Consider the following 144,179-nt stretch of genomic DNA (forward strand, 5'->3'; position numbering starts at 1 on the left):
CGGAACTGGAAGAAGGCGACCACATCACTGAAGTCCCATGATAACTCTGCAGGACACAAGTTTGCCATTCAAACTTTGGCAGAGTTTAAATTGCAGAAAACAAAGGGTGCAAGGATCCAACATGCTCTAGATGCAAGCCATGCTAAAACTGTGGAGGAAAATCGACATTACATAAGAGCCGTGATAGATGCACTGCTTAACACTGCCTGTCAGAATGAAGCTCAGAGAGGTCACGGTGAAGGTAGTCAGTCAGATAACAGGGGCAATTTCCTGAAACTTGTTGACATGATTTCCAGGTATGATGAAATCGTGAAGAAGAAGCTGAGTGGTCCTGGCAATGCCAAGTACATGCACTATGATATCCAAAACGAACTGCTTGACATCACAGCTGGAGTGATCAGGAAGGATATCAGCAAAGAGGTCATGGAAGCTGAACATTTTGCTCTAATGATGGATGAAACAAGGGATGAGAGCGAGCAAACAAAAACAGTTGTTCATTGTGGTAAGGTACCTACACCAACAGAGCATTCACGAGGAGTTCCTGGACTTCACAGCTGCTGAGGGTCTGGATGCAGATTCATTGCTCAAGAAAATCATGGAGACTCTGGCTAAATGTGGTATTGACCATAATGCCTGCATTGGCCAGTGCTTTGACGGAGCTGCAGTCATGTCAGGACACATCAGTGACGTACAGAAAAGGCTCAGAAGAGGGGTGTCACAACGTCCAAACTGCAGCAGAGTTTTTTGTGACAATTCAGAAGCTGTACAAATTCTTCGCTACATCGGTTTTGCATGAAGAATTTCTAAAGGTACAGAAGGAGCTTGAATCCGTGAACCAGCACATAAAGTTGAAGCGACTGTCAGACACGAGATGGGCCTGTCAACATGTTTCTTGTCTGGCTGTGAAAAGAACCCTCCTGTTATTGTGACAACCCTGAAGCGTCTTGTGGAGGGGGACAATGTCCACAGAGCCAGTGAATCAAAGGGCCTGTTCATCCTCCTAGATCAGCAGTTTGTAACCAGTCTCGTGGCCATAGACAAACTACTGCTGATGACAAAACAACTATCAGGCCACCCCCAGTCACCTGATCTGCAGCTGGCCTTTGCAAAGGACCTAGTACATACAATCTGTCATCTCTAGTCTCTCAGATATGAGAACTGAAGCAGCATGGAAAGATTTGGAAGAGTCTGCTGAGGATATACAGTCATGTGAAAAAGTTAGGACACCCTATGAAAGCCTGTGTATTTGTGTAACATTTTTGGATATATAGATATTTAATCTCAATGTTAACAATATGGGAGATTATAGGAATATAACTAAACAATTAAAACTGAACAAAAGACTTTTCAAGATCTTCTGTAAATGTAATTCTACAAAAATACATGTTCTAACTGAGGAAAAAGTTAGGACACCCCCATATTTATTCCCACTTAAAATGGCTCAACTCACACACAAGTGTATCACGCCAGGTGCACATGATTAGAAGATAGTTACTCAGCATTTTGAATAAGACTTGCCCTATTTAAACCTCAGACATTTAGTTTGGTATGCTCCTGACTGCTAAAGTGAGAGTGAGCACCATGGTGAGAGCAAAAGAGCTGTCTGAGACCTTTAGAAAGAAAATTGTAGCAGTTGATGAGTCTGATAAGGGATTTAAAATGGTCCCAAAAGATTTTGAAATCAGCCATTTCACTGTCCGGAAAATAGTCAACAAGTGGAGGACTTTCAAAACAACTGCCAACATGCTCAGGTCTGGTCGTCCAAGCAAGTTCACCCCGAGAGCAGACCGCAAGATGCTAAAAGAGGTCTCCAAACACCCTAACATGTCATCACGGGACCTGCAGCAGGCTCTGGCTACTGTTGATGTGAAAGTGCATGCTTCTACAATCAGAAAGAGACTGCACAAGTTTAACTTGCATGGGAGGTGTGCAAGGAGGAAACCTTTGCTCTCTAAAAGAAACATCAAGGCCAGACTAAAGTTTGCCAGAGAGAATGTATACAAAGACAAGGACTTCTGGAATAATTTTCTTTGGACAGATGAGTCCAAAATTGAATTATTTGGACACCAGAACAGAGGATATATTTGGCGTAAACCAAATACAGCATTCCAGGAAAAGAACCTCATACCAACTGTGAAGCATGGAGGCGGAAGTGTCATGGTTTGGAGCTGCTTTGCTGCAGCAGGACCTGGACAGCTCACAATCATAGAATCCACCATGAATTCTACTGTGTATCAGAGAGTGCTTCAGGATCATGTGAGACCATCTATACGAAAATTAAAGCTGAAGCGGAACTGGACCCTGTAACACGACAATGACCCAAAACATACCAGTAAATCCACCAAGAACTGGCTAAAAACTAAGAAATGGAGAGTCCTGGGATGGCCGAGTTAAAGCCCATATCTTAATCCCATTGAAATGCTGTGGGGTGACTTGAAACGGGCTGTACATGCAAGAAACCCCTCAAACATCTCACAGCTTAAAAAATTCTGCATTGATAAGTGGGGCAAACTTTCTTCAGACCGATGTCAGAGACTGGTAGATGGCTACAAGAATCGTCTCACTGTAGTTATTTAAGCCAAAGGAGGTAACACTAGCTATTTGGGGTAGGGTGTCCTAACGTTTTCCTCAGTTAGAATATGCATTTTTGTAGAATTATATTTACAGAAGATCTTGAAAAGTCTTTTGTTCAGTTTTAATTGTTTAGTTATATTCCTATAATCTCTAGTGTTGTTAAAATTTAGATTAGATATCTATATACCCAAAAATGTTACACAAATACACAGGCTTTCATAGGGTGTCCTAACTTGACTGTATGTAAGAAAGTGGGAAAGTGGAAATACACGGTGCGTCAAGGTGGACAGCGATCTGCCTTCAGACACCTGGACACATTCATAATCACATCTAGTACTGGCCAAAGAGATGAACCAACACCAGATGCCAGGAGACACACATTCTATGCCATCATAAACAGGATGCCCAACGAGCTGAACAGAAGATTCTCCTCTGATGTCTGCAGTGTTCTGATGGGTGCAACTGCAATGAACCCCAAACACTCCACATTTCTGGACAAGCAAGCACTCTTAGGAATGGCATCAGATTGTGGTGTGGCAGAGGATGAAACGCAGTGGAGGTCCACCAGTTGAACCGGCTAATTGTCAGGAAGAAGGACAAGGGGCAGGAAGTATCCACACCATTGGAGCTTGCAACCATGCTGGAGCCATACAAGGATGCTTACATGGATCTCCACAAACTTGTATGCATCGCTCTGACCCTGCCTGTCATTTCAGCTGCCTGTGAGAGAAATTTCTCATGTCTGAAGCTTCTCAAGACATAATTGCGCAACAGCAGTGGTAACAACCACACCAGCAACCTTGCTGTCATATCAGTAAACTCCAGGAGGGCAAAACAACTCGATATTGATACTGTTATAGACACATTTGCTGCCAATCACCAGAACAGGCGCATTGTTTTGAAGTAATATTGACTATAAACACAACATGATGAAAGATAATTAGCCTGATAGTGACCTTACTTTTCCTCAGAGTGTATTAACTTCATATGGGATAATTCGTTTCTGCTATGTAAACTATGTCTTTATGTTATATTTCTTTTGATTTGTAGCTTTACTCTTAATGGTATATTAAATGTTCAATCTAAGCTAATCTTGATTTTCTTTATTATTATGTATTACTTTGGGTGAAATTTAGGTGAACTTCCTCTTTTACATATACGCATATTTTCATAAACAGATTATTTCTAATTTGTAATAATGAATTATTAATCAGAGTATGAGTTTCCAATAAAAACTGCATTGAAAACGCAGTTCAAAATAGCACACCTTTCTGAAATGTATCTTGGTATTTACATTATTATAATTTACCATTTATACTTCACATTGATGGCATTTTGGAAAGCCCCTCCACAGTTTACCTCAGCCCCCCCCCCCAACGAAAATATCCTGGCGCCGCCATTGGAGCGTGAATTGGCGGTTATGAAACTCAACTGATGATTTTATTGACTTGGGTTCGAATCCCTATTGGACCAAACAGTGAATTAGAAATAGAAAAACCTAAACATATTACTATTACATATAAGTGTTATAAGTTTTACCATTAGTCTTATAGTAAAGACCCACTTATGTAGAAAACGTGTAAATCGATGGAAAGAGAAGGAAAATTCAAATAACACGGTAAAATAATATGTAATAGATGAGAAATCTAAAAATGTAGCAAAAATCTTAATTAATGTAGAGATCGCGTAAATCAATATACAGAAAAAGTAAATCCAAAAACACGTGTAAAACAGGAAACTGTAGGATTATCACGAAATAACGTAGTAACAATTTAAATGAACACTAACAGAAAGAAAATACATGTAACAGAATACCGAGGTGGTAAAAATTATTAAGGTTGGTAAGGCTTCTTTACATATCTATTTCATCTTTATCTTTATTTCCTTTTGATGCGTTTTCTTTTTTTTTTCAATCTTGAATCTGATGTAATATGATTTATAAAAACCACACTGTTTCTTCTTGTGCAATTGCGGTCGATAGGAAATTTCACACTTAATTTTCCTTTCATATTAATTTATTTTATCTTCCTTGTATAATGTAAATATTTTGTACCTTTATTACCTCATAGATGTCTTGAACCAGTGCAATGCCATTGGCCATTTCACTTCTGACGCCACATGCTGAAAGTTGTTTAGATAAACGTAAGAGCATACATTTTGAAGAAATGTACACTTAGAAGCTAAAGTTTATAACGACATGAGCTCATCTAGTGGAATAATGTGTTTTGTTTTACTGTGCGTAAACTTCGGTAAGTTATGAAGACGATTGTTTGTTATCTTAATAGGGTACATGATTGTTTTGCTAGTTGCAGTTTAACTGTCGTTGTTCATACACTTTGTTTTATTAACTTTAACAGTTGATGATTAACATAAGCCAACAGATTGATGAAAATAATGGTGTGTGGCTTTTCGTATAGAAAAGTCACATCGGACTCTCTCCTACACAGAGTGAAGTTAAACCGTTGATTTTAATGTTGTAATTCCGAAGATTTATTATCTAGAAAGAAAAATAATGGTGTCTAGGGATAAGAGTACTTTCTAACTTTTTATTTAGGACTCTTTGCATTTTTGCGAATTACAATTTGAGTGTGTTTTAATTTCATATAAAAACGAATTTTACTGTTGAAGAGTTTCTTTTCCTCCGTTAATTAAATCCGTAGGTAAAATGCCATACATAATGTTAAAAATCTGTTAATTATAAACATAAACTCTGATTACCTTTTCTGAAATCAAGAATGTTACTATAATTCAATGTTAATAAAATAATATACTGATCAACCAACTAGATAAAGTAACATGTGTGATTTATAACGTTTATATATTTAAGGTTTATAAAAGTAATAAGAAACTTTTATATAAGATTATTTTAGGGCAACCTTCAGTGGATCAGCAACAAATGTGAAGTGAAGAATTACGACACTAACAAAAACAAATAAAATGTTTTTAATATTGAGGTTAGAAAAGCACAAGTTGCACTTTTTTCTTAATGAAAGCAAATTTTCAGTCCTCGAATAGAACCTGTTTTGTAGTTTGTCAATACAATATAAAGATACTTTACTAAATACTCGTTTGAGAAGTGAAATATATGTTACCAATAACACTCTGTTCTCGCATTAAAGGTTTCTTTAATACATGAATCCTTATTTTAGTATAAAAGAATTACATTTAATACTGAGTTGTTGTTTTCATGTTACAGAAAATAGTCATGATTATTTAACAAAAACTCATTTATTTATGATGTTAGTGAAAATCAAAAACAAGAAGTAATTAAGTTTAAGTGTTATAAAATTATTACATAGGGATCTTTTTTTTTCTGTAGTATTAATGTTTATTGTAAATTGATATTAGTTATGAATATGTGCCAGTACTTTCTCAAGATCAGTGTTGAGAAAGCTCAAATCGATCTAGTTTCAAGTTACCTGAGTTTCTGTCATCTTCCATAAAAGGGATACCTGTAACACTCACGGAAGTATTGACTATCTGGTTCTTCTACTCAAGAGCAATGTTCTTTAATTGTTGAACAAATAAAGAGATCAATGTCTCAGTAATGTGAAAGTAGCGTGATCAGTCATTTGTAGTACAAATTAAACAAAATAAATACGAGGTCTGTTAAAAAAAATACGCGGACTGTTTGAATTGCGCGGCTCCAGTTGGTTCCAGTGGAATCCGCTTGGTGTTGCTAGGTTCGTACAGATCAGCTGATTACGACGCCATTTCCCGATTGCAGATATCTTCATTTGTGTATTAGCTACGCGGTTTTAAGTGAAGTGCGATTTTTTCGTTTGGCCGATTTCAGAATGAATGACCTGAAATTTTGTGTTAAACTTGGAAAATCTGCGACTGAAACTTTTGCTATGCTTAACACGGCTTAAGCTATGTTAGCTATGAAGCGTACGGCATGTTTCAAGTGGCATGAACGTTTTAAGGATTGTCGACAGTCCATTGAAGATGATGAGCGTCCTGGACGTCCTTCCACGTCAACTGACGACCCACACGTCCACAAAATCAACACCCTGGTGCGGGCAAATCGACGTCTGACTGTCAGGGAGCTTGATGAAGGCTGTGGGATATCAGTTGGATCTTGTTACGAGATTTTGACCGAAAAATTGAAGATGCACCGCGTTGCTGCGAAATTTGTGCCTCAGAACTCGTGCGTTTTTGGCCAAACACTCGATCACTGTTCTTCCCCACCCCCCTTACTCACCTGACCTTGCTCCTTGCGATGTTTTCTTGTTCCCCAAACTCAAAAGACCCTTGAAAGGAAGAAGATTTGAGACGATTCCCGAGATTAAGGCAAATGCGACGAAGGAGCTGGAGGACATTACAAAAGAAGCGTACCAGGACTGTTTCAACAAGTGGAAACACCGTTGGGATAAGTGTGTGCGTTGAGGAGGATAGTACCTTGAAGGGGTCCCAGACCTGTAACTTCTAAATAAAGTACATTTTGTTTTATGACGTCAGTCCGCGTGTTTTTTGAACAGCCCTCGTACATGTTTTCTACAAACCTAAATCAATAAGAACAGAACAATCAAGGCGTACAAATTAATCTGAATCTAGGTAAGATAAGTGTACGACACGTTGTATCTTGGAATCCGGCGAAATCCATAACCTGTTGAAGAGATACAGTGTTTTAATACAGATTGTTCATTTTATTTTTCATGTGTTGTTCTGTCTATTCGTTTCACTTAGCGTAATCTCAGTTAATAATTTATTATTGCTTTATAATTTGATATCCTGATTAAATTCCTCATTTAGCAGTCTTATATGGAGAAGCTTTAAAGTAGTGAAATGCATAATCGAAAACGTATTTAGTGTCATAACTAGGATATGAACCTTGGTTATTATGAGATTTACTATTTTGAAGTGCATTCTGCAAATAATTTGAACTACTTTGTTAATAATATTGAAAAACTTCCTTAATTTATAATGGCATTTTAAATAGAAATAAGAAAACTTGACCCAGAGATAGTTAATTGCTGAGGATAGCTGATCATTTGAGAGAGTAGTCATGTTCAGGAGGAATCTTTTACTGGATATTTTACTTTTGTCATTTCTCACGGAAAACTGGCAGCACGTACTGCACCAAGGTCATTAGTCAGTAGAATTTTCGTATTAAGAATTGACTTTGGTGTGAGATGATTCAGTCTGAGGGTTTCCATAAAACTGTGGCGTGGAGTTATTCTGAGATTACATGAGAGGCTGTGTGGAACTCTTAATTCTATGCCAGCCTGAGTAGAAATTCAGTTCTGGTCATAAAGCCATGGTAAACAACGACGAGAGGCACCTTGGATGGATATCATTGGCCATCTGCAGCCTTCTCACCAGTAGCTGAAATGGCAGGTTCCATATGGAACATGGGCAGTGGCGAGCCTCTGAGATAGAAAGTATACTGCCACTATAAATGTGATACAAGGAGGAATACAAGTCTGATAGAGTCCACAAGCTGAACTGCCATGAGTACCATGCTACTCTGTTCCCCAAGTTTAGAAGTTCTCTCCCCTTAGAGATGTAAGAACACTTGTACAAATGCCATCAGTAATCTCCCAATCAGATGATGAACAAGAGGTCAACAGAGAGACTATTCGGTCGCACTCACATGTCCATATATAACGTGCAATTCTTTCAGACTGCCACATCCCAGTGGTTCAGTGGTGAGTCTTCGGGTTTAATGCTAAAAACATGGATAGCAGTTTTGTGTTTAACAATAAACAAACAAAATCTTTATGGCCTACTTTCTTTTTACCTTTTGAAAAATAGTGGTACTAGTTTAAGAAAACTTCATGCCATTTGTTATGTTTGTCAAAATCAATAATAATAAATAATCAGGTTCAAGTGTAAGGGAGAGCCAAATTAATCACCTGATATTCAAAGGGTGGATAGAGGAAGGTCTGAACTGGCTCTTAAAACGTTTTAGCCAAGTATTTCAGCAAGGAGCAAGTTGAGGACTGGAAAGCCATCATTGCCAAGTTGCACTAAAAATTATCACTAAAAAACACAGTGATCCATTGGCCTGACTTCAATACTCTAAATAAAGGTTCCACAGGAATCCTAAATAGATTTTCTACATGATTTTAATGGTAAAACTTATATTTCTTGGCTTCAGAGGGGATACCAAATGGAATATGACACCTCCTCGCTAATAAAAATAATGTCTTTCACGAAAAGACATTAGTACCTTCAAATCTCTCACGTGAACGTAAGCAGCTAGAATGACTTCAACCCGACTTACCATTCTTCTCAGGTTTTAGTGTTGTATCAAGGATTAAACGGACTGTGAATTGATCAACAACTCATTCATACCAAAGTTGCAGTGCAGCCACAGTAGTTTCAACAAGTCGGATCTGTCCATTGACTCAGGACAGCCTGAATTAAAAATGTGTATCAAGAAGTACAATCACTCAGCTATTTGAGGTCTAAATTGGGCTTCGTGTATGCTTTCTGGAATACAAAGACAAAGTAGAGTTTGATAAGCGGTCAAAATATTGGTATATTTTGTGGTTTATCAGGCACTCTAAGCAAAATCACTGTTTGGGTCAATCTACATAAACAGTGTTCTGGTAAATGGAGAAGAACTAGATGATAATTGAAAGTTCAAGTTCCTGGTACGTCGAGAGGATTTCATTTTCAAAACAAAGTTCTGTCATCAGTTATTGTAATGTATATACTGCAGAGTTTATAAGTCAGTTTCACTTGTGCAACAAGTGAAATGCTATTTTTGTGTAATAACATCCAGTGCTGTCTCGAAAAATTTGAGAAACAAGGAACTCCACGTGCACAAGTGGTGTTTCACACTATACTGTAAACAATGTCTAGTGTGTTAGTGTCTAGTGTCTAGTGCCATGAAAATTCATTTATTGAGGAAACCCAGTAATGGCCATGTCTCGCGTGCAAGAATCACTTAACAACGTCTCGACCTGGAGTAACAAGTGGAGAGTAGTTTTAAATCCAACCAAAACACAAGCATTCACCTTCTACAGGAAACTAAAAAGACAAAGAAAAACTCTAGAAAAAGTAAAATTATCACTCGGAAATATGCCCATTAACATGAGCAAACGCATCACATTCCTTGGTATCACTTTCGACACAAAACTAACATGGAAAAAGCATGTTAACAGCATACACTCATCAATTAGAAAACGCATTTCACACTTAATGACTCTAACCAGCAAACACTCAAAATGCTCACCAAAAACCATTATCCACATATACAAGGCTTACATCCGTCCACTAATAGAGTATGGATGTCAAGTCACATATAATATGTCAAATAACACACTCAAGAAAATCGAAGTTCAACAAAACAAAATACTAAGATCTGCATTCAGTCTACCATCATACACTCCAGTAAATTATATACACCAAATCAGCAACTTACCAACGCTAAGAAACAGACAAAAAAAATATCACACAAATACTATTTAAAAGCATAACACAGAAACAAACTAACGGCATTACTCTATAAAGCAACTAGTGCACCAACCAAATTTATTTCACCATACGAGGGCTGTTCAAAAAATACGCGAACTGACGTCATAAAACAAAATGTACTTTATTTAGTAGCTACAGGCCTGGGACCCCTTCAAAGTACTCTCCTCCCCAACGCACACACTTATCCCAACGGTGTTTCCACTTGTTGAAACAGTCCTGGTACGCTTCTTTTGTAATGTCCTCCAGCTCCTTCGTCGCATTTGCCTTAATCTCGGGAATCGTCTCAAATCTTCTTCCTTTCAAGGGTTTTTTGAGTTTGGGAAACAAGAAAACATCGCAAGGAGCAAGGTCAGGTGAGTAAGGGGGGTGGGGAAGAACAGTGATCGAGTGTTTGGCCAAAACCGCACGAGTTCTGAGGCACAAATTTCGCAGCAACGCGGTGCATCTTCAATTTTTCGGTCAAAATCTCGTAACAAGATCCAACTGATATCCCACAGTCTTCAGCAAGCTCCATGACAGTCAGACGTCGATTTGCCCGCACCAGGGTGTTGATTTTGTGGACGTGTGGGTCGTCAGTTGACGTGGAAGGACGTCCAGGACGCTCATCATCTTCAATGGACTGTCGACCATCCTTAAAACGTTCATGCCACTTGAAACATGCCGTACGCTTCATAGCAACATCGCCGTAAGCCGTGTTAAGCATAGCAAAAGTTTCACTTGCAGATTTTCCAAGTTTAACACACAATTTCGCAGCAAGTCGTTGCTCCTTCAGGTCATTCATTCTGAAATCCGCCAAACAAAAAAATCGCACTTCACTTAAAACCGCGTAGCTAATACACAAATGAAGATATCTGCAATCGGGAAATGGCGTCGTAATCAGCTGATCCGTGCAAATCTAGCGACACCAAGCGGATTCCCCTGGAACCAACTGGAGTCGCGCAATTCAAATAGTCCGCGTATTTATTGAACAGACCTCGTACAACATATTTCAGGAATCGCAAAAAAACACAACAAAGTACTTAAAGGGCAAAACTTGCGTAAATATTATGTATTTTCTTTTTAAGGTCTCGAGCACAGGACAGGTAAATCTTTCGGCGCCTGTCCTGTGAAAGTGGGTTTTTCTCGGGGCGCTCCCGTTTCCCCCCACAGCAAAAACTTGGGCATTGGATCTTTAGATCCCAGCCTAGGCAACTTTATCGCCATGCCCTGAATCGGGTCGTTTATGTTTATGTTCACATTTACTATGCTATCTGCCTTTCGGGACGAGTTCTGGCTGTTTTCTCCGGTGCTACCTTTGCCTCGTTCATGAATAATATTAATTATGACCATCTTCACTCCTTCACCCAAAAGAGTAAAAAAAAAACCAGCTAAATTCAATAACCTTCCACGAAAGGGGACGAAGAGGAACCACAACGTTCCTGAACACCCCAGTTGGAGAGATAATTCTTCTGATTTTTCTCTCTCTAAACTAAACCCCTGCCATGTTAGTTTGCGTTTGCATTTACTGAGCTTAGCATGAAATAAGTTGTTTCCTATCCAGAAAGCAAGAAGTATAAGCTAGAGCAGTTGACTGTCTCGAAGGGTATGAAGTCTCACTGCTGCAATAGAATGTAGACAGTTATATGTCCAACTATGTCAAGGTAGATGAATCACAGATAACTGATGATGGTATTAATGCTAAGAAGAATGCTTATAATTTTCACAATGACCAGAACCAAATTCTAATATTCCAACACATTTGATGTCACTAAATGATGATTGTACAGACAATTTAAACTCAACACAGCAGAAACAACTTAGTGACTTGTTGGCAAAGAATATAAAGGTGCTTACAGGACCAGATAACTGATTGGGTCGAACAAAATTCACTTAATATCATATAGATGCAGGTGACATATGTCTGACTAAATAACTACGTTGATGCCTTTTCTGGAAAACTAAGGATGTAGTCAGTTCCAAAATACAGTCGATGTTGGGCCCGGCATGGCCAAGCGTGTTAAGGCGTGCAACTCGTAATCTGAGGGTTGCGGGTTCACATCTCCGTCGCGCCAAACATGCTCGCCCTTTCAGCCGTGGGGGCGTTATATGTGACGGTCAATCCCACTATTCGTTGGCAAAAGAGTAGCCCAAGAGTTGGCGGTGGGTGGTGATGACTAGCTGCCTTCCCTCTAGTCTTACACTGCTAAATTAGGGACGGCTAACACAGATAGCACTCGAGTAGCTTTGTGCGAAATTCAAAAACAAACAAACAAGCAGTCGATGTTAAAGGATGGGATTATATAGTAACTAGAAAATGATTAATTATCTCTGATAGTTTTGTGAAAAAGAGAAAAGATATGTCCAAATTATTATTTGATTTTAGGCAAGTAATCACTGTACTCATATTGATGCTGTTTCACTGACATGAACGGACAAATGTTTTAATGTATTGGAATGCTTTAAACTGTAAAGTTGAATTAGATTTAAGAAGCAGACCCAAGGTTGCTTTTCGCATTGTAAATGTTTTGGCCTGAAAAGTAACCTGCTATATTCGAGGAATTAATGTAGCTTACTTATGAATGTCTGAATGGGAGACATGCTGGATCTATATGGACAATATTTTAGTGTTTGGTTCCATGCACGAGTCTGTAATTGAGAGTCTAAAATTGTACTTCATTTCCACGTTTAAGTCTCAAGTATGCCTTGAGATTTAGACGTGGAAATTGCATACTAATATATATAAAAGTGAAATATCGTGTTCATATCTTAAGGAGAGATTGGCCACAATCTGTAACCAAATGAGAAGTCCAACATTTCAAGACACATTTATTTAAGGTTGCCTCATCTTTTTTATTCCTTATAAAATAATGAAATAGATTTCCAATGAAGTGAAAAATATAAATGAATATTCATGTCCCTCTAATATGTTTTAGTCAAAGTCCTGGTGTTGTCATATCAACAACAATAGATTGTGAAATTCTGCTGGAAATCATTGCTACCAATTATGGAGTCAGAGAAATGTTGTTGCAGTATGTTAATAACTCCAAATTGTATATATTGTATGGGAAAGAAAAAACTGCTACCAGTTGTTGTCGACCATTATCAATGGTATAGTTCATGAACTTTGGAACTTCCGAAATGATTATGGCTTCTGAAGAATAGTTCTTTGAATGTATGAGTTACTTAATTTTGGCCCAAAATAAATTTTCTCCAAGCCCGTTCCCTTGGCTGTGGTTTCGCTAGATAGTAAATAGGAACAGTGGGAATCTCGTTAATCCATTCATGCGCGTCACTAATTAGATGACGAGGCATTTGGCTATCGATATTGTACGATTACCCAATTTTACGTCAGGGTCGACGATATCGACAGATGCCGATAGTGAAGACGCATAAAGATCAATTCATTTGCACATTATACCTACATTGGTCTAACGACAAGAGGCTGTTTAAATTTCGTCATGTGTTGTGGGCGGTAATTGCCTTACAGGGAGAGGTGTTTTTCATTGTTCGCCTTCCACAATACATCTAGGGTGTAAAGCATCGCACGTCGCACAAGAACTCTTCAAAATATTTAGATCTTATATCCAGGTCCGCCAGTACTTCCGTGTTTCTCGGATACCAGGCACTGCGGGCACCAATTGGTAAACCGTGGAAAACAATAGAAGTTGCACCAGTTAGATCTTTAATTTGTGGTGCGAGCTCTTCATAGCGGGCGACCTTGGACTTATATGCTTCCTCTAGGGAGCTATACATGAGTTCGTATCGGACCGTCACATCAACAACCACCGCTTTTTCCTCACGATGGAAGATCAGATCCGGTCTCCGACGTTCACCATTGCCTGTCTCAATGGTGGGTTCTACGAGTACTTTCCATCCTTTACTTACACATTCTTTTACTAGATGGTCACAGATCTTGTTGTTACGCCGTGTCCTCATAGATTTTAATTTAGGACATTGACCACTTAGATGATATATGGTCTCTCTCGGGGCGGAGCAGCCCCGACATTTCGCAACTTCCTTGTTAGTACTCAAATTCCCTCGACTGAGGGCTTCCCGTGTGGGATATACATTTGCCCTCAAAGCAAGACACTTCACCCAGTGGTGGTCCTTCATACCCACTTGTTAAGAGAGTCATAGTTACTCCCGCCGTTTACCCGCGCTTGGTTGAATTTCTTCACTTTGACATTCAGAGCACTGGACAGAAACCAGATATAAAGATATAGATATAAAGACTTGTTTGTCAGTACACACCAATAAATCATGTTACTTATTATAATTTATCTCGGATGAGTTTCTTTATTACGATTTCAAATTTTTAATTTAGAAGTTAGCTGAATGTCGCTATGTGTCAAATTTATGATATTTGTTGTTTGTTTGGAATTAAGCACAAAGCTAAACATGGTGTTAATATTCAGTTTCTTGTGGTGTCAGTCCGCAGACATACCGCTGTGCCACTTGGGAGCAAATTTATGATGTTTGCCAACAAATTTGACAGACACAATTTTCTATCTTAACACAAATATATTTTAATGTACAAACAACAATACAACTTATAATAACAGTAATTACAAATAATTACACCCTTGTGCAAATTAATTGAAACAAGACGGAAAATTACGATATTTTCAATTTTTTACGTTTTATTTCTGAGAATCCAAAAATTACTCGCAAATTAATACATGATATGACCGTCTTTATTTTTCAGCAGATCATTAAACCGCTTTGGCACGAGTTGACTGCAATCTTTACTAATTTTTGGATCGCGGTACCACACCTCAATTATGGCCTCAATTAGCTTATCTTTTGTCGTACAGTCTTTTCCTTGAAGTCTTTCTTTACAAATCGCCCAAAGATTTTCAATAGGATTTAAGTCCAGAGAGTTTCCAGGCCAGTCCAGCACCCTTATTCGCGTTGTAGTGATAAAATTCTTCACATGTTTCAGTGTTTCAACGGAGCCAGATCTTGCTGGAAAATGCCAGATCCATCTGGAAATCTCTTTTTTAATTCTGGAACGACTCTTCTCTGCAAAACTTCGATGTACTGTGGTCCCTGCATCATATCTTCTACGATATGTAAGCCTCCGACGCCATAGTAGCTGAAAAAGCCCCAAAACATCTTCTTCAAGAGATGTTTTTCGAACTGATTGATGTGAGATTCTCGAAGTTTCTCACCTAAAGATCTGTAAACATGCAGACTTCTTTGACCCTGTACGAAGAAATGAGTCTCGTCACTGAATAACACCTTTCTCCATTGTTCTTGCGTCCAGTTCCAGTATTTCAGACCCCATTAATACCGTTTTTACTTCACTGAGTTGATAAGAAGTTGTTTTCTGATTCCTTGCCCTTCTAACGCAATTTCGAATGACGTAATATTCCTCAAAATTTCGTCATATATCCCAAAAATAGATCGACCGTACTGCAAAACACAGCTAATGACGCCGTCTGTGTGAAAAAATAACTATTAAAGGAAATCAGCGAAACTAGCGAGCCTAACCGGCCGCCATGATGAAAATATTGTAAAATGACCATTTGTTTCAATTAATTTTCACAAGGGTGTATTTATATGCAAAAGTTTTACAAACACTACTGAGTCTTCTATCTAGTCTATAACTGAAATTTTATCGACGATTCACAACGAACGAATTAATTTTATGTTGATAAACAGGTACACTTACATAATGGGAATGCTAGTTATCTCTTCACTCGTGAGGTTTTCTTATGAAGTTGCATAGTGTCTTTGTAGAAATACTAACGTTCGAAGTTAATTCATTAAAACTAAACGGTTAGTAACATTTGAAATCTATAAAAGTTTCTGGTCCAGTTCTGTAGTTTTCCTATTAATAAGCGTTTATCACGGTTATACCTTCCAAGGTTTATAGTACACTGACTGTAAAAACCAACAATATAGAACTGTTTCTGCATCGGTTTATAAGCTTTAAATCAAGGCTCTCGGAAGTTCATTTGGCAATACTACTGGCAATTTCTAGTATGTTTACATACACACATAGTACATTGTTGATTCTTACAGTCGAGAATCTTTAAATTTATAGAACAGGAGTAGCTTTCGCAATACACATTTAACAATACAAGTTATCTGCTCTCTCTCTCTCTATATATATATATATATATATATACTGAACTAAGACAATCATATATATTAAAATAAATATATAATAATAAACTCCATGGAACCACAACAATTAATAGTATCAAGTGACACTTGATAGTAATGCACACTAGATTTAGGATCCCAACCATATTATTCGGAATAGACCTTTGCTTTATAGAACTAGCCGCATCGTCCAAAACATGTAGTTATAGTTTTTCCATTATAAAACAGTGTTAACAGCTTCTTTTATGGTAGTGTCATGGAATTTATATTAACTTTTTCTTGTCTTCACCTCCATGCAATTGCTTATATTAATATCACGTGACGCTAGATGCTTCTTCCCTTCAGGGATCTCCACGCATGGCAAACACTTTTGTAGACGTTCATATCTCACGAGGAGGTAAATTGTATAGTCAAGAACCTTCTCTGTCCCCAAGCAACCACGCCGAGAAGTATTGCTTTAAAGTGTGGTATGTGAAATAAGAGTCCAGTAGAGCACATACACGAAAATATATAATAGTTTGAGATACATAAGGTAGAAAATGACTAAACCATCACTCCTGTTAATAACATAGAGTTTGTCCTTAAGTAGGTTATTTGGGCCGCACGACATACTACCGTGTCTCGATACAGCTATTAAATTTAAGAGACTTTTGTTTTAGATTACATACTCACAATTGACTTACAGACTCTGGAAGTGTGAGCCCGTAGATATACCGCAGTACCGCTCGCTAAGGACGGGGGGGACTCCAGGGCTTAAAACGTACCTTTATAAATGAGAACGTGGGCCGCCCCTTTCCACTATTATGAGCCGTAGCACAAGATACATTTCTTCCATGTCAAGGTACCCATGCTAAAAGACATTCGTTCTGTTGTCAGTTGAGTTTCTTTTTCAGTATTGAAAAGGTATAACTGAATTTGTCCAATGTTTCTCCATGTAAACTCAATATTTCGGATCATAGGGGGATACATATCAGTTTCACTAAGAAGTATTATTAAATGTTATTCAGAAGCATGTGACTAGACGGTCAAACGGGCACATCTCTGCTTTATATATACAAATTGTGAGCGTATCTGTGTATTAAGGACATACAGTTTCATTCAAAATCTTTTTTTTTTATAATGCACTTTAATATTATTGAACAATAAACAAAAATGAAAGAAAATAATACTGATTAGCTAACACAATTCAACTGACTTTGTCTGGTCAATGATAGTATGATATTAAGGGTAATAATATGAATATAGTGGATCTTGTTTCATTTTTGTACATCACTTGCAAATGACCTTCTTCCAGGCCGTACAAACTAGGCTTCCCTAGCTTTCGAAGAATCTTACTGTTGAAGCCCAAGTAGCCAGGTATCACAAATTTGAATGCATAGTTGTTTTAGCACAGATCTAACTAAACGCAAACCGTACCCTTAAATATGCGTGTCTCTGGCACCTTTAATGAATTTTTTTAAAAATTGTGTATAATAATATGTAAATTATATTTTGGAGAAATACTACACAGTTTTGTTACCTTTTCTTAAGAAAACGTATATGATATTTGTAACAAAATCGCGATCATAAAAATGTTGGTCTTTCAGTAAAATTTATATTTATATAGAATATTCCAACATTTAATGAGTGTAAATTTTTTTTTTTAGCTCAAAACATGTTATTTTGCTTCAGTGAACGCTTTCGTCAGATTGAAAAAGTAGTAGAGACAGTCAGCAACTAATCCATATTCTAGTCTTCTAGGGAAGACTTAAAACTGTTAACGCCAGACTTACTCTCAAGAATTTTGACTTAAAACTGAACATTTATACAGCTTCATTACACAGTTATGCGCGAATATAACATTTTATTTAAAACCTCTGACAATTATTACGCATCGTCACAATTCTATAATCTTATTTTGCCATAAAATAATGAAATTATAATCTAAATAGATATTTATTAAATCTATTAACGATTAAATTAAAACATATTTGCATTCATAAATTGATTTCTTTGGCACCTGCTCTTTGAAACAATATTTTACCTTCTCGATATGAACTTTATTTTCAAAAGTAAGCATTCTTAAACATTTTTCTGTCTTTTTATAAACATTCGTAGGCGTATTTTTTACATGGGACAGGAATAGAAACGCCCACTATCATTTTTATTCCATTAGTTAGTGGGCGATTGTTTCCTTCAAGTTGCAAATGTATTACATCATTCGATGTGGTTCTTGTTGAGCACGTAACAACTATCCTCCATTCCCTCGCTTTTGAAAATAAAGTTCAAACCGAAAATGTAATAAAATACTCTTTTAGGAAGATAACCTAGAGCTTACATATATGAAAAATGCTTTAAAGTAATATTTAGCAATTTTACTCAACAATAACAAATACAACTACAAATTCCAATTGTTTTCTGTGTATTTAAAATCATAAGTCACACAAATAATAAGAATGTTTCATATCGTAACCAGTATACACTTTTTATAGATACTCAACAAGTTACTAACAGCGTAATATTTAGAATTTACCAGAGAACTGCAGTCTCCTTTTATTTCGGCTGGAAATTTCAACCAGAATACATAGAAATATTCTACATAAAAATTGATATCAGCAAAATATTAAGAAGGGAATGATATTCTAGCTCCCAATTTAATTATTGGAACGTATTCACCCCAACGCAGTTAGGAAGTCTGCGCCAGGCGTAACAATTACTTTGTGATCAATTATAGGTTCAAAGCTAGCTGTCAGTCTTTGAGCGATTAGTGACAACTTGGTTCAGTTATTTTTTGACCCGTGGGAGACATGTGGAAGGAAAAAATGGTAAGATTTTGCAGCTTAGAGACTTTGAGCTGTCCTGTCTACCAACACAAGAAACGTCAATCTGCATAATCTGAGAAACAGAACTTCTAATAATATTAACTACACGTAACTTCGGGAATAACAATCGTTTTATAGGCTATTTTTGTTTGGCGGTATTACGCACTAACAGCCCAAAAGAACAGTGCACGTTTTTGCTGTAGTAAAACAGGTACCATGAAATATAGAATCACAGTCCCGGGCACACTAATAATCGAAACACACTCAGTTAATATAAATAAGTTGAAGAACCTCTGATTACAAAACCTTATGTAGCCTGAGCAATATCTAGATGTAAGACATAACTAAATTTGAAATCTATTTTAACGTGAATTAGACACAAAATGAAAAGTTAGCTAACACTGGGTAAAAATATAACGAAAACTTTATAGATTTTGAAAGTCAGATATTGCTTTCATACTTCTTGTGCTTGAGTAAATTTTGCAAAGGTATTTTTAAAGTCATTAAAGTATAGTTTTAATTATGTATGATTAAATTAAACAAAGAACAGTAGCCTTTAATTCATTAAATTACTCGTATAATTAGCCCAAGATTAGCACTCTTCCAAAAAATCAAATATTGCAATGTCATATGAAGTTGGTTATATTTTGAGTAACCTCTTTTTGCTACAATTCTTTCTAAACAGTGAAAAAATTTGATTTATAAGCTGAAAACTAAAATAATAAAGATACTTTTTAAGTTAAAATACATCATTATGATATCTTTTTAATTGATTTCGTCTTATAATAACAATAGTTTTAACCATGTTTTCCTTTCGTAAATATTACATAATAGTTATAATAAGTTTCCTTTGCGAAAAGCGTACAAATTTCTTTTTATTTTGTGGTTTGTATGACACACATATAAAGTTTCTTATGTTTACTTGTAATGATATTGGTATGAAGTATCATTGATTGATTGTTGAAGAAGACAAGAAGACGAAATGCTAGCATTTACACCAATGTTTCTCAAAGTGAACTGTTTAGCAATTAGATGTATACTAATTCTTAAATTTGGATATTTAGAGAAACAATGGTTATAATATTTTCAGCTTTTATAAGCGTTTAAGGTTTTGTTTTAATATACAGTAATTCATGAAGATAGTAATAACAACTTACTTTTAGACAAAACATAAGACACCAATGTTTAAATGTTTTGTAAGTTAGTACATATAATTCAATATCGTAAACCTAATTTTTACACAGTCTCTAGATATGTACAGGCAAACCCCTCTTAACGCGATTAAATCGATCAATTTTTACTCGTGTAAGACGAATTCGCGTTAAGTGATTAATAGAATCAATGGCAACAATTACAATGAATCCCCGTACTTTCAGATCGTCCATCAAGATTCATAAAATGTGTTTTAAAAACAGCTTTTAGCAGTATATAATGTCCAAAACTGTTAAATTTAATAAAACTAATTATGATATTTTTCATTTATTTCATAATTACATCATAACTAAACTATTTCTTAGAAAATTAGTTGTCCAAAGTTGACGCACAGATTTTGATTTTTTTCCTCATTATAGAATTTTTATCGAGTTAGCGATCGCTTTTTTCAAATTTCTGTGGACTTTCATGCTTTTTTTCATGTTAAGGTCGACATTTAGTTAAAAATTCCTTGGCGGTTTCAACGAATTTAAATCCTTCTTCAATTTTTTTTTAATGATTTATTTAGCTGTATTTTCATCTGTTTCATCCTCTTTGTCTTCAGCTTCTTTAAATGCACATTGCTCATCGAGTTGAAAATCAATTTTGTTTAATTCTTCTACATGCGAATTAAGCAATTCTCGCACATTTTCTGTATCCACGTCAATTATTTTGTTCGTGGGACTGAAGCCAAAAAAGTAATTTGCACAATGGGGGAAAAAGACATTTTCAAACTGGTCGCATATTACTGGAAGTAACTTCTTGCCACAAAAGTTTAATGTTTTCAATGGCCTGATTTATATTGTATTTCTTCCAAAATTCTGTACACGAAATTCCATTTTCTCCTCGTGTTGCTAAAAGTGCTTGTGCAAAAGTCCTTCGTATGTAATATGCTTTGAATGACGCAAGATTTCCTTGGTCCATTGGTTGCAATAATGATGCTGTATTTGGTGGTAGAAACACAACATTTAAATTTTCATTTAAATCTCTCAGTGAAGTAGGATGTTTTGGAGCATTATCTAACAACAAGAGCACTTTAAAATTAAGGTTATTATTCTTGCATTATTTTTCAACTGTTGGGCAAAAATACGAAACGAACCACTCTTGAAAAGTTCTTTGGTTATCTATGCTTTTTATTAGCACGCCAAACAAAGCACGGGGATCCAGAGTACGGTACATTGGCATAGACTTAATTTTTAAATCCCCTTCTACATTGCCTCCTAATAAAAGGGCAAGTCGGTCTTTCGAAGCCTTGTATCCTGGTTAAGATGTTTCATCTGCAGCTAAAAAAGATTTTTGTTGGCATTTTTTTCAGAATAGGCCCGTTTCATCAACATTAAATATTCGCCTCTCATGGTAATTGCCTTCTTCAACAATTTTTTAGAAAGTTGATAGAAATTTTGCAGCAGCATTTTTATCAGCGCTAGCAACTCCCCCTGTAATTCTTAAGTTGTGTAATCCTTTTCGATGTTTAAAGTGGTCAAACCAACCTAAACTTGCAGCAAACGTTTCCGTATCCCCTTGAAATCTACTTTCTTTAAGCATCGAAAAGATGTTGCAAGCTTTGGTTTGAATGTTTTTTATATAAAGTGGTATTCACTTTTGGTTACAATCTTCAATCCAAAGATGAAGTAGTTGTTCCATTTCAATCTTTAATGGACTTCTGTTTCGAATAATTTGCATGCTTAGAGAAACTGATGCAACTTTACCTTGTTCTTTATATTCGTGCTTCTTACGTTGGTTCATTCTAGCCCAGATCGTGTCCGATTTCCACATTGTTGGCTTTTCTTGTTTGCTTGTTTTTGAATTTCGCGCAAAGCTACACAAGAGCTATCTGCGCTAGCCGTTCCTGATATCGCAGTGTAAGACTAGAGGGAAGGCAGCTAGTCATCACCACCCACCGCCAACTCTTGGGCTACTCTTTTACTAACGAATAGTGGGATTGACCCTCACATTATAACGTCCCCACGGCTGAAAGGGCGAGTATGTTTGGCGCGACCGGGATACGAACCTGCGACCCTCAGATTACGATTCGCACGCCTTAACACGCTTGGCCATGCCGGGCCCTGAATTTCGTGTTGATTAAAACAACGTATAGCAGTGCTTGTCCGTCCATACAAATGTATGATATTGCGCCTGTTTTTTATATTTTCTTTATTGATATCTACAAGAACAAATAAATATCTTTTACAGAACAATTGGTTTTCTTTTTAAAACAGTATGAATAAGAATAAAATGTTTTTAGTTTTTTTAAGATATAATAACTGGTGAAGTCTAAAAGGCTCTCAAACATGAAGTCTTAAGATTCCTCTTGTTCTTGAACTGTAATGTATGACGTTTATATATAGTCTGTATTGTATAAAACGTAACGTTTGGAAAGTGACATTTATATTTTGTGTTTTCGATTCGTCAAATTTATTAAATAAATTTAAGGACGTAGTTCCGAAAGGAAGGAAACTAGCATTTTGCTTTCGAAAACAATATCATTTATTGTCTTATTTATTTTTCAGCTATTCCCCAATCAAAGCACTTTCAATAAAACAACCTCTTCAGCACGTCTGGGTGTATTACCATCACATTTCACCACATGACCTTTAACTGGCTTAAAGGCAAGGTCAACTTTATACAACGCGTATGTTTCTGATACTATTTCAAAATAAATTATTAATCTTACTTTTCTCCAAATTACTAATGCCAGGCTTTGAGCGATTAGCGACAACATGGTTCAGTTATTTTCCTAACCCGAAGGAGACATGTGGAAGGAAGGAAAGAAAGTGGTAAGATTTTGCAGCTTAGAGACTTTTAATTGTCCTGTCTTGCAACAGAAGAAACGTCAATCTGCATAATCTGAGAAACAAAACTTTTGATAATATTAATTACACGTGACTCTGGAAATAACAACCGTTTTTTTGACAATTCATGTTTGAGTATTACGGTTATCATTGTAAATGGCACTTTCGTAAGATTGTCATCGTTAAAGCACACAACTCTTACCTACCTACTTTCCATAATCCAAGGATTCTTGGGGAGAGAGGGGAGTGAAGAATGAAATCTATCTAACTGGAATGCTAAAGACTAAGTTTTTACAATATACTCCGTTGTGTCTTCCTGCAATGTTATTTTGGATATTTGATATCCTATGGCTTGTCATTAGATGGCGATCGTCACTGATAGCTGTTACGTGATCCTTTGTTGTTTGTAGCTGGCATACTATGAATTTTAATAACTTTAATTAAAATTTGTTCTGTTGTTGATAGAAAGCGCTCCAAGAGATATTTGACCTATCCCTCAGTAAGTAGTTGCATACGTGTACTCTATATCTAAGGGAGATCAGATTGATCTCTTCAGTGCCATGCCACTAGAGAGATGTACAATATTTAGACTTCATACCAAGTGTTGTAGGTATTCTCTGCATCTACATGCTGACGTAAAAAAACAAATAATTCACTTGAAATGTATTTTGTTAGGTTTCTTTGAGAGAGGTGGGAGGAGTGAAGAATTAAATCTATCTAGCTGCAATGTTAAAGACTAAGTTTTCAAGGTTAAACATCTGAATGTTACACGCTTCATTTGAGAGAAATATTTATCTGATCGCCAGTGCAGCATTGAATTACAAATGAAAAATTTATCCTACAGATGAAAATATTATTATTCAATTATAACACATGTAAGTTGATATAAATTTGAATCCAGTGATTAACATTGTACTAATAACAACAGTATATATAAAAATATCCAATGGGCCCTGATTACAACAAAAAATAACAAAATGCTCTTGACCTTACAAAATCAAGCAGATCCTATTAATTTTTTCTTCAGCGATAAAACATGCTTCAACTGTTTATTAGATCATTACATGAAAAAGTAAAAGTAATATCAACATGCAAGTAGTACAGAGGTTAAGTACTTTATAGTAAAACGATTTTAGAAACTCGTCACGTCTGGTCATTCTCTATCTGACGAGCAGGCGTTTTGATAATGGCACAGTTTCATTGTAAAAGGTTCTTTCATAAGATTGTCATCGTTAAAGCACACAGCTCTTACCTACCGAGTTTCCATAATCCATCTAACAGGTAAATTTCGTCATAGTATGCATTATCGTGAAATACTGAATATTATTTCATTCTCTAACTGATTGAAACATTTTTGATTATGTAAGGTCGTGATGCCTGGGGCACGAGAACTGCTTTTCCATATAGCTTTGTTTTCATAGATTTTTACACGTTACAAGACGCCGGAGTTTGTTTACTACCGATGAGGTACGTCTTGTTACAGCAAGTTCCAAGATCATTCATGTTCCTTTATTTTTCCAGTGTCAAGAAGTACAAGTATATCGCGATCTTGAAAATTCTATATTCTCGGGCCTGGCATGGCCAAGCGCGTAAGGCGTGCGACTCGTAATCTGAGGGTCGCGGGTTCGAGCCCGCGTTGCGCTAAAACATGCTCGCCCTCCCAGCCGTGGGGGTGTATAATGTGACGGTCAATCCCACTATTCGTTGGCAAAAGAGTAGCCCAAGAGTTGGCGGTGGGTGGTGATGACTAGCTGCCTTCCCTCTAGTCTTACACTGCTAAATTAGGGACGGCTAGCACAGATAGCCCTCGAGTAGCTTTGTGCGAAATTCCAAAAAACAAAACAAACAAACAAACTATATTCTCGATCTGAAACGTTACCTTATGGATAACGTGTATGCAAATTTTGAGTCGAAAAGAACTTTTACTTATCCTCCCAGACTTTATTACTTTTCGTGGGGCATTACATTACCTATATTACCCCAAAGTATGTTAAAATATAGTTCTGAAACGATTTTATATCGGCTATTGTTATCATGTAGCTTGCTTATTCACATGCTCAAAATCGTTTTCATAATAACATATTCTACCTCGTGTATACTTCTCTTTTGAATGTTTTAGATATGCTTCATTGGTCAACTAATTCAATCATGTAACGTATGAAGAAATAATACCACTTATTAGATCATCAAAATATCAAAAAGTTATTTAAAATTAAAACTACAGTATTTTCATATTAAAATTGTTCAAATGTGTAAATAACTATTTTAATCTTTTGAGGCAAAACGTTACAAAACTCAAAAATCTTAAAAAGTAGTACTGTTTACATTGTTTTAATATGTCAGTTTTTAATGCATTATATTAATTTTTCAGTGTCATCAACACAAGAGTGTAATATGAACCAGGCAATCAATAGGACCACAGAATGCACACGTACTTTTTCTAAACGGATTGGTTCAAGTACTCAGTCTTTAACTAAAAATCCAGAAAAACTATGTTGGTATGTATAAGATGGCTGCTACAGTGTGGTACTTTAAACAGTGTAATAAATGGAATAGATGAAAAGAAGAAAATGTCTTGATATCAGAATCTATAAAACTCATAGAGAGATGCACTTTTAATTTCAGCTGCAAGCTGTTTCTAATCAAATATTTCTCTAATGTTATTTTCTTTTCTTCTTCTTTATACATTAATTTTAGTTTGGTTTGTTTTGTTTTGAGTTTCGCGCTAAGCTATTTAGCAGTGTAAGACTAGAGGGAAGGCAGCTAGTCATCACCACCCACTGCCAACTCTTGGGCTACTTTTTTACCAACGAATAGTGGGATTGACCTACACATTGTAACGCCCTGACGGCTGAAAGGGCGAGCATGTTTAGAGCAACGGGGATTCGAACCCGCGACCCTCAGATTATGAGTCGAACGCCTTAACCCACCTGGGCATGCTGGACAAATTTTAGTACTTTTTTAGTCTTTTAGTACTTAAGACCCTTTTTATTCTCTTTGATGTGCTTTCTTTATTTTATGTTTATTGATTATTTTTTCTCAATTAATAAACTGACATACTGTTTAGGTATTTCCTATAACATAAAATATACAAAACTGGAGCTGAGATCCTGCTCCATTGTATCTTCCTGCGATGTTATTTTGAAAATTTGTATCTGTAGTCAGTCCAAAGAGCTCGAATGTTTGTTTTAAACACAAAGCTACACAATAAGCTATCCGCACTGTGCCCATCACTGATATAAAAACCCGATGTTTGGTATTAAAAGTCTTCAGAGTCACCCATTCAGCGCAATCCAATGTAAACTAGAATGACAGTCACCAGAGCGCATGCCTATGCCACGCAGCGTAGATCATATTCGTCTCTTCGTAGGTGGCAGAGATAAAAAGAAAAGAATTTGCTTACTGATTTTCCCCTCATAATATACTGGTTTCGTTCACTTATATTACTGTTAAGATTTCTAGAGAGTGCCATTGTAGAACAATATATTTATATCAAGAGAATACACAACTTAAGAATGACTGCCCTTCTTGAAATCCTACTGATCTCTGCACCTGCTAAAGTTTAAAGATACGCTAAAATAAGTTTACTAATTTCAATTGTAGGTACACATCCACAACATATTTATGTGTGGGGGAGGTGTTTTCTTATAGCAAAGTCACAGTGGACTATTTGCTGTGTTCACCGAGAGGAACTGAGCCCTGATTTTAGTATTGTTGATCTGAAAACTTACTAATATCCCACAGGGGGACAATATAATTGCAGCATGCTACTTTAAAACTAAAAATAAGTAAACAGGAAGTCTGCTAAAATGTACTCCTAAGATCGCTAAAGCATAAAATTAACATAACTAACGTCTGATATGCAAAAAAAAAAAAAAAAGTAAATTACACAATTATCTTACAACGTGCAGAGCTGCAGATAATAACGGCTGGTGCATATAAATAACAATCATACTGATAACAATGGGAAAAAAGTTGAGGCACAGAAAAGAAAAATGAAACTAGGTGAGAAACTTTGAAACGTTAGTGTAACACACAGTTTTGTAATTTATTTATCATTGTTATGAAGTAAAAATGTAAATGCATGAAGGATAACTTAATTAGAATATGGATGGAAATGTTTGGTTTATAAACTCATTTAATGAAATTTCGTAACAGGTGTCAAAAATTACAATGAATCATTTATGTTACGATAAGAAATGGTAGATCTGAGTAAGTGTTTGTTTGTTTTGGAATTTCGCACAAAGCTACTCGAGGGCTATCTGTGCTAGCCGTCCCTAATTTAACAGTGTAAGACTAGAGGGAAGGCAGCTAGTCATCACCACCCACCGCCAACTCTTGGGCTACTATTTTACCAACGAATAGTGGGATTGACCGTCACATTATAACGCCCCCACGGCTGGGAGGGCGAGCATGTTTGGCGCGACGCGGGCGCGAACCCGCGACTCTCGGATTAGGAGTCGCACGCCTTACGCGCTAGGCCATGCCAGGCCCTCTGAGTAAGTGAGGCTCTGCACTTTTATAATATATGTTAAATAGATTATAATATAATTACTCATGGTGTAGAATATTGAAGCTAATGGTAGTTTGACGTGCCAGCTATTACTGCGCAGTTTGTTTAGAAATTTGTCCTATATGTATAAATTACCTTACTTCCAATTTTTTAATGCGTCCTAGTGCTTAATTTACAGTTGGTAATATCTCACAAAATCTTACACAATTTTAACAGTAGTGAGCTATGCTTAGTAGAGTAATTGATGAGGAATGCACATCTTGAAACAATTATTGAAAGTATATTTGAAACAGAATATTTCAAATTATAAATAAAAATCAACAATATGGAGATACAAATATATGTAGCGTAAAACACTGACTACAGACAAAGTTTATGAATTTTTATTATGTTTACTTGGCCAGAAGTTTGCGTACTGTTATATATTGATATTAATATCTATATCTCTGCTTATCAGTAAAAGTGTTAATACTAATACCAGCCGTTCTGAGATACAAATATTAAGTTAATACCATAATAGTAATGGAAAAGGTAGCGTACGATCCAGACAAACATCTACCAGTTGTGATTCTAGTTCGTATAAGGTATTTTGAGCAAAATATAAATACACAATTATTTTGTATAAAAGGGTGTGCATTTGGTACGATCATTTTTCGAAACAGAATAAGGCTTTGTTCAGACGATTTTTCTGTACTTGATGTATAGTCATGCCTCATTACGTACCATAAGTTATAGGGAACAAAATGGTTAGTTTTGTCCAGAAATGGTATGAAGCAAACAGATATTACCAAAAGCGTAGGGTACTCCTACGTTCTCAAACGTCATCAGAGTATATGAAACGTTGTTCCAGGAAAGTATATCGGTAGATGTCAAAACCTACTGCACGAGATGACCGTATTTTCATTAAGTTAACACATCACGGTCGAGAGAATACTTTACAACATCAATGGCATGAATACAGTAATTCCAAGGTAATCAGGATAACAATAAAACCTGACCAAAAATGGTTACTTTGCACAAAAGGAATATCTACGAAATGATATTAACCAGAATTCATCTTCGCCACGATGCTATATGGGCAAGATAACATGCCAGCTTACAGTTAGTATACAGGCAACATACCATTTTTTTTATATAAGTCCTGTTTCCGGCTTGTTAAAGCCGAACTTTTGAGAACCTCACCTTAAGCGTTCATTAATCGACGCCCCAAGAGACAGTTGAATACTGTTGGTTTGATATAGTTAATAAATTATAAACCTCGGAAGCTATAACTGTAATAAAACTAAATATTCGGGAAAATATATATTTAATTAGGAAGATTTATAGATTTCAAGCATCACGAACCGTTTAACTTCAATGAATTAACTTTGGACGTTAATATTTTTATGAAGACATTACGTGCGCCCCGCTAGTACAGCGGTATGTCTTCGGATTTACAACGCTAAAATCAGGGGTTCGATTCTTCTCAGTGGGCTCAGCAGATATCCCCGTGTGGCTTTGATATAAGAAAACACACTGAAGACATTACGTATCTTCGCCTGTGGAAAACTCACGTGTGAGAAACGAAAGATAGCTTACCCGTTAAGTGAACTGCACTGATATTAACAGTTATTTCGTTCAGAGTGAAACGTCTATAAAATATTCAGATAAACAACTTAGTATTGTTTGTTAGTTTATAAAACTTTTGTATATAAATCATTATTTGTAATAACCACTATTATAAATTGTATCGTTGTTTGCATATTAACATATTTATGTTAAGAAAGAAGATTGTGTAGCAATCTTGTTGACAAATATCATAAATTTGATACATAACGACATTCATTTAACTCCTAAATTCAAGTTTTCCGCTACTTGAAAATTTACTACGTACGTAGCATAATAAATCTGATACTCGTTCGAGCTAAATTATAATATGTTACATTATAAATTGAATACTCGTCCGAGATAAATTATAATACATAACAATAATAAACTGGGGGCTCAACCATGATCTGAATCACAGACAAAATTTGATCAAAATTCAAATCATAATTCAGTTTTTTTTTATCACTGTCAACAATATTTGATCATACCTGATTATCAAGTTTGTCTTGAATCACCCTCCCTTGAACAACTAAAAGTTATATAATTATAAAACTTTCGCAGTTTCGAACAATTCATTTTCGTTATATTAAGAAATCAATAAAAAAAAATTGAACTAAAGTAGCGTATTATTGAAATACTAGTCGATGAGGATTTGTTGTCTGAGGAAGTCAATGAGAATTGAGGGTAAAGATGAGTTAATAATCCAGTTAAAATTGAAACAAATAGAGCCTAAAGAAGCTCATATTGAAGCAAGGAACGAAATTTTGCTGTAAGAAATGTAAATTAGATTCAGTTTTGATCGACCAAGGTAAAAGTGACAACTTTGAACTCAACTGACATATTAAAGTACCATCATTTAATGAAAATAATTTTTTTAAATACTTTCAACATTTTGAGGAGGTTGCCAAGTCCATGAGATGGTCCACTGAGAAATGGTCATTACTTTTTACAGAGTGTTTAAGCTGATAAAGCACAAGAAGCTTATGCTGCTCTCTCTTAGAAGGTTATACAGATTATGGTGAAATTAAAGCAGCTATTGTCGAAGCATACGAGTTTGTACCGGAGGCTTGTCAATAAAAGTTACGAGATTATCGCAAGCAAGACAGTCAAACTTATACAGAATTCTATCACACAAAAAAATGTTTATTTTGATAAATAGTGTAACGCGATGGTTACTAGCAATAATACTACAGGAAGCAACTGATCTTTCCGGTGATTACATTCTACCACATAAAACTACTTTTCATAAAAAGAAATTCCTACCATATTGACAAAAATCTGTATCTCTTCAGTCCAATAATGCCCAGGATTTTTCTACAGATCTATTTCCTCTAGTTCACAATATTCATACAGTATCGATAAAATTTATCAAAATCATCAAGGTCTGTCTGCCATTTCTGTAAAAAACCTGGTCACGTTATGTCCGGTTGTTGGAGTTCATGTCTACATATGGACATAGTTTCACCAATTGTTCGCCTGATACTATTGACCTGGCCACTGATGAAAAGGTTGATTCAATTAGGGAGGAATTTAGATCTTTTATGCCTGTTGGCTCTATGTCTTTGACGACAGATATTACTAATTTCATACTCATACGCATTTTACGTGATACTGGGGTGACCAGCTCATTGTTGTTAGAAGGCGTACTGCCTTCAGTTTCAAGCTCTGACACTGATGAGTCTGTTATTCCTCAAGGTATTGAGAGTGGCTTTGTTATTGTTCCTCTTCATAATATTTATTTAACATCAAACTTGGTTTCGGTACCAGTTGTGGTTGGAGTAAGACCTACTCTGTCAATTAATGGTGTATGATTATTGTTATGAAACGATTTTGCTGGGGAAACGTTGTTCCGAACCTAGGATTGTTAGGGAGCCGATCACTGTTTCATCTAAAGATGATATAGTTTTTGAGGAGAATTCAGACGTGTTTCTCTCGTGTGCTGTGACTCGAGTTCAGGCGAGGGAACTAAATGAAACCAAAAACAAATAATAGGCGCTTGGTCGGAGGAAGATATTACAGATTTGTCTCAAATGTGTTTTGGATGCAATGGGGATCTTGTGAGTAATAGTCCTACTGGTAATTTCTTTGTGAGTGAAAATGATAGATACAATGAGCTTACGAAGTTCCGTTTGCTAGAAGTAATCTGATCGCCGAGCAAGAAAAATATTCTTGAGAAAATGGAGACCATCAAATGTACCAGCTTTAGAGCATTGGGCTGTAGTTTACCAATCGTTGTTTCAGAAACATATCATTCTGCTATATTGAAAGTGACCCACGAACTACTCAACAGAGATCATTTAGGTGTCAACAACGCATACGACAAAATTATGAGACATTCTATTTGCCAAAAATTGGCAATATGTTTCTCTGTTTTGTAAAACTTGTCATATGTGTCAGTTGGTTGTTTTAGTTTGTTTTGAATTTAACGCAAACCTACATGAGGCCTGTCTGCTTTAGTCGTCCCCAATTTAGCAGTGCAAGAATAGAGGGAAGGTAGCTAGTCATCACTACCCACCGCAAACTCTTGGGCTTTTCTTTCACCAACGAATAGTGGGATTTACCGTAACATTATAAATCCCCCATGCTGAAAGGATGAGTTTGACGAGGATTCGAACCCGCGACCCTTAAATTACGAGTTAGTGGGCCTTCTAGTTGGTGGGAAAACCTAACCAGAAAATTCTTGTTGCTCTTTTGAAAATTTTCCCATCTTTCTAAAAAGCCCTCAGTGGTGTGATTGTTGATTGTATTGGGCCATTACCAAAAACATAACGTTTATGCAAATGCACTTTCAAGTGCTATGTAATTTTGTGACCAAAAGGCTATTTGTATTGATTGCTTTATATACAGTCATGATTACTTCGTTAAAAATTGGCATTAGACAATTTTTAATTCCCTAAAGAGGGAGGTGTAACAGATTTAATATTGTACACGTATTTTAGTATATAAATTTGTTTCAGTTTAACATATATTTAGTAATGCATGTAATCTATATTGTTAAATACATACTCCAAAAGTCCCGCATATATTTTAAATTTGTAGAAGATTCTCGCATATAATAATCAACAATATATAGTTTGCGAAAGCATTAGCGTAACTTGGGATATTCTGCTAATTGAACTGTCGATAACCTCATTCTAAAAGCTTATAAATCGACGCGCAAAGTATAGTTACTATACTATAAACCTCGAAAGCTATAAGTGTGACATGCGCTTACTAATTTGGAAAATATAGGTATTTAATCAAGAACATTACAGTGAATTAATTTCGGACATAAGTATTTATACGAGGAAATTAGTTATCTTCATCTGTGAAAAGTCAGTTTTTGAACGGCGTGAGGTCAGCTAGGAATAGAAAGCTAGTTAGTTAGCTATTAAGCAAAGTGTAACAGTATTAACTCAGAATTAATTCGCTCATCATAAACCGTTGATAAAATATTGAGTTTCAGACCAGATGGAAAACTCAGTGCTATTTGTAAGTTTGTAAAACTTTTGTTTATAAATCATTACTCGTAATAACTATTTGTAATAATTGTTATTATAAATTGTAGTGTTATTTGTATATTAAAATATATTTATTTTAAGAAAGAGAATTATGCATATCAGTTTTGTTGCAAATATCATAAAGTTGACATCTATCGACATTTAATTAACTTCTAAATTTAAATTAAAAATTCCGGCTATTTGAAATAGTAATACTGTAACATAGTAAATCAGATACTCGTCCGAAATAAAATTATAATACATAACAACCTTTCAAAAATGTAACAGGCATATTCACATTTGGAGAGAATATGCAATTAAATCCATCTCAATTTTCATACATTATTTTGACACATAAAGTAAAAGCGGAAGTATGGTACAGGAGAAATGAAATAATTAAGGCAAAGTTATAAAGATCACATCCTCATTAAGCTTTGTATTACCAAATATTCCCCGTATTAATGACTACTTAAGTCTGTCTCAACTGTCTTAAACTGGTCTACACATGATGGAATTAACAAATGTAGTGACACGTCCTTTTATCGAATTTTAAAGAGTCTCATTCCATCCCGTTAATGAACTCCAAGTGATTCCGATACTATAGATGTTCTGGAAACAGTTCTTTCAAACATATGATCGAGAATAGTTTAGGTCCGTATGAATAACCTTATTTTCATCATGTTACTTCGGTTTTGGACTGCTATTTCTGTTTATGATGATTACCATTTTTTAACGTGAAACTTCATTAGCTATAATAAGGTAAAGCCCAAATGTTAGTTCATGAGTATAGGCTAAATTACGTCTTACACTTATGGCAGGTCACAGCTTTCAGTTTGCTTGAAAATCAACATACGAAACAAATAACATTATTTGATATCAGTGGTTTGGCCTTATCGCAGCTAAAATGCTGTGAATTAAAATTATTCTTTATTTTTTTGTACTCAGTGTATTTTTTCTTTCAGTAGTAAGCTCTTCTTTTTTAAGTTAATAGGAGAATGTTTATCACTAAAAAAAGGAACATGTATATCTTTCCAAATAAATATTTTCTATAAATATTCTTAGAAAACTTTTTAATGCGTCTAGAAACAGGTTCTAGAAGTATGATATTTCTAATTTAATATAAGTTACAATATACACTTTAGAAAAACTTTCCCCCACTTCCCCCAAAAACAAGTTAAACTAGAATGTATAATATTTCTAATTTAATATAAGTTACAATATACACTTTAGAAAAACTTCCCCCACTTCCCCCAAAAACAAGTTAAACTAGAATGTATAAAATTTCGTATTGTAACGCTTGTATTAAATTTCGGTATCTCAGAGGTATGTTTGCAGATTTATAACGCTATAATCCGGATTTCGATACCCGTGGTGAGCACAGCACAGATAGCCCATTGTTTAGCTTTGAGCTTAACTTCAACCAAACAAAAAACTTTTAACTCATTCAACAAAGAATGTCATTTCACTAAAACAATAGTAGAGAAAAGTAATGTATGCTAATGAAATAACTATTCTTGTGTTTTTGATCATTCACTTAACATAAAGTTCATTTACGTAACTTCAAAAAACTTCTAAATTCAATAACATTGATCTACTTGTAAAGTGTAATCTTATAAGTATAACAATTTTGCTGAAAGATACGAAATATTTTTTGAAGTCAAAAGCACTGAATCCAAGGTCCCTACTTTTTCCCTTGCAACTGTAACTGGGCGGTAAGTTTGAGGGCTTATAACGCAAAATATTGTGTTTTGATACCAGAATATTTGTAAAGCTTTGTGCTTAAAACTATAACCATTTAACTCTCTGAAATGGCATAATAAACTGTTTTTTCATGCTGTGGGAATGATAGAGCAAAAAGAATATTATATTTGGTCAATCGAAATTTGTCTTAAATTGTAAGCATTTAATTTAACGTTATAAATATATTGATCTTTTAATATAAACCTAAGAATTCACAGTAGAAATATTAACGAAAGTTAATATTTTAATTAAACCTATACGTATCTTAAACATTTGGAATGATTTTCGATAATTTCTATTTTATAGTTCTTCAATGGCCACAAAACAGTTTTCCATAACAAGTAAGATAGTGTACTTAATAATTAATTACTAGCATATAAGCTTCAGACAACATCGCACTTCTTTACTAATGTCGTAATACGTTGTAGAATTAAATTTTTTGGATCATTTTTACCATTTCTCTTCAAAAAAAAAAAATCTTACAACTAAAGTAGAGTTAATTTAGACATCAAAGGAATTGGGCTAATCTGCAGAACGGCAACATACTTAGAGTAAAAAAGTGTTAATTTGAAAACCGTGGCCAAGCATGGCCAGGTGATTAGAATACAAGCTTGACTCCCAATCTGGGGGTCACGGGTTCAAATTCCAGTCGCACCAAAAATGTTCGCCCTTTCAGCCTTTAACTACAACGCTTAATGGAAAAGCGGACATTAAACAGTGAACTAGATGACTTTGTATTTGTTTTTTTAAATCCATAGGCATTTAAATGTCGTGTTCAGATTATCTGTATTGCTAGGCTACTGTATCAGGTGGTCATGAAGTAATAATTCCACGCGGCTATCTTAGGAAGGGGTGATATAATAGTTGAATACTAATATGCCTATTACTGTTTCAACATAACGATACTTAATGTAGTTAATATGATTAACTAATTTATTACATTAGTTTTATAAGTTTGCTGACCATTGATATGTAAAACGTCCATGGGGCCTTTGTAACGGTAAACCACACTATTCGTTGGTGAAAGAACAGCCCAAGAGTGAACAATAGGTGAAAATAACTAGCTGCTTTCCCTATAATCTTAAACTGTTAAGTTAGGGACAGCTATTGCAGATAGCCCTTGTGTAGCTTTTGGAAAATTAAAACTAAACAAACCAGAAAGCCATGAAAAGGATAAAAAGTTACTTCTTATCCTTAGTAGTTTAAAACATTGACAATTATTTTGGTTTAAGTTAAAAGGTCTGAGGCTTTATTTCCTAATTTCACTTTTAATCTACAGTAACTAAAACCTTTACTGTAGTCTGTTGACAAGTTGAAACCTCAAAATAAAACAATATTCACTAAACAACATTGGCCATACTTAGTACATGTATAAGTAATTGCCACGGGTATAATGTTTAAATGAATATATTTCTAAAATGTCATATAAAAAGAATATTTATGATTTATAATCATGTTTTACTGAAACAAATAATAAAAAAGAAACACTCTTTAAACAACCGTCATGTTTATAAGTGTAATATACTTCTGTATTCATTATTGACAACGTTTTCATGTTATTGCTGATCTGTTCAAAAATATTTTAAAGCTTCTGTTATTTCTAGCTTTATTCAGTATTGTGTTTGTTTGTTTGTTTTGAATTTCGCGCAAAACTACTCGAAGGCTATCTGCGCTAGCCGTCCCTAATTTAGCAGTGTAAGACTAGAGGGAAGGCAGCTAGTCATCACCACCCACCACCAACTCTTGGGCTACTCTTTTACCAACGAATAGTGGGATTGACCATCACATTATAACGCCCCCACGGCTGAAAAAGAGAGCATGTTTGGTGCAACTGGGATTCGAACCCGCGACTCTCGGATTACGAGTCGAACGCCTTAACATGCTTGGCCATGCCGGGCCACGGGCCCTTCATTATTGTGTTAATAATAGCTGGGTTTTCATCAAATAGTTACAAATCCAGACCATTTTGGAAATATTTTCAATTATATAAATTTAACAGTGTGATTTATTAATTACTGGGGTATTGAACACCCTGAGTCCTCTTACAAAGTATTTCAATGTAGTTCGCCTTTAGAATTTCAGTCAAAAGATTTGAAGTGTTTGAATTAAATGATAATTTTACATTATACAAATATTTGTTCTTTTCAGGAGTTTCTGTAAGCTGGAAGCCTGCCAAACAAATGCGGCGGAAGAAACAGGTTGTACCGAACCTGCACAATTTTTTATAGAAAACAGCTTGGAAGTGTCTCGAATTTTGCTACAGAAACAATTTAAAGTAAATTGTAAAGATTATAATACACTGTGCGGCCGATCATCAATGTTTAAGAGCAACGGATCTTCACTGGTGTTTGCGTTTTTGCTCACGAAGTGGTTTTAATAGCCTTTTGTAAATGTTGGATATTTTCAAAAATATTGCAAAATTGGAATTACAGTTACTTAAATATGTTCTAAAATTTAACATCGTATTTAAATGAAATCGTTAACATATATTACGTTGGTCTAATGGTTTCAAACTGAAAAATATCGTATATGTGCTTTGCAAATAAAATAACAAAACTATAACTACAAAGGTATATGTTATCTGAGATGTTACGAGTTTAAATTCCAGTCGCATCAAACATCCTCGCCCTTTCAGCCTTTAACTGTAGATTTTGATCACGTTTCTTGAAAGTAAATGTAACGTTTTTTTAATCTCACTTCTTTCATTAAAGTATTTTAAGTTATTGCCTAAGTATTACCTTTTGGTAATTTTGAAGTTGTTAATGAATAAAATTAGACTTTAGCATCATTTTGTTTTATATTTCCAGAATTTAATTTCCATATTATCAGTAGTAAGAGTATTAAGAGTATTACAGACTGTAACATGGCGCTACACGTGTATCGACTTTAGGGAGACAGTGATGTTACCAAAAACGATGACGTCATTGTTCTAAAAATGTACCAAAGGGCGCGTTGCTAGCCCGTCCAACGGACGATTACGTAACAGCATTACGAAGTGAAACTGGATAATATGTTGCTGGGCTGCTGTATGAGGTGGTCATAAACTAATATTTCCACAAAGTGAAACCAGAAGGCATGGTTATCTTAGGAAGGGATGATATAATAGTTAAGTACCAGTAGACTTATAACTATTTCAACGTGACGGTAATCAATGGAGCTAATATGATTAACTAATTTATTAGATTAATTTTATAGATTTCCTAACTATGTAAAACGTCCAAGAAGAGACTCTTATTTAAACATTATGGAATAATTAAAATTTGCTGTTTTACTAGGTTGACTTTATGATATTCTTAACTCATTTACACATGTTTAACAAAGGCAGATGGTGTTTTGCATGTACAGTGTGTTACTAAGGCAAACTGATTTTCAATATGCCTCAACCAGTAATTAAATCATTAATGTCTCAAGTAAAATTATTATTCAATGATAAAGATACTATAACAGTGTTACACACGTCACTTTTATCACATATTCTCTTGAATTAAAACAAATAATTTACAATTTCCTGTAATGAAAGAATTTTATCATATCTATTTTTTTTTAATTTCGCGCAAAGCTACACGAGGGCTGTCTGCGCTAGCCGTCCCTCATTTAGCAGTGTAAGACTAGAGAGAAGGCAGCTAGTCATTACCACCCACCGCCAACACTTGGGCTTCTCTTTTTCCAACGAATAGTGGTATTGATCGTCACATTATAACGCCCTCACGGCTGAAAGGACGAGCATGTTTGGTGCGACGGGGTTCGAATCCTTGACCCTCAGCTTACGAGTCGAACGCCTTAACCCACCTGGCCATGCCGGGTCTTACCATACCTAATATTGAATCAACATTAATTAATTAAGATTGAATGAACAAAAAAATATATAGTTTTTGTCAATAAACTCTGCAGTAAACCATTTTGCTTCATAATAAAAGTGATTAATCGTTATATCTTATTACATTTTCTGACCATTTATATGCAAATCGTCCTGAAAAAAAGGATACTTATTTAAATACCATGCTATTATTTAAAATAATTGCACTAGTTTTACCTTATAATATCCATAAAACTTGGCAAGATAATTCATTTGCACATGTTACTTTAAGGTTTTACTTTATACGAGCTTTACCAGAGGGGCTAAGTTACTATATTTCTAGATATGATTACATCATCGATATCTAGATTTAATTAAGTTAAACCCATTATTTTAGCAACAATCTTACTGACCATGAATGTAACTGTTATCCGTTATTTGAATGTGTAGTCAGAATTATATATTTATTTCTTTTTATTACATGTATTTTACAAAGGTGATCAATGTTACTAAGGATTGTACACAGAATTCAAAGTCCATTAGATAATGTAGATTTGATAAGCATGTTTCTACACTTCCATATGACAGTATGCAACATACTTTCATTTCTGATTCACTAACAACGTGGAAATATTTCACTGTTATTCAGATAAGGATGTTCATGTTTATGTGGTCTAATTCAATATCGTAAAGTAGAATTGAATTGATCTTTCTTTCAGTTTGAAACTTTTTTAAGCTGACTGACGCAATCTGAGCTTTTGACCATTTGTTGGACATAGAATTGAGTTGAAAATATGTTATAATTGTATGCTAACTGAAGTGTCTCCTCAAGTATTGAAAAAATACATTTGGGTTTTGTATCACTACCTAAAGTGAAAGAACTATGTTTAGTGACTTCTAAGTTCATACAATATATCTAATTAAATTATAGTGAGAATTACACTTATGTAGAAAATATATGATTATGTAGAGTGTGAACCATTCAGTTTCAATATTATATATATATATAATGTAAATACATAGCGAGAGTTTATTATAATTGACTTTTGTTTCGCTAAAAGTTTTCTGGCTTTTCCTTTCTGGCTATTTTTTATGTGTTGAGACTTCGTAGTGATATCTGTATTTCCTAGCAGTCAAAGTTTAGCTAGTTTGACATCAGTGGGGCCTTCCCTCTAGTCTTACACTGCTAAATTAGGGACGGCTAGCACAGATAGCCCTCGAGTATCTTTGTACGAAATTCAAAAACAAACAAACAAACATCGACATCAGTTGCATACAGAATATGTTGTAATGGTTTATCTTTCACTTTTGAAAGTGAAGCAGTAGGATTCCTATTGAACATTGTCCGAAAGAAGCTACAAACATTTTAGAAATTTATTCGATACCCTCACAAATTTGTGTACGTGAAAGAAGTTCTTTAGGCGTGTTTCCTGTTATCAATTATTTGATCATGCAGAAAAATAATTGTACATCGTCGGTCTGGATCTAATTAACAAATATGGTAGCTCTGGCTCTGCATTTACATTGGTCAAGATAAGGGAGAAGAATATATTGATCATTATAACTGTCTTTATGTAATCTCAACGTAAGAAAATCATCAAAAAAACTATTGAACGTAAATTTATAGCAAAAAAAGTACTTCAAAGATTGTATTCTTTCGTGTGTATATGTGTGAACAATAATCCATTATCATTGTGTCGATTTGTACCCAGTAAAAATAATTTCTTAAGGATTTACGAAAAATGGTAAGTGTTGTTATTCTATACTAGTTATTAAACATATTTATTACGTAGGAAAATTATTTACTACGAAGTTTATTAATTAGATGTTAAAATTCGTTATATGAGTAAAGTTTGCTACTCATGTGTTTTGAAATTAGATAGACTGAACATACCATAATGAAAAAGAGTGAAATGTCTCCATGGTGTTAATGAACCACGAAAGTAAAGTAAAAGAATGGCTGTGTGCTGCTTACTGTCCTACAGAATTACAGAACATGTTTATCAAAAGTACATAATCTAATAAACTTTGAAATCTGTATGAACCCATAGAAACATTGCCCACTTTAATACATGTAATACTAATAAACATATATAATTGAAAGAAAAACATAAGTTCTGACTTCATTTAAATTTGTTCAAGTCTTACGGAGAGTAAGATTGTTGTTAATATAACGGCTTCAACATAATCATATGTGGAAGTATAATAATGTGGTCCACCATTTTACAGCTTATGTAACATTACATAAATGTTATTTAAATAAGCATCTTTTCCCGGATGTTTTAGATATGAATGGTCAGTAAATGTATAAAACTAATGAATTATAGAGTCATATTAACTGTATAAAGTATAATCATGTTGAAACTAGTTGTTCCGTCACAATCCATCTATAATAATATACCTTCTGGTATCGAATTATGATATCACTCTCTACTAATATAGCCACGCCCTCTGCTTTCGCTTTGTGAAATCATTACACCATGGCCGCCTATAGTGGCCTAGAAACATACCATATGGTTCTTTTCGTGGAACTTTTAAGAAATCGTCGGTTATGACAGCCTAACAGCGCGTCCCTAGCTACACGTCCTCTGATGATTTTAGTAGAAATATGACGTCATTGTCTTTGACACCACTGTCTGTTCCTTTCCCGTCCCTCGAGGTCCACACAAGTGTGTCCAACGGCGTGTAGCGTTGAAAAACTGTAATGTAAAGATGCTTACATTGAAATTAGATCTAAAGACTGTAAACACTATTGCAATGGCAGTGATAGAACTGGAATTTTCTTCATCATTACAGGCAGATTTTAATTTAATTATAAGGAGATAAAAAGTGTTTTTAGAAATTATTCATTTTATTTAGCATTTCAAAATAGTTCTCATTTTCTTAAGACATCATATTGTTTGCGCATTTAATTTCTCCCTAGTCTTATAACGGACTTATTATAGTAATGTGACTGTATTGAAGTCAATATAGAAACACTCTTCAAAAGCTGGTAATGTAAATGATAAATATGTCTTTTATTGTAAACCGTATTTTTTGTTGTGAGATCACAAAACTTAGAAGCATATCACTTAGATATTCAATGTAAATAATGTTCAAATAATAAAGTGAGGTAAAAAAGCATTCAACACATTCTCCGTCTCTTATATCATACAGAAGCCACAATTAATGCTTTCTGTCATTGCATATCAGATGAATTACAATACTTCATGGTTTCATTACTCGATGTTTTTCAAGATAAAGTCATTGATCAACGTGGGACTGACGAACAAAGGTCAAAATGTTGGTCGCAGAGTTTTATCCTTTGACATCATTTCCTAGGAGCTTTCTTTGTTTTGGTTGGGAATATTTAAATGTTTAATTATATGTCTGCATAAATAAAATAAACTTCTATAAAATAAATAGGACACTCAACAAGATGATTTGTACAGAGATGATGATCACATGTTTGTACATTTCGATAATATAACGTAATGGTAATATGATGTTATGATGATATATGATGTACTGATGTTCAGCACGGTGTGGGACAGACAAATTAGTTACATATTTCAAGTACATGATATATTTTGTATATTTTTTTAAATGAGGAACTAAATAATTTGGAGAATGACCTTTATGTAGTTATGGTGATTTATTCTGTTTGACTAATAGCATGCTTGAACAAGTACGTAGTACCACAGGTATTATTACATTGGACTTAAGTCAGTATTTTACGAACTGTTTTCGTGAATAATACATCTTGCAGGTTTGTTAATAAATGTTTCAGTATGCTTGTTTAGGATGTGATGTTACTTATATATATTAATGGCATTATATTGGATTATGAAAAATGTGTTTTATCTATCAAATGTAAATGGAGATTTGTTATGAAATGATATTTAAGAGGCATAATTTATCATAAGGGACTAATCTAGACATGTATGTCAGTAATTGTCAAATTAAGTAATTTTTGTAAATCGTACCTTTGCATATTTCAAAGCTTTGTAAACAAATTTTTCAATATTTGTGTTATTTTAGTACGAGATTTTACTAATTATATACTAAAGACAGTTATTAACCTATGATGAGAAATGACTTTCATGTAAGAAAATCACTTATTTGTTACTGATTATATTTATAGGTTTGTTTATCTACTTGTAAAGTGTGTATGAAAGAATTTATGTTATGGTAACAATTTCAAGATCCACGTGAGGAAATGCGTTTTAAAATAGTTGAAGAATAATCAATTGGCTTATAACTTATGGTTCTTTTATGATTATGATTGTCATTCTATTGTTTATTTATGATAAATCTATTTGATGTTTTGGTAAGATAATAAATTTAAATAGTGTAGTGTACATAAAATTAAATTTTGTTCTGACTTTTAGTTTTTTTTGTTCTTTTAATTTCGCACAAAGCTACACGGGGGCTATCTGCAATATACATCCCTAATTGAGCAGTGTCAGACAAGAGGGAAGGCAATTAGTCATCATCACTCACCACCAAATCTTAGGCTACTCTTTTACCAACGAATAGTGGGATTGACCGTCACATTATAACGCCCCCATGGCTGAAGGACAAGCATGTTTGGTGTGACAGGGTTTCGAAGCCGCGACCTTCGCATTACGAGTCGAGTACTTTAACCACCTGACCTAAAAGTTGCCATAATGCTGTTTCAAAATTTTATGTCAGTTTTGAAAAAAAGAAAGAAAATACCTGCGTCTGGAACATGAATGCAAACACAATATATGATTACAAAGTTGTTAATTTAAATGAAAATTGTTATTGTGCTACTCAAGTATATAGTACGAAGGCTGTTCAAAAAATAAGCGGATTGTTTGAATTGCGCGGCTCCAGTTGGTTCCAGGGGAATTCGCTTGGTGTCGCTAGATTCGCACAGATCAGCTGATTACGACACCATTTCCCGATTGCAGATATCTTCATTTGCGTATTAGCTACGCGGTTTTAAGTGAAGGACGTCAGGTGATTTCAAAATGAATGACCTGACTTGCTGTGAAATTTTGTGTTAAACTTGGAAAATCTGCGACTGAAACTTTTGCTATGCTTAACACGGCTTAAGCTATGTTAGCTATGAAGCGTACGGCATGTTTCAAGTGGCATGAACGTTTTAAGGATGGTCGACAGTCCATTGAAGATGATGAGCGTCCTGGACGTCCTTCCACGTCAACTGACGACCCACACGTCCACAAAATCAACACCCTGGTGCGGGCAAATCGACGTCTGACTGTCAGGGAGCTTGATGAAGGCTGTGGGATATCAGTTGGATCTTGTTACGAGATTTTGACCGAAAAATTGAAGATGCACCGCGTTGCTGCGAAATTCAGCCCTCAGAACTCGTGAGTTTTTAGCCAAACACTCGATCACTGTTCTTCCCCACCCCCTACTCGCCTGACCTTGCTCCTTGCGATGTTTTCTTGTTCCCCAAACTCAAGAGACCCTTGAAAGGAAGAAGATTTGAGACGATTCCCAAGATTAAGGCAAATGCGACGAAGGAGCTGGAGGACATTACAAATGAAGCGTACCAGGACTGTTTTAACAAGTGGAAACACCGTTGGGATAAGTGTGTGTGTTGGGGAGGAGAGTACTTTGAAGGGGTCCCAGACCTGTAACTTCTAAATAAATTACATTTTGTTTTATGACGTCAGTCCGCGTATTTTTTGAACAGATCTCGTATATTGTATTGTATAATGAAATAGCATACATTTCACATGTTTATGTAGTTTTTACGTTTAAGTAGATACCAAAAATATTAAAAGTAGAACTGAAACATGATAGTTAAACTAACTTTCATTTTGAAAAATATAAATTCTGCCACTCTGAATTTGGTAAAATAAAGAGAACCTTATAAGATGTTATATCAATAACACGATAATCAAATAGATATATGAACAAAATAGACGAGGTATTACTTACTATTACTAAGGAAGACCTTAGAAAAAACAAACTTCGTTGATGACATGACAATCAATGCAGAAGCAGAACAAGAAACAAAGGACCATCTCTAAAATAGTAAGAAACCAAAACGTATCAGGATATGTGACACATGTAATTTTAGTGTTAACAATGACTATTATGAAATTTGTAAAATAGTACAGGGCACAATCTCTTTCAAGAACAGGAATATAAACATGATGATTTGTTTCGAAGAAATATTTCAGACATTTACTATGTTCTTTATGTAATTGTTATGTTATTGGACGCCAGTATAATACATTGTAATGGAAACGTTACGATGATGAAAACTTTGTCCAATCATTGATTAAAATTTGCCTTAGAATAAATCCATAGTTGTTCCCAGATAAATCAGAATTGACTTTTGTCATGTAGCTCCTAAATATGTAGCACCTTAATATACAGCATTTAGTAAACTTCGTCTAATATAGCAACACTGTTACAAATTATACGTTAGTTTTGAAGCATTATAACATGAAATATTAAAATAATAATTAGACATTAGTGTATAACAAAATATCATACATTTTCTATGTTTAATTAGATATTAAAGGTAGAATTGAAAATATCTTTCATTTTGAAAATTATTCTAGGCTGACTGACACATTCTAAACATCTGACTGTTTTAGAACACTGTATTTAGTAGAAATTATGCAGTAATTTTATGCTAACTGAAAATTATGTTTACTGACTTTTAAATTTAGTCACATATAAAATATCTTATTAAAGTGTTAGTTAGTTAGTTAGTTATCACCATTAGATTCCATCTAGGAACATAGTGCCGCAATCGCTTGCGGATTCTTCAACAAGTATTTAAGTGAGTAGGTTGTTAGCCCACTGCACCGAGCCGTCCCTAATTTAGCAGTGTAAGACTAGAGGAAAGGCAGTTAGTCATCACCACCCACCGCCAACTCTTGGGCTACTCTTTTACCAACGTCCGTCACATTTTAACACCCCCACGGCTGGGAGGGCAAGCATGTTTGGCGCGACGCGGGCGCGAACCCGCGACCCTCGGGTTACGAGTCGCACACCTTACGCGCTTGGCCATGCCAGGCCTTATTAAAGTGTAGTGAACATTAAATTTATATAGGAAATATATTATTATGTAGAATTTGAACAATTTCAGTATTAAGTGCAACGTAAATAGCAGCAATGTATTATAATGAACTTTTCTTATATGCAAAATAGAAATGGTCAACTCAGAAGTGAACTTTTATCATTAATCACATGTTGGTCATCGATTTTCCTCTTCTTTATCTCTGTATACCCTTCCCAGATGATGAGCTGTGTATTTCTTAGCTCTTAAAAAAGCTTCCATCATCTATTGATATTGCTTCCTATAACATTCCCGCTGTTATAGATCTTTGTCAGCTCGTCTGACACATTCTAAATATTCTGTTATTGATTGATTTTATTCAGTTAATAATCATCCCAAAATTATAACAGGTTTGAATGTGCAAACAAACAAGTCAAATGCCAACCACAAATGATATAAAGTCATGGTCGAGTTGCAAGTATATTGTTTATATTTCATAGGAAGTGTAATGTCACTGAAAATTGCTTACCTTTGAAAGAGTATATAACAGCTTTCTCTGATTCATCTTCATATACACACAGGTCATAAAGATATGTGTAGATCGAGGACACAAATAGTTTTTTAAAACAAAAGAAAGACCAACTGTGAAGAACTGTATGAATATCACCTAGCAAAAAAAACTGCCGAACATTTAACCAGGGATAAGTTAGGAAAGAGGTTACAAAGGTTGAAGTGAGCATACTTATCAAACATAAATACTAGTTTTGTATGGAAGTAAAGCCAACAATATATGGGTTTACGACGATAAGGTTTTCAGTCATATTGCTCATGCACACGACTTCATACACTAGATGGATTGTGGAAAACATCTCGAGAGCAGTGGTGTGCTTTGGACCTGAAAGTCTTATGACAGAGTTATAAAAATGTAAACTATGCTGTAGGATTATCTATAAACAAGATGTACGATTGTTAAACAAAGCATGATTAGGCGTGGCAACATGAACACTAATGACGTTGTGAGGCTCCAAAATAGTTTTAATACAACGCATTCTATTCTCTGTACTTTAATGTACATTTTTTTTTTTAGAATTCAGCAAAGCACAGCCAAGTGATTAAAGTGCAAAAACGAACAAAAACAACTGAACCTGAGGTTCCATATTTCACACTCTGTTTCCGATAAACAAATCGTGCCACATACCTTAGGGCTATAGGTGTGAAAATCATATCCAGTATTTGATTAGAATAGACCATGAGCTGGTGAGTATGTTGATTTAGTTAATTCTCTCTGTAATGAAGCACTTCAAAATTAGGAATAAGCTGGCATAAATAGCTTTTAAGTAACTTTGCATAATACTTAACAAGCACTGCCATTTGGAAATATGTCCCACTAGCCATTAATTTTCACAACTTTTTATTTTGTTTATTGTAGGCATGTGGAATTTTCACGTAACACATGGTCAAGAAATTTCTTAATTCTTTCCATATGGGTTTGATTGACGTGACCGACCTTGTAGCCACAAACTAACCATCAGAGTTTCTATACTATAATGAATAAGGTAGCATGTGTATCTACATGAACTTTGGCAAGCTGTCATTAAATATCACAATTCTTTTGTACACAAAAAAAAAATCGGAGTGCTGATTGCTCCGAGTGCAAAGCAATTTTTATGTTGAAATTTAAAATATTTTTCTTCTTCTAAAAATCTCAAATTTCATTTCTATAACCTCTAGAACATCTTAAAAAATATCAAACTTTTTTGGTAAAACTTTATGTTGTATCTTATGTTTCACTTTAATTTTCTCTGTCCGAATTCAAGTAGGATTTGGTAAGTTTGACCAACAATAAAAAATTAGAAATAACTTTACATAACTTTCTGTAAAATAATAACAGTTTAAAACTTAATTTTGTTGTTTTATTGTCTTTTGATTTATGACTAACTAATGATCCCACCATAAGATTTCCAAGTCAATTGGTGAACATTTGTCTCGCCTATCGATCGTGAGAATATATTTCGTGAAGAATTATTTATTACTTCTTTTTTATTATTACCATACCTAGGCTACCCTGGAAGGTTTCTAATTTTTATATTTTGGTTGTAATCTATTGAATGGTGTAACGCACAAGCTCCTTGTTAGCATACGTCGTGAAGAATATTTATCATTATCTTACATATTAACCTCATAATTTTATAATATTTATATCATAGTTACTTTTAAAATAATAAGTAAAAAGTGTGCATGAGCAACAACAAGTTTAGTACTTATGTTTGTCTTCTACAGAATGATAACTTACAAAAAAGCAAATATTTTTTTTTTATAATTAAAACGGGAAGTGTTTAAACTAACTCCTTAGCTACTAAATTTGATCACCACGAGATAAACTTTCAAACTGAAGACGAAATCTATAATTGCTGAAAACAATATAGAATTATACATCATTAGATCGATAATACTTTACCTTTCTAATGGTTATAGATTATATAATGTAATACTGGAGATAATTTTAGACAATAATTTACCCTGAGAGAATGCGACAGATAATCGTGGCAAGTGAGCCTGCTTTTCTAGTTTACGACTCTGTAAGCGATGAAACATAAAAGCTATTAAAATTAGACTTGTCTTAATGGTATCTATTATATTATAATTAGTAATTTATGTTAAGTTCCCTACTTTGAAAAGGAGTGAGAAGTAAATTAGAGAAGGGGGAACAAATTTTGTGATTCTCCCACTAGGGGAGATTGAGGATGTTTTAAATCTTTCATTATTTTAAAATTAAAAAAATTAAAACTTATATAACGTTAAAATTTGGTTTATTAACTACATTGATGCGAAGTTTATTGCTATACATTGTAAAAGTTCGTGGCTTGCACACTATGACATAACTGATTCAATTCCGTAACAGGAGCTTTAGACAATCTGGAATATCATTTAAGAGAACTGATAAGACTATTTTTCACAACCTGCAGCATCACAGTATATTCTTACGGGTAAAACAAGTATTATCTTCACATAATAACAAAGAAACAAAGACAACTAAAACAAAATTCCCGTAACAACTTCTTTGACCATGTGTTATGCGGAGACTGCATAATTTAGAAAATAAATGTAATATTGTGAGCATTAGTTTAATTATATCTTTAAATACTGAATTAATAATACAAAAATGACAAATATGATTGTCTCTGGCAAATCATTGTCAAAAGGTGTTTTCTAGAGAATATTTAAACACTGGGTATTCAAGAAAAAGACATCAATGAGGTTTGTAGTTTCCACATACTTAGATATTTAGTTGTTGAAACCGCAATGAAGTTTGTCTTTGATCATTTGATTATCAAAACGAATATGAGAAATGCCATTAATTATTAAAATGATCATGATTATTGAATGCCAAATTTAAGATCACAAATTATATTGCTCAAATCACTAAGTTTGAAATAATGTATTTCATCCACAATGATTTAGTGTTTTGTTAGGTCACAATTCGTAAAGACTTTGAAAACTAGCGTATTAACTTTTATCTCTAAAACCAAAATGAACTCATAGTAGATATATTTGTTTATTTGGGATATCCAATATTAAGATAAAACATATCTTCTAATAAACATGTCAAAACAGGTCACAAACAAGGAAAAAGTTTGGTTTGTTTTAAATTTCGCGCAAAGCTACACGGGGGCTATCTGCGCTAGCCGTCCCTAATTTAGAAGTGTAAGACTAAAGGAAAGACAGCTAGTCGTCACCACCTACTGCCAACTGTTGGACTACTCTTTTACCAACGAATAGTGGGAATGACCGTAACATAATAACGCCCCCACGGCTGAAAGTACGAGCATGTCTGGTGCGATGGATATTCGAATATGCAACCCTCAGGTTACGAGTCGAGTGCTTTAACAGGCCACAAGGAAAAAAAATGTATGACAAAACCAAAAGCTAAGTCAGCAGTTTCGGGGTAAAAAAAAATTATTCAAATTTTGTATAAAGCACAAAACAAACACAAAAACCATACATATTTTGGTACAATAAAAGGTAAGAATATTTATTATTAGTTACAGCCACTAAAATGTATTAATAGAACTACAATCTTCAGGGCTAATGTCTGCAGTAGTAACGTACCTCTAAAATATTAAGGGTTATGGATGTTTTATCTCTTTTGTCATTGTAATATCTGCTAAAATTCATTTATAATGTTATTATCAATTAGTTAATTTTTTTCTAAACTGTGTCTTGCTTCTATTTCACGTAATAAAAAATTATACATCTTCTGGTTTGTAGTATATTTAGATACAATGGGGGTAATAACATATTCAGATGAGCTGTAATTTATTCTACTTACGAAAAAATTTCTACTAGTTTATTTTTTCATCTACTCATGAGTATAGTACAAATTTATTGATAGGCAATTTAATACTGTCTTAATTTCTTTCCAAGCTATGGGAGTTCTTCAGTTTTGGTTGATTAGTAGATTGTTTGAAGTTTTATGGCATAACGAAACAAGACCATCTGTTCCGGAATTATTCTAATATTTATTTATATGAAATTACCAATCACAACAGCTATAGAGGGCCCTAGTGTACCATTTAAAGCTATTGAAATGAAGGCGAAGAAAAATTGTTAGGTGATAATAAAGTGCATAGAAGAAGAGAGTCACAAGTAGCAGTAAGAAAGATGTTCTCAAGTTATGTTTTCGCTTTAAATCTGTTAATAGGTAGTGTTCGAGTTATTTATTGTTTAAAAGTAGGATGTGTTAATATTACGTAATATTCGTGAAATAAAAGTGTAATTATGGTCATATTTATTGAAATAATAGAAAGAATATGTTAAACTAAAAATACGCAGGTTGTCCTAAGAGTACTTTGTACATAAGGAAAATATTAAATATTTAGAGAAAGAGAGCGTGCGCGAAGGTAAGTTGAGGTATCTTTCCAGAGTGTGGCGCCTACTGTAACCTAAACCTGATATTCGGTGTCTTCAACCTTTCTACAATGTCGGAAGCATCAACGGAAGATTTAACGGTGGAAATTAGTCAGACTTGAATATAGTGTAATGTGTCTGTTATTAGTAATTATCAACTTACGGCTCTTAAAAATTCTATGCTAGGACTTTAGTATATGCCTTCTAATTTTAATAAATTCCACTTTAATTGTTTGGTTCACTACCTGAGTAAACAGTCTTGTTAAGAACGTGTTTATTGTTGGTATAATAAACTATTAATCATATGTTACAGCCATAATTGTAGCCTATTGAGCTAGAGTATGGGTTCTTAACTTCTAAAGCTGCTGTTGATTGCACGGAGTAGTGTTTTCAGGTGGAATAAAGTGTTTGAATTAGAGATACTTCAGTTCAAAACGTCCTAGAAGCTCTTGTTATGAAATGTAAATTATACGGTTTATACCTTTCGTTTTCTAGCATCGATACATGGAGATGTAAAGCAATGTGACAAGAAAAATTTTGTTAAGGTATCTCATGAGTGCCAAAAGAACTTCAAAGACTTTCTCGAACACTTGCAAATAGAGGTAAATGGAACAGACGAACTTCATGTGCAAGAAAAGTGTTGGTATGTAAAATTTCATTCTTTTCTTAAGCTTTAAACAGTTAACATACGTGTACATTTACTTCACTTCGTCTTAAATGAATATCAATAAATGTAATACTTTATACACACGGTCTTCTTTTAGATCTCTTTCTGGGAGAGATTGACTGTAGCACGGTGAATTGTTTCTATGCACAGTATTCTAGAAACCTGCTCTGCTTTTGCTACTAACACTTCTGTTTTGCATATCTTAACTCGTTTTTCAAAGACCTAGAAAGTCTCGTTAGCAAAGTTATCCGAAGTGAACTTCAAATTCCTAAAATTATAGGGGAAGCTTACACCTCTATCTAATAGATGGAAAAACTCCTACATTTTTTTTTTGTAGGTCAAGACGTAGAGTATATATATATATATATATATATATATATATATATATATATAATGAATAAAATTTCAACAATACCTTGTTGATCTTGATAGTCATTTACTTCACTCATTGTCATTAGTATCTGTAAGTGTGACTTTCATGTTAAATATCTACTTTTTCTCCGCAGCGCCTTTATCAAAGCGGAAACTTGTTTAATAACAGGAGCGGACTCTTCTGGTTGTCAGGAAATTGAGAAAGAAGTTGAGGACCTTCTGAACGGCTTTAAGTCAGAAATTGATGTCAACAAATACTGCTTAAAGTTTGACAACAGCAAATGTGTTTATAAAAAAGGTGACCTTAATAGTTATTTAAGATTGGGGACATGTTGAATTACTTAGTTATTTGTTGAATTTCGCGCAAAGCTACACTACGGCTATCTGCGCTAGCCGTCCTTAATTTAGCAGTGTAAGTCTAGAGGGAAGGCAGCTAGTCATCACCACCCACCGCTAACTCTTGGGATATTCTTTTACCAACGAATAGTGGGATTGACCGCACATTATACCGCCCCAAGGCTGAAAGGGCGAGCATGTTTGGTGCGAGCGGGATTCGAACCCGCGACCCTCGGATTACGAGTTGAACGCCTTAACCCACCTGGCCCATGGCGAACCACCATTTAGTTGGTCTAGAGAACAAATTCTTATTCACCTCTTACTCTTTCCGTACACGGAGAAATTTAAGTAAAACTGTCACTTTCTCTAAATATATTGGCTATCAGTTGAATAATACACGCATGTTTATTCCAATATTGATAAATCTTGTAACAATGATCGATGGTTGTTAGACGCAACCTAAAAGCTTTAATATTATGATTCTTTCCACTACATTAAAGGTTAGTTTAATTTCTTTTTAGTATAGGTTTGAAATTTATCAATATTCCAGCTCAACTGAGCTTTCAAGACTATTAAAACTGTCTAAATACTAAATGAAAAACTTTTAAGGAACAATGTTAAGTAAATGTGGGTTCTGGATTCTCAAGTCTTCAAACAAATACACTGATATTTACATAAATGAAGTTCTTAACCTCCTCTTCTCAGACTTGCAATTCAATGTTACAACTGGAGAAGAGAATTGTAAACTGGAGGAACTGCAAAAGAGAACTACTGAATGCAGTAGGATCTCCAAAGAGGCAAAATCTAATGCGTACAAAGAAAGAGATGAAGCGAAAAGGAAGAGACGGTTTTGTTGGTGAGTTATCAGCTAAATTTAACTTTCTCGTATTATAGACAAATTTTATAACGATGAGCTGTTACGGCTACACTTAATTTAAAATTCATAACACTAAAGATGATCCCTTGTAAGCGATTAAACGGTAGGTTTAATACTATAACGATTCGTGTGCTGTCTGGTTATTCCTTAAACATAATTTGTTCTTGAACATATGGAGCTATGTACAAACTAGAACTGATTTCTTACATTTTCTGCCTTCAGTGCAATGACCGACTTTGGTTCCTGTATGAGTGAAGCAGCTTTAAAGTCGAACTGTCCAAAGATGGTGGAAGGTATGGAAATGATGGAAAACGCCAGTATGAACATGACTTTCAACGCCACCTGCAGGATATTTGACAGCAGTATTTGTATATCAAATTCAGCTGAAGTGAATGTTGGAATGTTCTTGGTATTAGTTGTGATGGTATTTTTCATACTAAACTGTTAATTATCTTTTAGTTTATTCCTTGGTAAGTAAATAAAGTTGATTTATTATTAAATCTTTAATTTCAGAATAAATATTTTAAATAAACTCTGTAAAATTTTTCGTAAAACAAACCTGTTCATTTTGTGTACAAATACGTATATACCTTTTTTTTTTTTTTTTCGACAATAACCTACCAATAATTTTCCGAACATTTCTTTTCCAAAAGTAAAGACTAAATTCCTTTTATTCCCATATGCAGAAATTTCGCAAATGCCTTAAATACTTCATTAAATTTTAACCCCAAAACGACTAATTTCATATTACTGAATGCATTAATGGGAAGACTTTTGAGCAAAACTTAACGATCTTAAACTACACAAATTTAATATTCAGTGCGTTTAAGATCTTTTAATTTCTTGCTTAGTATTGTAAGGGGGGGAATTTTAGAAATTTGCTGAAGTTTCAACTACATAATGTATTTTCCTCTTAAATGGTGTAAATACAAGATGGAGCTTCACTTAAAACTAAGGCGTGGTCTGCCCATTTTACTAGTTATTATCGCTATTCTAAATATATCTAATCTAACTTTCGAAAAACAAATGCGGTGAAAGATAACTGAACTTCAAACTATATTTTAGTAACATTACTCATTCTGTAATATCTAAATATTCCACTGCTACCCTTTATATGAAATTAACTGAGGAAATATTAAACATTAAGTTATTGACATTTTTTTTACAAAACAATTAAGTTCTCATTTTTGTGTCGCTCCGAGAGTTCTCTTTGTAAGCGATACACTTGCTACTAAAACAGCTTTCAGAATAATCGCATTTCCTTGGATGGGGAGGAGGACGTTTAATTAAATTCTGAGGCAGCTTGACTCCCACAAGCCCCGTTTTTCTCCTTGTTTAACAGACATTAAATATTTTAATATAGCATGCATCATCTTTTGGTAAGTAGTGAAAAATTTAGGATATTATGGATCTTAATCATTTTATTAATGAGATTTTATAGCTTTCGGGAGTAAACAAAATAACGAAAAAAGGGTGTTTCGTAACAAACTACAGAAAAAAAATGCACCCAATATACAGCAAGTAGAAAATGGCTACTTTTTCAAATCCATATGCTACTTGGTGCAAGTACTTCCACAAATTAAAAAAAATTATGGTAACGCTCGTTTGGTCGGCCGAAGATTAAAAAATCAACCTGTCAAAAGGTTGATGCTTGCTCTAGTGGCAAAAACAGATATCGAGCCTTCCAGTGGATCATTAGTGGGTTTTATAAATTTGCACCGATAAAGAGCCAAGGTTTTGATTCCCCTACTAAAGATAGTGCAAATAGCTTATTGCCTAGCTTTGCATTAATAAAGTAATTTGATATTGTAAGTATCGGATTTCCGGATTTAAAATCTCGCGTTATTAATCTCTTATGCTTCAATCAGTAGTTTGAGATAGAACTTACGACAGTTTTAACTGGTGCGACCTTCTATCAGCGCAAATGTGGAAACGAGAGGTACTTCCTGTATGTGTAGGAGCGATTGTCATTTGATTTATTTAGAGAGCTTGTACACGCAGGACTTGCATTAAAATGTTTTTATTAGTGATTTTGCTTTAATACTTTATTTTAGAAGGATACACAATTTTTTATCTTAATATTTCGGAGTGAAATGGTTCAATATATCAAATATCAAGGTTATTTCGCAGTAGCTTTCTTAATTGCGTATGTTTAAACTCCTGGAGTATCTTGTAATCGTTCGTATAAAGTTGTTTAATTTACAAACTATTGATCAACCTCTTTCAGTTTGTTAATAGTATTCTCAAACTGAGATGGATAAGCCTATTTATATATATATATATATATATATATATATATATATATATGAATATACGTGTCTATGCTCGGCTACATTGAGATTAAAACATTCACTCGTAACTTAGTTTTTAAATTAACTTATACTAAAATTAGTATATCTACTTGTTAGTTCAGCACTGGTAGGCTCACTGTAGCTAGAACGCTAATGGAAATCTGACATTGCCTTTAGAAACACTGTCAAGGTTGGTAATAGGAAGGTCTGCATGTTGCAATAGTTACATCCCAGAGACAGGCGTTTCAAGGTCGTTAATAAGGCTATACGTGACGTACGGAAATTTAAGAGGAACATTATTCTTTTTGTCAAATTATGTAGCAATTATCAGAAATGTTCTTAAAGTGGAATGATTATTTTTTCTAGGATTAAATTTTACACAAATGTTGTTGAGCTATGGCAATGTTAGTTTGAATTCGTTATTTAAAAAAAAAAAAAAATCATAGTAAAATCTCTACACGTCCTAGTTTTATAGACTATCTTCCCTCATGTACAATGTGTTAAAGTTTAATGTGGTTGGACAAACAGAAGTGAAGCCTCGCCGCAAGAGGATGATGTTCCAGTGCAAGAAGTGTATTTGTCAAAAATTGATAGAGCAACTAAAAAGCACACTCCGCAAGGATAATTTCTGAAGATTTCAAGAGAATTTTCGATTTAAATGACCGAGGATTACACCCCCCCCCACACGCACACAGTAACCCATAACCTATCATTATCTTGCTAGAATGAGTCATTTTTGTTTGCAAAGGTAGCATAACTTTTCTGTAAGGACTAAATCATTTATAACTATTCGCGATATCCGAAAAGTATTTTACGAACATATAATGATAGAGGCTCCCGAATCACTCGTTTTTCTAGCTGGACAAATTTTGTTCCAAAATGTACGTTTCAGCTATTTTATAACAAAGACGATTTTTAAACCAACCTAATTAAATATAAAACTTCAATTAAGAGTTATTGTTTCTCTTCACCATTGTTCAGTCTGAACTTTAACTTTACAGTATCACAAATTTATTTTATAAAACTGGATACGTTAGGGAACATTTATAAACAAACCCTCAAAAAAGTAATTGAAAGTATATACGCGATTTTATTGCTACTGAACTATCGGATTGAAATAAACTATACTTGAAAGCATTTTGTTGTATTAATTTATTAATAACGAATTTATGTTGATAAACTGCCTTCGAATAGCTTTAACCGTCACTATAGGTTTGAGTGACATTACTTACGTAAAGGGTTTGCGTTGGATACCTTTGAAGTTGACGTAAGACAAACTATCGTTATTGTTCTTCTGTAATTAAGGTTATTAAACGCTCGACGTACATTTACAGTATTTGTTCCCGAGCCGACACAAGAAGAGCTGTAATTCTTGCTTTTACATCTTAAATACAAATGGGGTCTTTATTGCAAATCCTTTTACTCATCAAGCGTTTGCTACGCGGAGGACTGATGTCCCCAGGCTTTATCTAGTAACCCCTTATAAACTTTCCCAAAGTTAGATGAATAACTAGGAATAGTCAAAAATATCACTTTCTGGCTCTTTTCATAATTTGAAAAATGCGTCTTTTCCTAAAGATTTAAGAAAATTTCCGGTAAAACATTTCAGTCTAATTTAAAATCGCATTCATCTATCTTGTGACCAAGTCTTCCTACAGATTAGCAACATGTATTAAGTCGCATACAATATTCAGTCTTCTATCTGTGCTGAAACTTAACATTTTCTTGATGATCCAGGTCCACGAAGAGCAAGTTACGTTTATGTTGATACACTTCGCTTGGAGATGCCAGCTAGTTCTATTCGTCACCTGTGAGTTTTTTTCTGCTGAAGTTATGCGATGGCTTCATATAAATACCAACGTCTGAAGTTAATTCTTTGAAGCTGAAAGGTTTGTAATGTTCGAAATCTATAAACGTTCTTGGGCAAATATCTGTAGTTTTCTGATTAAATAAGCGTTAATCATAATTATAGCTTCAGAGGCTCAGTTTAGTGAACTTGGCAACCACACAGTATTCAGTACCTGTCTTTTCGCGTGTCGATTGTAGCAAGTTAAATTGACAACAATACTCGAAATCACTAGTATTTTACGTACAGGATACATTGTTGATTCTTGCGCTCTAGATTCTTTAAATTTAGATAACAGATGGGACTTGCACAGTATACGTTTAACAATATAAGTTGCATGAATTAATTTAAACTGAAACAAACGTAGATATTAAATATATAACAGTAAATCCGTTAGACTTGACACATTGAAACTATAAAACTGGATCACTTGCAAGTAGTGGACTTCTGGAAGTTTCAATATTAAAGCCAAATCTCTAGTATGCTCAAAGCGGTAAACAGAAATGTGTTGCATCTTGACAAAAAAGTTGTTATAAAAAAAAAAAAGAAAAAAAAGAAAATTTTGATTGTAAGCGAAAACAGTGACGTAGTGAAAGTTTTACACTTCAGTTGATAATTTTGCTGAAAAGGCTGAGAAAAAAGGAAATTAACTGATACCAGTAAAGTAGAACAACTTCAGAAAGTCAACAAAAATTAAGTAACGTGAGATTGAGGATTAAGGTGTGGAAATTGAAAGACAAATCCAAACTTGTGTAGAATTGTGCATGAACATTGTGCAAAAGAGAACAACATGATGAGCTAGAGAACTAAAGTTTTTTTTCTCCAATTAATATTATCTTATTATTGAAATTTTCTCATGTAGATACCAAATAAAGGCCTTTCGACGTTTTAGAAAAGTCACGGAATTTCACTCTGATTTGGGTACTAACCGTAAAGAAGGTGAAAGGAGAGCGAAGATTATAACAAAGTGTCAGAAGCAGTTTACAATAGTGCTATTAAAAGATGAGACATCAGACTTCCTATTTAGCATTCTTATTATTAAATTTAAGTCATTTAATGAAAGTATTATAGCAAGATAAATAATACCTTCAGTAAAAGTTTTGTGTCGTTTATTCTAATTTATATGGAAATTTCAACGCTTTACACAATATGTTAACCTATTTCACTGTATGGAAGTATTTATTTTATTTTGTTTGCAGTTAAGCACAAAGCTACACAATAGGTTATCTGTGTTCTGTCAACGACAGATATCGAAACCGGTTTCAAGCGTCATGAATCTGCAAACATACTGCTGTACCACTGGAGACTTGATCTCAGTACTAAATGTTTGAATATATTTAAATCACATCAGACAAACGTGTGTGATCGTAAATTATAGAACAACGACAATTTACCGTTTTTATGTGGAAAGTTGTAGAATCTACCTTGTTAAGACGACTTCATGTCATAGGTTGCAGAACGTAACTAAGGAGTCCTTATTTAGCAGTTTAGCGAACAACTTTTGGTAATTCGTGATGACGTTTGCTAAGCCTGCTTCACGTTGTTAATAGGACCTGAGTTTTGAAAATGACTAAATTTCATTAATTTCAATAGTGTTTCTACGAAGCTTGTCTGTAAGACGATTTACATGTTAGTGAAAAAAATAATCTTTAATTTGTTTCATCGTCACGTGGAAACAAAATCATCAGATTTAGCCATTGGACTTTGTACCTCTTTTATCTTGCAACTCGTGGCCGTTTTTTCAAAGTGTATTAATCACGTTTCTGGTTAGATATTAACACGTTTCCAAGGTTCAGCTCATTTTCATAAGCAAAGTGGCTTCGATATCTGCAGTTTATTAAAAAAAAATTTTGCATTCAAGTTTTAATTTCTTTTTAAGTGTATTAAAACATTTCTAAACACAAAACAAAGAAATAGGAGAAAAGAGTACAGTACAATAAATATATTGGAGATCTCATGCCTTGAACGTTTGATATGTTAATATAAAAATAAGATGAAGCTGTGTTATTTGAGGATAATATTCACACACACTTAGTTGATGAACGTAACATACATGTTATAACATTCTTGCCTTAATGTTATTTGTATCAATGATATGTTTGTTTTATGAAAAAGTATTTTAATTTTCATATTAAGTTTATCTATGTGAAACAGGACAGAATTTAAAGACTTTCGTCATTTGAACACAATACCAAAAGGCTTGATGTAAATTGACAAATCTATTGACTTACACTTGCATACTATACTGTTGTATGGAAAATATGCTTTTGTTAATGCTCTAGTCATGTGTTACAAATGGTGCCAATAGATGTCACTGTTTGAAATGTTTCAAGGACCCTACAATATTGCAATAATTTTCTAAAGTAGAATAATTTAGAAACTCAGCTGAGTTGAGTTAGATTGTAATTACTAAGTTGTCGATAACATTAATGATGGTTAGAGAGGCTTAGAACGACTTGTAAGGAAACTAACAAGATATTATTTTCTGCATTTAGTTATTGTCACTGCATTTAAGGATAATTTTACCGCTACAGTTTTCTTTAAATTATGTATTTAGCTGGAAGTATATTAATAGTTTAAACTTTTATTAGTATTTCCACTGTTTTATAGAAATTTGTCTACTTATTAAATCCTGAAAGGAGTAAGATGTAAATTGATACGGTGAACTTAAGAAGTCTATGAATAGGTGACTGTACCATTTACTAACTCTTTTAATAAGCTGCGAACTTCAATTTTTGAACAAGCTTTTCAGTCAATTTCCACATCTAAGCTCCCCGCTAGTACAGCGGCATGTCTACGGATTTACAACGCTAAAGTCAGGAGTTCTTTCGTGGTAGAGTTAATAGGCCAAGAGGTGGTAATAGAGGGTGCATTGCTAGAAGAAAATATTGTTACAAAGATTCTATAGGCTGATATTTTTACCTAACTTCTTAGGCAGACAGTGATATCAAGGTTCTACAAATGGACGATATTAGTATACTTCGATAGGACTGCATAAAGATTTAAACACATCTCAACTTATTTTTAAATAATTTTTACAAACATTTAACTGTATTACACGTATTTTATAAATGTGGATGGTGTTAATAGGCAGATGTGTTTCTACAGGCAGATAATCTTACTACGGATAATGTTTCTATTGGCAGCAGTTCAGTAGGATGATGAGCTCATTGTAGGATGTCTCAACATGTTATTACATCATAAATGTCTAGATTGAATTATATGTCTTAAAAAGTTATAAGTAAAACCATTATTTTAAAGACACAGCTATTATAACACTGTTACTTATGTCAGTGTTTATCATACATACCATCCATTATTTGAGTGAGGCATAGAGTAGAGTCAAATAATTTACCTCACATACTTTTAAAATTATCAAACACTTTATCTATAAAATTATTTGTTAGTTCACTACTTCTGTAGTTTTTCGCTTCTATGTTTGACTTAAATGACTTACTTTTTACATTATCTGACGTTTTATATGTAGAACACTTATTCATTTCTCTAATATATAACATCTATTCGTCTTGGAAAGAATGTTTATTTAAATCTCATGTTTTATAAGTTGGTTTGATTCATGTTTAATTGCTATTTTTACCTTTCACAAACCTTGTTTGTTAATGGATTAGGCATAATGCTGACTGATTTCTGCAAAAATTTGGTGCAGATACAAATGATCTTTGTTCTCCAACAGATCACGTGATCGCCTGCCTTACTGAACATAATTGAAATTTATGACCACTATTAGGCTTGATAAATGTTATAATTATTCATGGTTGTTTCAGACTCAAATTACCTAATTCTTTAAAAGTGATATAAATTTTGAAACAATGTTACAGTATCGTGTATTATCTTTACTCCTAAAAATTATAGAAATCACTGTTGCTACATATCAGACGAAATGTATCATTTCTTGTTTTCACATACATGCATGACTACAGAACAAATTGATTCTCAAGTTGAGCTCATTGATAGACAGGTAACTAATGATTGAATGTCAGTCTCGAATTGACCAACTCTGTTTCTCAATGTACAGGAAGCAGTCAAATCTTGGTGACCTATCCACATATAAAACTGAAATAAAATCAGACTACAATCTCTTTGAACTCAACATTTATAGTGTTTTACAGCAGTGATAATTACGGACAACTTATCAGACGTGTTTATTATTTTGCGGGTTTAAATATATTTCTAAGCTATATGAAACAAGTACTGTTACAAAACTGTTTAAGTATTGATAACATGTTACCAAGCTATAAATAATACTTGTAATTGTATATATATGTAGAATATGGTCTCATTATCCATCATCTTTGTTGAGCTAAATACAAAGAAATGCATGCCTACAATTACGCAGAATTCATTTACCAACTTGGTCTCTAACTGTTGAAGAGACTGATAATTTAAAGACCCTAAATAGTGCAAATTGTTTTCATATCGTTTACATAATTATATTGATTAATACATTTGTTTCTTTCATTTTGTTTTTGAATTTCGTGCAAAGTTGCACTAGGGAGATCTGTGCTAGCCATCCCTAATTTAACAGTTTAAGACAGGAGGGAAGGTAGCTAATCATCAATATCCACCGCCAACTCTTAGGCTACTCTTTTACCATCTAATAGAGGGATTGACAGCCACTTTAGAACGCCCCCACGGCTGAAAGGGCGAACATATTTGATGTGACGGGAATTCGAACCCACGACTTTCAGATTGCGAGTCGAGCGCCCTAACCACCCTGGCATGCCAGGCCTGTTTTTTGAAGTTAAGCGTAATTAGTATGATTTTCTACACGTATATAGGTGACTCCATTTAGTTTTATCTTTTAGTGACACCCCATGATGAAGGAACTGGTAACATTCAGACTTCATCTGGAGAGGTACATTTCAATGCTTATACGAATTTAAGTATTTGAATACTCTGAGTCGTTTTCATACCATATACAAAATTATATTTATTAATACGTTCTCGTACATTTACATTCATTTTTTCTGTCTTTTACATGTATTGTTAAACTTTTCTGTAAGAAATAAGTAGAATTCAAACTTTCAAAATTGGAATTATCTATAGGCAGTATCAGTAATTACAGGGTAGTCTTGATCGACTTATAAAGCTATCAATTATTCATGAATAATGATGATGCTTGTGGTGCTAAGGCTATATATAATAATAGCTTTAGCATCCCGCAAAGAAGATCTCAAATATAAATATATTATATTAGTGATCAACGAAGATCACTTCTTACACGCATGGCTTGGGATTTACATGCTTCATCTAAAGTTCCAGAAGAACCTTGTAAAAGAGAACTGTTGAGATTTGAAGTCCATTTAAACGTTAAATAAACATGTATTTTCTTTAGACAGCTTCAACCACGTAATTTGTAAAGGTCCTGAAAATATCTTCTTGTGATATCATGATCATCATTTTGATGTCCTCACGTCAGCGAAGGGTCTGTAGGTACTTATTGTTGTTCTGATTGTAACAAATTTTGTAAATCGGTAGATTGTTACAACAGAAAAATAAAATAATGAGAAAAACATTTTCATGTGAAAGTTTTATCAATGTAAAATATATTTTCTTATTATTGACAAAAAACCTTATACCATATTTTCACTGATATAATGAAATAAAATGCATATGATAAATATTATTTGTTTTAAATAATCAGTTACGTTTCTCTAAGCCCCCCGCTAGTACGGCGGTAAGTTAACGGATTTACAATGCTAAAATAAGGGGTTCAATTCCTTTCGGTGGGCTCAGTAGATAGTCCGAGGTGGCTTTGCTATAAGAAAAATACACACACGTTTCTTTAAAGTAAAAACTTCAAACAATCATGTAATAAATATTGATTTTGAGACTGACAAGGAAATCGAAATTCATGAAGTAAGTTATTTTGTGGCTCATGATTGTAACTATAAGGAAACAATTTTCAACAACAATGTATATGTGATGAGTTTTGCAAATTCTTGTTCTCGAAAGAACTTAAGAGTTATACTGTTTTAGCTCACAATCTGAAAGGTTAGGTTTTGAATTACTTTTATTTTAAATTATCTTATTCATCAAAGGATAAAATTCTACTTTATCATAAATGAAGGAAAAATTACGGTTATCGCTGTCAAAAGTTTGAAAATTATAATCATTGACAGACATAATTTCATATTCGTTGCCTTATCAGTGTTCCCTAAAGTGTTTGAATTAGAAGAAGTATAGAAAGGATATTTTTGTAATCTTCTCAACGTAAAAGAAAACCAAGAGTATGGAAGACCTATATTTTATGACATCTTTTATTTTCCTGACATCATATTAGTGCCCGTAAGATGAAAAATTCTGGACTGTTACTGTCAGTGACGAAAGTAAGGCTAGACATTTGACTTTGAAGAAGAGGTACAAGTAAGAAAATATTGATACCATTGTTGAAAATTTTCTCTTAAATTTTGTTTAAATTTTATCTTGATATTTTAATGTTATATTTATTATTCTTTCTTTTTGTCCTGGGGAATTGCTGATCAGACATAGACATACTACACCTTAACCACAACTGCCATCCAACACAGCGCGATGGTACTGTTTTCAATTCAGAGAGAGTTCCTCACAACCTATGACATACACTCCCTCTCGTACAAGATAATTACCTATGTAGGTGCGGCTCAGTATAGAAGTAAATTTATACTACCATGATCGAAAGCTCTCGTAACTAACGACGGATATTCTTTGATAGATTGTTTAGGCAGAGTTACATGATGAAACTTTGTAGAATGGACGGCAACTACCTGTTATGGAGACACAAGGGTAGAGGACGACGCTTTGAAAGTCTTTCGCCTTTCGTCTTCAAGTCAGTGGGTAAACGCAAACGAACTTGGCAGTTTATAGAGAGAGAAGCCTCAAGAATTCTCTTCCCAACAGGGGTGGTCGGGAACGTTGTGGTTCCTCTTCGTCCCCTCTCGTGAAAAAAAATTATTGAACTTCACATGGGAGTTTGCCTTTATTTAGTTTTAACTTATTTAAGGTGAAGAAATGAGGTGGGGGATATGAAAGTGACGCGTGAGAAGGGAGACCTGGACAAGAGTGGCATAATGGAAGTAAGCCAGGCCAGAGCCCGTGGTCAGAATAACCTGACGGCTGGCGATTACTAAACATTGACTTAAAAGACTCCTTTCAGGACCAGGCAAGAATGTTGCCTTGGCTGGGATATAGAGATCCAATGCCAGAGATTTAGGTGTGGGGGGTAACGGGAGTACCCCGAGAAAACCCACTTTCACGGCCTGAGCACCAAAAGATCTACCCAGACCATGCCCGGAAGTAGCTGGGAAAACAATTGTGGCTATTAATGCATATTGGAATGAAAAGGAAAACTATTGGATTGTAGCAATGGTATACATATGGCTGGTAACTAGGAAAACTGCTAGCTGCGGTCTTGTAGAATAGGTAGGAACTTCAGGTTGAACTTGCGTTCACACGTGATGCCCATTGGTGAATGGAGAAAAACGTGAGCGTGGTGGTAAATCAACTGGCTGTTGTCCTTCGGTGAACTATTCTTCATCGGTCAAAGATTCTTTGTTTCTTCTTGTAATTTTCGTTTGTTTATTCTGAGTGATTGTTGTCTGGTTCTCTGTTTGAACTGACGCGTCGATAGTTTTCATGTGAATGGTCTGAGTCTGGCTGGTTGTTGTATTCCGTGAAACTGGAACTGATGTCTGGTAGGAACTATCACTTGTCTTCCTTGGATTGTTAAGTCTTGACATGTTAGCAGTGGAAGTTGTGTTGCCTGAATCTGCATTCTGTTTTTTCTTGCTGGTTCTGGTATTTCTGTAGTTTTCCGTTGAAAGTTGTCCGTTGATTGTCTATGTTGTCTGGGTAATTTGTTTGACCACGAGTTGAAGGGTCGGCGATGCGGGTGTTCGGCCCTGAAGTGAAATATGTGATAGTAACACCCGTTACGTAAAATACGGTCAGCACTGTACTTCGACGTTGTCACTATCTTCATGAAGTACGCAGGTAGGTCGGTATGTCTGGAGAAAATTCGATGTACGGCATGTAGCTTGGCCTGGATTTGAGATTCTATGTCTTGTTTGATTTCTTCTAGTTGGATGGTTGAGTCGACGCCCCTGAGGAATACTGAGAAAAGGTTGACAGGACTTTAACTTGGGGAACAACTTACTTTTATTTCAGTGTTCCATGGTTAATATAGATAAACTTGATCAGCGGAAGTAGCGGGCTGGATGAGAATTCCGCCCCGGCGAAGGATTCGAGTCTTGGAAAGTTCGATGGTTGTCCCTGGCTTGGCTTGGGCGATGAACGTGGCGACTTATAGCGGCGTCAAGTGTGACAGTAGAACGTCGACAATTACCGGCGGTATAACTGGCGTAGTTGATTCTTGTACAGCATAGTGGCAGAGATATCATTACGTCTTGCTTGCTCTGTGACTAGTGTGCAACTCTCAATGTGTGCGTCGGTGTTGACGTGCAAACGAACTTAGCAAGGGTTTAGTTTAGAGAGAGAGAAGTCTGAAGAATTATCTCCCCAACAGGGGTGGTCAGGAACGTTGTGGTTCCTCTTCGTCCCCTTACATGAAAGATTATTTAACTGTGCTTGGAAATTTGCCTGTATTTAACTTTTACTTGTTTAAGGTAATGAAGTGCGGTGGGGAATTATAAACTCGACGGGTGAGAAAGGGGGGAGCGAAACAAAGGCAGCACCGGAGAAGTGAACCAGGCCAGAGCCCGAAAAGCAGATATCAACGTAAAACGACCCGATTCAGGGCTGGGCAATGGTGTTGCCTTGGCTGGGATCTAAAGATCCATTGCCTGAGATTTGGATGTGGGGGGAAACGGGAGTGCCCCGAGAAAAACCTCTTTCACAGGACAGGCGCCGAAAGTTTTTACCTGTCCTGTGCCCTAATCTTTAAAAGAAATAAATATAAACATGAATCTACCTTGTCTGTGATTATGTTTCTTGTTGAGTGATTTGTGAAATATGTTATATAGTGAAATGTATTTTGTAGGTGCACTTACTGATTTACATAATGATGCAGTTAGTTTGTTTCTGTGTTCTGCTTTTAAGTAATATTTGTATGACATTTCTGTGAGCCTGTTTCTAATGATGGATAGGTTACTGGTTTTGTGTATGCAGTTAACAGGTGTGTATGATGGCAGTCGGTTTGCTGTTCTTAGTATTTTATTTTGTTGTACTTGGATGTTTTGTAGTGTGTTGTTGTCTAACATATTGACATCCGTATTCCATTAACACTATATTTGGATGATAGTGTCTGGTGTGCAGTTTGAATGTTTGCTAGATATGATCATTAACTATGAACTGTGTTTTTGATGGATGAGTGTATGTTGTTGACATGTTTTTTTCATGTTTATCTTTAGTCAAATGTGATGTCAAGGAATGTGATGTGTTTGCTCATGATGATAGGCGTATTGCCAAGTGTGATGTTTACTTTTCTCAGTTTTTATCTGTCTTTTTAATTTCCTATAAAAAGTGATTGTTTGTGGTTTTGTTGGATTTAGAACTACTCTCCACTTGTTGCTCCAGCTAGTGACAGTAGTTAGTGTCTCCTGAACGCGAGACATAGCCATTACAGGGTTTCAGTGATGTCGAGAAACCCACTTGTTGAGAAATCAGTTTGTCAAGACAACTTAACAGACTGACGGGACGGAAGTTATCAGGATTTGTCCTGTTTGTTTGTTTCTTTGGTATCGTGGTGAAAATGGCGTTTTTCCATGTGTCTGGGTAATAACCAGTTGCTAATGAGATATTCATGATGTTTGTGAGATGTTGTAATAGGAGAGTGGAACCTTTTTTGAGAATAATATTTGGTATTTGATCATGTCCGGGTGAAGTGATTTTGAAGTTTTTAATGTTAATTTTGAGTTCTGTGGTGGTGATTTTTCTATTGATTGAACCTGAATAGTTTTCTAGTGTCTTACCGGGGAATTGTGGTGTGAAGGAAGATCGATTTGTATGCATGTAGTTGTTAACATGTTGTTGGTGTTGTGTGTCAAAGTCGGCCGATTTTTGGTCACTGAAGGAGGATTCGTAGTAGTCGGCTTTCTCTGAGTCCGTCCTTGCAATTGTGTTATTGTGTGTGATGTATTGTAGTAAGTTATTTGTGTTTTTGTCGGAAGAAATACTTTTAAACTTTTTCCAAAATTCTTTTGGATTGTTCTTGGTTTTTTCTAACTTTTTACAAAAGTTATGCCAACTTAAAGATCTTACTATTGCAGTCTTACTGGCTATGCAATATTAGTAGCCTATAACTTGGTAAATACTTTGGAGATTACAAATTTTTTACCAACCTTGAAAACTCTCCAGCGCTCCATCACTTTACCTAAACTTGCAAATACAATTATATGTTTAATACTCGGAGCTTGTACACGTTTTAACTGGTGCATTGAGAACAAGTGGACAAATAGAGCTCCAAATTGTCAGTGCCACACAATATGTGTTTATCCTCTAGGTAGTCTGCAAATTTAGAAGACATTATTATTAGCCCTACTTCACCAAATGAAACCAAGTGAATACGTTCCTCTAACCTTCACTATTATCTATTATACAATTAGAAACTCACTTATCAAAAGTGGCGGTAAGAGCTTCTAATTTCTAAGTAGATAAAATTTATCTTAACCTTTTAAAAATCAAACACCCAGGTGTTATTTACTTGTTGACCAGTAAGGAAAAAATATTCAACCATAGCTTAATGACTTGTTTTATTTGAAAAAAGACAAAAAACTAACAAAAATTGAATTAACCAATATGTTTTCAACAAAATTGACATTAGACGAAAGTGTCTTTCAACAGTGTTATTGTGCCAAACAGAAGTTCGGAAAGTCCAAGGTTCGATCTCGCAAAATGTCTCTGACTATGATCCTCACTGTTAGGTCTTTGCGCATTATAAAGAATGATAATCATACTATTTAACAGTGTTTTTGCTGTTAACAGTCTTTTTTACAAGAAGTGCAAAATCAAGTATAGTTTCTTTCCACTCCTGTAAAATAATTGGCTATATGTGTTAATGTATAACTTCTTATTTCATGCATTAAAGAGATTCATTCTTAAGTATAATTTTTATATGTTGTAATAATGAGAGTTAGTTGTGACAAATGGACTAAACGAGCACATTAAAGTCATCAACTCAAAATTAAATACTTTATGCCTGAACATTGATGCCTTTAATGTGCTCGTTTAGTCCATTTGTCACAACTAACTCTCATTATCACAACATATAAAAATTATACTTAAGAATGAATCTCTTTAATGCATGAAATAAGAAGTTATACATTAACACATATAGCCAATTATTTTACAGGAGTGGAAAGAAACTATACTTGATTTTGCACTTTTTGTAAAAAAGACGTCAAAATACATAATTAAAGATCAGTAAATCAGCTTCACTCAGTTGTTAATTGTAACTTTACCTGACCTGTTCTCATATGTACTGTTCAAGCCATAAAATATTTTACTAACTTTAATTTATCATGAAATTACTTTGTATACTGAAATGTTTTATGTAAGTAGAAATTACAACCATGATAATCTCGTTAAGTACCTTGATTTATATGTCAGTCACCTTATGTAATTAATTCTCTGTTTTACGTTAGACACGTCAAAAACAGATATTTTCAATTCACGTTCATTTTTTTATAAACATGCGATTTCAGTTCACATGTAAATGTTATGCCCTTACATATAATCACATGTTAAATATATTGCAATTTTATACATATTAAAAATATTCAATGACAAATTTAAGGTAATTTATCAATGAATATGTTAATGTGAGAAAATTTGAATACAGACTGTATAAAGGATGGTATTTGCTTATACATTTGTTTAATTTTTTATGACCTGTTTTAACTACAGTAGGCTCGTTCCTTGTATTTGTTACACAATCGATGCTGGTTGAACGAGAACTGCATATAACAGATCAGATTTGGTGGTAGTATAAGGAATCCCGCTGAAATGTTCCTTTCTATGGTTGGTAGCTTCACTTTCCTGAGGAATGAACAGTACTGTGCTGCAGGCTGCATTGATATCTACGTGCCAAGTCAGCTGGGTTCCAACAGTTTTCGACACTGCACTTATTTGGGCCTAATTCACCTGTAAATTCTGAACTACGCTTGATAAGCTTCGTGTGATTATTTGAAAATATGGCACTTTATCACTGTACCTTAATGGCGTTTCTCCTTTATATAAACATCGCAAACAAGTAAACCGTTTTTACCACTTCGGTTACTGAAAGGTTCTACTGGGAAATAAAATGTTTAATGCCATATATCTTTCTTGACAACTCCGACAGTTGCGACGAAATTGTTCCCTGCCAAGTAATCTCTAAATCTTGAGATAATTTGTCAAGGCTACAGCAGTTGCGGAATAACCGTAATGACATTTTAAATTTTCAAATTCGGTTGAGGATTTTACAAATATATGTAAAGTTGGAATTCCGAACACGAATCATACTTGCTGAAAAGTAATTGAATGAGCTTATCGTTATCTTTTGATATTAGAGCAATATTTATTGAATACTAAAATTCTTCTAAAATTGATCAGACGCTACTATCTACAATATAAAACCAGGTGAAAAAAAATGCGTTATTAAATCGATGATACTTTGAAATTATTTATGTAAACTTTAAGTTTCAAAGCTTTTATTTAACACTTAAAACAGACATAATATTATACGTATTCTAAAGACTGTTGGTATGGGTATTAAAACTATAGCTAAAATAAAGTACAGAACAACGTTTCGACCTTATTAGGTCACCTTTGTTATCCTCAAGTTAAAGTTTCAATACTCATACCAGCCGTCTTTAGAATACATTTTAGTTCACGTTGAATCCTCCACTGGTACAGCGGTAAGTCTGAGGTTTTACAACACTAAAATCAGGGGTTTGATTCCTCTTTGTGGACTCAGCAGATAGCCCTATGTGGTTTTGTTATAAGAAAACACACACATACACACTTTAGGTGGGTTTCTCGTCACCATGGATAATATTATATGTGCTATTATTATCCATCTGTCTATAAGAGAAAAAAAAACCGGTCCGTATTTACATTATTATTATGTGTTATCTGCTTTATGTTGACCGAAAGGTAATGGAAATTCCTGTCTTCAACGTGCAAACCGCTAAATCAACAAGGTATCAACGTCAAGACAAGTCTATCGCGACATTAAGTAAACACTATGAACAGAAAAACGCTAAGCTATCTTACCATTCACGGATGGTTCTGAACTGAGCATATCTACTTTTTATGAGGAATGATTAAATACTTTATTTTCGGGAAATAAATAAGTCTGTGAAAGGTGTGATAGTAATAATAAATGTGTGAAATAATCTTTGAAGAACAACAACAAAATACGCTGTTTTATAATCATATATCATATAATAACCCGACAAAATACGCTGTCTTGTAATCATATATCATATAATAACCCGACAGGGCCAGATGCTTAAGGCACTCTGCTCCTAATCTGTGGGTCGCTGGTTCAAATCCCCATCGCACCAAACATGCTCGTCCTTTCACCCATGGAGGAGTTATAAAGTGATGGTCAATCCCACTATTCGGTGGATGGTAATGACTAGCTGCCTTCCCTCTAATATTACACTGCTAAATTGGGGAGGCTAACGCAGTTAGCCGTTGTGTAGTTTTCTCAAAATTCAAAAACAAATGTCATATAATAACCAAAGTACGGACTGACTATCGAACAAGTAATAATAGTGCGTAAAATATAACAAAATCTATCATTTATTTATAGATGACATCGTGCAAACAAGTAAGAAACATGAGTTTAACAGGCAGTATAGGAAGTAGTAATCAAACAGATGAAATCATTATTAAAAAAAACAACAGATAAACAGTTAACTTCAAAAGGAAGCTTAATTTATCAAATACAATATTTACCATTGCGAAATTCTTTCTTCAAAATTATCAAGACCAAAAATGAACTGAGATTCTTACTTGGCCCGGCATGGTCTGGTGGGTTAAGGCGTGCGACTCGTAATATGACGGTCGCGGGTTAACATCCCTGTCGCACCAAACATGCTCACCTTTTCAGCCGTGGGGGAGTTATAATGTGACAGTCATTCCCTCTATTTGTTGGTAAAAGAGTAGCGCAAGAGTTGGCGATGGGTGGTGGTGACTAGCTGCCTTTCCTCTAGTCTTACGCTGCTAAATTAGGAACGGCTAGCGCAGATAGGCCTCGAGCAGCTTTGTGCAAAATTAAAAAAAAATTAATTTTGCAGAAAGATATTTTCTTAACCTGAAGATGACCTAAGAAGGTCGAAACGTTGTTCTATACTTTATTTTAATTAAAGTTTTAATAGCCATAATAGCCGTTTTGAGAATACAAGAATGAAACTGATCTGATTCCAGTTTATTCGGATATCATTCCCTTGAAAACAGCCGTTAATATCACGATATTGCTGAAAACGTATGCACTTCTAGTTTTTACATCATTTTCAACTTTAAAGCTTTGTTAAGTATATTATGTTAACGGTTCGATGAGATATTACCCAGCTTAATCACACTGGTTCAACAACTGGTAAAGTTGTGTGTTTTAACTACGGCTTGCATTTTGTAGATAAAGACGTTGCTCTGAAACACCTCGAATGTCATTTGGAGAACATTGTTTTCTCAAACTCTCTATTGTGTAATTTGTTTCCATTTCTGTGGAGGACATTGCAGAGCTCTCTTCGAAATCTTCTATCTCTTGGTTCTTAGTCGTTTAATAATCTTGCTGTATGAGTCTTTAGAAGACTGTAAGTAATTTACTCCAGCCATAAAACTTCCAAGGCGATACTGCGCTGTTAGGGAATTTGCCGTAAACCAAGTATATGAGTGTTAAACAAATCGCTGAGGCGCCATAATCGCATCTGTAACGTCACGTTGCTCACTGCTTTGTATATGTAAGGGTGTGCGATTAATCCTTTCTTTTTATATCAATATGGCTACAACTTAGGTGAGAGCAAGAGTAGATTGCAGTAGAAACGTACTAGTAAAAAGCACTGAATAAATTAAAATAAGGTATCATAATAATATAAGAACATAATTACTTTTACAAAAGTATCTAATAGCATGAGGGTTAACTAATATAGTGACTTTTCAAAAATAAATCTATTGCTGATGAGTTTGACTTAAATTTCGGTTTGAATTTTTAATTGACAGAGCTTCTTTCCTTCTGACATCGTGTTCAATGCTAGAACCACTTACAGTGGTAAAGATGTTTTCTTCAGAATATTCATCACATTTTTCATCTATGTGTTTGTAGAAGAGTTAAATTAAATGGGTAGTTTATCCCATATAAAATAGGCCTATGATGGTTTTACTTGTCTTAAAACTTTTACTTGTTTCATAGAAATTCTTGTACGCTGAATCCGAAAATGATATGTATTTTTCTCCATCCCGTATAGGTTTTTCACGAAACGTCATACGTACTATTACGTAAGTGAATCATTTTCATTTAAATCAGGTTACATTTTGTTATGTGTAAAATATTAACAACCATTGGCTATAGATTTTTCTAGACCAATCGCGAGCTAGAGTCTTACCGATCGTTCAAGAACCCACGAGAAACACACCACTAGTATATAAACGATTAACAGTCTGCATGACGAGTCATTTTTGGATCGTATTTATTTATTCATGCATTTTGACATTATTTTTCTAAACATTACTTATTTGTTGCTATGACAATAAGAAGTAGTGTAAATGACCCAAACATATTATTTGTGATAAATGTATTGTAAGGAAACAAAGACAAACATTACAATTTAATAAAAAAAAAACGTATTACGCTTAATAAAACTTGGAAACCAAAACAAATCACGAGCTTTGCACTAAATATGCACCATTTGTGCCAAAGAGTAGAAACAATCGACTAAGGTAACAAAAAGTTTTTGCCTTTTGGAATTTCAGTGGTTTGGTGTGAGCCTAGAAACCGCGAAAATGATTGTTATTTTTGCACATGTGATGTACAAGACTACAACACTCGAAATAAAAAGAAATTTTCTTATCTGAACCTTGATTCTGCTATATGAACTGAGCTCATGGACCTAATGTACCTGCACCTACTCCATTGGAGACTCTTGATGCATTTTTATCTGATTTTGAATCTGTTGTTAATAGAAATGGTGATAGGGACTATTTTTTCAACCTGAAATATCTGGTGAACCACAACTTTTCACAAAAGGTGAACTTAATAGTTTGATGGAATATTTTGGCCTTCCAAATGATTCCTCAGAGATTTTGAGGTCCAGGCTTCGGGCTAAGAATTTACTTTTTTCAGGGATATCATTTTACTGGTACAGAAATCGTGAGAAAGAGTTTATATGACACTTTTCACAGAAGCGTTTACTGGTTTATTGCGTAAATATTACTGAATTAATACCAAAGCTGGGAGATGCAATCTATGAATGAGTGATTAACGATTATTCATTGATTATTTCAAGAAAAGTCCAAAAGGTGTTCCCTTCACAATGGTAACACATATATATGCATTTTATCTCATTGTTTATTCGATTCACTTGAAGAAAAGGTATGAAAATATCGAATTTCTTCTTAATAATGCCTAGTACAAAGAACATGGTTGGCTACTTTTGTGGAGACTTAAAAGTCCATGTGTAAAATCAGCACTGGATAAAAAAAGAAATGGCTAGTTGTCATCCACGCGTGTCAATCGGATATCAGGATCGGAAAACGTTGAACATGAAAATTTCGTTGAGAAAAAGTTCTGTTACCTCCACTTCACATAAAACCGTGCCTTATGAAGCAGTTTGTAAAGGCCTAAGACACAGATGGTGACTGTTTCAAGTATTTATGTGGGCAATTCTCAGCTCTTTCAGAAACGAAACTTAAAGAAGGGATTTCTGTTGACCCTCAGATTAGGAAATTGACTTTGGATGAATAGTTCGAAAAGACAAGGAAGAAAGTTAAAAAAGAAGTGTAGCTTGCCTTTAAAGATGTTATTAACAAACCTTAAGGAAACAACAAAATCCCAAATTATAAAATATTGTCAATAACCTGCTCGATAAATTCAAATTGTTTTGTTGTAATATGAACTAGAAAGTTTATTTCTTACACTTGCATATTGATTATATTCCTGAAAATCATCATGCCATCAGCGAAGAACAGGGGAAGGTTTCATCAAGACATAGAGAAATGGAAAGGCGTAATTAAAGAAGGTGGAATACCAGCACAATGGCTGATTATTGCTGATCATGGATGGTCCAGACGCAATACATAGAAGAAAGACCACAACAAGTACTCTTGAGACTAAAAACGTAGTTTTCACAAAAACATAAAAAAAAATTAGGATAAATATTCGTTTGACATTAATGTTCTTCAGTTTTTTGTATATCTGTTGACATAATAATAATAATACTTTTTTATTGCGGTAAACGAAATAATAATTTGATCTAAGTAAATATTTTTGTCCTTATTTGTAAAAGAAATCCATTGATGTTGCAAAAAAATAATATTATTTTCTAAATCTGCGTAACTGCATTTTGCAAAAAATTCGTTATTAATATAAAAATAGTTTAAACTAGAATGCCTTTTATTAATAAAGCAAAACAATGTTTCGACCTTTCTAGGTGATCTTCAGGTTCATCTTCAACCTTGAGATAAGTAAATACGGACTGTGTTACAAGTAAATCAATATATTGTAGTAGGAGTTCTTACTAGATGAGTAACTGATGGAAAGCTTTCTAGTAGATGAGTTGATGATGGATGATGTTATTAACAAGTGAGTAAACAAATATTGTGTTACTAATAGATGAGTAGGCGTTCAATGATGTTACTAGTAGATGAGTAGATAGATGATAGACGATGTTACTATATAGTGTGTAGTTAAGTGATGGATAGTACTATTACTAGATGAATAGATATCGGACAGTGTTTCTAGTAAATAAGTATGGGATGCCGGTATTATAAGAGAATGAGAAGAATTGTGGATTCTGCTCATTTTAGATGGCGTTTATACTAGATGTAAAGATGGCGGACAACGTTACTTGTAGATATGTATATAGAATAAGGTGTTACTAGTAGATTAGTAAATAGTGGAATATGTTGCTAATAAATGAGGTAGTGAACGATTCTAATACATTTTTAAATTATGTTCTTAGTAGACGAGTAGATGGTGGACTGCATTACTAATAGATTAGTATATGGCGGTACGTGTTTTGAGTAGATAGTGTAATGTTTTTCTAGTATATGAGTGAATGATGGATGATGCTTCTAGCATATGATTAGATGAATTATATTGTTACTAGAAGATGAGTAGTGTAATGGATAGAATTACTAATAGATAACTAGATGGTTCATGGTGTTCCTAGTAAAGGAGTAGATGCTAGACTGTTTTCTAGTAGATAAATAAAAAAAATTATACTACTACTAGATGAATAGATGTTGGATGGTGTTTCTAGTAGATAAACAGCTGGTGGACAGCGTTACAAGTAAATGGGTAACTTTATTGGATGATATTATTTATGGATAAGAGGATGGTAGATGTTGTTATTAATAAATGAGTATATGTATATAGTGTTTCTAGAAGACGTTTAAGTAGTCGTTTTTTTTCATAGTTGATGAGTAACTGCTGTATGGTGTTCTTAGAAGATAATTAGATGATGGACACTATTACCTATATATTTGTAAAAACGGCTCGTTTGGGTTGAGAAAATTTTTTACGTAGAGGAGTGAACAACGTTTCGACCTTTTTCGTCAGGTTCACTCCTCTACGTAAAAAATTTTCTCAACCCAAACGAGCCGTTTATACAAATATATTTCTCTACAAGTGTGTTTTCTCGACATCACTGACTATTACCTATAGATGTGTAAATATTGAATAATGTAACTAGTAAATAATGAGCATTACTACCAGCAGGCAAATAGACGATGGACAGTGTTACCAGTAAATAAATAGCTGTTGGACAGTGTTACAAAATAATAAATAGACAGTAAAATTTTGGATGGTATTCCTATCAGATAAATAGTTGGAAGATGATATAAATAGATGTATAGATGGTAGACGATGCTACTACCATATAAGATGTTGGAAATTATTAGTGATAGATGAAAGGATGATGGATGGTATTAATAATAAATTAGCAAATGATGGCTGATATTACTTTATCGTTGAGATGATGATTTATAATATTTCTCGTAGATGACCAAATAAGGCCAATATTACTGTAATATGCAGTTACTGGATAGTGTTACTAATAGATGAGTAGGTGATAGATGGCGTTTCGAGATGATGGCTTGTGTTGTTAATAATAGACGAGAATAATATTGCTAGTAAATGAGTAAATGTTTGGGTTGTTCCAGGTAGATGAGTATTTCGTGGATAGTGTTATTGACAGATGGGTCAACATGGATGGTGGCGCTAGTAAATGAATAGATGGAGAACGTAGTTATTAATAAATGAGTATAATTTTGAAGATGTTTCTAGTATTTGAGTAAATAATGGATGGCTCTTTATGTAAGGTGTTGGTAGTAGATGAACAAATGCTAGACATTGTTTCTGGTATACAAACTTATGGTCTTCTCATAAATTAGTAGATGAAAACGTTGTTACCAAAATGTAAATAGACAGTTTATGCTGTTTCTAGTAAATTAGTAGATGACGGACAGTGTTAGTAACAAAAAGTAAATGTTTGGTGATGTTCCTGATATATGAGTAGAAAGTGGATGGTGTCTTTACAAGATGAGACGATGATGGACAATGTTACCAGTAGGTAAGTTACTAGTACATAAGTTGGTACGGACAGTGTTAGTTGTGTATAAATAAATGATTAATGGGTTTACTATGATGGAGGATGTTCCAGTAGATGAGTGGATAGTGAACTGTTTACATAGTAGAGAAGTAACTAGATTGTAATGATATTAGTAGATAAGTAGATGATGGCAATGTGATTAGTATATGGTCCTAATTTTCGTCGTAGACCTGTAGGTGATGGTGTATGGTAGATGGTTTTACCTGTTGATCTGTAGATGATCAATGATTTTATTAGTAAATGAGAAAATGGTGGATGAATTCCAAGTAAATAAGGAGATGAGCAATGTTGTATTTATGAAATAATAAAGTATAATAACATTCGATATAGACAATCTCTCTAACTTATTTCACGGCCAAATGGACAATAATTGACTGTTACTTTGTGTCGACAGAACGATTAGTGGTCATAGGTGCTGTCTATAGGGGTAATGATGGAATGTTTCTGTAAACAGGAGAGTTTATACAAAGACACTCGTTCTGACTGTTTTCTCAGTCGCTACTGTTTTCACTGCTGCAACCCTTTTTCTCCGTGATTTGTCCATTGTGAGTTTTAACATGTTTGCTCAAGTGGTCAGAACGCATAAAGCGCTTATTACAAATAGAACAGGTAAACCGTTTTTCTCCGGTGTGGGTCCTGAGATGGCGCTGGAGCTCATCTGACCTAGTAAAACGTTTCCCGCAAAACAGCCAATTACACACAAAGGGACGTTCACCTGTATGCCAACGAAGATGGGCCTTGAGATGGGACGTTTTTTCATATACCTTTCCACATCTCAAAATATGACAGCTGTGAACATTCTTCTTTCTTAGGTGTGTTTCAGCCGGACCCATCTTTTCGTTTCCATGGCAGTTAGAACACTCACACGTAGTGCGCCCTGTATACCGTCGTTGTGATCGGGGGGATGATACTAGAGACAGAGTAGGCTGAGAAAGGCCAAAAGCTGAGGTTATAGAGGAACCCATTCCTTGAGCTGTGGGTAACATGGACTTGTGCGTATCTTGGATTATATGCTGCCCCCGCGTACATAGGCGAGCCGAATTCGAGGCTGCTGCAAGTGATGGTGTAAAACTATATTCACCACACGCATAGTTGGCAGAAATATGGCTTTGGAGAAATGAAGATACTCCCGACATCTCAAGCCACGAACTGGCTACTGCTGAAGCCGCGTGCATATCCCACCAAGTTGTTGAGTTGAGTGAATTGAAGGATGGAACTTCTGACTTGATGCCACCACGAGTGGCACCACCCATATTCATACTGAAAGCCCAACTCTCATAAAGATGTTCGTTCATCCCAATCCGCGAATACATAGTGCTCAAATGAGAAGATTTACTATATACTTTACCTGTCAGGTGAGTCTGGCTGGTGTTCCCTGAAGATGATGTTACGCAACCGCCAGGATAAAACAAATTATTGCTTCCGTATGGGATGGAGTTACATGACGACGTCACAGTAGGCCTCTGGTAATTAATGGTTGGAGAGTTGCTGCTGGTGAGAGTGAAAACTTGTTGGAAACCGAATGTCAGTCCGGCAGCTGGTTTACCAATAGTCTGTGGGACTTTTCTCCGAGGATGGAAACTTTTTCCTACTACAGCATCGAGAAGCTTTGGAAGGCTCTTACTCGCGAGTTTGTTACACTGTGCCGCTAGCATAGCGAGCGGAGCTCCTCCCAGCCGAGGGTGTTCCTAATGATGAAACACAAAAAGAAGAATGTTTATAATCTCTCAGAGAAATATCTTTTAAGATACAAATCTTTATATTTATCAACAGATTATCTGGAAAAAAACAAACAAAAAATCCTGATATTCTTCTGTTATTAGTAAAACATAAAGGAAGTTATATAATTTTAAGATCATGAGTAACGTTATCACTTCAAGAACAGACCAATTAATATAAATAACAATAATCAATAACCTCAAACTTTTATTAATACTTAATTTACAAAATATTATTTCCAATTTAGATTAGACATTACCAACGATTATTTTATCCAATCTCATATTTGAAAGTTTTTTTTTAGTTTGCACTTAATAATACTTGGTTTTGTTACTAAATCTGAATATGACGTCATACTGTGTAACTGTGATGTTAGATTTGATACACTGATATGATGAAACATGAATGTTTTACACTTGATCTAAGATAAGATCGCACAGCAGTATAGATATTTTACTGAAAAACTAATTCAAAATGTGTCAGTAAATCTATCGCAAGTACTTTCTTTGCAACTACTTAACACACTATTAAAAAAGAACAAATTGTTAGAACGCATTTTTCTGAAAAAAAAAGACAATATGCAGATTTAAGAATTATTTTAACCGCTATTTTAATGTTTTAACTAATATGAACCACGATCTTTCACTCGTGGCCCGGAATAGCCATGGGGTTAGAGCACTCTATTCGTAATCTGAGGGTAGTGGGTTCGAATTCCTGTCACACCAAACATGTTCGCCCTTTCATCCGGTAAAAGAGTAGCCTAAGAGTTCGCGGTGAGTAATGACTAGTTGCCTTTCCTCTAGTTTTACACTATTAAATCAGAAACGGCTATCGCAAATAGCCCTCATATAGCTTTGCGCAAAATTCAAAAACAAAAGAAACTTTTACTCGTTTATACCTTGCAACAAGTTTTTAATTCTTGATGTGTAAAACATGTATATTTGATTTGACAAAACTTGTATACAACTATCTATAATTGATTCTACTTGAACAGTACCTTATAGGACATAATTAACCTGTCCTTAATTTAGAACTGCTGGCCATAGGGATAGTAATAACTCAATAGCACTCGTCGTCTGCACAGCTACTTTTAACCAAAGTGGGGAATTTTTACAAACCCGCAGCAGAAATTACGAAGTGCTTTTTGCGACATCTTTTGGATTCAAACCTTGCATCTCCAGTCAGTAAATTGGTACGCTAACCATTAGGCTGTGCCCAGGCCCATATTGTAAGGAAAACGCTCATTTTCTATCGTAAAGTCGAAATAAAATTTTTTATACTTCTTACAGTTTTCAGTTGTTTCAGCTTGCTCACGCCAGGGGGAATTTTATTTACTAATGATATGACTAGCTAAACATCTCGGCTCTCAAGAACAGACTTATCTATCTAGCATCTAAATACTATAGAAAAGCAAGCAACCGCACACAATTAACAAGACAATTTCCACAACTAGCAGCCACCCCACGAACTTGGCACCGAGACCTCTCTCCCTACAACTACATTCATGCCCTGAATGTAAACTCTAACGTCTAATCATATATGCCTCTACACTTTCAGTGTTGGGCACTGGTGGGGCTGTTTATTCGGCGCCCCACCAGTGAAAGTGAGTTTTCTCAGGGTACTCCCGTTTTCCTCCACAACAAAATTATTCGTTTCCTAGGATTTATAGATCCAAGTCCTGAGAAGAGGCCAGTTAGTACGCATCATAATCATAATTATTAAGTATCATAATTACAGCATCAAAATTCTGGTTAACCAATATCATGTGTTTTAACTATGTTGACGTACTGGGTTTGCATCTCTCTGCTCGTTTCACTTCGACCATATTTACGTCAAGGAATTCTTTGAATGGTTGTGAATGGTGTGCTGAACTTTTCGCCGCTTCTTCGCTCTCTCTCCGACTCGCAGGCCTCCTTCACAGCTGGTTCCGACGCTCCTCAAATAGACACACAAATCTGTCAACTTCACAAGGTCATTTGAGACTATCACTCTAGATCAATGGTTCTTAACCTTTTTCATCGTCTTACCCCCTGAGACTCTCCAGGGTATTACCATGATCCCTATAATAATTTTTGTAATGGTGAACTTTGCGTAAAGGTAGAATAAAACAAAACTATATAAAGATCCTAATTTACTGAAAATGTTACAATTAAATGACTTTGAGAAATGCTACATGTGCTAAACAAATTCAAAATCCATGGAATTACTGAACATCATACAAAACCTACTTATTCACTCAGTGTGAGGGTTGATATAATATAAATATAATGAGAAAAGATACTAAATGCGATGGAAACTTTAATATTTAAATTTTAGGTTCGATGTATTAATATTATAAAGTTAAAAAATGTAGGCAATTCAAAACGTTGTAATATATGAAAATTTTTACTCAAAATTAGACAGGTGGTTGCACAACAAGCATCTCGACGCGGTTCAACTGCCGCACTTCAGCGTGTTTCTCATTGGTGAGCAGTTACAGGCACTTTCCACAAAAACAACAAACTGCTCTGTGATTTCCTCAATAATTCTCAAACCTTGCGTGACCTCGAAAAACTTCAAACGACTCCCCAGGGGTCACGACCCCCAGGTTAAGAACCACTGCTCTAGATCAACAAATAACTAGCTACTCTAGTTCAGTTAACAAGTTTCGAAATCATGCGGCCAATTTACTCTCGCCGCGTGTGGGGTGAAGAAAAACAATAATTTCTGACCGCCCCGAGTTATTATTTCGGGGAACGAAATAACAAGTTAACCCAAATACCGACCCAGAATCACACACAAAAGAAGCTTTTAAAATTATCTTCATGGATTAACTTGAAAACTAACAAAAACATTCATATGATTGATTTAAACAATGTATTGAAACCTGTTTGTTTAGTTATTGTTTCTACTGAAATGTCAGTTCACTATTTTATCAGTATTATTACTGTGCGATATTTTATTTTGTTAGATACTATGAGACTTATTTTCCATAGTTACTTGGTTGAATTTCGTAATAATAATTCTCAATGTTTACGAAATACCCTGAAGTATATTAAAGGTCGTCTTTAATAAAAAATCATTTTATCACTTTTTATTTTACAAACAGCTTGACATCCTTGTTGTTATTACACGATTCTTCCTTTAAAAACACGCGTGAAATTCCTTGAAGAATTCCTTCAGGGAATCATTACTAAACTAAAATTTATTTTGGAGATAACATGAAATAAATAAATCCAAATGGGGTGTTGGATCCTGTGGTCTTCCACAGATCTCTTCTTCTTCAGACAAAAGAAGAATTTCCATTGTCGATAAATTCATCTTTTTATATAAACTCTTGATGTAAGTCAACCTCTGCCTTTCACGGTCTCTCCTTCCTTCAGTCTTTTCAGTTACGACTAGACTTTCAGTTTCTTCTTTCCGCATAACTTGTCCAAGAAACTCCTACTGTCTTTTTCTGATGTCAGTCAGCATCTTCGTCCTGCAACCTGCTCTCAACAACATATTTTCGATGTGTGGCTTGTCTAACTTACTATGACGATTTCCATATCCCATACTTGATAATATTGCCCAATATTCTGATGCATACGTGAGAATTGGTGTAATACAGAATCCCAAAACTTTTAACTTCCTCGTAAACATTTTACATGTCATATATCATTTTTTAGAAATGCGTCTCTTGTCATCCCTAGTTTCCGTTTTATTTCACGATTACATTTACAAATAAACTTACATTTTAGTAAAATTATCCAAACAGCTTACTCTCCTTATATTTATAATGTCATTTATAATGTTTGTTGTTGTTTTTATAACGCAAAATATAAATGAGTTACATGAGGTATGTCCGCTACGAAGATCGAATCCCGAAATTTAATGTTACGAAACCTGAAACTCACTGCTGAACTACGAAATATGCTAACTTCGGAACTCATGATGCACGATGAAAATAATTATACATCAAACTTCACCTCTTTGTAGCTGCCATATCTATTATTGTTTATTTTCAAATTGTATTGTGCTTGTGATGTTATTGTTCGTGGCTTTTTCTAAGAATCGTTGAACTTGTTGATCTTATTCTCTGTATGTGTTTTTTTATAACTGCTTTTCCTACTTTTTATTGTTATTCTTATTTTAATTATTTAAACGAATGCATGTATTGGTTTTATTCTTAACTATTTCACTTTAAATCAGCTGTGTTTGTCGGCTTTAATGTTCTTTGTTTTATATATGTACAGTTGTATCTGTTGTTATTATTCTGTTCTATATTGTTTTAGTTCAGAAATTGTGCCTTTAAGTGTTAGTTTTTTTATTCTAAGAACGGATATGACTCTTGTCTTTATTCATTGCTTGTTGTGTCTGTTAGTTTTACTATGTGTTGTTTTATTTCAAAATATATCTTCCTGTTGGTTTTATTCTTTAGTGTTGTTATTCGACATACCTGTGCCTGTTAATAAAAAAAATAAATAAAAGAATATTTTTCTATATATTTCTGAGTAGCCATTTACGTAGCAGACTCACGATTTATTTATTTGTTGTTTTTTTTTGTACTGGAGAAAAATCATCCCATTATTTGTCGAATGTGGTTTCTTCAAAATACATCTAAAAGTCACATTTGGTTTGAAAGATCAAAAACGTGCATGAAAAGGAACTTCAAGAGCAGTTTGGATCATTATATAAACAGTGGTGTAGAACTAGGTCTGGTGATGCCAAGAGTATTCAGCTTCTCAGATAAATGTGTAATTATAACCGATTTAAGCAACATAGAGAGAAAACAAATATTGTACACATAATTTTATTATGATTGTTTTTCAACGAAGGACAAGAAAACAGTGAGATGTTTCGTGTATAACGTTAATAAGAGAAATAAGTAATGTAAATTTTTAGTCATAAACTACTGCACAGGTCTTTAAAAAGAAACGACAAATATATTTACAGGCAACTTTGCTCCACTAGCTTCATAATATAAATGTTATAATAAAATATTTTTCTCAGAAGTTTGCCTTACCAAGCTCATACTATTTATAATGAAACTGAACACGTTTCTCCCAAAGCGTGTTCTTCTAACCTCTTTCAACTATTTAACTATAGAAATCACCTAAGCGTTGAAAACACTCATCGACATTCACACCAAATTCAGGTCTTGATCTACTGTCTGTGTTAGCAACGGATCATATGTATGACATGGTTCACGGTACTACAGACATAAAAGCCCGTTCACAGCGGGGGTGCCAAAAGCATACAGTTTATATCGGTAAACAAAACTGACAAAACCTGGATCACTAAGCATGTTCCGAACATGATGTCTTTTCAGTGTATCGTACTCACAGCTTGTGATTTTTAAAGCTTGCTACGAGTGCGTTGTTCTATTTTGTTTGTAATACGTCTGGGTTTTGATCAGAGAATAACTTGGCATTTTTCACACATGTCAGGCCGGCCAACTGGGTTTGCCTGACACACGACTTATAGGACAGCGAGTACATGTACTCCCTGATTTGTAAATGAAATGTAGAACCAAGAATGGTGGTTAATAATAAACTCTCTCGAAACTATTGGTCTATATATATATATATATATATATACAAGTATACAAATGTCCCTAGCAGATGCAACACAAATTTTGTTCATTTCCGTCGTAGTACAAATACGTTAACTCGAACTTACTTATCATTAACTGGTTTCTGTAATTTTTTTTTACGTGCTTCATGCTATTTGCAGCAAATATAAACTGAAACACAAGAACGAAAATGATAAACTCTAGCTATTTTTTAATAATAACAATTTGTCATATCTACCAACACTAAAAGATATTACTTGAACAGACAACAACTTTTTAAACGCAGTTGCGTTTGATAAGAAGCAAGTTTTACAAAAGGGAGAAATATGAAAGGTTGAAATATACATACATATATATCACTTATTCCAACTGACACATGTAACCCTTGAACCTGTAACCTGTACTTTAAAGTACATATAATACTGTAAATAATTAATAATTCATTGCTAATCCTCACATTAGCTCTAATTTATAAATGGCTTAGACTAAACCTGATCAAATTATACTTCATCAGCTTGGTGTAGTTCGTGCTGTAACAGAGGTTTATGTAATTTGATAATATAAGTTGCTTTAATCCATTATATGTATATCGTATCTCAGCAAGCTTGATGAGCCCTGGTATTGTGGTTGATATGTAGTTGCGCTGTACATTTCCCCTTACCTCTAATCATAGGTTTTTTATAACTTATTATTATCGTTGTTTTTATCATTAACACAATAAATAAATGTATTGCTCAAAACATTTGAAACATCACGAGGGTTATATGGCTTTTGTTCGTTTCTGTTAAAGATCACGGGTGCTTTAATAACTTAGATTCTTATTCACTATATTTACGTATGGCAAGTCGCTGCTAAGTAACACATCTGGCGTGACATAGATATAGTAACTAAAATGTTTCTAAATATAAAATATATTATACATAAAAAATTCCCACCTTGTTAAAGAATGTACCCACTTTTCGTGCACCGATCTAAAGATGTTTTAATTCGCTAAGTTCACATTAAAGGAAAGCACTATCATTTTTATTGCATCGTTTCTTGTGAACCAAATGTTATTGAGATGTTAATGTATATTCAAATAATTATGTCCGTTTTCAACCTTTATTATCCTTAAGAATAGTTCCATTATCAGTTATATAATAATTCTCAAGCACAGATTTCAGGGCTTTGGCATTTCTATTTTTGTTAAGAGGTTTTCCTAATGCTTGTTCTTTTGTGTTTGTTATTGTAGGGATGGGGCGGCAGATACTGAAGAAACAGTTATAGTGAACTCATGAGAAATAAACACATCTATGGTGATGTGAGCCAAAACCTTAAACTAAACTTTAAGTTTTTGAATTACAACATATTTTATATAACAATGTTTGCTTATAGGTAGGTGTCCATTAAGAGAACCGAACCTAAGAAAGTGATTTTCTTTTTTGTCATATAAAGTGTAAGTTGTGTCAGATAGGTGTTAACAATAAATAGTATTCAGCCTAGCTTTCTACTCAATACAAATATAAGCTCACTAAGCAGAGATACAATTTATAACGTCTTTTTAAAATTGGAGTGAGAGCTGAATTGCTATTAGAGTGAATCAAACAGTTTTGTAAAAACGCATGGTGCGAGAAAAAAAAAAAACAACTGTTGTATATAGAACACAGATTTGCGTTCCAGCGTTGGTTTCACCTCGTTGATCATGGGATGGATGCGAAACAACCGTCCGAACGCAGTGATTTGCGACAACACTTATCTCGTACCGCATGAAGGTTTGTGAGCACGTGTTTCTTCAAATTTCAATCTTTAAATGATATTCTGTTTGTTAAGACATTTAAATCTTACGTAGAATAAACATATATTTTTTTTAAATTGGAAATTATAACTATGATGCTGATGTGATGGAAAAATCTGATTCAATATTCATTTAGTATTTATTAATCATACTATCGTTACCACGCGGCTGGCTATTCGGTGGTTTCTGTCTACCATGGTTCCTGAAGCACCTTACAAAGGGCTGTCCATAAACATTTTACAATGTAGCCGCACGAAACAGTCTACGAAATATGACATTTTGCATCATTCAAATGCAAAATAAAACATATATGTAGCATTATTACTTGCTATCTTCATGCAGACATTTTATAAGTATAACAATAATGAGCTTAAAAATAGGTAGAGTTTATGAATCGCTCAGAAAGAAACATGAGTACACATAACCTATCTGGCAATTTTTTTATCTTTTGAGAAATCTGAACTGGCAACTGTTTTGACAGTTCAATCGTGAAGTTCCTTTGATGAAATCATTATTGAGGTTAATGTAACAACACACTTTAACAGGAACTATCAAACCAAGTGACACAGTGGGTAACGCGAGATCCGACATTTGGCGACGTTTCAAATTTTGAATGAAATATTTACAGAAATAGTTGTTTCCTATTTATGATACGAATGATTATTTAGAGGTATGCCTAACAAGGATTTAACTAAAAGGTGTATGATTGATAACAATATAGTATAAAGAACTTGAAGAAGATATGTGTTCGTTTTGTTATGAAAACTTTTTTTACAAGCTAGCGAAGCATCATTATAATTAATTATACTTATCATAAGAAATTATTTTAGGTCTATTATATTTTTGACACTACGTTCTTAATCTAGTCCTTCAGAAATTTTCAATAATTATAAAAGTGTACAATAATAACATTTCAACCATACTGCATTCGACATATCCATTGTTGACAACGCGTTTCGCTAAATCCAGAGCCATTCAGACCTCTTGGAATACAATGAATTCAGTAGTGATGTGAATATTATTTATATAGGCCAATTGTTATGGTGTGAACATCTTTTTACAAGTATCCTATAAACAGTATACAACTACTACTGTATTTATTTTGTACAAGTCGACCTGAATAGCTATGTACAAAGCGAAACGCGTTGTTGGCAATGGATATATTGAATGTAGTGTGTTTTAAGCACTCTTCTAATTTTGGAAAATTGATAAGAACTATGTTAAAATTTATTGTTAAAAATATATACAATAGGTCTAAAATATACTATTTTAGACTATTTATATCTACAAATATAATTAGTATAAATCTTTACTACTATCTCTGAGCCAGTATGGGGTTATGCGAGCAAAAAGTAAGTAATAATGTGTTCTACAAGGCAACAACTTATACAAAATAATGACCGCCTACAAAATTTTGCGTTAATACGCGTACACTGATGTTATCCCCTGATAAATTATATTTGGTGTAGGGTTGAAAAGTAGTATTTTTTTAATTTCGTGCAAAGCTACACGAGGGCTATCTGCGTTAGCCCTTCCTATTTTAGCAGTGTAAGACTAGAGGGGAGACAATTAGTCATCATCACCCATCGTCAACTCTTGGGCTACTCCTTTACCAAAGAATAGTGGGATTGATCAAAACATTATAACACCCCACATTGTTTATTTTAAATATTTAATGCATTCTGTTTTAAAGAAAAAAATGAAAACTTGTTCTTTTAGCTGTTTGGTTATTTTCATAATTTTCTTCTGAATCATGTATAAAATAGTGCCTAAGTAAAGTATGACTAGAAGTAATGGTTTTCTTTGCAACATCTAACAGAGCGAGAGGTGAGGTATTTAGTTTTCAGTTTTGATGAGAATTATTCAGCTTAGTAATGATAAAGGAAAACAGTTTTTTAACGTTTCCTTAACGTTTTAAAATTATACTCCGAGAAAGGTATAATTTTCTGATATTTTAAACATTGTGCTGCAAAATTTTAACCAGACTTTCTTTAAAAATTAGAAAAGTGAAACTTCAAATTGTGAATAAAATCCAGTGAATGTAGGTTTATGATACACATTAGTAGTAAGTATAACCCTGGTGATTTTCAAAAGTAAACCTTATATTAGGATGTTTGCCAATGAAGAACTGGGAGATTTCTTTAACTGACTCAACATTGTTAAACATCATAAAAATATTATCAACATATCTCCTGAAATAGATAAACTTCAACTTCTAGGACAGGACACATGAAAAAGTTAGTAAGGTCAGGAGTAAGATTTGAGCTCAAGGCACTTCAGTCTATTCACAGGTTTTTACCATTAAATATAAAATAGGATTGCTTCGTCGCTAAATGTAAAAGTGTTTTAACTATACAATATCATTTTCGACAAAAACAAAGCTAGAACAGAGACCATTGGTTTCGTCTAGAGGTAAATTGGTAAACAATGGCTCCATTTCATAACTAACATAATGAATATTATCAAGAAACTTAGTTAAGTAAGGAAGGACATTACCAGGTTTGCCAACAAGGGGGAGGGGCAGGCGAATGAAACCTGCTTATATCGCAAAGCACGTAAGGTACCTTTAGGCTATATCTTTATTTAATCTAAAAAGCATAGTTTTTGGTTTTTCTGCGCATTCGTACGCTTGCTACATTAAGAATGATTGAGATAATAATTTGAGATTAATATATATTTATTATTTCATAGATTTAATAGATATTTGTTGTTACTGTATTACCATTCTTACGCTTATTCCATGAGCTATAGAGAGCTGGTGCCATGATTTTACCTTGTTTATGAGTTAGTTGCTGTCCGAATTTAAGATCTTCATTTCAACAGTGCTTCCACGGGTAAGGCATCCAGAATTTTGCAGAACCTAATGTTTTAATTCATTTCTGATTGCTTGTTTATCGGCTAACACTTATCAAAATTTAATTGGACAAAAAACAGGCGATTACCACACCTTTGTGGAAACCGGATTCACGGTTGGCCACGAAACAGATATCGACATACTATCGAAATTCAGTGAGTAAGCGTACTTATGCTGATAAAGCAACGTTAATATATGAAAAGAAGAAAATGGTTTGTAAGTGCAAAGTGCGTATGTATGATGGTTGTGGGAAATGTTCTCGATGTTAGTGCGGTTTAAACGATTTAGACCCAGAGTTCAAAATGGCACCAAAATCAGGTGGAAAACAGCCAGCAGAGAAAAGTAAAGGCACGAAGCAAGACAAAAAAGGAAGAACTAATTACATTATTACTTTGGAAAATGGTGAATATAAAATTTCTAGCGATACTTCTATGGATCCCTTGGATTTTGAGACATCGAAGAAATGACGCAGATAATCCAAGAGCTCAAGAGTGAAAGTAGGGTGATGTTGTATTACTCCAACAGGGCATGGGAACAATGTTTATTCAACTGAGCACTTTTTTGGTGTAGAATCTACAGCGACTTCAAACTTTCCAAATGAAGAAGCTTGACAGAAGGCATCATGTTTTAGTGCTCTTGTCATGAACAATCGATTGCTTGCGTTCTGTATGACTGTATTAAGGATTTTATGCACCATGTTACACCTAGGAGATTCAGATGGTTTTATGAAAGTCACTGGAAACGACATTTGTGACAAATCTGATGTTAAAAACTATTCTCATCTGCTGTCAACGATGTGCAAAAAACTCTGCCAGAGAAATGTTTTCAGAGAAAAGTTATACTGGCACTTTTATGTTAGTCGATAGCATTTCAAGAAGTGAAAGAGAGATAGAATATTGAAGAGCAAGCTTTGAAGCAGCTTAATGCCACTTTCGCCAACAGAAGTCTGGGTTTCAGCTAGAACCTTCAATACGATTTGTCCAGCATAACTGTAAGGGAGTTGCACTGAAAGCAGTAGAGTAGCATTAATCATGGTAATTACACCAAAGTGAAGGCCTTCGTATCTGCTCTGAAGACAAAGAATAAGAACGGGGACGAATAGCAAAGAAAACAACAAACTATGTTTGATCTTAGCCCAGAGGTCGAGCGGTTAAGTCAACAACACAACACCACAAGTACATCCTTAACTAGTTAACTAGTGTGTACTATGTAAGTAAAAACTTGCGATAGTGTTAATAAGTCTGTGATTTTTTTCGTAAAACTTTTTGTGGAGTCTTAGTTCAACATGAAAACGCTAAGAATAAATGTTTAGCGGGACTAATATTATGTATTAGGGTCTGCCAAGAAGCCCAATTCTTGGGTGCCTGTCCCGTGGAAGTACTGTTAATAACTTCTTAAAACTGTTTAAAAGGAGAGAGAAAGGAGCCTGTTAAGAATTTTTGACCCGGAGCCCGTGTTGACTCTCGACGCTCCTGCACATTATGGTAAAAAAGTAATAACTTGGGAAACAAAGATTTATAAGTATAATAAAGTGATTTATTTTTTGGAAACATACTACGTGTTTTAACAAAATATTGGTCAATTTTCTGTTTTGTGCCATTAACAATTTTAAAAGTATTTTAACAGAATATTCAATTATGCCAGTTACCTTGAAATGATGAATATAATATAGGACTAGGTGACACTGACTTGTTGGCTTAATATTAAGAGTAATACAGTATAAAGTGATATTCGTTTCTGACTAGAACAGTCAGTACAATATAGCCAAAATGATATCAGTTCCCCTATGTAATAATTACAGTATAGTACAAAGTGATATCCGTTTCTTCCAAGTATAGTAAGTGCAGCATAGCAAAAAGTGATGTCGATTTGTTGTGGGGAAAAACGTGTTTTATAAAATCAAGCAACATCGGTTCTTTGTTGAAATTTTAAACTTTCTTCCAAATATTATATTACAAGAAGTGGTTTTATGTTTATTAACTCTAACATTTCAATATTTACTTTAAATCTGCTTTTCACACCTCTACACATAGTAGTATTTTGTCTGTTTGTTTGTTTAGAATTAAGTACAAAGCTAAACAATGGGCTATGTGTGCTCTGCCAACCATGGGTATCGAAACCCCGTTTTTTACCGGTGTGAGTCCTTATCGCTATGCCGCTGAGGGATAGTTCTTTGTCATAAAAGATGGAAGTCTAACTGTTTAATATATCAGTCATGTCTAGAGAGAAAAATGTGATTATTAACAGGGTATTCATGTAACGATTGGAAAAAGGATTTCAAAATAATTGGCGTGTACCTTCTCGTAATTAATGATCCGTTTACTCAACACAACTTAGCCTTAAAATTCAATACTGACAAGCTTAGTCAACAAAATTGAAGTTGTCACTGTATTAATTTACCGACTGCTTGCGCTAATCTACGGATGGAACAAGTCTATGAACCTATATAAAGCACATTTTACAGTTTCGGGGGAATGGAGCCTGTTTGATTGTGTATTACGACACAGACTGGTAAAATACAAAAGTAAAATATTATAAAAGGTAAAAATAAATCAATTTAAAAACGAAGTAAAGCTCTAAAAGCTGGTAGAAACGTAAACAGAATTATAAAGGCTTAAACCCACAAAAAGCTAATAACACAATCCTGTTGGACAGTGTCACTATCGCCAATAATAATGTCCAATGTCCGGTTTAAACCTGTACAAAATATGTATCGAAAATTATGCCCTCCACACTCAATTTAGAATTTGTCGATAAAAAATCTAGTTGTGATAAATCTTGAACAATATTTGTTAAGTTTATGGACATACATCGCTAAAATCAAAGGTTCGATTATCCGCAATGAATACAGCAGATAACTTAATGAGGTTTTGCTCTAAAACAAAGAAAAAAAGCTTTGTTATGAATATAAAATGTTTGGTTCAAAGTCTCACATTTTGTTATTATAATATGGTAAAGTTTATTTCTGATGCTATGTTCACTAAACTGTAGTTCAGAACATTTACAGGAGACTGTGTTTAAGATAACGTTGTTTCTGTTCAAAAATAACTTGTAAACCATCGAAAGTACTTAGCGAAAGAAAATGATTATTATCATCTAATTGTTTTTGATCTCTCAATTAAATTAAACGTCACCAGCACAAAATAAACCAATTATCCTTATACTTACACCCAGCTGTTTGGCAGAATAGTTTTCTATAACAAAACACTTTTAATAATCCATCAGAGATAAAAAAAAGAAAAACACATACCCAATTTTGGCATTGTAATAACAGAAATAGCTAATCTAAATCAGTTGCTGCATTTCATACTCTGTTAAAAGCTTGTTTGTTTTGGAATTTTGCACAAAGCTACACGAGGGCTATCTGTGCTAGCTGTCCCTAATTTAGCAGTGGAAGACTAGAGGTAAGGTAACTAGTCATTAAAACCCACCGCCAACTCTTGAGTTACTCATTTACCAACGAATAGTGGGATTGACCGTCACACTATAACGCCCCCATGGCTGAAAGGGCGAGCATGTTTGGCGCGATGGGGATACGAACCCGCGACCCGAAAATTACGAGTCGCACGCCTTAACACGCTTGGCCATGCCGGGCCCTGTTAAAAGCTAAGTGAAATCGACCATTAATGTCACATTGTAGTCCCGTAGTCAAAATAAGGTCTTGTGTTAGCAAACAAGCGTAACGAAATAAGCTGACTTTATCAACATATCAGGAAACAGAAATATGAATTAATTTTGAAAATATAATTTTGGTTACAAGTTTCTAAAAACAGAATTGTTGGTGTTTTCGCTATTTCTCTAAGAATACGTCTTTAATCTCAGCATTGATTAATTAAATAATAATCAGTAATGACGAAATTTAGATGTCATAATCGAATGGAGAAAGTTATTCTGACTGTATTTTAGATTGAATAAATAACCAAAATTTGGTGACTATTTCTAGCCAGTGGGGAAACAGGCCTGCTTTGTATATATGGTACCCGACTAATAGATTAAAACCAAATACAAACAATACACACAAATTAAACTGGAATAAATTATGCCATGGAGAAATTCATTTGAGTGGACTGCGTATGATATAAACACTGAACAGCCAAAATATCAGTGGATATCTTTATCATTTACTAAGAATAATTGTTAAGCTTTTCATTGTTAGATTATAACATAATAATAGATAGAAACACTATATACATTAGTATATATTAATTTATCCTGAAGTCACGAATTAGGAACAAAATATCAATAATACATACTTTGATTACTAGTTTAATTTCGTAGTCTAAATATCCACAAATAGTACATCAATACCTTATGAAAATTTAATGTAGTCTAGCGTGTAAATGCTTTACATAAGAACTAATTCTCTTAAAACTTGACTTCTGAAGAACACGTACAATATCGTAAGATATAACTCGTTTGCACTTATAACTTAGTCTCTTATAACAAACAATATTATGAGGTAAGAGAAGTGTGGAAACGTTTATGAAGCCTAGTCCTACGAAACACAGTACTTAAGTACTGTTTAATGACCCATAACAAAATTTGTTTAACTAGGTCTAAACAAAAAAGCGGAACTTGTTGATGAACTGTAAACAGTTTCTATACTACATCGCACTAATTTAAACTAAAAATATAAATATTTATTTCTTTTGTCTGATATAGGCCATTAGAACTTAATCTTGCCTGTATTCAACCAGTTACTTTAACTACAATGATGTTTAAATGAGACTTTTTTTCTGTTATAATGGTTAAATGTAAAATGTATGATCGTAGAAATATTTTATATTACATCCAAATATTAAAATAAAATAGATGTATGTGCATATAGACAGATTATGTTAAACTTTTCTACAATAATTTTAGAGCTTTATATTGGATCACTATCGGCTATTTTGGGCAGCTAATTTTTCTACTCTAGTTAACTTCTGAAAATCTAAATTATCTATGCTAACAAGGCTACACGCATTTCGATAATAACAGACCACTTGACAAAGTGACTTACAGTGAAAGTACTGGTTGGGGGTTAAAACAAACGACAATTAAAGTGTATCTCATAATTGCTGGTTAATCTGAAGATGACCTAGGAAGATCGAAACGTTCTTCTCTGCTTACCAATAAAAGTGTTAATGCCCATACCACACGTTTTGAGATACATTTATATTTCATTTGAGTTTCTCGTCATCAAGAAGAGACGACAATTAACCTTCAAACTACCTTATAATTACATAAGTTATCTTTCCACAGTCAGATTTATTTAAACTGCTTTGTTTTTGCTATTTCCAACCATCTCTTCACGAAAATCTTTGCAATAACAATAAAAAACTAATTTTAAATCTATTGAAATTTTTTCATATGCAAAAAGGCCCGGCATGGCCTGGTGGTTAAGGCACTCGACTCCTAATCGGAGAGTCGCGGGTTCGAATCCCGGTCACACCAAACATGCTCACCCTTTCAGATGTGGGGACGTTATAACGTGATGGTCAACCCCACTATTTGTTGGTAAAAAGAGTAGCCCAAGAGTTGGCGGTAGATGGTGATGATTAGCTGCCTTCCCTTTAGTCTTAAACTGCTAAATTAGGGATGTTTAGTGCAGATATCGTGTAGCTTTGCGCGAAATTCAAACCAAATCATATGCAAAAACGATACTTTTATTACTATTAAAGGTGCATGCAATATTCCAGTAAATCAAATAGTATTATACAAGAATTTTATTGTGATTACTTCAAAATGTATCTGATATTAGTTATTTATCAGCTGATATTTCCAGCTTAGATTGACTGGAATTGTAGTTCTATACGCATATATGTATATTATTTATCATGTTAGTCATCTAAGATTTATTTATTTTTTTATTCTCGAAATGAATATTGTATTAAATGAGACAAACTCTGAAAAATATTCCAATTTAAAATTTTCGTTAGTTTTTGGGTAAATATTTTTCTTTTAACCACTTACCCTAATAACTGTGCTGGCCATTATTGAATAAGACTACTGATTGTCTTGTCCAGCTGATCCAGTAAACTCTAAGCTTGTGTGTACCCTCAGTCCATGGACTGATTCCTGAGCGCCGACAAACTTCTTGAATCAATAATATTTGCAATCAGTTTTGACTCCACACTTTCAGGCTTAGAGGTGGTTTCTAATGAATAAAACACAAAAATATATTGGAAAGTGAATTTCTTATCTTGTACAGTTTTTGTAACTTGGTAAAGTAACTTATAAGTAACGTTGGCACCTTCGTTTTTTAGGTCTCCTGCGTTATACTTTATTCACTGAATAAGTCGCTGGGGTAAACTTCAAGTTAGCATCAGGTGAACCCGCTTCTTGCTGTGACTGACAGAAGTGTGTCGCTCTTTTGAAGTACTGAGACTGTCGTCCGCGACCAATCACAGCTACACTTGAGGCTCTGATCAACTCTATTCCTGACACTGGCGACTACTACAATTAGGTGGGTGTTATCAAACATTAAAATGACTGGAGATCAAAATGGTGACTGTACATGTATGATAGTTAACCAGCAAATTATGTGAAGATGGAGCACAAACAATTTGTTTAACTCTTATTCTCGATTCAATTTCTATGTAATACAATCTTGCTTTATTTTTTATTTTGTCATGATTTTTATTGGTATTATTTTAAAATAACGTCTTAATCCTTTCATATATCGCTGCTTTGTTTTATTCCTACATTTTTCTGTTCACTTTTGGAGCTAACTGTCTCACTCTTTCTGTGTATCATACGTGTTTATGTCACAATTTTCCAACTATTTTATGGTTGTAGACTTAAGAAGTATTCAAACACTTTTATATTAAAGAAAAAAAGCCCATAGTTATGTGTGTTTTGTGCTGAATTATTGAGCCTCAGAGTTAAAATAAATTTAATAAATTCGCTTCTCAATTTTTATTTTTGTCAATAGAAACAGACCATAATCTATCTTTTATTCGTAGGTTAAAATGGTGTTTGATATTAAATTGACTAAGAGTGTTTTTTCTTTCCTTACTATAAGGGAATTAAGAAACAATGTTGATTAAAAACAGTTATTTATTAGCCTTATGGCAAACTGAATATAGTGAAATTTTCTTTTTACTTTTGGCATATTTAAACCCCTTCAATATTACTCTGTGTGTATTTCATAACTATTAGGGAAACCACTTAAAAGATAGTGCTGGTTAAAAGTTTAAGTAGAGGTTATTCGGAGCAAACATGTTATCAACTACTATGAATGGAAATCACTTTAATTACTTCTTAAGTAAGACATAAAACAACACCTTTTCTCTAACACAGTGAACACGTGTTTTATATTACAAAGCAGAAATTGAAGCTACACAAGATATAGTATCTGTGTAATGTTTATTTTCAAATAATACGTTGATAATATACCACCTGAGAAATTAATATAGTATGATATATAATTAACTTCTGGTCACAGTGAGCTACTTAATAGAACAGAACAAAAAATTATACAAGATAAAAATACTGATAATATACCGGGCTAACTAGCAGTCTGAAATGTTATAAAAGACTTTTAATCATTAGAGTGCAACTGTTTCGTTAATTAGGTATCCTTACTGTTATCGATATTTTAAACTGTAATCTAAGTAATGATTCAACAACAAACTAAGGAAATTTACTTTAGATTTAAATACATACACTAAGTCAGTGATAGCGAACCTATGACATGCCATCACTCAAGGTGGCACGCGATATGCAGTGTCGCCTCTTGATTTTTCAAACTTTAGCGCTAACCCATATAAATAAATATATATATAATGATTATCATTATTGCCAAATGCAGCAGCGAATGAGTGTTTTCAACCTAGGAGCAGTGAGAAATGTTCACAAGAGATGTCTCACACTTTCTTGGCGCCAGTTTGCGGTAACAGGAACATGTGACATCGGATGACACGTTTTGAATTACTCGCAGACCCAGTGTACACAACACTATTTGAGGCTGACTTTTCAGAAATAGTTTCCGTAACAACTGCTGGTGCATCCAGCATAATTGATATAGGAGCAGGCTTTGTAAATCTGTTTGCAAAATATGTTGGTATCCACTGATAGGCTTTCATTGTATTATACATGAGGAGGCTTTGTGTGCAAAAGGTAGCCTTAGCAAGCTTGAAAAAGTGATGGAAATTGTAACCAAGACAGTTAAGTTTATTTTTAGGCGTGCTTTTACAAAAAGACAATTTCAGAATTTACTGAGAGAGGCGAATAATTTGGTTTACACAGGACTACTTATGTGCGACAATGTTTGCTAGCTAAGTGGAGGTTCTGTCTGTCTTTAAACGATTTGTTGAGTGTTTGAATAAAATTCGCCTTTTTTGACAAAAAAATAAATTTCTCAAGAATTATATAATGTTGTGAAGATTAAGATTGATGCTTTTTAGATATTTCTCCTCATATTTAAATTACTTATAGAGCAAATTTCATGGATCTGGCAAAATACTTGATGTTATATTTGATAGCATAAAAGTTTTTGAAATCAAACTGAAAAGTTTTAAACGTGATGTTTACAATGGCACTTCTAAATATTTTCCAAACCTGAAAAACACGTGACAGATCTTGAAATTCATGAGGAAATATACATTCAGAGCTTGCAAATGCAATTTTAAAACATCATTAATTCAGTTTTTGAACAAGTTTATTTATGATTTAATAAGTTCAACTTATTTGAAGAAACTGCAAACTGAATTTGGAAATGTTGCGGTGCATTGACTTGGATAATTTTGAGACACAACTGATTGATTTACAAAGCAGCTTTATTTAGAGGCAAAAATTTGTCAGATTAAGAGCTGAACTAGAAAATACTGAAGGAAATTAGTTAGTGACTAGAATAACGCAGAATGTTGCAGAAAACGAGGTTCTGAAACTCTGGAATTCTATTTCTGAATCTTTTGACTGTCTGAGAAATGTCGCAGTGGTTGTATTAACAGTATTTTTATCAACATATTTATTTGAGTCATTATTTTCAGTGATAGACTTTGTGAATTGTGATTATATAAATAGACTTGCTGATGAAACTAATGCTGCATGCATAGCTCTTCAAACAACCAAACACAAGCTTGATATAAAATATCTGTCATCGTTGGCCTCACTAACAGTAAAACATGCTTATTTTCTTTTTCTTAGTTCTTGGATTTTTTTATGTTAAATAATATGAACCAAAGCTTATAGTTTCACAAAATGCTTTCTTGTTAATATTAAAACAATGAATAAACGTAAATAAGCAAGAGAACTCCTTTTTCCTTAAAAAGTCCATTATTATTTACTAATTCATTAATTTTGTTTCTTGTGAATTACTATAGTTATTAATAATACGCGTGTGTGTTTTCTTATAGCAAAGCCACGTCGGGCTATCCGCTGTGTCCACCGAAAGGAATCGAACAGCTTTTGCAAATCCCAGTGAAGGACGTTAATTATATGTAACTCCAAAAGCTGTATCATTTAAAATAATTCAGGATATTAGTAATATATGATAATTTGCTGCTAAAAAGTAACATGGGTACATGAGAGAATTTGGGCACTCACTCTCAAGAAAGGTTCGCCATCCCTGTACTAAGTAATAGTGTAAAATAATTTCAATAGCAATATACACTACATGGCCAAAAGTATGGGGACACCCGACCATCACACACATATGTGCTTGTTGAACACCTCATTCCAAAAACAAGGGCAGTAATATGGAGTTAGTCCTCCCTTTGCTGCTATAACAGCGTCCACTCCTCTGAAAAGGCTTTTCACTAGATTTTGGAACAGGCTGCAGTGATTCGCTCCTATTCAGCCATGAGAGCACCAGTGAGTTCGGGTACTAATATCGGGTAAGGAGGCCTGGCTTACAGTAGGCCTTCCAATTCATCCCAAAGGTGCTTGATAGGATTGATTTCAGGGCTGAGTACAGGCCAGTCACATTCTTCCACACCAACCTTAGTGAACCATGCATTTATAGACCTCGCTTTGTACACGAGGGCATTATCATGCTGAAACAAAAAAAGAGCCTTCCCCATACTCTTGCCACAAAGATGGAAGCACACAATTTTCTAGAATGTCATTGCATGCTGTAGCATTAAGATTTCCTTTCACTGGAACTAAAGAGCCTAGCCCCAGTCATGAAAAACAGCCCCAGACCATTATACCTTTGCCTTAAAACTTTACAGTTGGCTCTATGCATTTAGCAGGTAGAGTTTTCCTGGCATCTGCAAGAGAATGAAAAATGATTCATCACTCAAGCGAATGCATTTTCACTGCTCCAGAGTCCAATGACGGTGTGCTTTACACCACTCCAGCCGACGCTTGGTATTGCACATGGTGATTTTAGGCTTGTGTGTGGCTGTTCAGCCATGGATTCATAAAGCTCCTGACGAACAGCTCTTGTGCTGACGTTGCTTTCAGTGACAATTTGGAACTTGGTAGCGAGTATTGCAACTGTGAACAAACGATTTTTATGTGCTTCGGCACTTGGCAGTCCAGTTCTGTTAGCTGGTGTGGCCTACCGCTTCGTGGCTGAGCTGTTGTTGCTCCTAGACGTTTCTACTTAACAATAACAGCACTTACAGTTGATCAGGATAGTTCTAGCAGTGCAGAAAGTTGCCAAACTGTTTATTGAAAAGGTGACATCCTATGACAGTGCCACGTTGAAAGTCACTGAGCTCATGAATTTTTAGTTTATTTACAACAATAACAACATTACAAATCACCATGACAATTAACAAAAAACGATACATACGTACACTGAACAAATATACACTGTGGAAAAAAGAAAGTTACATATATGCACTGCACATATATACATCGCAGAGAAAAACAACACACGTTACATATATACACATGAGTAGAAAAAAACAATAACAAGGATACTAAAAAACCAACAACACACATATAGATATATATTATGAAAAATTAAGAAACAAAAAAAAGAAAATGATTAAACAATGAAATGAGTAAAATATATACATACGAGGTCTGTTCAAAAAATACGCGGACTGTTTGAATTGCGTGGCTCCAGTTGGTTCCAGGGAATCCGCTTGGTGTCGCTAGGTTCGCACAGATCAGCTGATTACGACGCCATTTTCCGATTGCAGATATCTTCATTTGTGTATTAGCTACGCGGTTTTAATTGAAGTGCGATTTTTTCGTTTGACGGATTTCAGAATGAACGACCTGAAGGAGCAACGACTTGCTGTGAAATTTTGTGTTAAACTTGGAAAATCTGCGACTGAAACTTTTGCTATGCTTAACACGGCTTACGGTGATGTTGCTATGAAGCGTACGGCATGTTTCAAGTGGCATGAACGTTTTAAGGATGGTCGACAGTCCATTGAAGATGATGAGCGTCCTGGACGTCCTTCCACGTCAACTGACGACTCACACGTCGACAAAATCAACACCCTGGTGCGAGCAAATCGACGTCTGACTGTCAGGGGAGCTTGATGAAGAGTGTGGGATATCAGTTGGATCTTGTTACGAGATTTTGACCGAAAAATTGAAGATGCACCGCGTTGCTGCGAAATTTGTGCCTCAGAACTCGTGAGTATTTGGCCAAACACTCGATCACTGTTCTTCCCTACCCCCCCTACTCGCCTGACCTTGCTCCTTGCGATGTTTTCTTGTTCCCCAAACTCAAAAGACCCTTGAAAGGAAGAAGATTTGAGACGATTCCCGAGATTAAGGCAAATGCGACGAAGGAGCTGGAGGACATTACAAAAGAAGCGTACCAGGACTGTTTCAACAAGTGGAAACACCGTTGGGACAAGTGTGTGCGTTGGGGAGGAGAGTACTTTGAAGGGGTCCCAGACCTGTAACTTCTGAATAAATTACATTTTGTTTTATGACGTCAGTCCGCGTATTTTTTGAACAGCCTTCGTACATATAAATAGATATATACATAGTGAAGAAGTTAAACACACTTACAATATACAAAATTAACATAAACAAGACACAATAATGAGAAATATATTCATGAATACATACACGGCCGTTAAGGAAAGAACACAAAAACAAAATAAGAAGAAGTAATATTTACATATATATATATATACAAAAAACACTATAACTAAAAGCGGGAGCAGCGATAGGGCGGCTCAAATCCCAAGCTCGACCCGACACCCCACCAGTGCACAGAGAGGTAAAACATCCAGCTGCCATCGATGGTAAAAAGTCCCTAGAGCTCAGCCAGTAATAGTCCGCCTCAAAACAGAATAACAGACTATATCTTGCTTTTCCCAGAATCTTAAAGTACGACACCAGTGCCTGGTCGAAAACAAATTGGTTTTGAACAAGCCAGATGACGTACTTAAAGACAGTTAGTGTAAAACTGGAAGAAAAAGGCCAAGTGACTGGAAACAGGGACAGCACGTGATATAATATGGTCCTTCTCCCAGATTACCACCGAAGTTGGACAAAGGACCAACATGTGCATAACAGACTCCAGAAAGGAGGGTCAAAACACATTGGTGTTTGCAGGCTCAGTGTAATCCCAAAGAGCCTGTTCCCCATGTCAACCAAGAATCTAGTGAGGTGGCAACAGAGATGACTCTCCAAAGACAAACAGCAAAAGGTGGTTGGGAGGAAAAGAAAAAAGATATTGAGTTCCAGCGAGGTGGCAGGATCAAAGAAAACTGAGACTTAGCCTCAGGCTTGCCACCCCACGGGAAGGTGAAGACGTGGCGCTTAATAGCCCCTTCACTGCAGTCATTCAGAGGAAGAATAGCTCAAAGGTACCAGACCAAGGGGGAGTATCCTCCTCTTAACCACCTCCACCCTGCTAAACAAATTACTAGGGCAGTAACGGTAATCATGCACTGCCGAACCAACACACTGTACCACCTTTTCCAGGCAACCTCAGGGCTTGCAAGTAAACGAACTCCAAAGCAAGTGACTAGGGAAGAGGTCCAATCCAATCCAAATGGGGAGTCAGCAGACTAGGCTTATTTGCCCAGCCACCGAGCCCGAGACTAGGCGTAGTTGAACCAGGCACCACTGGCCTGAGAGTAACAATGCACAATGGCCAGCGCCGAAATTAGGGATGTTGAGTTCTCAAGGAACAGTTTCACCTCGTCTGCATGGGAAACATACTTGATATTCACATCTCCCTGGTAACTAGAGGCCATGCACCGAAACTGAGTGATACAGATAAGAGAGTAGGTACTCAATCACCAGTGTATTAAGTGAATAGGATAACAGCCCTGACAAATCCCCTGTAGAATGGGAAAGGAAGCTGTCAGATATCTGTTAATCAAGAATCAACAAAAATTTTTGGTGAACACAATCAAAGACTTTGGTCTGATCGAGAGACACAAAGATCGTAGGGATGTCCCTGTCCATGATGTAATGCAACAGGTCCCTGAGAAGCATCAGATTTTGCTGTATACTTCTATCCAGCATGCCACACGTCTGAGTGCAATGAACCAGATAAGGCATGACTGCACCCAAACGGGCACACAGAACAATCAAAATAATCTTTGCATCCACATTTAAGAGAGATATGGGACGCCAGGAGGAAAGATCTTTAGACTGGCTGGGATCCTTACAGATAAAAGTAATGAGCCTATCCAGCATTCCTGGTGGCATATACCTGCTAGCCAGACAAGTGTTAAAAAGTCTGATGAAGAAGGGTCCAACAACATGCCCCACGTGGTGATAGCATTCCATCAGCAGTCCATCTGGCCCAGGACACTTGCCAAGTGGCATGGGCCAAATGGCCGACCAACATTCACCCAACCTGATGAAGTTCACCAGCTGATCGTGAAAAGAAGGGTCGAAGGAGGGCAAAATATGACTGATGTCCCACTACAACCCATCGTCCACGGGTGAAGCAGAATATAAACAGCAATAAAAGCTGAGGCACACATCTAGAATGTCAGAAATGTCAGATGATGATTGTCCATTTTCCAATGACAGATTAGATATGTGTCTGGCCTTGGTCATCTCCCGTGTCTTGCACAGTGGAACTCTAGTAACACTTCTGGAATCGAGAGATTCCATCAGACTAGAGACGCTTACTGCATGAAATAGTTTGGAATACTCCAAATCCATATCCCTGCAATGATTTTCAATGTCCAAGAGGACCCAGTGATCCATCGGCCTGCCACGAAGCAAGGCAGCTAAGATGTTCTGCTTGCATCACAAGGTTAGATGGTGAGTTCGCAAATGCCGCTTGCCAGCTTGTCTCAACAAGGAGGCACAGGCTTCCTCGAAACCTTCCCACCAGGACCCATCAACAAAACAAAGCCCCCAGACCAAGGCAATCAGTTGTCTCCAACCTCATCCTCCACATATCAGGGCTCACAAAAATAGGGACAAAGTTCCGGAATGTGGTGAGAAGTGCCTGATGGTTAGATGCATAAAATGAAACATCCCTAATTCAGTGAATTGCAGCCATGGTAAGGCTCTGTCTAAGGCCAGGTGTGACATAGAACCTGTCCAGGCGACAAGAAACGCCCTGACCGGTCTAAGTGGCCATAAAAGCAGACCCATACAGCGTCGCCACGTAACGTCCGTTATCAAAGTGCTTGAGGGACTCCACGTGGCTACCTCCCAAGTTGGTGTTAAGGCGTCTATTACCGCCAAGGGTAGCGATACGCGGGCACTACAAAGCGAATGAACCGCCGTCGAACTGAATAGGGCCCGATGGACGTAGCCATACCGATCTACTGTCGGGTTTTACAAAACAAAAACACGACTATAAAGCACAAAGTCTAAACTGCACACGAATCTTCCTACGTACTTCATGAAGATAATGACAACGTCAAAGTACAGTGCTGATTGTATTTTACGTGACAGATGTTATTATCACATATTTCACTTTAGAGCCGAACGCCCACATCGACGACCCTTCAACACTTGGTTAAACAAAGCACCCAGACATCATAAACAACCAACGGACAACTTTCAACGAGAAACTACAAAAATACCGCCGAGTCCAGATCCAACTAGAAGAAACACGAACACGGATACAGATAACTCGACCAAGAAGACGTCAACTCCCTCTGTTAACAACACGCCAAGATTCAGCAGTCCAAAAAAGAAAAGTGACAGATCATGCCACACTACAGTCCCAGTTCCACAGAATTCAACAACCAGCCAGACTCAAACCATTAGCAAGACAACTATCGACGCGTCAGTTCAAACAGAAAAACAAACTACCTCCACGCAGAAAACTCAAACCAAAATTACAAGAAGAAACAAAGCATCACAGACCAGCGAAGAACAACCCACCGAAAAACAGCCAGTTGTTCCACCACCTAATCACGTTTTTCATTTGCACCAATGGGCTTCAAGTGTGAAAATAAGTTCGTGACGAAGTTACTACCTGATCTACAAGATCGCAGCTAACAGTTTCCAGGTATACCACCGTGACAGTCCATCAGCTTTTCTTTTGTTTTTGTTTTCCTTTTAATTCCTGTGTTTCTTCCCAGCTACTTCCAGGTACGGTCTGGGTAGATTTTTCGGCACTCAGGCTGTGAAAGTGGGTTTTCTAGGGGTACTCCCGTTTCCCCCACAACAAAATCTCTGGCATTGGATCTGTTGGTCCCAGCCACATTCTTGTTTGTTTGTTTGTTTATTTTGAAATTTCGTACAAAGCTACTCGAGTGCTATCTGTGCTAGCCGTCCCTAATTTAGCAGTGTAAGACTAGAGGGAAGGCAGCTAGTCATTACCACTCACCGCCAACTCTTTTACCAACGAATAGTAGGATTGACCGTAACATTATAACGCCCCCACGGCTGAAAGGGCGAGCATGTTTGGCGCGACAGGGATGCGAACCCGCGACCCTCAGATTACGAGTCGCATGACTTAACACGCTTAGCCATGCCAGGCCTGCCACATTCTTACATGATCCTGAGAAGAGTCGTTGATTCTTTTATTCAGTTATAGTTTATCAAGTCCTAGTTAATTTTAAATCAACTCGCCAGCCGCCATTGTACTCCGTCCTAGGTCTGGCTCACTTCACTTATGCCATCCTCGTCCAGTTTTCCCGTCTTTCTTATCACTCTCAATTACCCCACTCCACCCTAAAAATGTCAAAATTAAAATGAAGGAAAAACCCATGGAAATTTTAACGATTTCTCATGTGAGGGGACGAAGAGGAACCACAACGTTCCTGAAAACCCCAGTTGGAGAGAGAATTCTTCAGATTCCTCTCTCTCTCTAAACTAAACCCCTGCCACGTTAGTTTGCGTTTCCACACGAACAAAGTACACTGACTAAACGGTACACTGTGAAGCACGTTATTAAAGATAGGCACAACACTGTGAAGGGCACTGAAAAAAGACGGCAGCAGAAAATCAACGGTGAAAGTCACTGAGCTAGTCAGCACGATCGTTCTACTGACAGTGTTGGTCTATGGAAATTGCAAGGCTGTAGTGTGTATACATATATACCATAAATGAAAATTATGTTCTAAATATTTATGATTTTAACTGGTAATTTTAATGAAACAAACATTAAAGCTAAATGAGGTACAAAAATTATTCAAGTGTTTAATCCTTAATCAATAATTAAAATACAAAACGTTACAATGATATTTTACGTTAGAATTAATTGTTTTAGACAGTCGGAGATTAACAAGATTATGAAATATATTAAAACTTTTGATACTTTTGCATATAAATTGTTTTGCAAAACTATTCATATCTATTTAAATAAAATATATATTTTTATGATTTACGGCATGAACATGGCTATGCAGTTAAAAGTAATTAAGTTTCAACGGGTAGATATCATAATTAAATGTTAAAACTGGTTACTTTTCATACATTAACAGACATTTCAAAAAGTGTTTGCTTAAATTTGTGTTTAAATTTTTTCCACAATATTTATTTTATTCTTAGTTATTATGTTGTCTAAATATTCTTTTGTGACATCTCTGAAGAGGTAACAGTCTGGCTTTGGCAGTAACGCCATCAGGCCGATCGGCCAGAGTATGCTCAGAGAATCGCATCTCTTCAGTCCCGTGAGGAGCCTTTCTATTTGCTCTACAGGCAGCCATATTTGCCTTTACTAAATATCCTAATATGGCTGTCAGATGCGGTAAGGGTGGCATGCCAAGCAACAAGGGGCGTCAGGAAATGGGCAAGAAACGCCCGGAGCTATATCGAAGCCAATGCATGCACATACATATGTAGATTGTTTTGTTAAAAAATACTACCTCCTGTTTTCTAAAAAGCGTAGCTCCAGGAGGACTAAGATCTGTCTGAAACAGAGAAATCCACTTCTCCGTCTCGACCCTGTTAGATGGGACAGTCGTATAAAACATAAATAATTTTAAGCTGAAAATTAATCCTATTTAATCCAGAATAATTTTAGAATAACAATATCGAATTGAAGCAACAAAAATATGTGATTAAAACACTTATACATTTCAATATTTTAAACAACTTACAACGTCTTGATTGTCTTATGTTATCACCAAACTATCATAACGAAAGGTTCTGTTAAGTTTTAGTATTAGTGTCAATGTTGAAATGACCTATCTGTTCAAATAGATGGAAACGCTGTACTCTGCTTTATTAGTAAAAGTGTTAATACCCATACATTCGATTTCAGAATATGAAATGAAAGGCTAAATGTGAACCTTCTACTATAAAAAAGCTGGAAGATATAAAATAATGAATATTGGGAAATCATTTATATAGTCAGTTAGATAAATATGTTTATAATTTTTGCATTTCTCATAATCATTTAGTATCTTTGTGAGCAAATTCTACTTTTTGGCTCTTTCCCTAGAATTCCATCTTCCCTTAATTAAGTTATAATAAGTTAACCTTCTTGTATGCATATTTATTTATAAAAACTAAATAATGTATAATATAAGCATATTCCTGAAGTTATATACAGCATAATTTATTATGCTTTAATTTTTTATACACATATTTCTTTAGAAAGAACAAATATGAGAATTTCATTTCTTTTTTCTCCTGTCAGTGTAAGACTAAAAACTCAATTATTTCTGCTTCCCATTTAAAATAAAGACGTTTATTTAACAAATTACCTTTTATATTGGAAGTGTACGCTCGGTCTTGAAAGCTTAGTAGGTTCTTTGAAATGAAAACTACCGTTTTTTTATTTTGTTTGGTTCGACATTTCACACAGGAAAAAAAAAGTGTTTTCTTACTCCTTCACTTCAAAATTAATTCTTTTGGCAATGCATTATTATTTATATTTTGAATGAACGATTCACCTTTCGTAACCAACAATAATTCTGAATGTGTACCATATATTGTGCTTAACAGTTTGAATGCCTATATACATATATTCGTGCTTACTCAGCCTTCTTTTTTTGACCGTTTGTTAAGATAAATTCACTGTCACTCCTTGAGTTCTTTGCTGACTTCTTGACACAGCAAGGGGTATACGGAAGCAATTTTTCGAGAGATTAGTCAAAAAATCCCATGAAACAACAATAAGATTAAACTCAGGCAAGGATTCCATCTTAGTTTCGACTTTGCTACTATGTCTATCATTAAGATGGCTGTCGATAGCCGCCTTTGAATAGAGCTTCTCGCAGGGTTGGTGTTTAAATCCATTTAATCTTGCCTTGTTGAAGACAGATTTTAAGATTTACGTTCGTAATCTCTAGCCTCCTGCTGTTGTTACAATGGAATTATCTGGGTCCGACACTAGAAAGAGTCATGCATGTAAATAGTACTCGTTTAGCTTTGAATGTTGAACGCCATTCGCTAATCAACACCATGTGGCTTGACGCTGAGATGTTGATAAACGTGACATGCCCTTTACTATTTAATATAGTAAGTTTCGCTTTCAAATGTATAATAAACTTTTCTACTTCAGTTTGAAAAGGAAATTTCTACAAAAATTATAATGGAATTTTTCTACGATAGAAAATTAATGGCTCTTTATTTTGCTTAATTCCAAATTTCCCACATTTTCTATCATCCCACTATAATACTAAATATAGTCCATATTATATAAGTGAACACAGTGTTGTTATGAATATAATGAATCCTTACACTATGACTGAAGTGTGCCATAGTTGCTAACATTATACTTCATAAACATATATGATATTTTATACATACTAATTCCTAATCCTTAGACACTAAGAAAAAGTCAATTCCATGATAAAAACCCACTTGTATTCCTAACTAACAGACACAAAGCCTAAAACAATCTTTATTTCCGAAAAGTTAGTAGGCATAGTCAAATATATAAAACGCACAAATTTCAAACCTACAGAAAATAAGACAAAAACAGTATTCTTTCAAGTAAAATTTAGTAGGTAAAAGTCACGTTCATGATACCACACACCAATTCTAAGCTCCAAGTACAAAGACAATATAGTTCTTCATTTCCATAAATTTAGTAGGTAGAAGTCACTCATTATACGCACACAGCAATACCTAATTACAGACACCAAGACAAATACTTTAACTACACAGACGAATAAAACATTTTTTTCCCAAACTCTTACAAGTCACTTCCATGATATATATATATATATTAGTCCCTAATACACAGACACTAAGACAAAAACATTCCTTTAGTTGAAACTTAGTAGGTAGAAATCACTTCCATAACACACATACATACACCAACCAGTGGCTACGCCGCATACATTAAGTTAAAAATAATATCTATTTTTGAACTTCAAATTGGATCACCTCAGGCTGTTTTGGATTACTAAATTTTTTCTCCACAAGTTAATTTCTATAATTCTAAATTATCTGCGCTAACAAAGCTTCAAACACGTTTTGATAATAAAAAATTCCATTACAGAGTGACTTAAGATCAGAGTACTGGCTGCGGGTTACAAAAAAAACGACAATTAAAAACAATAACGTACAAACATGAAGACAAAAACATTCATCATCAAAAGAAAAATTTAGTAGGTTGAAGTCCGTAAGTTAGGGACACATAATTCCTAACGTCTGTGCGCTAAATCAAAATCATTATTTCTTTCAGTAAAATTTATTGGTTGAATCTACTTTTTTGTAATAATTTTCATAAAATCTAGTACGTAGGAGACATATGCACGATACACACTGTTCCATAGATACTAATATAAAAATAGTATTGCATTCTGTATCTCAAAATGGCTGGTATAGGTTTGTTTATTTGTTTTTGAATTTCGCACAAAGCTACACAAGAGCTATCTGTGTTAGCCGCCCCCAATTTAGCAGTGTAAGACTAGAGGGAAGGCAGCTAGTCATCACCACCCACTTTTTTGGGCTACTCTTTTATCAACGAATATTGGGACTCACAGTCACATTATAACTTCCCTACCGCTGAAAAAGAAGCATATTTGGTGCGAGTGGGATTCGAACCTGCGACCCTAACACTACGAGTCGAGTGCCTTAACCCACCTGGCCATGCCGGCCTGCTGGTATGGGTGTTAACTCTTCAGGTTAAGTGTTTAATACCCATACCAGCCATTCTGAGATAAATTTTTATTTTAAATGAATTTCTCTGTAGTAAACATTACTACAAAAACAGTATTCCACTCTTTAAGATTTAGTAACTGGAAGTATTTTCCATGATAAACAGACATCAACTCTTAACCCACAGACACTTAGACAAAAACACTTTTCACTTACGTAAAATGTAGCGGGTAGGACTAACTCCTGTGATACACGCACTGACCTTTAATCCATAGACAGTAAGAAAAAAACAATACTCTACTTTATAATGTTTAGTAGCTGGAAACCACTAATATGATACACACACACATTAATCTTTAGATCACAGCAAAATGCAATATTACACGCTATAGGATTTTGTACCTAGAAGTTACTTCTATGACACACATAGAAAGAGAGACAAAGACAAAAACATCTTTTTTTTGCGATATTTTCTTAAACTTTAATAAGTGAAAGTCACTTCCTTGTTAGACACGCACCAGCTCCTGATACAAAGACAGTATTATTTTCATAAAACTGGTAGCTATATGACATATTTATGATATACGAATCAACCTCCAACTCGCATACAATAAATGAAAACAGCATCTCTTTCCGTAAAATTTAATAGTTATATGTAACTTCTATAATGTACGTTCCAAGACACACACACTAAGACCAAAACATTACTCCACTGTGTAAGATTTAATCGGTTAAAACACTTCTGTTGTACACAAACACTACCACCACCAGTGGCAAAGCGGCATATCTGCGGGATTATAATACTAAAAAACGGATTTCGATACCCGTGGTAAGTAAAGCACAGATAGCCTATTCTGTATTTTTGTGCTTAACTTCAAACAACCAACCAAATACCAATCTCTAACCCGTGCGACTCGTAAACTGATGGTCGCAGATTCGCATCCCCGTTGCGCTAAACATGCTCGCCCTTTCAGCCGTGGGGGCGTTATAATGAGAGGGTCAATCCCACTATTCGTTGGTGAAAGAGTAGCCCAAGAGTTGGCGGTGGGTGGTGATTACTAGAGCTGTCTTCCCTCTAGTCTTACACTGCTAAATTAGGGACGGCTAGCACAGATAGCCCTCGAGAAGCTTTGTGCGAAATTAAAAACAAACAAACAAATCTCTAACCCAAAGACACTGAGACAATAACATTTTTCATTTCCGTAAATCTAGTAAATGTAAATCACTCGCAAGATACACACTCACTAATCTTTAAACACTAAGATCAAAATGGTAGTCCTTTCTATAAGGTTTAGTCAGTAGCAATTACTTTCTTAGGTTGCCTAGGAACCATATCTAATTTATCTACTTAGAGCATGATTATTGTTCGTAGGTTAAAATATCACAAAATACTGTTGTATTAGGTATTAAGATTAAATAAGTATGATGTTAGTGATAACTTTCGTATCAACCAATATTTACGATCTTTACAAATATACAAATGAATCCAATTTTTTCGAATATAAGTGTGCCTACAACGAAGACGGTTTTGTTGCGGGCCGATAACAAAAATTTCTAGGCAATTTCCTAAGCAGTTTTTTTTTCCAGTGGGCAAAAAACTAAATTTCGCATGTGTTAATCGTTCATAAGTTTTTGCTAACATAAAAAGATAATACAATCGGTTAATTTTAAAATTGAACTGTTCAGACCTAAACGAAAAACATCAGTTATCTTCTTTATTTTCTGTTTCTTCATTGTGGTAAATAACCAAAGATCGTTTTAGCGCCTAATCAAATGAGATATAATATGTTGATAAAAGGTGTAAAACATTTTGCAAGTATAGCTTCAATTAAACTGATGAGGCGGGTATTAAATTCACATTTGACTTGTAACTTGCGGATTGCTACTTCATGATTTATCTATTTGTTTCAAAGAGCTTTTAGGGTTATGTTGCTCTTTAAAATTGTGTTATAGCTTTGAAGATTTCCTCGGTAAGGGTTATATGACAAAACTACTAAATAAAAAACAAAACCTTTTTTTTACGATCCTTTCTGGTAAATATAAAAACTAAAAAATAGGATCTCAGATATAATTTTCTTTTATCGATAAAAAAAACAAACCACCAATGCGCAATTTTTAAAAACAACTTACTGTTTAGTTTAAGGAACAAAATCAGCGTTTAAAGAAAAAAAAGACAAGGAAAATTTTACAAACAGAAGAAACTGAAATTTCATCTCACAGTTTGCAAATATAACATGATACAAAGTGATCAAATAAAAAGTTAAAATTGTTCCTAAATCAAAATTCGGGACAATTTTTGTTGCTAAAACAATGTGCAGCTGAACTTTCAATTTTTTATTTATTTTTTTGTATTTTGAGAGAGTCTGTTTGTTTGTTTGTTTTGAATTTTGCGCAAAGCTACTCGAGGGCTCCCTGCGCTAGCCGTTCCTAATTTAGCAGTGTAAGAATAGAGGCAAGGCAGATAGTCATCACCACCCACCACCAACTCTTGGGCTACTCTTTTAACAACGAGTAGTGGAATTGACCGTGACATTATAACGCCCCCACGACTGAAAGGGTGAGCATGTCTGGTGCGACCGGGATTCGAATCCGCGACCCTCGGATTAGGAGTCGAACGCCTTAACACGCTTCTTGGCCGTGCCGGGCCTATTGAGAGAGTCAACAAATTAAGAAAACGGAAAAAAAAGCCATATGGTGCGTACGGAAGAAAGAACTTGTACTCGTGGTCACGATTAAACAAAACTAGTTTTATTTTGGATAGGTGCTAAGGAGGTAGATAAAGTCTGTTGCAAGGGGTTATATTACATAGCTACCATTTGATAAGAAAGAAAAATCCCATCAACTGGTTGTTGAATTAAACCAATTAACACTGCTTGATATCTTGTTTTCATAAATCATCTGTGCTACTAGTCTTCCTGATTTTGATAAATGTCTCGATACAAGTCTATAAATTATGACTGATGTTATTCATAGGAATAACACATAATTTGAATCATTTTATTACATATCTGTAATATACATGAATATTGCTTTTATGGTCAAGGTTTTTAGAACGCAACATATACGAAATTATGAATTCAAAGGAATGTAAAATTTATGTTTATAAAAAGGTATTTAAACTTGTTTATGAGTAAGGGTTTAAACAGATTTTATCACCGTAGCCAATATCGTAAAAATATGTTACACTATAAGGTAATAGGCATCATTATTTAAACATATATCGTATTTTAAGGTAAGATGAAACTTTAAAATACGTTACCGAAAAACTCTGCCTAATGATGTAACTTTATGCTACCTGCCATTTTGTCCATTTCTTTTTCGTCTATTTGTTGGATTTAAACAATAAGGAACTAAGCTTCAGTAAACTCGACAGTGAAGGAAATAACAAGTAACAAAGTTTATAAAATTTATGGTTAATTTATTAAAGTTCAATATATTTTTAACAAAACTATGAAAAATAAATATCGTCTTTACGTTATATATAACATGAAATTTAAGAATTTGTTTGTAAAAATAAACAGATCGTACATAAAATATCAATGTGAGATTGTAGCTGAGAGTTAACCCTCCAAGAGTATTTTTCTGCCCTTTGAGATTATTACTCTCTCTACAGTATTAGGAAAACGAATTGTTAAAGTATAGATTTGCTATCACGTGAGAGATAATATAGCCTCTTCTTTTAAAATTCTACTCGTTACATCCTTTGTAATTACAAACACAAGGACAGCTGCAAGGAGTTTTAAGGAGAAAAGGTGTATGCTTACTTAAATTCGTTTCAAACTATATGTAAGAGTAAATAATAATGTATCATCAGTGTTTTAAATAAACAAGTTTAACCTCAGTGTAGTTAATGTATGTGGTTAACAGTAAGAAAACAAAGGTCATAATTGTCGGCAAAGTTAAAGAAGGAAAAATTGTGAGTAAACTGTTTATAGATGCTTCCTCTTGGGCCGAATATCAATCCTTGACGCGGCTGTTATTACTGAACTCCAATCTAGAAGCTGACAGATCGGCTGGATGACTGACTCAACTTCATTTCGTAAACACCCTTGAGCGCTAGCTGTCTCTAATTTAGAAGAGTAAGACTAGATGGAAGGTAATTAGTCTTTACCACCCACCTCCAACTCTTACCAACGAATATTGGGATTGACTGAGAGGGCGAGCATGTGTGGTGTAACAGAGATTCGAACCCGTGACTCTCTGATTATGAGTCGAGTGCCTTAACCACCTGGCCATGCCGGGACCAGTCGATACATGAAAAATATTTTCTTAAAGATCGTTTCGCTATATAGACGTATATATATATGATAGGAAAAAAGGACCGAAAATCAAAAACTTCTAAGTTACTGGTAATTTTACATGTGGTAAGAACGTATATGCGCATTTATACCTATATTTGGACGTTCTGTACTGCATACACAGTGTATATGTTTTAACCATTTGGGTATGTGAAGTTTACTGAAACATACGGCACGTACAGAAGTATATGGTATCTTGTTTTATTACTTCCTTTCAAGTTCTTAACCAGTAACATAAAACACAGCTTTTACACAGAGTAGTAACGGGTGTAAATATCTCGTTTGATACAATAACCAAGATTAATTGTAGTTTCAAACTGCATTTAACTTCTATTTTCGAAAATGCGTTTTTTTTTCATTATTCTGAACTTACTGATATTTTGAACAGTGAAACACAAGTGTAGACATGAGGCTGTAGATGTTCCGACATTGTTGGCACATTTCCTTAGAGTTTTACTCTTATTTATACGCAAGCGTAGCATCCCGAATGGATGACCACGAATATGAAGGTTATTTTTGTTTTTCCCATATCTTTGGTAAAATAAAAAATTCTGAAAAGCATTATAGATTTTAGTTTTTTTTTGTATACTAATTCAAGATATTAAGCACTTCGGATCTGTTTGTTGTGTAGAATTATTTTCATTAATAGTAACTTAAAATTTAGCTCTGATGTACAAAGTTAGTCTGCTTTTGATCAAAATCCATTAGATACTCTACTAGTATAATATTTTAAATTATAGAAATGCTAAGTATGGTACTAAAAACTACTACGAACTCACAGTTAAGGTATGCTCAAAACGCCAGAGTCCTACAGAACGTTTTAAACTATACATAAATATACCTTAGTTACATACTCAACATAACGTTTAAAAACAAGTGCTAAACCACTTATAAGATGTGTTAAAAACAACAATTTTGTTTAGAACACTCAAAACTATACGTAAAGATACTTACATATTAAACAGAAACTAGCTTCGTTTTTTGACTTCATTTGAAGAAACGCGGGAATAAATGTAAATGTTTTTAGTTCTGTCTGAGAAGATGGGCTGTTAGTTGTCGATGTTGCCTAGTTTTTGATGGTTGTTTTTCGTTGTTTTGTTGGTGTTTTCGGCTTGTGTGGAGTGTATAACTGTTATTCTGGCTGGGTCTTTCCATAGACCTTTTAAATATATTTTCCCTAAAATATTTGTATCCCAATTTATGGGACCATGAATTTATTAGTTTCAGAATCCCTAATAACAAAAATGTTTGCAAACATACTACGAATATCAAATGAACTCCATTATTTAATATTAACTTCCGATAAAAGTAAGCTGCCGCTTTGAGTTCCATCTGGTACCAGAGTGTAGCTTATCAAAAACACTTTTTACGTTCTCATTTATAAAGATTAGAATTAATTGTTTCATGAGTTTGGTACCATAACTGTTAACGATATTTTCGGTCATATTCTACATAGAAAATGAATGATTTCACTCGATTCAGTTTTTGCAGTGAGTGCTATAACAGTCAAAAACATAAAATTATTCAATATGAACCAATATATGAGCCCAAACGATAGTGAACAGTATTAAAAATTACGTCACGTATTTGAGAGTTTAAGTAGATAATGGTTATAGAATTAAAAAAAAAAAGTTTTAGTATAAAGTAATCGAATGAAATCTTATATTTTTAAACAGTATCCTTGCCTATTAAATCCTGTTAGTCTTACAAGATTCTAATCCGGAACATGTATTAGTAATTTAATGTTATACAAAAACTAGAACAGGTTTAAAGCTTGAAAGAAAGCAATATAGTTGAATTTTAATGATTCAAAATCGCCTTCTCTTTAGCAACCTATGAAACTCGGTAATACGTTTTCCTCAACCTATAAAATGGCAACGCTTAAATTGAAAATGGCGAAGTAGCAAAACAGCTGCATACTTAGAGATCCCCCAAATCTGCGACTATAGGGCACCTTATAGCAAAATTTTTCTCATAAAAACCTTTTCTGAAAAAGTCCTTGTAAACCACTAGCTCTAGCTCGAATATTTTCTAGAAAGTGATTCAAAGTTTAAAGACAATCACACATTCAAAACAATATTTTTACAGTATTAATTTAATTTTGGAGTTTATTTCATTTACCCCTAAAATAATTAACCGGAGAAACATAATAAATAATTCAGAAATATTATAGATGTATAAACAGGCAAAAATTGTATGACAAAAACTTTACACTGAATAAAAGTACAAGAAAAATATATTGACTCGATTTTTATCGTACAACAGCTTTCAAGGACAGATGTTTGGAAGTGACTACTGGACATTTCTGAATATCTATTACAAAGAAAAAAATCTATAGCTTTAAAATTCTGTATAATTTTTGTCAGTGGAACATTTTTAGTTCTCACGTTTCAACAATTCGCAAAAACCATCGAATGACTTACTGTGTTTTTTCTTAAAAGCGTATTAACAGTTCTTGCTTTTTCCTTCTCTTCCTACAGTTATCTCCATCTCATGAAGCAATCTTATCTCCTGATTTGACAAACTCGAACTCGAGCGACCCGTTCATTGGAAACCTTAGGAAAATAAGTAAATATTGCGGCTGGGGTAAGGACCGCCGCTTGCACGCTCTCCAATGGATTCTTGGTAGAATCATGTAAATCTGGGGCGAAAGGTAGCTGGCTGACAGCAGCAGGCTGTTATCGGAGGCTCGAGCTGTGATTTTGTGACGTTAATATCACTATTCTGCTGGAAAGAGGACATGTTTATGGACTTTCTCTCTTCTCCGTACTCTACGGTAAAGGCTATAATTACGCAGATATAAATCTTGAATTATGATTAAGTTCCGTGAACAAACCGTTAACAACGTTTAACCCTACAGCCTTCGCTTCATCCATTTTGCTGATTATTAATTCCAAGGTATTTGATAGAGTCTCAAATAACTAAAAAAAGTTAAAAATTACAAGCTAACGTTATCATATAACCTCTGCAGTCTCCTTTGCATTTATTTTATCGGCTATTGACTCAAGTGTTTTTGTACTCTTTCAAAAACTGTAATGTTAAAAATGTCACAGAATGAAATTGTAATTCTTTGTGCTGGAAAATAGGATAGTTACTCTTTATACTGAACCTATTATTATTATTATAATTTTTAAATTATTTTTAAAAATGTTAAAGAATTAGCAAGGACAGAAATCTGCGTATGTGTTCTAGTAACATATAGAAGATAACATAAACTAAAAATTTCAAATTTTGTGAAACACAGAAAAGATCATCCACGAATTTAACTTCGCACGACCTTATGAGGATGTACACATATAAAAGCACGAAAGTCACAGTAAACTATAACTCTACTAATGTCGCGTTAATTAGTGCCTCTACCATATTGGGACCAGGGATGTTAATTTCTTACTTAACCGCAAATGATAGTGCCTTATTTTCATTTTTTATTTTATTTTATTTATTTCTCATGTTTTTATGTTTATCTTTTTCTTATACTTATTTTAACTTTGGAGAGAAGTCACCTTCCCACAACTATCTGCAAGCAGTGAAGGGTGATATAGATTTGAGACGTTGTGGGCTTGAGTACCCACATCTCGTTCTCCTAATTTCTAATTTTCTTATGTGAGGCTAGCGAATTAAAAGCTGATAGACAGTGTATCCAAACTGTAACGTGGGTCCTACATCTGCAGTCAACTCCAAAATCTAGGATACATTTTATAATCGCAAGTTGTAGCTTGTAGCCTAGGATCATTTAAAAAAAATATGCAGCATATTTTATTTCATGTTAATGTGTTTTATTTATGGTTTGAAAATGTATAGTTATAATATGATTAATCAGAGACTGGAATTTGCTGTTTTTAACACAGTCCTTCCTCATGAGTTTGTTTATTCATTTAGCTTCATTTGAATGTAATTATTTAATTTCACTAAAATTTATTCAATGTATGTGAACGGTCGCTGACTATGTCGCACCTTCCATTGCATTGTTTAGATTTTATGGTTATAGCAATTATATTGCTGCTAATGTATTAAAATATAATACCTAAAGATGTCTCACATGTCCTGTTCTAAATACTTTTCGTTCTGTTACTTATACTAATTAATTTTATAAAATAAAAAATATAATTTATTTATTAACATGTACTAAATGTAATATGGAATATGTGAATCGAACTTCAAACTCATTACATATGTGTATAAATTTACATAGATCTCAAGTTAAAAACAATTTGCTGAATTATATGGAATTGAAGCACAGATAGCCCATTGTGTTGCTATGTGCTTAATTCAAAAACTATTCAGAATAAGGTTATTTTTAATTTTCGTAAAATTTGACATGATAAACTTGGAAAACTGGTATAAATAACATTTATTGTTTTATTTCATCAAATGTGGGTATTAGCTTCTTTTTTAATCATCATTTTTAATTTTAATAAATTTTCTCATAACTTTATTAATAATATTAGGTAAAAACCTTTTATCCAGTGCTACATATTTAATTAATAACATTTATTTAATCTTGTTTAGAACATAGCTTTAAAACATACAGAGATAACAATTAAAACTTGTCTTTTTCATACCTATTACATCACTCTTGTGGTGGTGGCATGAAAGCGGAAAAAGGTTTATGACAAACAGTAGTTTCTAACTTATTTTTGGTTTTCTTAACTAATACATCAAGAAACGATAAACGCATTTTCTTCAGCATCATAAGTAAATTTAATATCGGGCTCTAAATAATCCAGGTAATTAACAAAATATATGGAGTTTTCTTTATTACATATTTTAATACGTACGGTTAAGTGTGCTGAAGTTTCATTTTAATGTCATTGTAAACCTCATTAATCTGAAATTAAAAAGAAGTCCACTGAGTTATCATAACCCCTTGCATAAGAAAACACTGCTAATCTCAATGTTTCCTTTTGCTTATAGCGAAACCACCAATAGTTTCCAACAAATAATAATATAGAAATATATATACAATAAGATTACAGTTTGAGAATATGTTTAAATATGTAAGATTTTTCTTAAAACAATCAATCAAAAACTAATATCGAGAAAAGTAAACCATTATTATTTAATATTGACCACGTTGTTGTTGTTAAACAAAGTTACACAATGGGCTATCAATGCTCTGTCCACCACGAGTATGGAAACCCGGTTTCTTGCGGTGGAAGTCCAAAGACATTTCGCTGTGCTATTAGGGTACTTAGACTTCGTAAAACAGCCTGAATCATATTTTGCTTTACGTATTACGATCTTGATAAACATGATCACAAGAATTAAAATACAACATAACATAATGAATCTTGTCTGCTATAGAAAGTTATTGTAAATTATAGTTAAATAGTATTCTGCCTTTCTGTGCAGTGACTGAATCTTTATACATGTAGGAACCAATCATTTAAGAGTATACGTTACCTTGACTTGTCTCTATACCTAATCACGCTCATTTGGTAGGAAAAAAAGCAATTGTTGATTTATTTGATCAAGTTGCATCACTTTTCCTTAGTCCACAGTCAGGGGTACGTTCAAGGGATTTTAATGCTAGAAATTGGACTTCAGCAATGTATCTGGGAAAACAAAACACAAGTATAAGATAGAAGAACATTATTAGACGTATTAAATATTTAAAAGAACATTACTTTGCTACTTAGGCGATTTATGATTATGAAATTCTGCTTTACAGAAACAAAATCTCGATAGCCTGAGTAGCTGGATCCTGGAATACTAGGATTATAATTATTGCAACCTTTTAAAATTAGTTTAATATTTGATGTTTCTATTTAGTTGAACTAAATTAAAACGAAATCTTCAGATAAATAGTTCCAATTTATTTGTCCCTCTTATCGTTACTGTTATTGTCATTATATACAAAAGTTAATTACAACATTTGACACAAATTCTAACAGTGTGCAGAATAATGCCGATACAATCATTGTATAGAAACACTAACAAGGCCAGTAGTTATCGGATCACTTCTGCATCCAAAAGATACCGTTTCAGTGACGTGAGTGAAGATCTAAGGATACCGTCTGTTACTGAATATGTAAATCATACCAACACCTGAGAACTAGATACTTGTTGCGTAATATACAAAGCATGCCGTCCCCAAGATATTACTAAGCTGTTACGTAACAGACTTTAGAGGGTTAAGTTGCCATTGCACCACGAAGTGGCATCAAAGCGCGCAGATATTTCTCAGTGAACTACCATAGAGTGACGTACACTAACGTCTCTCAACATTTCATCAACATTATAATAACAATCAGTCTTAAACTTAACATTTTATATAACTTGCATAACTTTGTGTTTACAATTTTCTATACTGAAAAGTTTGATCACAATTACAAGTTCAATTTATAAATAAAACTTAGCATTTAATCTTATTAAATCTGCTATTTAAGTCTCTGGTTCTTATGATTGCCGCCAACTTTACAGTTTTAGCTCATATGTGAGTGTACTACATACATTTTAAAGGCGGATAATTTTATTATAGTTCCAAGAACTGCAAACATATTTCAACTTGTCTTAATTAATGTTTATATAGTTTTCACTTGTATATTTAATTGCATTACATGCGTTTTCTGCTCTTCTAAACGTTTAATTTACTATGTATACTTCTAAAAAGTAAAAATTACAGTATTTTTAAGAGTTTCTATTAGATCGGTTTTATCTCGTTGATTAGCATGTTTAGGATTCGAAACTTGATGCCGCTAACCAGGTGCATTGCAGAATCTAAATAACGTATTTGGAATTCGTACAGACCACCACACGTGTACAAAACGTTCAGCCTTAGGTTGACCTTCTCATAACTTGTTAGTATACTGATACCATTTCAAGGAGTTGATCCAGTGAGAAACTTTCCAAAATGCTCAAACATTCTCTGTTTATGGCAGTGTAACTATATTAATGTATTCCATCACGTTTATATAGAAAATGCCATGCAGTCTGATCCCTAGTATGATATTCTCCTTCCTAAAATCTGAAGGCAACTTGCTTTCAGGTGGCTATAATATCATCTTTGCAACATTTAATTTATCCCAATAGCTTTCAGTTCACTCTGCTCACTTGAGCCTTCATATAAGTAGTTTGTTAACATTAATGCATCTCCAATAGATATGTGCTTCTGGGTTAAGAACTGGTCCATTTAATCCATTAAAAAAATTGTCGAAGTGCTCTACCAGCTCGTTCAATTATACTGCATCTAAGCAGAATTAAGCTTTATGAAGCATTTTTAGACAAGGCAAGGTAATTGATACACAATAAATTTGAGTAAAATCCTGTTATATAAGCCTTTATACTATACAACATGTTCTTAGATCTTTACAAGACCTGGTCTGATGCTGTAACCCTAGTCTTTGTAGAAAGTATGTCGGATAAACTGATATACATGTCAGTGGCTTCTACACGACGTATTAATTTAAATACATGTGTGAGCTTCCACTGGGTGTCCTAATTCTTCTATTAAGTTTATATGCTAAATTTACCAATCTGTAAATAAAATGTGGGAGTGGAACTAAATTATATTATGGTATAACATAGTAAAATGTTGAACATATAAATACTCTGATTGAAATATGGAATATTTTTACTTAAATTTATATTTATGGTGCTGTTTTGGTAATCCGGATAAAATATCAGGCCATTCCTAGACAATTTTTAAGGGGGAAAATTCTTCTTCTAGTGTAAATGACAACTACAGGTAAATAAGTGCTTCACACATTATATCATAGTCCTTCCTGGTACTTGGGGTAAAACTAAGATTGATACTTATGTTTTTACTGTCTCTATGGATCCTAGTACCTCTTGCGTTTATAATAGACTTGCTTAGATGACTCACTTCAATCTGGTACCACCTGAACTCTTGGTGTCTTGTTTAGGGGTGCCACTTTGGCTGTATACTCTGTTTTTTCTTCTCTAATGACTAAGCTCAATTTACCATTTTAAATCTAATGATTGCAAACACTTCCTTTATTAGGAATGTTATATTCCAGAATCCAATGCACTGCTTCGTGGGTTCACTAGCCAGATATTCTATACATTAATCGATGAGTATGATTTTTAAGTATGCTACAACTATTCCTGTATATATTTCTCAATGCAACTGTTGCAGTTCATCTGCATAGTAAGCTAAATTCTGACAAGGATTGATTTTGTTGAACCTTAATCCTGACTTTATACTTTGTTTTACACTCTGCAGATTGTAGAGCAATCCCCAGTTGAATGTTAAACACGAAAGAGCGTTGGACGATTGAATCTTAGCAACAGATGTTTTGTGTTTGGCTATTTATTCGTACATTTTAAGTACAATTCACTTGAAATGCTAAGATATCCTCTCAAGATCCCCAGAGTCTTGGTGAATAGCTATATTTCATGTATTCATCCATGGACAAGACTGGGAAAGAAAGTTATCTGTTTCTCTTCTGATCCTGTTCATATGTGGAATTGACTTTGCTGGCACTCTACAGCTACTCCTGTGCATGTAAACGCACTTCCTGCATTTAGCGAGGAAGATGGGACTTTTACTGATAAAACAGAGGCATTTTGCATTTGATGGCCAGTTATACTTAATTTACTGAAGAGTTATACTTTCTTTATGGCAGGTAAAACTTCCGTCTGTGTTTGTCTTTAAGTTTATATCACTAAAGATTGGAATTATTCACGAAACTGGTATCTTAGTGAAACAAGAAAAATTACAATGAAGTTATAATATAAAACAGTTAAGCTAGATTTTTTATACCTATTTACTTCTTAACTCGTGTTTTTAAGACTCTTGCTTTAAATTTTGGATTTATACAAAGAAATTTGACATAACCAACAGTAATACTTGTAGTTGTACTGCACTGACAGAACAAAGAAAATTGTTTGGTTTGAATTAAATGTGATATTTGTGCAAAGCTACAAAAGGGCTATCTGCGCTAGCCATTCCTACATTTGAGCTGAGAGAATAAAAGTAAGGCAGTTAGCCAACAACATGCACCTCTAACTCTTGTTCGTCTCAACTTTAATAGTAGGATTTTACTATCACTGGTATAACGCACACAAGATCCTAGCTTCCATATAATTATCTCTGTCTTTACAGCAATGGGAAGCGAATCACGAATTCCCAGATTCGCTATCTGGCATACTAACTACTAAGCCACCACTAACCCATTTTTATAATGAAAACTGTATAACTTAAAATGTTTTCATATATATGTATATAGAATACGTGTAGGTATATTTATATTTTTGTTATTTTTAACTGAAGATTTTAAACAATTTTTTTTATCAAAACTCATTTTAACTTTTTACTCACTATTGACGAAACTGTTTTATAGAAGCCCAAAGCGCTGAAAATTAATTGCCCGAAAAAGTTTTAACAATTGAAAATCTAATTAGTTTTGATAATTTAACCAAGTTATAGTAGCAATAATAATATTGATAAATTGACTTCTTATGTATCTTTTATAAGTCTTCCGGTACCTAGCGATAAGCTGAGGGGTTATAACACTAAACATTGGTTTTCGTTAGCACGGCTTAATAATAAACAGCATTTTGTAAAATTCGGTACCCAATAGCAAAACTGGGCAAAAGATATGATGAATAATATATTTTATTAAATAATAGTTAATATGAAGTGCTCTTTTATAACAAGATGGCATTTCGTTTTTTTTACATTCATCTGTGATGTTACAGAACGTTGAATAGTGCATGTGTTAATCTCATTAATACACGAGTTGAAACTATTGCGGTCACGTCATGTTTGCTACATCTGTAACTAAAATTTAACCAAAAAGCAGTCGTGAAATTAATTTAAGCATTTAAATTGGGTATTCAAAAGTCTCACAATAGATGCGTAAGTGGAGAGAGTCAACTTTCTATGATCAAATAGTAAAGCCTTTATTATTTCAATCGCTTTTTGCTGGTTGCCGAGACTTCTACCCCTTTCTGCATGGCTATTTCTAGAATTAAAACGCTAATAAGTTGTCTTTAATATTAAATTCCCTCACCAAGCCACAAAATAGGTCTCCAAATTTAAATGATTAATGCAACGCGTTTGCTTTATTATAATGATAAGGTTAAGCTACTTTATTTGAGAGATAAATATATTTCTGATGGACTGTATCATTTACAGAAAGTTTTATAAACAAAGCTCAGATATGATATATGATAGATAGAGGATGCGTGTTGTGTTCAATTGCAAAGTACTGCTTTATTCAAATAGATTCGCACACTGAACCCCACTAAGGAAAACATACCTATTATGATTCCCTAACAATGTAACAGAAGCATCATAATCTGAAATCTTCAGTTAACAACATACAGAAATAGAACACCACTAATACCTAATTATCGTTGACGTCTCCTAACTCTAGTTTCCATGATTATGGTCGTTAGTCTTGTTACAAGGCTAACTTGAATGACAATGAGTTAGTAAGTCCTACCCACTTGCTATCAGTTTTCAAACACTCGAATAACAAACTATGTGTGTAACAAAGAAAAAAAACAGAAAAAAAGGGATTTTCGTTGATGTTTGCAGTAGCACTTCGTTTTCCTACGAGCATGGTGTAAAAATGATAATCTATTTTATAATGTAAAAAAATTTCACAACAGATACGTAACTGGAAAGAGTCAGTTTTACACGATAAACTAGCAAAGAATTTATCGTTTCAATCGCTTTTTGCTGGTTGTCGAGATCTCTACACCTTCCTGCATGTTTCTATTACTGATAATCTTAGTCCTTTAAAATATTTAGGTCTACAGCAAACTCAGAAAGACATTTTGATATATTACTGGGTTTTAGAGGCACATCTATGATCACATTTTAGTGACAAAGTACAAACTGAATATTTTGAGAAATTTTAGATTTTCACTCCATGATTGAGATAAAAGATATAATCAACATGAAATAAGAGTATTGTAAAATTACAACTCAGATTTCAACTTCCTTAAAATATGTTACAAAGTAAAGCTAAGAGAATAAACATAACATGACTGTTTCGAGTAATTCTGTACATAGTCCATGACAAAAAAACAAAAACAAAACATATCCTTGTACCGAGAGTGTTGAAACAATAGCTTTCTTCTGGTTTACCTTTCCTTCTCAAAGCCACAAAAATGTTGCAATTATATTGTATTTCAAGTGTATTGTATTTCTTCCATTAAGAAATACTTAGACTGCTGATACTATAATGTATTCCACTTATGTTCATTTCTAACTTACTTACAATAGTAGCATACACAACGTTTCTTTATTCTTGTGACACCTGCGTCAATGCCCATACTGTTTTGTTGCTCCAGAATTATAAATAGGTGAAACAAAACAATTTATTGAAAATGTTTATTATTTGGTTATCTTAAATCTAGTATCTGATATTAATAATCTGCCATTTACTTATTACACTGTTATATCTATAGTCTGTTCTAAGTGTGATACTTTCAGTCTTAATACCAAATCATCAGGACAACTAAATCATTGTCCATGTGTATAACAATAAATGAATAATGTTGCACCTTTAATGCTACTATTTGAAGAATGTAGTCCCTTAATTAATAATACATGTTATAAAGCAATAATATTAGACCTCTTGTATTCATAAACACTTAATTATATATCTAGTCCATTAAGAATTCACAACACTTAAAAGAGTATACGTATAACAATAATATTCCAACCACACTTTCTCGCTCAATCCAGAGCCCTTTAGGCCAGCTGGGATCCCTAAGGGGCTAGATATATAATGTAGTGTTCAAAAACATAATACACCTAATATTATTCTGTTATGACAAGAATAATGCATTATAATCGCCAGCTTGTAAAAAGCGTTCACGTCATAACTATTGGTAATGTTCGCTATAACTCCTTCTTATAAAGAGCGTGAGTGTGAAGCCAGTGGATATCAATTTCCACGGCTCCCAGTGATTGAAAGAACGTTTGAAGGCTATTACCGCTAAAACTAAGTTTTGATATTTGTGGTAGACAAATCATAGATAATCATTGTGTAGTTTTGTGCCTAACAACAAACAAGTAGATTCATATTTTCAGAAAAAAAAATCTCCTGTCGTAATGTTAGTTTATGTCTAACCACGGACATTAATTAAGAATTATCGTGAATCACATTTTCTTGCTGAATTAAGTATTATGCAACAGGTCGTGACTATTAATTTAAATTAAATCGAATCATACTAAATATATTATTTTTCCTTAAAGTTAAAAAAACTTAAAAATTATTTTGTGGAGTAAAGTATTTTCATATTCCTAGATATACACATGAATCGGTATCTAGGACTAAGTGAGTTTTAATCCGAAATATTGTGAAATATTGTTAGTAATATTTTCCTATGCTAATACGCGTTGTGGTTGTTTGCCCGCAAACTTTTCCCACGGTTATGAAGCTAACAGAACAAAACTTTCAAGCTTGTTTGGGATTACCTGCAGGCAGTACTTTTTTATACGGCGTAGCTCATGTACGTAGTAAAGAGTATCAAGGAAAATTAAACACGCCCGGAGGATCAGCAAGATATGGCGAAGGTTTAGAAGTAAGTTTTCAGTGTTCCTGGATCCCTTGAAATTCTGGGAGCGTCATGTTTGAAACTTACAAATTAACGAGATCAATCATGGCACGCGTACTTCTGTACCAGAGAAGATTTCCTAACGGTTTTTTTTCGATTACAGAACCCTTATTTTGGAGTAACTATGAAAGTAATTGAGGATAACGGAGGAGTTCGATCGATACAATGTGGATGTGTGTATTAAAAGGAATCCCCTGCACTTTGCAACAAAGCATAAATATTATATGCTGCTATCTATAAAGCCCAACTCTGATGGATATAACCGCACCCCCACATCACTATCCATTTAATGGTATAGACAGAGATGTAATTTGATGAATATCGGATTCCTTGGCTTTATTCTATAGACGTATTATTATAGTGCAGACATTTAAAAACATCTTTCTTGGAATCTTCAGCTGTAATGTTTCTTCTGAGGAACTTCTATAAAGTCTCGTTTCTGCTGCTGCCATTTTTTTTTAAAAGATAACCCTACTAAATGGGCTTGCTCCGCTGTTTCTAATGGTATCCAATAACAAGTTCTCAAAATTTATCAAAATCGTATTTAACAATCGACATGATTTACAAAACATATTGCGATATAATACAATAATTTTGAACACAAATAATCAGCTACGTTTAATACAGTAAAATGTACTAAATATATAAGATATAAAATAAAATAATTTTATACTGTATCGCAATAACATAGATAATTTCATTCATTTATTTTGAGGGTTAATTTTGGTGCCAAAAAAATAGAAGAAATAATAATGACAGTAGTCAAGTTGTTAGCATAATATAAGTATGTAGGTAATTATCGTAGATTACATTAAACCACTATTTTGATATAAACTCAGACAAACTCAATAAATATGCATAGATTTAGCCTTCAATTGGTATCAGATACTAATGTAATATAAAGCAACTATACCTAGAACACACATAAAATACTTAAATGCTAAAGTGTAAAGCTTTATATAAAAAAAATAATAAATAAGGTTATTTTCAGCTTCCACTCCTGTAGTAGGATTTCGAGGTCTTATAATTGTATCTAATGTCTCTGTATAATAGATTGAAACGTTTTAGATTATACAGTTATTATTGAATCTATTTGTGAAGCATCTCACGCAATTTATTTCAGGTGTTTTGTTTCATGATGCTTAAGAATGTGTAATTCAACTACATTTTTAAAAGCATATGTTACAAATTACATAAAATTATCGAAAGTACCCGGCTTCGCTAGGGCTATTAAGTTGATGTATTCTAGGTTAGTCTGTCAGTGTGTGTATTCTAAACCAAATTTAGTTTTAAAGTATAGCCTATACACTTTTGCTGCTAAAGAACGTGAGATAAAAGCCATTGTTAGAACGCATTTTTTTTAGCGAAACGCGCTGGCTTTTCTAAATATTTTAGAAACGTTATATAAGGAACCACTTCTTTTTATGTAGTTTTTCGCTGGTTTGCCGCATTAAGAGAAATCACACGCCCCCAAACTGTTCTCTATCTGTTTGCGATTTCTATTTGTAGTATAATGAACCACTTCTTTTCGTAATATTGGTGTAAAATTTCTGGTTTCTAGACTCTGTCGTTTTGGAGCTATGGTGATCACACTTCTTTTCTATGTGGTTTCTTGCTAGCTTGCCTCATTAAAAAAATGTGCACACGCATGCTTGCAAATAAGATGAGTAAAATCCAGGTGCACATTTTGAAGATTTACTTAATATGTGTGCAGAATTTCAGGTTTCTAGATTATTTACTCTTGGAATTATGGCGGTCACACAGAAATACACAGAACCACTTTATTGTTATAGATGAGTGTTTACATACAAACGTAATGTATAACTAACAACACAAAGATCACTGTAATAATATGTTTGACAAAACATACACAGATCCTATATGGAATTGGTAAGGTATATATTAAATGGTAAAAGAGGTTAATTTTATAAGAATTTTAATTGAATAACGATTCGTTAGAAATTTAAAATTACAAAGAGTAACAATTACTCTTTCTGTTTTTTAAAACTTTAAAGAGAATAAAACGAAGTTTGCCCGGTGTTTTTTTTAACGCAATTGTCTTTTAAAAATAATTCTATTATAACTATCAGTGGATTATTAATTTCAATTAATTTGACTGTTCTTTAATCCAATACCGTACGTTTAAGTATTAAATGATGAGTTAGTATTTTTCAGACAGTGTTTTGTATGACACTCTACCTGTTTAGGGTTTTATTGTGTAATGCATAATATTTTTTTATTGAAGGCTGTTTGGACTAACATATTGAAACATACGTGTTATTATTCAGCTTTCCGTAATATAGTGCGTAGTATTACTTGAAAGTTTTCATAATGTGATGCCATGACACGTTAATCATAAGGACCACGCGAAAAATGCTCTGACATTTATTATCCAGATATGTCTTCCTACCTATTGGCTTTTATCATCTAAAGTTATAGAAAATATGATTGGATCAGTCAATTGATTAGCAATCCCGTGAGATTTGTCTTTCCTCCCCATTATCTCTGGAGAAAAGCTAATTTCTGAGTGAGAGTGAGAGCATCGTGTAGCTAAGCTACTCCTCAGGGACCGTCAACTAATAACTCGTATTTATCTTGCTTTGTATCAGATTGATCTGTTCTTGGCGATCTAATGACCTATCAGCATTTTTAAAGCCATCTTATATTCTATTTTGGACCTTTATTCTGGATACATTTCTTAACCTCTATTCTAGATGTTTGTGTTGGAAGTGTTTTGAGAATTTCAAGTGAGTTGTAACGTACCGGAACCATTTCAAAGCATTGTAAAGAGTTTATTGTAGTGTGAATATAGGTATTAACTATAGATAAAACATTCTTTGTGTAGTTTAACTTATTTCTTTAGATAATATGTAATATGATATGAGATTAAACTTTAAGCAGTTTTATAACATTTTACATACAATTTCATGTAATATAAGTATAGTTAAAGAATATATCATAGATATTACCCATACATGTATTTTCAAAACATTTTTAAACATATCTCACATTTAATTATATATCATTCTACGTGTAACATAGTGGTGGTCTGAGATGGATATGTATAGCTTTTTAACGTTTGCTTTTATATCGTTTGTAAAAATGCTTAGCCCAAACATTTTGTTAAAGACAACGCACTCTTGAAACTACTCTTCTTCATTTTCAATCGTACCCAGTATGACTGCTATAAACTTGCACTACAGTTTATATTGTAGAAATCTTCTTTAAAGGACAGTGCGTTCAATCGTAGATGAGAAATTTTGCTAAATTTACTCTAATGTTAGTTTAATTCTTTATGTTTTCTATATGCCACTTTTTAACAACCATAAAAGTTACAATAATGTTTACAATTCATAGTATTATATCTTTTATATAGGGTTCATTAAAATATTCACACAACGTTGCTTTATTATTCATGATAATTGTAGAAATATTATATATATATTTAAATGTATGAATGGTCCTCACTTTTTATATTAGAATTTTAATAACAGATTATAAATTATGAACTGTATAAACATATATCTTTGTAAAATTATTTGAGCAAATATCCTATCTCTCCAATGAAACACCACCTTACAGGTCATTACATAATTTTGTATTAAACATTCTTAATGTGATTTTAAACCTTTTCGTTGAATTAATTTAGGTCTTACACGCGTCTCTATGCTTCGTATTCTTTGTACATTTCCTCAAAGTTGTTTTTAAGGGTTTATTAACTTTTAGTGAATATAACTGTAACTCTAGCAGTGTGTTAAATAATGTATGGTCTTCAAAAAAAGAAACGCAAAAGGCAAAATATGAGACAAATTGTTAACGTGTTTATTCCGGGTAGTTCTGTATGACATGTGTGAAACTTTGCACATTCATTGCTGAACATCCAAAGTCTGCAAAGGCGAAGTCCACACTCACTAAGTGAAGTTTAACGTCACTCAACGTCAATAACGAGTATGCCCCCCGTGAACACCAATAACTGCTTGACATCTCCTGCTCATGGAAACGATGAGATGACGAATCACATCCTGTGGAATGGCTGTCCACTCAGCCTACAAAGCTGCTACAAGCTGAGGAGGAGTCTGCGGTTGAGGTTGTCGCCATCGCAGACGTCGGTCCAACTCGTTCCAAAGATGTTCGATGGGGTTTAAATCTGGTGATCTGGGGGGCCAGGGAAGAACGTTGATGTTGTGGTGTCTCAAGAAGACAGTGGTGAGTCGGGCTGTGTGAGCACGGGCGTTGTCATGTTGAAAAACGTCGTTGACGTTCACCATGATGGGTTGCACATGGGGCCTAAGAATTTCGTCGACGTATCATAAAACGTGATTCATCGCTGAAACAAACATGCCTCCATCGTCGATGAGGCTATACCCGATGTGCCCGAGTCCACTGCAGCCGTGCTTGACGATGTTGCTGGGTGAGGATGACGCCTCTGACTGGACGTCGAGGTCGGATTCCTGCATCTCGTAAACGGTTGCGTACGGTCTGATCGGAAATCCTACGCAGCTCTGGTATGGTTGAGGCAGTAGATGTCGCAGTGGTGGTCCTATCCCGAAGGTGACGTAACCGGATGTAGCGATCTTGTGCGGGCGTGGTCACACGAGGGCTGCCAGATCGTGGGCGATCACGAGTTGATCCATGTTGTTGGTGACGATTCCATAGCCTTGTGATGGTGCTTGGGTGGACATTCACAGCTCTGGTAACATCTGATCGAGATTTGCCTGCTTCCAAGCGACCAATGGCGTTGTTGCGTTGTGCTTCAGTCAGTCTTGGCGTAACTGTATTGCGTGTCGGTGGCTTAACACTGAGCTATGGAAACCGATAACCCGTCACTTTTATAGGGATTTTGCACATGTTGCACTTGCAGAACATGCAGATCTCTCAAACAAATGTATTGGTCACGCATGCGTTTTGGGGAAAAATCCGATGTTTTCCTCCGTTTTCAAAGTCCACAACTTTTATTGTCATTTTGGTCTGACAATCAGTGCCTTAACACGTGTAACATCACATACTCTGAGCTTGTAACGTTATTACATATATTTCTCTTTAAAATAACAAAAATATCCCTTTTGCGTTTCTTGTTTTGAAGAGTATATGTTGTTTTAATCAGTTTTCTAAATTGTTGTTAATTACAATACTCGCGTGTTCTTGTGACATATGGTATGTCAACAACATGTGATTATTTGTTTGTTTTTGAATTTCGCGCAAAGCTACTCGAGGGCTATCTGTGCTAGTCGTCCCTAATTTATCAGTGTAAGACTTGAGGAAAGACAGCTAGTCATCACCACCCACCGCCAATTCTGGGGCTACTCTTTTATCAATGTATAGTGGGATTGACCCTTGCATTATAACGCCCCCACGGCTGAAAGGGCGAGCTTGTTTGGCGCGACGGGGATGCGAACCCGCGACCCTCAGATTACGAGTTGCACGCCTTAACACGCTTGGCCATGCCGGGCCATATTGAAAGAACTGTAAATATCTTCATTTTTAATTAAAATATTAATTTGTACAATCATGTACATTTGGTTAAACTATCAAACTGTTCATGCTATAACACAAAAATTTACAGCAGGTATTCCCAATCTGTAAATCTACACCTTATACGAAAATATATTATTCTGAAGTGTTAAGCTAAGAATAATACACCATATGTGAAAGGTTTTGATATTATTTCCAATTACGATATTTCCCAACAACGGCTGAGAAATTATAAATGTTTAAAACGTAGCAGCCAGCCACACAAATAAGAGAACAACAGTGACTTGGATAAACGTACAACCTATTGTTACGCTTTTCTATGTCTTGCATAAAAAATAAAAAACAAAAAACACCCGGCATGGCCAGTTGTTTATGGCACTCAACTGAAAGCCGCGGGTTCGAATCCCAGTCACACCAAATATGCTCGCCCTTTCAGCCATGAGGGTGTTATAATTTTATGGTCAATCCAACTATTCGTTGGTAAAAGAATAGCCCAAGGTGGTGATGACTAGCTACATTCCTCTGGTCTTATACTGCTAAATTAGGGACGGCTAGCGCAGATAGCCCTTGTGTAGCGAAATTCATAGAACAAACAGACATAAAAAAACCTAGGAAATGACAGAGCTATCGCTTACTTTCCCCCTATCGTGACAATATCAGGTTATTCGCTAAATGAATGCAGTTGAATTTTTGATCACAATGGCCTCACATTTATAATAGACGGTGAGATGCCAAAAAACCTACCAACCCTGCTATCGCTTGCTACACTTACTTATCATACTTCATGATTTGCCCCCAACGCCTTGCGGTTCTTCAGCATTTTCTACGCATAATGCGAATAAATGAACTTAAAAACCGTTAGATTATCATGCTCAAATGGAAACACATTAACAGGAGCTCAAGCTATAAAATATTCAACATATCTGAAATTTTTTTCTTTCCACGTATTCCTAAAGCACCAGTGATTTCAAGTTTCTCTTAAATTATGAGTTAGCTAGCCATTATTTAATAATTTTGTTTATACATTCTAATATAGATAATGTGATGACATGCTGATTTAAATAAACCCACTTTAAGAACTGTATTGAATAAGTTCATTCATATGTATATCTTTGTTTATCTATCTTATGTCTCAGTTATTCTAAAATTCGATTACAAGTATGATACCACTGCTAAAATCTATCAAAGACAATAAAATGTACACTGTATTTTATGTATTAGCATAAACTTGATTTTGATATCTAAAATAACATCAAAAAAATTTATTTTCTCAGTGACACTCTGGATGTCAAAAATATTGGAAGAAGACAGACAACAGAACAGTCTTGGGTTAAGTATATGCAAATAAATCAATTTACAACGTACTAGAGTCGAATTATAAAAGAGAAATTTATATTTCCGAAGTCCTGTTTATGAAGTTCTTAAAGCTGACGATGTATGTTATGAAAATAAAGTAAGTTTCATTATGAAGGAAGGAAAAAGGCATTGTAGCATCGAAAGATAACAGCTGTAAAATTGTTAACAGAAGATTGTAAAACTTTCAAATCTTGTTTGTTTTTCTTTTTCTTCAGTTCTCTCATCTCAAGCTAACACAAGTTACAAGTTAAAAGGAACAAAAAAAAATTATGTTCTAACTAGTGACACATATTTCTTGTATAGATCCACTTGTTTTCTATTCTGTTATATGAGAAAGTATAAGATGATAGAAAATTGTACCAGTTCTCAATAATAGGTACAAGGAACCAGAAGATCTGTTCTTGTCATTTGACAAGGGAGGATATAAAGCTACCTCTAGAAAACTCATCAAAAACATTTCCTGAACAGTTGTACAGAAAACTTCTCTTGTACTTTAATAAGAATCGTACGAAATTATACCTGTAATGATTTTACAGTGTGGAATTTAACTTTGAATTCAAAGCTATCACTACTGCTACAAAAGTCTTCTTTTTTTGGTCGGGGTTTTAACATTCTATGCTCTTTCTAAGAATCATCTTGTCGTTTGATCACTAGTCTTTTACGCAACATTTTGATTATATTATTTGAACTTCCAAACTTACTGAACTAAAAACTACTGAATTAAAGAAATGGTCAGAGTTTCACCTTGAATGTTTGATAACTTCTATTAAATTATAAATCTGGTGGATGTGGCGATCCATTTTTTGGAAGTTAAAATTCACCTGTCTGATGTTATAGATGTGTTAATACAATCTCTGTTCGAAACTAGATGAAAATTTTAGGTGGCCATAAATTTATTAAACTTTCAGGCACTAAATATAACCAACCACATAACAGTTTTTTAAGCAATAGTAAACAACACCTAATTGTTTTTAAGCATGTGTATAGTAACGGAAATTCGATTTAATGTTATATTATCTATAAGAAACTGAGCTTATGTAGTCGTCATGGCTTTCAACAAGCTCCGGAACTAACCTTGCACTTGTGAGCTTATGCAGTCGGCAGGACTTTCGTAAAGTTCCTAAACTAACTTTCTACACGTTATAATTTGTAGTGTCGTTCCAACTTTAAACGAACCTGTAGAGTAATTTTCTACTAATTTTCAGCTGATATAGACAGTGTCACTTTCAGCAATCCCTAATTTAACTTTTTACAAACTGTCATCTGCTATAGTCTCTGTAACTTTCAAGCAGCCCCTAAGCTAACATTCCACAAATCATCAATTGATGCAATAGCAGTGACTTTCAACCAGTCCAAAAAAGAAAAAAAAATCTTTCTACGAGGTGGTGCAGAGGAGGATTCTCCCCTTGTTCTGGTACCTGGGGGCCGTCCTTCCTCTGGATGATTGCGTGGCTCGGGCCATCGAGCGCATTGTCTATGCCTTCCTTTGGGGCAGCAAGCCTGAGGCGGTGTCGAGGCACTCCTTGACTCTGCAGCCTCATAGGGGAGGTCTGGGCATCCCATGTATCCGGTCCCAGAGTCTTTCCCTTTTTCTGTCTGTCTCCTTTCGTTGTCTGTCCACGGAGAGTCACCCCTGTTGCCACCTCATGCGATTTCTGGTTGACACGGGGTGCAGGCTCTTTGGTATTCCTTTAAGCCTGCAGACACCTATGTGTTTTGACCCTCCGCCCTGGTATGTCGACGCTGCTGCTGCGTTACGGCGGTGTCGTGTCTTGTCTGCCGATGTACCGACGGACTGCCGTTCTTTCAACCAGCTGCTGGTCACCGCATGTACCCACAGGATCGAGCAAACCATCCTGCTCTACCGTGGGACGTTGTTTGAGGCCGCGTTGCGCTGCACCATGTTGATCACTACCTCCAGGCTTTCAACTGGCGTGTGGTGCATAACATCCTACTGGTGAGGGACCGTACCTACATGTGGAACTCATGTCCAACTGAGTTGTTTCCCGTGTGTCACGCCCAGGTGGAGTCTGTCTTGCAGAAGTTGGTTCTCTGTCCGACGTCGGCGGAGATCTGGGAGCCTTTTCCAGGTCTCGTCCCTCTCGTCGGAGACCATCCTGTACCATGTACCTGTTCCCAGCCATCTGGACACTATTACCTTCTGGACACTATTACCATTTTTAAGTACGTCATCTGGCCTGCTCGGAACAACTTTATTTTCGAGCAGGCTCCGGTGTCGTACTTTTCGATACTGGGTAGAGCCGGGTATCGGCTGTTGCTCCATCTTGAGACGGACTACCAGCGCATGGGTTCCGGGATGTTTTACCAACTCTGGCGGCTGGACGTTTCACCCCTTTGTGCGTTGGTGGGGGGTCGGGTGGAGATCGGCTTCTGCACCGCCCTGCCTGAACTCTCACTTCTTGTCTTTTTGTATATATTAATGTTGTGTATATTTACTGTTTTCCTTTTGATCATATTAATGCTTCTATATATTTCATGTTTTACTTCCATTTGTTGATATTAATATTTGTATATATTTCATTTTTTGTTTTGTTTTCCATTTGTTGGTGTTAATGTTTGTATATACGTCATGTTGTTGTTTTTTTTTGTTTTTTTTTTCATTTGTTGGTGTTTGTACATACGTCATAAAAAAAAAAAGCTCTCTGAGTCTTGTAAGAAAAGTGTAGCAGCTTAGGAGTCTTGTAAGGGATTTAAAAAGGTCCCAACAGATTTTGAAATCAGCCATTCCACTGTCCGGAAAATAGTCAAGATGTGGAGGGCTTTCGAAACAACTGCCAACATGTCATCACGGGACCTACATCAGACTCTGGCTACTGTTGATGTGAAAGTGCATGCCTCTACAATCAGAAAGAGACTGCACAAGCTTGCCAGAGAGAATGTAGACAAAGACCAGGACTTCTGGAATAATGATCTTTGGACAGATGAGTCCAAAATTGAATTATTTGGACACCAGAACAAAGGACATGTTTGGCGTAAACCAAATACAGCATTCCAGGAAAAAAATCTCATACCAGCTGTGAAGCATGGAGGTCGAAGTGTCATGGTTTGGGGCTGCTTTGCTGCAGCAGGACCTGGACAGCTCACAATCATAGAATCCACCATGAATTCTACTGTGTATCAGAGGGTGCTTCAGGATCATGTGAGACCATCTATACGAAAATTAAAGCTGAAGCGGAACTGGACCATGCAACACGACAATGACCCAAAACATACCAGTAAATCCACCAAGAACTGGCTGAAAACTAAGAAATGGAGAGTCCTGGAATGGCCGAGTCAAAGCCCAGATCTTAATCCCATTGAGATGCTGTGGGGTGACTTGAAATGGGCTGTACATGCAAGAAACCCCTCAAACATCTCACAACTGAAAGAATTCTGCATTGAGGTGTGGGGCAACCTTTCTTCAGACCGATGTCAGAGACTCATAGATGGCTACAAGAATCGTCTCATTGCAGTTATTTCAGCCAAAGGAGGTAACACTAGCTATTAGGGGGTAGGGTGTCCTAACTTGTTTCCTCGGTTAGAATATGCATTTTTGTAAATTACATTTACAAATCTTGAAAAGTCTTTTCTTCAGTTTTATTTGTTTAGTTATATTCCTATAATTTCTCAGTATTGTTGATATTGAGATTAAATATCTGTATATCCAAAAATGTTACAAAAATACACAGGCTTTCATAGGGTGTCCTAACTTTTTCACATTACTGTATTTTATTTAATCTCCCTTTAAGGGTTGCTGTTAGAAAAGAAATGCCTGGTCACCTTATTCAATATTTCTTTAAGTATCTGGAAAATATTTTTGTATAATTTTATTATCATTGTTTTATCTCTGTTTTTGCAAAGGGAGAAATTATTCTTTTCAGACCGAACATACCTCTTTCACTATAAATAGAAACTTTACTTTGAAAATGTACTTAGTTTTGGCTTAGAAAAAAGAGAAATAACAAATAATAACAACAAAAGCATACCAAGTTACAATTTAATAAATTAATTAATTTGACAAAAATAGTTGGTTAGAAATAGCATCACAGCAGTCACGAGAAGTAACTATAAAAGGAAAAATATATGCAGATAACTAATATGTTATGTTACAGACTTTAAGTTTTTCATCCTGATAGTGCATTAATTAATTATTACAATGTAAAGATCGTATTCTCGTTTACAGCGTTTTGGAACTTGCATAAATTTATACTGGTTATAATAATTTACGTTTAATAGTAATTTTGTAACAGAAATGTCTATAATTTCAAATGAAACTTGACGGTATGTGTATGACATCTCGAATATATAAACTGGAACGAAGTTTTATAAACTATAAATTTGGTAGTAAACAGCAACTACAAACATATTCTTACTTGTGGATTTCTAAAATTGAAACAATCGTAATATCTAAGTGACACTTCTTCTGCATAAAGACACTGGAAAACAAATAACTTGTCGATACGTTTATGAATGATTAATTAATTATTAAAAGAACAGAAAGAGCAAGAGTATTAAGTTCTTACTAATTTTTCAGTACATATTGTTCTCTTACTTCAGAAAATCATAATTACAATCAATCTCAACATCGAATCTTACTTATTAGCATATTCACCAATGATTGACTGCTATAGACTCCAAGTTTTATCTTAATAGTGCATTCAGTACGAAACATCATAATTCACCTAAAGCAGAGCTTTCAACTAACAGAAACAGGTTACATTTGAGATATTATGATATCATCTAACTTCGATAGTTATAACATTACTTGTATAGGTTAAACTTATCTGGTGAGCTTCACGTAAGTGTTATAATAACGTTATCATAGAGAAAGTAATTAAATGTACAAATTATAATTGGCCAAATTTGATTAGGAAATGTGAATATAGCACAACATTAATAAGTATCACTATTCCACTAAAAAGATGCAACTATGGCTATCGATGTTACATTTTAGAGGACGAATTATAGTTACTACCTAGATTTTTATGCAGTTACAAAAAAGTGTTATACAATAACATTGTCGTAACTTAATGACTTGTACAACATTTATTTATTTGGTGGCTCATTTACATAGAATAAGGAATATAAGGAAAGGATGAATCGATGCTGAACATTTATGGTGCAATTTTTAAAAATACACCGAAGTAAAAATGATACCTTTGTTGTGATGATGGCTTTCACATGCAGGGAACGAAACTCTCTGTTTAATCATTCATTTTATCCCTACTTGTTTCAGGTCGGTATAGAATTACCCCTGTACCTTTTTCTGGCAGGAGATCCTACTTATTAAAACATTTCACGAATGGCAGGTTCTTACAGACTCCAAGTTTTTCATTCTGATAGTGCATTAGTTAATTATTACAATGCAAATGTCGTTTTCCTTAACTTTTATCACAATCCATATTATTTAAGCATTTAAAAATTTGAAAACAAAATTGTTTATGACAACTTTATTTATGTTCTGTTGATTTTTATTGCAGATGAACGTGTTGAGATTACAAATGATTTCTGATTATTTTGGCAAAAGTTCAGCTCACTTGTTAAATCTATTTTTATTATTTCACTATGAGTTTTATTTTATTCCCCACCAATAATTCCTAAATACTTGTTCGCAGCAGTTTATTGTTTCTTTATAAATATTATTATACTGTCGTACTTGAAAAATAATGTCAACATTTTTCAAAGTTTTTCAGAATATAGTAATTCATTACAAGAAAAAATATTTTAATTCAGCTGAGAACAAAAACTTAAATCATATGTTACAACATCTCTTGTTATATGTATGAATCTTGTTTTGTTTATTGACAATTTCCAGTTATTACAAACGAAATTATTAAACAGATACCAGTGATTCTAATAATTGAAAATGTGCATATAAATGGTGATGATATAACCATAACACTATGACTAAATATGCCTAATTAATACTAAGAAATAGTAAATATAACTTTACGATGTTAAAATGCATGACAGGTTTTTCTTAAATAATCATATTAATTCAATCTACGTTTTGATTTATTTACCATAAATAATACTTCGCATGAAATTTTCATCAGATGTGAATACGATAAAAAATGTTCATATGTAAAGTTAACTTAAATTCCACAACAATAAAATAATTTTAGAGAACACTTTTTATTCTTATCTGCATATCAAGGAATGCATGACAGTTACATTGAAATAAGTTATCTCTATACACAGTCAATTTTCAAGTGATATGACCCGAAAATAATATTTTAAAATAAATAAATATTTTTCTTCAAAAAGATGAAACATATATGATTTTTATGCCGCATTAAAATAATAATGTCAAAGTTATTCTTATTGTAAAAATCACTTGTCATTAAACAGTTTGCAGGTATTATACACACATAAATAAATATAATACTGACAATTTTAGCTATTAATCTTTTCAAATATACTGAAAAACAATGTAAAGCAGCACAAACAAAAACAAAGCAAAGTAGTTTGAAGTTTTAGAACAAAATCTAAATATTCTAGTGAATTATTCATATACTACCTTTATTATGTTCATGAACTTATCGCTCACTACAGTCTTATCATCCGTAGCGAAAATCCTTCCATTGATTCTCATCAAAATGATTTCTCATAAAATAAGTTATAACAAATGCAGCAGTATGACAGTAAAAGGAATCAGCCATCAGCTATTATCTTGTTTGCAGCGAATAAGAGTTCCAGTTGATTTTTTGCAGGGTAGGTCTTCATCAAATTACCGTCTCAAATGAAGATTAGTGACAAAAGTGCATTCAGTCGCTTGCACAATACGACGAGGAGGAAGTATCGTCGAGATGATTAAGTCAGTGTACGATCCGAGAAGAGTACGCGTAAGTTCAAGTAAATCTAATAGTGCCATTTTGATAAATTATTGGTATAGTAATAATATAATCATTACAGTTAAGATTAATGTTTAATTTGTGATAATTCAGCTTTGACTTAAGTTGCAAGTCAACTTGATTTAAGCTTAAACCAAAATTTATAACTTGTTATTCTTGGAGTTAGTTTCATCGTTTCTGAATTGGATATATTAATACTGCTAAAAAAAAAAGAAGAAAAAGAAATAGGCCTAAAATTTGTTATGAAACATTATGTAAAGTGCTGATGTTCTTTCCACATTTGTCCAATTCTGATTCAAAATCAGAAACATGAACGAATGATATTTCACTGCCCAAGAGACCTCCTTTCATTTAATATCAGAACTAAAATTGTATTTTTACACGACTATAATTCTGAGTCAGAAATGTGAGAAAAAAAACAACCCTGTTTTTATCCCCATGTCTAAGTATATCGGTTTATAAATTAATGCTTCCCCAACTTTCACTGTTTAAATTTTAACTAATACTACTGAATGAATTGTCTCAGTGTAAAATGAAATAGCATAACTTTCTTGTGAAAGTGATAACTTTCTTTCTGTACTATGTAAACGGTTGAATGAAATATCTGATTATAAAATAGCAAGGCAAGTATTTAGGTTTTAATTAGTTTTATTACTAATTAAATTAATAAATGAAGTGTATTTCGATATATAACAGAAGTGTGTGTGTTTTGTTTCTTATATAAAAGTCACATCGGACAATCTCCTGATTCCGTTGAGGGGAATTGAACCTCTGATTTTAGCGTTGTAAATCCGTATGTTCACCGCCGGTGTACCAGCAGTAAACATACATAATAGAAAAGCAAGTATATAATATTCAATTTGTTTTAGTACTTGGTACATTGTGGAATGAAATACTTCAGCATATAATAGAAAAAAAAAGTATTTAGAGTTGAACTTGTTTTATTACTGTTATGACTGAATTAAATGATTGAATGTGTTATAGAGAAACAGTATTTAGTTTTGAATTTGTTTTTGATATAAAGTAAATGATAGAATATAATACATGGCTACATAATAAATACAAGTATTTAATGTTGAATCTGTTTTATTGCTAGTTGAATGAAATATCTGATTATACAACAGAAAAGCAAGTTTTAGCGTTTAATTTGTTTTAGCTCTAAGTTAACAGTTGAAATAAATGTTTGATTTTATAACATAACAGATAGTACTTAATATTGAATATTTTATTACCAGGCAATGAGTGAATAAAATATATGAGTATATAATAAAAAAATAAGTATTAAATGTTGAATTAATTTTTGTACTAGGTAAACGAGTGAACAAAATTATTGTACAATAGAAAAACAAATATTTTATAGTTGTATTTGTTTTCATGTCTAGTTATTGGTTGAGTAAAATGTCTCCGTATACAATAAGAAGTGCATATTACATGTATATATTACTTTTAAAGCTAGAGAGATTATTACCATGCTGAACATATTCAGCATAAGATTGGTTAACCTATTGGCAACAAAAGTATTCGTTTTCTCATTAAAACAAAAATACATAAACAAGGACTCCAAACTTTACACATTGTATAGAAAATTTAAACTGTATTTACTAAGATAACATACTCTTTTGAACTTTAAACAGAAAAGGAGGTAAGCATGTCCATTGAGAGTGTTCTGAAACATGCTCCTCTGAGAAAATTTTGAAATAATAACTCCCTAAGTATACTTTTTCGTGCAACATTGGAAAAAAAAAACACGCAAATATGGCCAAAGATGCAAGTGACAACTGAATTAAATAGATTGAGACAATAGAGAGAAAAATATTTATTTAATTTATTTTTGAAATGCAGTAATTCAGTAGCCAAAAGAAGAGTTCAAACCAACAGCCTGCTACTTAATTTGGTAGGGTTGTCGAGTTTGTTTGTTTGTTTGTTTTGGAATTTCGCACAAAGCTACTCGAGGGCTATCTGTGCTAGCCGTCCCTAATTTAGCAGTGTAAGACTAGAGGGAAGGCAGCTAGTCATCACCACCCACCGCCAACTCTTGGGCTACTCTTTTACCAACGAATAGTGGGATTGACCGTATCATTATACACCCCCACGGCTGGGAGGGCGAGCATGTTTAGCGCGACGGGGGCGCGAGCCCGCGACCCTCGGATTACGAGTCGCACGCCTTACGCGCTAGGCCATGCCGGGCCAGGGTTGTCGAGTAAGATTGTATACTCTTCAAAAAAAGAAACGCAAAAGGGATAGTTTTGTTATTTTAAAGAGAAATATATGTAATAACGTTACAAGCTCAGAGTATGTGATGTTACACGTGTTAAGGCGCTGATTGTCAGATCAAAATGACAATAAAAGTTGTGCACTTTGAAAACGGATAAAAACATCGGATTTTTCGCCAAAACGCATGCGTGTCCAATAAATTTGTTTGAGAGATCTGCATGTTCTGCAAGTGCAACATGTGCAAAATCCCTATAAAAGTGACGGGTTATCGGTTTCCATAGCTCAGTGTTAAGCCACCGACACGCAATACAGTTACGCCAAGACTGACTGAAGCACAACGCAACAACGCCATTGGTCGCTTGGAAGCAGGCGAATCTCGATCAGATGTTGCCAGAGCTGTGAATGTCCACCCAAGCACCATCACAAGGCTATGGAATCGTTACCAACAACATGGATCAACTCGTGACCGTCGCCGATCTGGCAGACCTCGTGTGACCACGCCCGCACAAGATCGCTACATCCGGTTACGTCACCTTCGGGATAGGACCACCACTGCGACGTCTACTGCCTCAACCATACCAGGGCTGCGTAGGATTTTCGATCAGACCGTACGCAACCGTCAACGAGATGCAGGAATCCGACCTCGACGTCCAGTCAGAGGCGTCATCCTCACCCAGCAACATCGTCAAGCACGGCTGCAGTGGACTCGGGCACATCGGGTATGGCCTCATCGACGATGGAAGCATGTTTGTTTCAGCGATGAATCACGTTTTTGATACGTCGACGAAATTCTTAGGCCCCATGTGCAACCCATCACGGTGAACGTCAACGACGTTTTTCAACATGACAACGCCCGTCCTCACACAGCCCGACTCACCACTGTCTTTTTGAGACACCACAACATCAACGTTCTTCCTTGGCCCCCCCAGATCACCAGATTTAAACCCCATCGAACATCTTTGGGACGAGTTGGACCGACGTCTGCGACGGCGACAACCTCAACCGCAGACTCTACCTCAGCTTGCAGCAGCTTTGCAGGCTGAGTGGACAGCAATTCCACAGGATGTGATTCGTCATCTCATATTTTCTATGGGCAGGAGATGCCAAGCAGTTATTGATGCTCACGGGGGGCATACTCGTTATTGACGTTGAGTGACGTTAAACTTCACCTAGTGAGCGTGGACTTCGCCTTTGCAGACTTTGGATGTTCAGCAGTGAATGTGCAAAGTTTCACACATGTCATACAGAACTACCCGGAATAAACTTGTTAACAACTTGTCTCATATTTTGCCTTTTGCGTTTCTTTTTTGAAGAGTATATTATCACTGTTCATTTAAAAAATCTAATTCTTCTTTATAAATATTTATAGAATACTTTATTTTATATTTTCGTCTAATATCTGAATATGTTTGTTTCACTATAAATGTCTATTACCTACTTTCATTTCTTTAACCAGAACCTTTATGTTTTGTCTCATCAGTTGTTTCAATATTCTTTCTTAAGTTTCATAATAATGTTCATTTAAGTAAAAGTATCCTCGTTATTATAATATGTAACATAAAAAATGTTTAAGCATTTTTTTGTTTATGATCAATGACATTTTCTAGAAAATTTTGCTATACTTTAGTAAAAGTTATTTCATGTGAAGAATTACCTTAAATCTCAGAAGACTTGATTTCAATTCAGCTTACTTTCAAAAAAGTGCAAAAAAAGTGGTGAAATAGATTATTACTTGTTGTAAGTGCTTATTTTATTGTTGTTTTGCATTAACTAATTTTTATAAGTTTTTGCGGTTTTAACATATACCCTAAGAAATATAATTAAACAACTTTTAATTGATAAGTAGTAAATTTTTAATTTGAGATTAATTTTTATTTTAAAGTAGATTGTTTGCTTTTGAATTTCACTCAAACTACACGAGGGCTAACTGCGCTAACCTTCTCTAATTTAGCAGTGTAAAACTAAAGAGAAGGCAGCTAGTTATCACCACCCACCGCAAACGTTTGGGCAATTCTTTTACCAACTATGTGGCCTTGTGAAAACATTTATAATTCTTTGAACCCTTTCCTTCGTGTCACAACTGTATATATGCTATAGTTGATTATATTGGAAGGTATGTGGATATGAGATAATGTATTAGTTGCTCTTATAATTTGTTTATTGCTTTTAACTGTAGGCCATACCAAACTTTTGCTGTTGTACCATGTTGTACAAATTAGCTTACTTTTTTGTACATAATTTAGAATGTTGTCATGTGGTAAGATTTTACCCTTTATAAATATTGTTTGAAAAATATTAATAGCTTACTTTCGAATAGTCGAGTTTTGCCATGAAAAATCCAAGTTGAAAAAAGAAAGCATACTGTAAAAATATAACTATATTTTCTGATTCACTTTTGGCTATTAAAAATATTTTAATGCAGGTGTTTCATCAAATGCGTAATGATTAATATAAACAAATTAATTATTTTATGGAGTAGTTGAATTGAGAATATTAATTTTATCTTAAAACTGACAGTTTGTAACTGCAATAAAATATTCTTTTATGTCAGTGATAACAACGTGACATTGTGTGTTGACATCACAGTGTAATGTCTTGAAACAAACAAGCAAACTGAAAAAACAAAAAATGACGTTTAACTTCTTTGTTGTTATATGACAAGTTTAATTGGGAGAACTAATGTATATCGGTTAAAATTTCTTGTAGCAGCTTCTATGCATAAGAAAGTAAAAACTTTTTTTCATACGACATAATCAAATACCGTAAAAGTTAATTTTGCTACGTCCTCTGGTTATGCTTAAAAAAGATAAAAATCATTACTTCTTGATTTTCTGTATAATGTAATATCATCAATTTCACTAAATCACTTAGTTTCGTTTATCTTAACGAGTATTAATGTTAATTATGATGTTTGTAAGTACTTACAAACACGCTATTTAAACTTTCTTACATTTCATTAATTGAAATTGATTTTGTTGAAAATCTTTTTGCTACGATTAAATTTTGAATTTCTTTCATTTTCATGATGATTCCCTGTAGTACAATGCTAGAAACTAGGTTTCGATACCCGTGATTAGTATAATACAGATAACCGTTTGTGTAGATTTCTATAGCAAATCACTAATATATATATAGTCACTCAGCCCGTCGCTTTGGTTACACTCATAGGCATGAGGT

At 34.4% G+C, this 144,179-nt stretch overlaps 3 protein-coding genes and 1 long non-coding RNA gene across 12 annotated transcripts; 2 read left to right on the plus strand and 2 right to left on the minus strand.

Moving 5' to 3' along the window:
* Positions 1 to 4,661: 4,661 nt before the first annotated feature.
* Positions 4,662 to 41,117, plus strand: LOC143222156 (protein GVQW3-like). 9 transcript variants are annotated; one of them, XM_076448215.1, is made up of 5 exons: positions 4,688 to 4,823; positions 5,435 to 5,528; positions 22,595 to 22,716; positions 25,248 to 25,374; positions 36,344 to 41,117. In XM_076448215.1, the coding sequence occupies exons 4-5, from the start codon at positions 25,271 to 25,273 to the stop codon at positions 36,570 to 36,572; spliced, it is 333 nt and encodes a 110-aa protein (XP_076304330.1). In that variant the 5' UTR covers positions 4,688 to 4,823; positions 5,435 to 5,528; positions 22,595 to 22,716; positions 25,248 to 25,270; the 3' UTR covers positions 36,573 to 41,117. The 9 variants fall into 9 exon arrangements, with proteins under 9 accessions (XP_076304335.1, XP_076304334.1, XP_076304327.1 ...); XM_076448220.1 differs by lacking the exons at positions 5,435 to 5,528; positions 22,595 to 22,716; positions 25,248 to 25,374 and adding exons at positions 24,244 to 24,343; positions 34,502 to 34,536 and having other exon boundaries at positions 4,662 to 4,823; XM_076448219.1 differs by lacking the exons at positions 5,435 to 5,528; positions 22,595 to 22,716 and adding an exon at positions 34,502 to 34,536 and having other exon boundaries at positions 4,677 to 4,823.
* On the minus strand, positions 40,572 to 57,890 carry LOC143222158 (uncharacterized). Its single transcript, XR_013012042.1, has 3 exons — positions 57,704 to 57,890; positions 43,908 to 43,995; positions 40,572 to 40,690 (listed from the first exon to the last, which is right to left on the minus strand). It is a non-coding gene; the product is annotated as an uncharacterized LOC143222158 (long non-coding RNA).
* Positions 49,525 to 52,642, plus strand: LOC143222155 (uncharacterized). Its single transcript, XM_076448211.1, has 5 exons — positions 49,525 to 49,684; positions 50,386 to 50,533; positions 51,064 to 51,227; positions 51,971 to 52,121; positions 52,365 to 52,642. Exons 1-5 carry the CDS (start codon positions 49,645 to 49,647, stop codon positions 52,588 to 52,590), a joined length of 729 nt encoding a protein of 242 aa, XP_076304326.1. The 5' UTR covers positions 49,525 to 49,644; the 3' UTR covers positions 52,591 to 52,642.
* Positions 57,891 to 68,952: 11,062 nt separating the features above from the next.
* LOC143222159 (transcription factor Sp9-like) lies at positions 68,953 to 94,904 on the minus strand. The gene is made up of 2 exons (XM_076448222.1): positions 93,887 to 94,904; positions 68,953 to 77,739 (listed from the first exon to the last, which is right to left on the minus strand). The coding sequence occupies exons 1-2, from the start codon at positions 93,905 to 93,907 to the stop codon at positions 76,543 to 76,545; spliced, it is 1,218 nt and encodes a 405-aa protein (XP_076304337.1). The 5' UTR covers positions 93,908 to 94,904; the 3' UTR covers positions 68,953 to 76,542.
* Between the last annotated feature and the right edge of the window lie 49,275 nt (positions 94,905 to 144,179).

This window comes from Tachypleus tridentatus, chromosome 8, assembly GCF_004210375.1.
Source record: "Tachypleus tridentatus isolate NWPU-2018 chromosome 8, ASM421037v1, whole genome shotgun sequence".
In the NCBI taxonomy this organism is placed as follows: Eukaryota; Metazoa; Arthropoda; class Merostomata; order Xiphosura; family Limulidae; genus Tachypleus; species Tachypleus tridentatus.

Coding starts and splice junctions, on each gene's coding strand:
- LOC143222156 (XM_076448212.1), top strand. CDS start 4,772: ATGAGCTCATCTAGTGGAATAATGTGTTTTGTTTTACTGTGCGTAAAC. Junction 4,824..25,247: donor TTTACTGTGCGTAAACTTCG/GTAAGTTATGAA, acceptor TTAATTTTTCAG/TGTCATCAACACAAGAGTGT. Junction 25,375..36,343: donor AATCCAGAAAAACTATGTTG/GTATGTATAAGA, acceptor TGTTCTTTTCAG/GAGTTTCTGTAAGCTGGAAG.
- LOC143222159 (XM_076448222.1), bottom strand. CDS start 93,907: ATGGCCAGCACAGTTATTAGG. Junction 77,740..93,886: donor TGGCCAGCACAGTTATTAGG/GTAAGTGGTTAA, acceptor TTTCATCATTAG/GAACACCCTCGGCTGGGAGG.
- LOC143222155 (XM_076448211.1), top strand. CDS start 49,645: ATGTTCTCAAGTTATGTTTTCGCTTTAAATCTGTTAATAG. Junction 51,228..51,970: donor CAAATGTGTTTATAAAAAAG/GTGACCTTAATA, acceptor TCCTCTTCTCAG/ACTTGCAATTCAATGTTACA. Junction 52,122..52,364: donor AGGAAGAGACGGTTTTGTTG/GTGAGTTATCAG, acceptor TTCTGCCTTCAG/TGCAATGACCGACTTTGGTT.